The sequence below is a fragment of the Tauraco erythrolophus genome, chromosome 22 (genome assembly GCF_009769465.1).
Source record: "Tauraco erythrolophus isolate bTauEry1 chromosome 22, bTauEry1.pri, whole genome shotgun sequence".
Classification (NCBI taxonomy): Eukaryota; Metazoa; Chordata; class Aves; order Musophagiformes; family Musophagidae; genus Tauraco; species Tauraco erythrolophus.
The window spans coordinates 11,337,792-11,481,970 of record NC_141486.1 but is presented as its reverse complement, the minus strand read 5'-3'; the positions used below and the strand labels follow the sequence as shown (position 1 = coordinate 11,481,970).

Sequence of the window (144,179 nt, the reverse complement as noted above, 5' to 3'; positions counted from 1 at the left end):
TGAGGAGTGGAGACAGAACCCAGATGTCTCTCACATGCAGAAGCTAAAACTCCAGGCTGCTTCTACAGGGCCAAAACACTTCTCCTTTCCAGTTGCACCCACAAAGCCTTCCAGCGAATGCCCCCACCCCTGCGTAAGGGCATTGCAAATGGGCAGTTGGTAACTTCCACAAATAAAATCCACGGCAGACTTAAGGCTGAGAATGGACAGTTTAGCACTGAAACAGGAACAGGAGTAGGGGATTTCTGAGTGTGTTCTCAGCCTGTCTATTTAACACATCTCTGGAATAGACACTTCTGTGCTAAGGCTCCTCTCCTTTTCCTTCCCCCACCCCTGAGATTCCCATGTGTGACGAGAAGCAGGAGCTTGCTGTGTCATGAACCCCAGCTGGCTGAAAGGCTGGTGGCTTCTGCTCCTGCAGGACCCGCAGGACAGCTCTCCCAAAAGAAGATTCATCAGTACTCAGGAAGCAATTAACACTGCATTGCGGGGATCCGGTCACGGCACAACTTCCCGCTGTTCCAGCTGACAGGGAGACATCAGTCCAGGACATCCCATGTCTGTCACTCCAAGCAAGCACATTGTCACTCTCACGTGGGTCACGCTATCAGAAGCAGCAGTGCCTGGAAAAATCTAGACAACTCTTCCACACCCTCTGGACAAAGTCACAGCCTCGCCACCGAGCCCTCGTGCACTCACTACCCGAATTCTGGTCTGTAGCTACGCAGCAACCGCTGAGCAGCAGTCATCAGGTGCACGATTTGCCCTTTGGATCGTGGATGCAGTTTTACATTCACACTCTGCAGGGGATGGCCACAGAGGACACACGTTCAAGCTAATTCTTCAGGTTTCCACACAAGCATCCTTGCTCGGCACATGAAGGTCTGCGCTGATCGGCTTTCATGGCCAGACACCTGCACGTGTGGCAATGCCATTAGTTGGCTGGTTCTCTCAATTTCCTCTCCCCCTCGTTTTTCAAGTCTGCGGCATCAGGGTTGACCAAACTTCCTGATGCTACAGGCTTCACATCAAGAGTCTGGTATGTCAGGGATATGTCCCCCAGGAGGTGGAGGGGACAGGGCACGAGTTCACCAGCAGGAAGAGCAATACCTCCCCATGGGGACAGAGCTGCCCAAGCACCTGGGTCTCAGGAGCATGCCTGTACTGGCTCACCTCCCTGCACAGCAAACGTGCAGCTCACCCTGCGCTCTTTACCCCACCGTGCCCCGCCAGCAGCAGCGTGGCCCGTCTGCAGCACACGATCACATCTCCACTGCTTGCAAATAGGAAGCCGTGCAAGAGCTCCGCAGCGTGTCCAGGTCTGCTCTCCCTGTTTTGCACACTGCTGAACTACAGCGTGGGATCGATCACTGCAGACCCACAGCAGACACTACTTCGTGGCATATGGCAGTTTTAAGTTATATGCCTGGGGAGATGGAATTGATAACAAGGAAAATATTTTCCTAATTTACCTCTGTGGCTTTCCTGATGCCTGCATGTTGGAAGAGCTCCTGTACCAGCAGAAAAAAAGTTTGAGACTCACTGATCAAATCAGTTTATTCTAACAGCTCTCTACAGCGGCCGAGGTGGTCACCTGCTTCCCCCCCGGCACGGGTCCCAGGGAATGGCCAAGACTACTTGTGTTGCTGCATTGCTTTCAGGGTTAGTAACTTGGGTGACTTTTAAACATTCAGAGTGCCAAGTATGGAGTACTGCCCAGGGCTTAGAACGTGCATTAGTTGGGTAAAAATCTATTCCACAGGTGATGGTGTTCAGCCCTAGTCCTGGCTAAGCCAGGCACCACTCCCGCTGCAGCTCCAGCACCCAGGACCCTGCTTGGTGTTTCCCTCCAATGATACAGCGCTGACAACTACAAGACGTCTCAGCTGAGAAGAAAGTCTTTCCTCCACAACCACAGGCTGATATTTCTAAGGCAAATGATCCTCTTCCAGTGCTGTTTTGCTTTCTAGACTTGTTTGTAGAGTTAGATTTAACCAGGGTTTTATTTTGTTGTTTTTGTTTCTTAAATGCCCCCGAGTCTCAGTGAGGTTTGTTTCAGCAATCTCTTGCGGACATGCCAGCCTTAATCTCACTCTTCCAGGCCCTTCTTATTGTCTGGGATGAAAGCACAACACAGAGCCTGCCCTGCTAATTGCCAGCTTTGTGTTTGCCAATGACAGGTGTATTGTCTGGAGGAACAGACCCAATTGTGTCCCTGCCGCAGTGGGGCATCAGCTCCTGATATAAGAGAGGCTTTCAGGGGGGCTTGGGCATGGCTGGTTATTTAGTGCCATCGTTTGTAACAAATCTGTGTAGCCTAGAAACTTTTAATGGAAAAAATAAGACCTGTCTTTATTATTCATCTATCTTTTTTTTCCCAAGCTACTAACTACTCCTAAATCTCCCATCCTCCTCACAGCAACACAAGGCACTTGGTTCTGATCCTCTCTGAAACACTAAATCTCTCTGATACCCTTTTTCCATAGTTTTCTAATAAAGGAGGTTTGCTGGTTTAACCAGACGCCCACTGTGCATCTACTTTAACCTGTAATCACAGCTAGAAAAAGGTTTGCAAACTGTTACTCCTGTGCGGCGCATTCTGAGGCAATGGGGCGAGTCGATATGCACGGGCTCAGATTCACACACGCGATGGTGAGATGGTGTGTGTCCGCTGGAGATCCCGAGGAACACCCCCGAGGCAGGGAGCTCGCTCCGGGGACAGCGACTCTGCTAAGGCAGGTAAAAACAGGGGCTGTGGTGCTCAGATGGAGTGAGGAAAGGCAGCAGCAAGAGAGCTCCTGAGAGATGAGAGAAGTACAAGAACAAGATTAGACCCAGATTGCATCTGTCTTTCCCATTTTTCACATTAAAGGGTAAAGCTTTCCATACGCGACTGTTGCGCAACACCAGAGCTCCAGCCAGCGCCGCGGCACCACGACCAGAAACGCAACAGACCGTTAAGCAGATGGCCCAAGTTCTCGCTGCAGGAACCTGGCAATAGAGAAACCATCTCTTTGCTGGATTTAATCACGTCGGTCACAAGACAGGAGGGAGGGTCTACAAGCAACCGGCACAAGCGGTTCCACATCGACTTACAGGAATACAGATGCTGAGAAAGAGGAAGCGTGTTGTGTCTGGCTGAGCCCCGGGTGCGGCCGCAGTTTCGGAGCAGTGTTTTGGTCAGACTAGTGCATCCATCTGCAAGGAGGTTTCCCCTTACTCCTGCTCTCTGCCACACTGCTCAACACCAATACAGGCGTCCAGCAACCAGTGCTGGGAGACCCTTGCCGACACACAAGTATCACACCAAGGAGCGTGGGCAGCCCTGAGGGACACGGTGGTCCCCCGAGGCATTGGTGCCTCCCTGGGGACCATCCCCGGGGACCCTCCCTGGGCTGGCCATGGAGTCACAGCACCTCCCCGCAGTACGCGCGCTCTTGCCCAGCAAAGTGGAGCTACTCCACGTAAAAACCTCTTTAAAATACCTTATGGCTATTTATACAACGCAACAGTGAGCGGTAAGAAAAGTAATTATGGCTTTTATGGCTTAAAAAGGATATGAAGCTTTTCTTCTACCAGGTAAAGAGTGAGGCTTTTCCCCAAGGCCACATAATTAGCCCTGGGAGGCAGGAATGAGCAGTTGAGCAGTAGATCAGCTGCCATCAGTATCTGAGCTACTCTCTCTCAGTTTTTCCCCCAGGATGTTTGGTGGTTCCTGTTGTGATCCCAGGAAGACAAACACATTTTGGGTCTCATGGGATGAAATACAGACTCAGCTCCAAAGCACTACTGTGGGTTTATTATCACTTGTCTGTTTGACCGAGATAATCAGACACTTCCCTACTCATCAGCTTTTCCCATCTTTGTCAGAATGAGGACATCAAGCCAGATTCCCATCACAGGAATACTGGTAATAAAGGTTAAATGTGGACATGTGAGGCTATAAGTGACAGCCCACAGAACTGTAAGATATGCTCAGGTGTTACAACAGAAGCTCCACATGTTGTTTTGAAGCCCACCGCAGCAGGTTGTTTTTCAAGAGCCAAGCACTGCCCCCTACTTCCAGGTAGTATTCTCCGTGCTGGATTGCAGTACTCTGGCTGCCCAGCTCCCCATCAGCCCAGTTTAAGATGGGGTTCCCTCTGCTCAGTATTCCCACTGTAGTTTTCTTCCCACTTCGCTCACATTTAGCAGTATTTCTCAGTGCAAACGGGAGATGCTGCCCCCGCAGCACGGCAGGTTACAGCCATAATGGATACACAACGCCTACCTGCTGCTCCAAACGTGGTCTGCAAACGTGAACACTTACAGGTTGCCAACACCTATTTTTGGAAGCTTGGCCTGCCTTAATAACGGCTGTACCTCTGCAGTCACGCTCGTATTCACAGTCCAGATGGAGACTCCCCACTTCGCGTCCCTTCTGATGACACGCAGCAGCATCGCAGAGAGCGGCAGGGACCTCTCCGTACCTGAAACTCTCTTCCTCCTCTTCCAACTCGTGTAGTTTTGCCAGCTTGTTTTGCCAGAACCTAAATAAAGCTGAAAACTTACTCCAACACTACTAACAGAAGGACTTTTGCAATTGTCAACAGAACACCAGAAATTCAGGCGCTTCTCCGAAACAGTATTGACAAGTGATAGACAGTAGCACATCGATTTGAGTAGCATCACGCTAGAAAATAGCGTAAGACCAGCACTGGACTCCTGAGCTTCCTACAGGATTTAGCTGAAAGCACACAAAGGGCTCCCCGTGTACTTCATTTCTCCCTCCTGCTCCTTTGGAGGCAGACAGTCTATTTCTTAACGTCTACACCTCTGCCAGCTCCTTTTCCCCTTTCAGAAAATGCTTCCTCCAGAAACTCTTGGGAATTTGCTTCACATGTCAGTGCATCACCCCCTCGACTGCACCACTTGTCTGCTCCCAGCTTCAGCCTCTTCTTTCAGTTTTCAGAGTAATGAAGAGACCCTCTTGGACTCGGGTCAACTCTCTATTTCCTGTAATGAGCTTAAACCCCTTGAATAAATCTCCTGCTTTGGAAGCTACAGCTGCACAACACGAGATCCCTGAGAGATCCCCTTCTGTCCTGACCCAGGCAAGCACTTACTTGATTAGCTTTGTTTTAGCCACAGGTTGTTAAAGTTTTAGTCTATCTAGTTCTGATCTTGTCAGAATTGTATTTAAATTCTTCTGACAGATTCTTGGCCTGCAGTTTGTTAACAGATCGTTGTCGAGGCAAGATGTTTGAAATTAGAGTGGTTTTGAACAGGAGAGACACATGGTGCATTTATTCTCCAGTTCAGTGATTATCTCTCTGCCTGGCTCCACTCCTAACCCAAGTTCACCTTGGGACATTACCGGAGTTGCTGGCCAGTTTGGGAACCAGTGAGTCAGTTTGCTGGAACACACACAAGGCACAGCCACGACCAGGGTTCCGGCACCTCTGCAATCCGTGCTTTCAGCTGCTGGACAATTCGCGTTGCCTCCCGTCGGCTCTAACGAAAACCAGTCCCACAGAGGGCTGGATGGTGCAGGGCCCCGGCACGTTCTCCCACGAGTTCTGCAGACCATAAGGGCACTCAGCCATTCAGTTATCCGGACTTCACACAGCAGAGAGACAAGTGTGGCTACTCGCAGCACAAGAAAGCATTTCTTGGGTTTCTCTAATTGACTGTCATTTGCCAGGGGTGATTTGTCACCTCTCGTTTCGAACGGTTGTAGGCACCAGTCCCATAGCCACAAGCTACTGGGCACCACGCTCCCCCCAGTGCTGTGCTGGGATCCTTGCTGACTTTCCCTAACAGAGCTGCAGGCTTCGCTGCCGTGCTGCAGAGCGCTCGGGATGGCCTCGGCGTGTGCAGCTGTTGGGCCGACTGTGGCTATCGGGTTGTCTGGCTGTCCTTTGAAAGCCTTCAACAAACAGGTTTAGGTGCCAAGTTATTCCATTAGAGACTGCTGGAACAAAGGAAACTCTCTGCCCACCGCCCCATCCCGTTGCATAAAACCACTCCTGTCTCTGCAGGGTCGAAAGCCTCATCTGCCAAGACTTTACTTTTTGCAACTCCCTTATTCTAAAAAGCAAAAAACTGACTGATGATTTACACTTGCTACTGTGAAGAAACAGCGTGTCTGTCTTTCATACTGCAAAAGCAGGTGCCAGCCTTGCACAGTAAAATTGTACTGAAGATTTTGTTAAACATTCCAAGTTACCCAATGGCTCTTTAAATAAGGTCCAAGAATTCAAGATGTCATTTGGCACTGACGCACAAAGCAGGCACTGAATGCTAAACTGGGGAACCAGGCAGGGTATAAATGCAGACACCAAAATACCTGGGAGTTTATATACACACACGTACTGTAAAGACATAGGCCTCAGCTTGAATGCCCACCTGTTGAGAAAAACACTAACATTCCTTGTATCCCAAAAAAGTTTTCAAAAATGTATCTGGAGTGCTATTTAACTTCCCTGTCAGATGTCTTGTAGGATGATAAACCTGGATTGCAGCTTTGTTAAGGCTAGAGACAGACTTCAGGACGGCTTAAAAAAAACATAAAAATTTGCATTCTTCAGGCTTCAGCACAGTTCATCACACCAGGTTAAGGTAAGCTCTGAAAGTACGTAGCCCTAGATTTTCCAAGAGGATATTTCAGACAGTGCAAAGATGACCTCCCCCATGCTAAAGAGAAACTGCTGAACAGACCATTTGCTGTCTGTCAGGAGGCCGTGCAAGCACTCCTCTACGTATTAGCCCAAAACCTTAAAAATTCATTTAACTCGACACTCTTTTCCCCAGTCTTCTTTCTTCTAAATACTTTTAGACTTATAAAGCTCTTCAGAACAGGACCATCACATTATGTCTCTTCCAAGCCAATACAGTGGGTACCCCATGGCAATGGTTATGCCCAGTGATGCCACCCATTACCCATCATCAGCTCAGAGGAACATGGGGCAGTGGTCAGGGTTAGTGGTCCCAGTAACATCTGCACTGGAGGACTCTGAAGGGCTGTAGAAAACAGGAACAAGACATCTGTGTGTACAGCGGAGGGCATCAACCCAGAAGCAAAGTTTGCAATACAACAGGTGTGAAAAAGCCCATGTAAGATGTTCAGAAAAGATCTTATTCTTAAGACCATCAGTTGCATATAGATAAATGGGACTGGAAATAGGTATCCTATAAAGTTGAGAGGGAGAAACAAGCATTTGTCCGAGTCTCAGCCAGCCACTAACTGGCAATAGATGGAGCTAGTGGTGCACCAAGACGGCTTTGAACTAGGGAAGGGATGTACCTGCACATCTGCAGAAGAGCCAGTCGCGTACCTGGGAGGATAGGAAAAGACACTATATTTCTAGAAGGTAAAACAATAATTGTAGGACATCTGCTTAGTTGTCAAGGACCAAGAGGGAAATAAAGCTGTTGTCCCCTCTAGCTAAAACCTGCTGTTTCTTTTTCCCCAGACTCCCAACCACCAACTGCTCTATGGTTTGTATGCCAATCCAATTTTGATGCCTGTAATTCACCCCAGAGACTGTTTATTTTAACTTTATCAAGTGAAGAGAAAAACAACTGTGTTAGAATAAAAAAAGAGCATCTGGCAGCAGGATGTTCTCTATCTCAGACAGCTTCCCAGCCTAACTGGTGTACAAGAAAATGGAATTTTAGTTACCCAAGGGTTGAAGGAAGGGGGAGAAGCGGGTGCAGGGTGCAGGTTCTCTGTGTGCTTATCGTAAAGATGGTCTTTCGTGGTCTGTTGGAACAAATGTTCTCAGTGTATCGCGCTCCGCCTCAAAAGAGGCAGCCAAGCCTCAGCAGACACGGCAGCAGTGAATCCACACACGAGACACTGTCTGATGCCACCTGGGCCAAAAAACTGACCTCTGGAAATCCACCAACCTAGTAATGCATCCCCGGGAGCCCCCGGCCTGTGTGGGACAGAGCAACATGGCTTTCTGGCAGTCGACAGAAACCAGAGGGTGCTGAGGGACACAGACACGTCCGCTCCTTTTTCCAGATTTCGACCATCAGGTGCCTTTCCCCCTCCTGCGCGGCACAGCGACTTTGAGCACTGTCAGCACATCTCACGGTTTGCCAGCTGCAGACGTTGGCAGCGAGAGCCTGTAAATCACAGGATCTACCGTTTCCCGATCCCTACCATGAACTGACTCCTCCGTGTTTCAGGACAGGACTTTCCCACGCGCTGGCGGGGGCCCGTCCACGCTTGGCTCTGCGGCTCCTCCAGCCTGAGCACGGCCGGTGGTTTTTCCTGCAAGACTGGCACAGCCGAGAAAGAGGCTGGGGTTTGGTTTTCTTTCCCGTGGCTGTTTCCGTTCCCTCCCATGGCCAATGCCATTAGTTGCCCATTGGCAAGTAATTTTGAACATCATCGGAAAAAGCAGCCATTGCGCAATAGCGTTGGCCGCCCACCCCGTGTTTGTGTGCATACTTTCATCTGAACAACACGGTGATGGAGAACGTGGGTTTTTAAATAGTTAGGAGGGACGCTGCAGACTTGTAAATTTGGCCTGGACACATGGGACACCAGTTTCATTTTTAGGCCATGTGCTAACTGTTCAGAGGGAGTCTGCAAGATGTCTGACTCGCTTCCGACGTAAGAGCCATCGTTCCTCTTGGAATAAGCCGCAGGCTGGCTCCTCTCAGCAACGCTGACTCTAACGACGTCGTGTTCTGAGCATTAAGTACCTCAAGAAGGAAGACACTTAACTCAGTAAAATACTTGGAGAAAGATTCCTTTAGGCAAGAAGCCAATGCACTACTTACGTTCTTGTGTTGTTCTAGAACAGAGAGGGTCTCATGTAATTAACATTTATTGTTTGGAACAAATAACATGCTTTTTTTTTTTTTTAATCATCAAGATTTTTAATTTCAGGCACTTACACAACTAGAAAGCAAATTAGGTATGTGGTAGACTTTGGAAAAAATCTCACTACATGTAATGGCTTTCTTTAAAACGCATCTTTTCTGAAGATGTTGCCACAAGTTCTGTTCTCTATAGATATGCTGAGGCGTTCCTTTTAACAGGTCAGTAAACTGGAGGAAAAGTTAAAATGGAGATCAGATGTAGTTTACCCAGAAAACACTAGATTAATTTTACTGATCTCCTTGACAAACCGCAGGACTTGCTAATTTTAAAAAGGGGCATTTATCTTTTTTCTTTCACCATACAACCATTATGTTAACAGCACAGCAATTTTAGGTAGGTTTCCATTTATTCATACAATTCTAGGTTCTTTCTAAGTCCTAAACATGAAAGTTGGGGAATTTTTTTCCCCTTCTTGTCCTTCACCATTTTTTAATTTTCTTTGAAAGTCTCACAAAACCCATTAGCCAACTCCTATAACCCGGTAAACACGGCATTACCACCCCTCTAAACACGGGAAAACAAAGACAAAGGAAGGATCCGCGAGCAGCCCGGGCTCGCACACGAACGCGCAGTCGGAGCCTGGACGAGCACCTTGTCCGTTCCCGTCCTTCCGTGCTGACCAGTCTGTCCTGCCCCCTCGGACCAGTCCTGCTCCCTCGGACCAGTCCAGTCCCTTTGAACCAGTCCTGTCCCCTCTGACCAGTCCAGTCCCTTTGAACCAGTCCTGTCCCCTCTGACCAGTCCGTCCTGTCCCCTCGGACCAGTCCTGCCCCTTCGAACCAGTCCTGTCCCCTCGGACCAGTCCTGTGCCTTCGAACCAGTCCTGTCCCTTCGAACCAGTCCTGTCTTCTCTGACCAGTCCGTCCTGTCCCCTCGGACCAGTCGCGTCCCCTCGGACCGGCGGCACCTTCTCAGCGCGCGACTACCGGCGCACGTCGGGGCGGGTGCTGAGCAGCCGGACACCGGGTCCGGCAGCTCCGTCGGCGGTACCGGACAGACCGGCCGTAACTGCTCGGTGTCAATGACACAGGGAGGTCTGTCTGCGGGGCTGCGCCGCTGCTCGTTCGGGCCCGGCGCGGCCCCGGCCGCTCCCCGGGGCTCAGCCCCCCCACCGGAACGAACCGTCTCCGTCCCCGTCCCTCTGCAGCAGCGAAGGCGCCGCCACCCGCATCTGTGCCAACCGGCAGCCCCACGCGTGTGGCGGCCCCACCTCCCCTCAGACCGGACGGTTCTGTCTAAAGCCGCCCGTTACCGGAACGTTACCGGAACGCCGCCGGGCCCCGCAGGGACCCCGAGCCCCCCGCGCCGGGAGCCCCGGGGAGCCCCTCCCACGCGAAGAAGCCCCCCGAGCGCAGCCCCTAGCCCGCCGCCGCCGCCATTACGCGCGCGCGCAGAGGCGGGACCGCCCCCGCCACAGGCCCCGCCCCCCGGTGCGCGCGCCGGCGGCCGCCCCGGAAGCACTCGTCCGCCGTCGCCCGTCTCTGCCGTCGTGACAAGATGGCGGCGGTCTCCGTGCTGCAGGCGCCGAGCGGCGGCTTCAGCTTCGACAACTGCGCTCGGTGAGGCGCGGCGCGGGGCGGGCGGGGCGCTGGGGCCGGCCCGGGGCGGCGTGGGGCCGTGAGCGGGGCGCGGCGGGGGCCGTGAGCGGGGCCGGCCGCCGGCCGCCGCCCGGGCCCACCTCTCGCCGTGTGTTGCAGGAACTCCGTCCTGGAGGCCGAGCTCGCCGGGCAGGGGCCGCGGCTGCGGCTGCCCGCCGCCCGCAAGACCGGCACCACCATCGCCGGCGTCGTCTTCAAGGTGAGGCGGGCCTTCGCGCCGGGCGGGGGGCCGGGGCGGCCCGCGGGCCGCTCCGCTGGTTCATGGCGGCGCCGGGGCCGCCCCCCGCTCCGGGGCCGGGGCTGCGGAAGGGCCGCCCGCCCCCCGGGGCGGCCCGGCGGGAAGCGCAGTCCCGGCGCGGCCGGCGGCGGAGGCTCCGCGCTGCTGAGTCACGGCCCGCTGTGCGGAGCCGCTCCCCGGCCCCGCTCCCCCGGCCCCGCTCTGGGATAATCCTGTCTTCCTTCAGGATGGTATTGTCCTCGGAGCAGACACGAGAGCGACTGAAGGAATGGTCGTTGCTGACAAGAACTGTTCGAAAATACACTTCATTTCCCCTAATATCTAGTAAGTTTTAACATTGTTTGTTGGGTGAGGGGATTGGAAATGGCATTGGGATTGGAAATGGCATTGGGATTGGAAATGGCATTGGGATTGGAAATGGCATTGGGATTGGAAATGGCATTGGGATTTTTAGCCGTCGTCTTTGCTAACAGCAAATGTTAAGGTGTGCTTTAAAATGATGACTTAATTTCTTAGCAAGGCTTGGGGATTTTTGGTGTTTCGTATCTAATTAAACAGACTATCTTGTTTCATGCTCTGGAAATACTGATGGTGTGAGAACTTACTTTCCTCAGTTTCACGATGAGAAAATTTCTACTTGTTGGATAAAGCTGAGAGTTATTTGTCTCCTCTGCCCTCCCCGCCTTTTCCTAAGTGGCTCGTAATGTTTTTCAGTTGTTGCGGTGCAGGAACTGCTGCAGATACTGATATGACAACTCAACTGATTTCTTCCAATCTGGAACTCCACTCGCTCTCTACTGGACGACTTCCAAGAGTTGTCACAGCTAATCGGATGCTAAAGCAAATGCTTTTCAGGTAACCAAAGGAATTTCTTATTTATTAACAATGCTGTTAAAAGACCTAGCTGAGTCTTATATACCTAAATGTACCTAAATATACCATGAATATATATATTATGTACCTAATATACCTAATATATATTATATACCTAAATATACCATGTTTTATTCTTAATTTAAACTATTGCTCACAGGTAGTAAAATCAGTCTTTCTGTTACAGAGATGTACCTGGTGTAACCATGGCAAAAATCTCAAATGCATACACTGTGTTAAAAAGAATCACAGTTTTATTGTGGACTTTGAGTCACATGCAAACATTGTTCCTAGGTATCAAGGCTACATTGGTGCTGCCCTGGTTTTGGGGGGAGTAGATGTCACAGGACCTCACCTCTACAGCATATATCCCCACGGATCAACTGACAAACTGCCTTACGTTACCATGGGTAAGTGATACTCCCTCAGTATTGTAACACTGCTAAAAAGGGTGAACGTTTCAAATTATTATTTAAAGTGGCTTTACTTAAATTCCATTGTTTGCTGGGAGCTGTACAGACCTCAGACTTCAAAGATAAAGTTGTACCCATATTTATAAGGCAGATGCACTGTTCTGTTTTTCTTCTACTACTTCAAAACCATGGGCTTTTGTAGTATTTAAATCTAAGCTGGCAAAAAAAGGGTATTAGAAAAGTTGTTGTGTGCATTTTCCAGCATACCTTAAAGCCAGAGAATTGTGGGATTCCCAAAAACTTACTGTAGAAAGAAAAACAAAATCCTTAGAAACTAGGTTTGCAGACAGTCCTAACTCATGGTTCACATGAAGTCTCCCTTGGGGAATTACTTTCTGTCTGAAGTTTTTCTGTAGCTTCATTAGGAAAAACTGCACCTTGCTTCTCCTTTGGGACTGTTGCACTTCTGTATGTCTTGCCAGGTAACAGCTGTATTTTACTCAAGAAGGTGCTTCATTGTAGTGAAGCAACACCTGGTTTACTTGCTGCATGTAATATTTGGTCTTAACTACTGTGTGGAGCTTCTCAATAAAGAAGTTTAATTCTGTCTACTGCTGGGGTCAGCTTGACATTAGTAGCCCACCATCAGGTCATTAAGTGTTAGTGCCCCAACTCTTCTGTCTGTGTAACACTTTCTGTAGTGGCAGTAATCTGAGCTGTGGGTGCATGAAGTTCTGTATGTCTCGTTCAGTATCAAATTAGGGATTGTGATCATTTTGAAAGCTGAAACCGCAGAGTTTTTGCATGCTTTTTTGGCATTTAGGTACTACCCTGTCAAAACCGATTACAAAAGCATGTTCAGGATATTTTGTAGAACACAGTCTTGGTAAATATGTTATTTGCTGTTTTTTCAACTGTAAACAAGAGTATGGGATAACATGGAAATACGTACTGTGTCGTAGCAGAATGCAAATCATAGGTAGCTTTTCTGAAGCATCTTGTCTTTCTCACTTAAAAAGCAGAAACGTTGCGCCGTTACTTCCCAGTTATACAGAAGATGAAGAATATCTACAGGAGACAACTAAATTCCTGAACTCCTCAGTGCTGCTGGGAGCAGCAATAATTTCAAGTTGTGAAATGGCTCTTGAGTATATACCCTTGTTACCTGTGGTCTTGCTGAACAACCCAGAGGCCTCTTATGAGTGTGTTCAGGAAGACACTGTATTTGCAGAATACAGAGTCATCAGTCGTATTGAGTCTTGATTTATGAGTTTAACTTGTCGTTCCTCCTGTGTCTTCTAGCTGTTCTTTGTCCGTGTCCTCTAGATAAAATTGTTTCTTTAGGTGTCTTGTTCTGTTTTTTAATCATTAAGGGATGCTTGGAGAGGCTTTGTTGTAAGAATCCTGGAGTAAGAAGCTGTAATAAGCTTTGTGATGTGCAGGAGAGCTTTAGTGCTCACCGTCATCCTTGTGTGTTTCTGAGAAGGGAAATAACACATGCAGTGTTGAAAGGAAGGACACCCACATCTTGAAATATTATGGAACTTGCCTGACCTTTGGCAAAGGGAGTATTTTCAATAGTAGCGTCAGCTTGTTTGATTAGTTCTGAGTTCTTTTGTGATTTATAGGCAATAATCTGGGAGTGAAGGGTGAAAAATGGTAAGAGGTACCACTGAGACACTAGTAAGAGATGAAACTAGTGCCTTCTGAGCTAATAATATTCTTGTGCAGTTTCATCTGTGGCTTTTGAGGTTACTGCTCTGCTGAGAATATTGTATATCTGGAAAAAGTAAAATTCCAGACATAACTAGGGTGTGATTATTTTTGCTCTCTGCTCAAGAAGACACTGTATCATTTAGACTTGTTTTATTTTGAAGACGTGGATGATTTTAAGTTAAAGCTTGGTTTCAGTAGAGCTACGGAAGTGTAGTGTAGAGTCCAAATAAATATATCAGAAAAGGAAATTGTTCTGAAAATGAAGTGTGTCAGATTAGTAAATCAGATTCAGCCTATGCCTGATGCAGCTTTTATGCTGATTCTCTGGTGGGAAAACATAACTTTAATTTTAGTTAATCTTTTTCTGTTCATGGTCCAGATAAAACACCTACTTACTATATTCTTGGACATGTTAAAGGTTTTTCTTTTTCTTCTGGATCTTTGCCCTACTGAAACAGTGCAGCTGTTGAACTGAATGGTCTGATGAACTGTATGGCAGGAACCGTGGTTAACGCACAGAAATTCTGCAGAGGCGGTGCTGGACCTACAGATGGTGCCATTTCCTTTGGAACTGGCACACACCTCCCGGGCAAATGAAATCGTGTAACGGTCGTGTGATGTCATTGTTTAGCCTTTGAATCAAGAATCGGACACTTACTTTTTTTATATAATACTGTAGTAAACTGCAGAACTATAACTGACTGTCTGCTGATAGCTGCTGGTAGTTGGTTGCCTGAATAAAGTCACACAGTTTCCATTATGTACGTGGTTACTTTCCTGCCGGTGTTTTAAAAGCTTTAAAACAGTGGCATTTCTGAAAATCCTGGCCACTCCTCTTTTCCACAAAAATAACATAGTAGCAGAATGAGTTCAAACAAGTAGGAAGTAGAATATCAATGATTAAGTTCATTGTAGTTTAAACTTTGCTCTGCTGTCAGCTGTACCAGGTCTGTGTCTGGTCGTTCCGTGTTGCTCTTGGCCATGCAGTCAGACAAAGCCCTTCTCAGCAGAAATGTCCTTTACCTTTCTACACCAGGTACACTGATACTTTCTCCAGTGACTAGGATATATTTCAGTAAAATGATTAGCTTGTGCATATAAATGAAAGATAGAAGTGAGACAGCAGAAAAAGTATCAAAGGTCAAGTCAGAGATAGTGGTTAGAATTGTATTTCGATCTTATTTAGGCCAATCTATTAACTTTTCCCAATGTTCTAGGGGCAGTTTATTAAATCAGGGTAGGTATTGTGGGCCAGTTAATTTCTGGAAATTCATTATTAAATAGTATAAGTGGTTGAGGTGTTGGGTTTTTGTTTGTTTTAATGTGCTAGAATGTGGGGTTTTTTGTTTAGCTGGAGTGTGTTTGTGGACAGAAAGAGTGATGTCCTCCCTTGCAAGGGAGGCTTAGAAGATACTCAGTGCTTACTCAGTGGTGAAAACATCAGATTAAACTGTTTATGCTGACAAAGGACAAAGCCAGATTTCAGCAAACGATGCAGGATTGTCTGATTGCTTGGCTTGCCTAGGAAAGCTTCTGGCCAAGAATTATAATGAAATGCATGCATAAAATTAAAGCACTTGAAGTCTGTAGTTCAGCTTTTGGAAACAGTAAGTATGTTCCAGTAGTCTCTGGGGCTAAAGCTCGTCCCCTGGTACTGGTGTTGCTTCATATTCATAAATCAGCTCCTCATGTGTTGGCAGTGTCGTCCTGCAGAGCCAGCAGGACCACTGCTGGGACTCAGCCCCTCAGCCAGGAACTGGGGTGAAAAATTATCCCAGTCGATGGGGCTGTGGAGATCACTGAATTTTTACCTAGAATGAACAGCAAATTGAATAACAATGAGTGCATGTGAATAAATGCCCTGTCAGGGAGCCCTGACACTGATGGATTAGGAAGTGCTGAACGTTACTCTCCCAAGGCTCTGTAGATCCTCCAGTGTGACAGGCTGGGGTAGCAAACAGGTCCTTGGGTGATGGAAATGAACTGTGCTTAGCCATAAGAAGTTGTCTTTGGTGAATGTTCTGCTAAAAAGATCTGTTAATCTGTTTTAGAAAGCTACTGTAGTTGCAAAACACAGTGGAAATCAGTGTCAGCTGGATTTTTTTTTTGCTATGTGTCAATAATATTTCACTTTAGATCAATACTGAAGTGGTGCAACTGTTCAAGTAAAGACTGGATGAGATTTTTAAAGTGAGTGTATTACATTGGAGTCCAGAAAATTTTTAGTAACTTAGTTGTGGAAGCTCATGAAATGACTGATGTTTCTTAAAGAAGAAGAAGAAAAAAAAATCTCTTACAATCTCATAACTTCCCTGATTCATGCTAATTATCAGACTGAAAAGCATTTGCCTCAGAATAGAGCTTTGCATCTCAGTTTCTATAGTTTTTTATAATTTGTTTGGCAATCAGTATTTTCATATATTTAGATGCTAGTTTAATACTTCCTGGATATTGGTTTCTAAAGTGTAGCTTACTGAAAGCGTTTGCAGAATTTTTTGGCATTGATACGGCGTTTTTTTCTTGATGTTTGTTTCCAGGGTTGTTGAACCATTCGCAGCAGTTGGTGGTTTTTAAAAATCTGTCTGAAAGGTTTTTTTTTGTCCTGAATGTTATATAATACAAATACATGATGACTTTACCAATTATTCTTTAGCTATCCTTATTGCTCACACACAGAACAGTTGTAAACTTACAACTAAGAAAATTTCCTGTTTCTGCATGGTTGTGTGGTGTTAAGGTTTCCAACTGAAGTTCTCTATCTGGTGTAAATATCTGCTTTGTATTACCTTGAACCTGAGCTCAGGTAAGGACTATTTAATGACACGTTATCTCACAGCTTCCCTGCATGTTTTAATAGCTTCGAGGTTGAACTGCTGTATCTCAGCAATGTTGAATCCTAACCGGTAGTGACTTAAATCAGTTATTGTGTGTATGGGGTGGGAACATCTATCCCTAATTAATGGATGGTGTTTTGCAATGTCTGGATTTGATCTTCCTCCAGAACCTGTGTTTGGGACTTGTTAAGCTTGTTTCTACGTAAAATGAGTTATTGGTTGTTGAAAATGAGTTATTGGTGGGCGCTGAATACCTGGACGAGAGAACAGTTGTTTCCCACATACAAACAGGTTCTCCACAGACCCTCAGATCCAACTTTTCTGTGCCTTTACTGGTACTGCAGTAAGAAAACCACACTTCCAATGCTTACTTCAGTTCAGATTTTATTGCCAGCTCTCCTGTTACAATGCACAGCTTTCACAAGTCAGCTCAACTGCTTGGAACACTGTGAGGTTGCTTGGATCGTATGTGGAATTTGTCAAGTGGAGGGAAGTTGGTGTAATGGGATAGTGAAGTTCACAACTGCTCGTGAGAGACTGTCCGCTGCGGCGTGCCGGCGTTCCTGGACGGTCCCATGAGGGGGTTCCAGTCCCCCCGCAGCACAAATAGGGCTGCCAGGGGTTTTAGTTAATGTGCTCCAGGTGAACACATGCACATCATGAGTATTTTCAAACCAGTTCATAACGCTGTTGTCATACAGCAGGTTTTGTTTGGCTGGGCACGCTCGGAAGTATACATCTATTTGTGTTTCTAAAAACAAGGTGTTTACATCTGGTGCTGGTAAGAGTAAAGAATTTTCATTGTGCTGTTTATGACTACAGAGACGTGTTCTTTCAGAGGATGCTGAACTGTGCTGCGAGACTCTTGCTAAGGCACTCTTTTCAAATGTGGGGTTATAAAGCTTGGGGTTAGGATTTATAAGCAGTAGAGAAAAAAAACAGACGAGTTTATTCAGCTTGTCCAGCTTTACTTCCTGTTCTGTTAGAACCTCCTTGCCATCTTGGTTTTCAGATGTAAATGTCTACATGTAGATTTAATTCAATTTAGAGTTTCAGCAATTCTTTGAAAACTTACATTGTAGGACTGTCTGCATTTATTAATTTAAAGTTGGTATTAGATTTGACATTTATTTGCATCTTGGTAACATGGTGAAATAAATAAATAAAAGTATAATTCTTTATACATGTAATGTAACATAAGGTTCCCCACCTTCCCACCCTGCCTTTTTCCTTTTTCTTTATAAGTCTGCTGAGTTCTTGCCTATAGGTTCTTTTGGGAACTTCTTTTGAAAAGGAGCTGGAGAAATGAATCCAGTCTGAGCCATGTATGAGATTATTGCAATATTTGTGTTACTGATAGTTTTTATTGTTCAATAGAAGTTTTAAGAAATTAAGACCACTTTTTCTTAGCTCAATAGCTAATGTAGTAATTTCTGTCATATACTATCTTTTATACTTCTTGCACGTTTTGTTTGGTCTCTGTATTCTTAATTTTTTCAAAGAACCTTTATCCAAGTATTCCTAGTTTTGAGGCTTCTTGTTCTGCTTATGGTGGGCCTCCACTTGAGTGTAGTTAGAACGTGGTCTTAGTTTGACACCGTATCTCAGAGGTGCTTTTTTCCCCCCTCATTAGAAACGTTCCTATGTCGTTCCACAAGAAGAATTATTTTATGGTTCGAGTCCTGTATTTGTTTTCAAACACACCTTATTTTGACCTTGTTTGAAGGATCAGTAACATTAATTTTGCTTGTGATTTGTTCTGTGGTATCAGCTGTTTGTATCAGCAGTTCATTTCTGCTATTAGTTGCTTAAAAATCTTTATTCCCAGTTTCAGCATTTAAAAAATGGAGTCGTGTATTGCTCCAAGGTGTAAATGAATAGTCATTGCCTGTGATACAAGTACACACTTAGAGTGTCCTACTGCTTTTAGACGTGATGTATTTGGTACTGTAAAGGTAATGATCCTCAACCACAGCAATATTCTGTAACAGGAATATCTGTCATATTCATTGGGATTACCATGTTCATTGATTTGTGTCTGTAAATCTGCTGTTTCTACCCTTTAAATTTGATCTATAATTGGACCTCCTTAAATGGTTCGGGTAAGGTAGTCTGTATTTTCTCAACAGTGTCACTGTCAGCTTCTCCTTTTTCATTATACATTCAGCAGACTTGATAAAATCAGCAGGACACCTCATTTGAAACTGTTTAATCGCTGCCTTTTTCTTTCACTAAACCATTGAGGTGGTCAAGCGATATACACAAATCATTTTAAATAGAAAATATGGCTTTCTCTGTGACCCAGCTAAACAGATAGCAGTATGCAAAACAAGTTAAAAAGTAATAAATGCCAAAAAATCTTCTAATTGGAGTAAAAAATTGCAGGTAACTTTATTCACTCCCCAAAAGTAGTGCTCTCTGAAATATGATTAGGGCCACAGACAGAAAAGATATCTTCCCTCAGACTTGCTCTTTCTGAACAAAGCAAGTTTACAGTTTCAGATGGAATCAGACTGCTTTTTGTATTAATTTATGGCAAGCACCTTGGTAGCACCCGCAGTTACGGTGCGTTGGGTGGAGGTGGCTCTTGTTCCATTGCCACGCGTGCGCTGCATCCTTGCGGAGAAGGAATGTTAAGCTCGTGTTCTCATGTCTGTCATTGTGTCTGTTCAGTTACTGTGCAATGTAAAAATAATGGCACAAAGGAAATGCATAATAAACTGTTTAAAAGTGGAGGTGGGAAATCACCTGATGGCAGCAGCCAGCTGCCCTGTTACCTGTGCGAGTTTACTCATCCCCGAGCGCAAAGGTGGCTGTACCAGGGCAGCTTGTTAAAGCAATCTGTGCATTCTGTGCCGTGGTATGAAATGACATTCCCTCTAACGTGGGGCAGGAGAATCGGAGGAGTAGGGATTGCAAACTGTGGCATTGCAGTTCACTCTTTTTCTAACCTCATTTTCATATCTCAGTGTTCAAAATAGGAAAAGGAAAAAGGCTGTCAGAAGGGTGACCATGGCAAGTCTGTGCACTCTAGCTGTAAATTCAGGATTAAATTAGGTGGCAGACTTAGAGGGGTAGATTTAGAGTGTATAGTAAGCTAAGGTAGACTTCAGTCTGGTTTGTGCTGTTGGTGTTTGTTATCTTTTTTTAAAAAAAGTACTGTACCTAAATACACTGGCTAAACAAGTGTCCTGATTTCGTTACCATAGGTTCTGGATCATTAGCAGCTATGGCAGTATTCGAAGATAAATACAAACAGGACATGGAGGTAAGACTTTTTTTTAAAAAAACTCTGTTTCTTCCCTTAGTAAGAATTTAAGAGGTTTAAAGCTTTAAAAAAGTTAAATCTCTTCTAGTTTCCCTGCACTTAAAATGTACTAATATCAGCTCACTGCAAAGCTGTAAAAATTGATGGGTGAAATAAATTTAAAGAGATATAGTTCCTTGCAAATTTACATATGGAAAAACTTGTGTGATTTGAATGTAGGTGAAAGCTTTAAAAACATAACAACTTGCTGATTATAGTTAACTTCAGGAGTTTAACAGCCCTTGCACAGTCAGTAGTGCTGTTTTTCTGTCAGTAGTCATTCCTTCTCTCTCTCTTAATCTTGAACATTTTTTGTTGATTTTACAATCATGCATTGCCTTTTCAAGTAGTATATGAAACCAGTTAGATTTCTGGTTGATTAAGTATGTTCAGAACTAGTAACTGGACTTTTAATATCTACTTAAAAGCTGATTATCAGAAAACTTATGAGGTTGTAGGTTTGTGTTTTGCTGATCTTGATAAAAATGGAAAAATCTTTGGTTGCTGATTACAGAGAATCAGTCAGGAGAGCTACAAGCTGGAGTGTCATGGTTAAGATCAGAATAAGCTATTCAGTTACGAATGTACACAGTATGTTATTTTTGTTATCTATAATATTTCTGTTACACCATGTTCAGTGCCTGCAAAATGCAGCAGTGAAAAACGCGGTTATCTGCAGACAGACTATTGATGAAAGTAAACCCAAAACAATTAAAGGGCTTCCTGTAACTGTGTTTCGTAAACTGCCTCAGTGATGTCAAGCCCTCTTTTAAACCATGTTAATCTCTTCAGACTTCCTGTGAATGCTCCTTCTCATTCCAATTGATTAATAATTTCGCAGTAAAGAAAAAAATGAAGAATTGAACACAAAATTGAAAATTGAACCCCATTAAAAATGGGTTGTAACACTAACAGTTGCAATCACTTTAGTCTAATGCAGATATAACAAATCTTACAGCTATTCAGTATCACCGAGTAGTATGGAAAAGGAAAAAGTTGATTTACTTCAGAAAAGGTCTTTAGACCTCATCTTTAGTGCAGCTGCTGTGGGTCGTCCCCTCCCTTTCAAATGCACTATATTTTCAGGTGGTGGTCCCCTAAGTCCACTGAGTTCCTCTGTAAAGTCGATCAATTAAATTTAAAATTTGAAGTCGTACCTTGTTACATCTCCTGAAGAAATGTGATGTGTAATACCAGTTGCTTTAAAACAAACAAAGAAACAACCCAAATAAAAACAACAAAACGACTTGGTTTTGAGAAGTTTTCCATTAGTTAAACTGCTTAAGAGTTAGTAACAAGCAGTTTTCTGATTATTCCTGGAACTGACTCCTTTTCTGTCAGTATATGGGAAAGAGTTGTAGGTGTGCAAAATTACAAAACTGCAGTCAGGATTCCTGTGTTGCTGCGATGTTTTGGGCAGGATCTGAAGACACTGGACATCTAGTCCAGTAAATATACCTCTGGTGTAGTTAGAAATGCTATCAGAAATACTGGATATTTCTAACAGGCGCTCAAGTTTCTTCTAAGCAGCATTGCACTAGATAACTGATAGCAAGAACCACTAGGTAGAGGTAGAATCTCCACTATTTTTTCCTTTCTCCCCTTGTGCTGCTGCAAGAATGAGAGAATCTTTTTTTTCCAGCCTCTTGTGTGACTGTGCACTTGGCATGTGTGCTATTCATACTGAAAACAGGGACTACAAATCCTTGGAATCAACAGCTACAGCATAATAGTTCACTTTCAAAGATACAAATGTCAGAGCTGTGCTGTGAAACTAAAAATTTCATCTTATTCTAAGCCAGTTTTCAGGCTTGTTTTTTAAGTCATTCTTTGTATAAGAGCAACCAAAAAAGGCACTAAAAATTGGTAAATCTCCAACTTTTCCTGTTTAGAAAGGTCATCTTAATTAAATTGTCTTCATACACAACCATAAATGGCAGCAGATATTCACTGTTAAGCATGTAGAAATGCAGCCTACCAATTTGTTGAAATAGATATTTAGATCTTTGAGACTTGGCGTGCACCTTAACCCTTCCTTTGTTTTCACTAGATATTGTGTTATAACAATTTAGTAATTGTATTGACTAAACTAGCAAAGTTTCAGGTGATAAAGCTCAACACTTCTTCATATTCTGTTATGGCTGCCAGCTTAAAATATTTACCCTTAAAGTCACCTGTGGTTTGTTTTGTTTAGTTTTTTTTTTCCCAGTAAAGTAACAAAATAACAAATGATATCTCTACTGAAATTAAAACAAATTAAATCTGAAGTATACTATGTGTATTTTACATAAAACTTGCTATGAAATGGCATTGATGATAAACTTAAAATTCCTGGAAATTAATTTAATAAAATGGGTAGAGGCTTAATATTTTTCTGTCAAGATCAATGCTGCTTTCTTTGCACTAATTGTCAGAATATCTTGCTAGGGCTACTGGAGGGTAGTGGTGTGCTTCAAGACCATCACATCACAGAAAAATGATTCAAAGGCAAACTGTCCTGCACCCTCTGGTATCGACTTGCAAATTAGCATCTGGAATGTAATTAAACAAGCTTAATGAAAGTAGCAGCTGAATACTACTGGAAAAGACAATCAGCTCTTTTGCCTCTGATATATATTCTGTACCATTGAAGCTGATCACCAAACGCATCGTGTGAGCACAGTTAAAAAAATTAGCATTTATTTGAAGAATAGGAACTGTTTTTCATTCTGTTATGCTTTTGGCATGCACTGGTGTCCCATGAGAGCCATGCCACAGCAGATAGTGCACAATATTTATAAATCCATGACAGGCAATAATAGCAACTTGAAAAATTCTTTTGCTAGAATTTCAAGTTGAGAGCTGCCAAAAGCTGAGAGGATCAAATCTGCAGTGGCAGCTGCTGTGCCCTACAGTTAGAATCGTAGACTTTGAAGATGCTCAACTTTAAAAAATAAAAAAAAATAAATTAAAAAATAATATTAAAAAAAAAGTCTGCAGGCTTAGCCAATTTTTGCAGGTTTCTAGAGCCCTGGCTCTCTGCCTTTTGAAGATGAGTTGCTGAAGCTTCTACCACTGCCCGAGGCATACTAACACCAGCAGGATGTGTTTTTTTTCCATAGACTTAGTGTGTCTTCAGATTTAAGTAGCACATGCTTTATCAATGCCAACTGTGATGGTCCTTTCCCTGGTTGCAATGCCGGGAGATGATCTTTACCCAACATCCTTCAGAGAAACTGCTAAGATAGATGGTGACGCACACGAGTGCCACTTCTGCAGGCTGATTTATGGAGCCATGTTTCATTATGAAGCAAGTGCTGGCCTCTAGAGGAACCATTATAGATTGCTGAAGATGTGAACACTTTCAGCCCTGAAGGCCTGTAGATGCTTCAAAAATGTAATGCCAAGCACATAACTACTGTGGAACAATATTAATCTGTCATGTGGGCAGCTATAGATCTACTTTAAAAAACATAAGTGGAAGAACAGCACATCTAATAGAGTGTTTTGAGCGTAGATCTTTCATTGCAGCCAATTTTTCTTTCAATAGAATTTCAGTAGAGTAGCCACATGTTTTTTTTTTTTTTTTAAACCTTACAGTCAGATTTTGCAAATGTACTCCTGCCTTCTGGTGTTAAACAATGGTAAAGAAATACTGGGAGTCAGTGAATGTGGAAACCATCATGATCTGGAGAAAAAAGCCTGCAGTGTTAAACGTTGGAATTCTGCATTTGTCTGTACTGTGGTTGTTGAATTCCTAGGGAGATTAGGGGGTATTATATATTTTATATTTATATGTTTGACTTCGTGTTTGAAAAGTGGAAGCTTTTTGTCTGTAGAAGAATTACTTGATGTACAGCGAGGCTATGTCGTAGCGTTCTGTCAAAAGCTTAGTGTTTAAGTGAGGATCCAGGCTGCTGGTAACTTCATTTCTTTTCTGTGTTTCATCAAAACAGCTAGGTTTAGTAAAAAGAGGATCCAAAAGGAAGAGAAGCAGTAGAAGCCACAGAAAGCAGAACTATTGCAGGGAGAGGGAAGTAAATCTTTGTGTAATGAGTTTAGGGGCACGGAATAGGTGGAAAAAAATGGAAGCAGGTAGGCTGGCAGATATTTAAGAATTATTTCTAAAACAGATTACCCCAAAAATGTGCAATTATATTTACAGTCATTTACTATACCTTTTTTGAAGTGTGGCAGGAAATCAAGTGGTACTGAATGAAAACAAAAATACTCTGGAAGGGTAAGAACAGATTAAAAATAAGCGGGGGCCGTTGTGAATGTATTCCACTTGGAGCGTAGGCACTTCACCCTCTTGCAGCAGCTGTGCTGGCTGAAAACTGCATCTTGCCCTCCTGCCAGAGATTTGCACTCCTTCACCTGTCGGCCCAGTTTGCTTTTGTGATCGTTCTGCAGTGATTACTTTTGCTACAAACATGGATTAGGGAGCAATCTTATGAGCAATTCAGCTGGCAGATTTGGGTAATCCTCTCTAAAAGGAGAAATGTCGGGCAGACAGGAGGAGTAGGAGGTAGAAACCTTCTTCAGTAGTTGGAGCTGTCAGTAGGTGTGTTCACAGAGAAATTGTAGGAAGGAAAAGGGCTGGGAGTTGCCAAATGTGTAGACTCAGGCTCTTCTGGTCTGCTGTTTTGTTTCTGGCTTTGTGACTGATTTTTGAGGTACTCTTGAGCAGCCCCGTGTTCCCAGAGCGAAGAAGCTGCAGCAGGAAGAATTCCCTTCCTCTGGATGCTCGATGTGCACTGAAGGTCTTTGCTATATCAAAGTGGAAAGCAGTCTAAATTCAGCTTTCACTGTGTACCTCTTACTTTGTAAAAAATACATCAGGCATAGCACAAAATATTACAGAAATGTGATTTACTTCCATTTTTAAACAGCTGACATACAGATCATTCAGATGTTTCTGTGCTCATGTTTCCTACTGTCCCTCAATATGGTGGTATTATTTTTGTTTATTAACTACTGACAATAATACTGAGCTATTCTTGGAAACTGTCAAAACTCTGTAATCTTCAACAATAGTTGTCTCATCAGTCTCATTTAGCCTGCATCTGTGTGATTCCAGGCTCAGGGGCAGTGACAAGCTGCATATGAATTCCGTATTCATTAGTGGTGGTGATCAAAATGCTCGTGTCCCCGCCACGGGGCTCAGGTGTGGGAGTCTGCAGGCTAATCCTGCCAGCTGACATCCGGAGGTTTAATGACTCCATAGGAAGGTGACCACTTGCTGGGAGGTTTGTGGGCTGAGCTCAGGCAGCAGACAATAGAGATCAAGCCAGACTATGGGAGTTAAGCTGGAGAGCCTGCCTGAGATACTTGAACCCCCGTTGGTGTCAAACACAGAGATTAAGTAAATGGGGGGGGGGGGGGAAAATCTGATTCTGCAAACAAAAATAAGTACTTAGTATTTATGTGCTCTGTGTATCTGTTTCATTACCCGGTGACAGTCGCTGGGGTTGTTAGTGACACATCTGGGCTGCCTTTCTGCCAGCGCTGGTGGCGATACCGATTTCGTGCTTCGCTCACGTACCTGTGCTGCTGTCTCCTTCAGAGGCCTGAATTTCCACGGGTGACTATCTGCGGCAGTGCAGACAGCCAGCCAGAAAATAAAGGCTTATCACACTGTTTCTTATTTTTAGATTAGATTAAAATTATCCTGTGGCAACCTGCTTTCTGCTTGACACATCGGACAGTTAGTGCTGTTCTCCTCTTCCTCACAGAACCGTGCCTTGGATGGATTTTCTTTGTGGAACTAATGTTACACAGGAAACACGAGGCTGATGTAAAACGTGCTAGCGGGATGTGCTCTGGAGTGGCTGGGATTACTGGAGAAGTGCGTTGAGGTCTGCTTTCTGAACGTATCAAAGCACCATTCCTGTGCAGAAATCGGGTGGGGAAACTGCCAACAATGTCAGTCTGAGTTACCAGCGATACCCAGTAGCACCTTCTTCCAGTCTTCTGTTTACAGACTATGTCGAGGGAAATAAATTTTACCTTAGTTTAAATTGGGCCTTGCTGCATGACAAAGAGCAACAATTTCTTCACCTTTACGAAAGTAACACTTAAACTTTGTACGTAATAATGTGGACAAGCTAGTGGGAAGCAGGGCTCCATGTCAAGAGATCGTTTCCCCGCACAGGGTAGACGTAGGACAGGTAATTATTTTTGATGCATTTCTCAGGAGCAGGTGTTCCAGTTTAAATTGTTTCAGTTTGTATATCTCCTATAACTGCAGAACACAGGGAAAACATACTGGAAAATATTTCACGTGGCACGAAGCCCGAGTGCTGCTCCGGCAGCGGAGGCAGAGCACGATTTCTGCCTGAGCAGGGAAGAGGGAACGGGAAGGAGGCGGAGGGTGGGAGCCAGCCCGGGCTTCGGGGAGGCTCCTTCCCAGCCCATAGCCTTAATGGGGCATTCTGGTGTGTGAGGAGGGAAGAATTACCAGAGGGCCCAAGACTTCTTTTTCCAAATAAAAGTTGATCTTCATTCCCTTCCATCCTTTTTTCAGAGGTAAAGTCAGTCATACGAACAGAGATTTGCTTTATGTGAAGCCAGACATATTATTTCTAGGATAGTAATTTTCTGATATGCAATAATAATATATAGTAATTTTAATTGCCATCTTTTTGCATGGTTTACGTGCCTGGCTACTTTCTGGTGGCTGAGGTTCAGCGTGTTGCTGTACGGTAATGCAGCTGTACAGAAAATTGAGGGCATCGCACTGTCAGAGGAGAACTTGCAGCCTGGCAGAATTTACAGCTCTCTTACTGTTGAGCGAGTTCATTGATTTTGAGAATCACTTCCCTAAAAACCGTGAACTTCACAGACATAAGAAGTGATGGATTAAATGTATTTTCATGTCCATTCTTAGCTTGAAGTATGGAAATAGCATTAAAAGAAATCCCGTAGTTGTGAGAGGAGCCTGTAATTTAATTCTGTGCCATTGGAAATATGTATTGTGCTAATCTCCATGTAAGGAATGGCATAAGGAACTAATGTTATTGAATAGCAGTTCCGAAGCATGTAAGTTTCTTGCCTTGGCAGGTAATTTGGCATAAATTGTTAATGTAAATCCAGGTTAGTGGGGAAGACATTATTTTACTAAAAAAGATAAACTGCTGATTAATTCAGTATAGAACTCAATTACAAATTGAAAGTGTCTCTGCGGGACGCCAGTACCCTAAAGACAGCAGATGTTGAATTGATACTCCAGCATATTTCACACTGGTATGAAATATTAACGTGGTTTATTGTACTTGTGTGGGGTACGGTATCAGAAAGGGGGAGGTGGGGATGAGTCTGGGCTTGCAGGCGTCTGCGGCTGGAACACGGAAAAACTAATCACTGAGAACAACAGTCGGGGACTAAGGTGCATTTTAGTTGAAAAGTTCCTAGTAGAAAACAGTTAGAAAAATAGACATTTGCTCACAGGTTAGTCACAACCAAACTGACAGCAAATGCATTACAGAATTACCTGATCCGTGGTTCTGGGATCTATTACTGAAGGAATTCTGTTCATTTGTGTGAAAACCTGGATTGCTGCGCTCTGCCAGGGCTGCTAAGGCACTGCTGTGCTCCGATTGCTTTTTGCATAATTTCCTGCCCATGGCATGTCTGTGCTGAAGATTGCTGCTTCCTAAGAAAACTAATTTTTCTGTATTTCTTGCGTAACGCAGGCAGCACATTAACCCTGAAGTGTTCATAAAAGAAGAAAAAGATTTAAGTTGGCTTTTGCCTTCCAGTGTACTGCACTGGTGATGGGGGCCCAGGCAGGCGCTCAGACTTTGCGTTTGAGAACGTGCCAGGTGATGGACAGACGAGTAGTGCAGTGGCACAAGAAAATACAGGAGTGTATGTGACTGAAACTGGTCTGGGCTGCTTTTTTTTTTTGTCTTAAATAGAAGTCCAGCTTTGAAAGCTTCAGAGAAGTTAGAATTTAGGCAAATGTATTTAAAGTTACCATTCCAACCAGAAGGTGTGTTTCAGGGTGTTTGAACAGGATGTATTCTGGAGAGAAAATTCTAATCTTACTTAATAGTCTGTGAGTCCTTGACACTGTTTGTGCAAATACTGAGTCACTCACTTGCCTTCCTGCAAGTGAATGAGTGTGATGTTTCAGAATTTGGAGCGTTTCTGTTTGCTAAGTCAGGCTGTGGAAACAGAACTGGAAAATAACATGATACACCTTGATTCAAAATAAGGTAGCTGTTTAACACACAACGAAATAGAGCTGCTATTCCACTTTCTGCCCCTTCACTTTTGCTTTAGAAACTACTCAGTTTCTGTTTATCTTAGTCTTTAGCAGTTCAGAAACACTAAATAAACCTGTGCATATTTGAAGGCATGTTTTTCTATAGATTCAGGTTTTTCCTTTAGAGCATACCTGATTCCAAAATAGTCTGTGGTTGAAATTCAGCAGAATGGAGGTGATGCCACCCTGATACCTATTACAGGGCATAATTTTGGTCCTAGAGATCTTAATGTTTCCATAACACGCTGGGAATGTTTTGGGAATTTCTACCCATTCTTCTTTATGCACAAACTGGTGGTTGTTCCCAGGACCCATCTCTGTGTCTCCCAGGTGCTGCTGATCTTACAGATTCTGATTTTCATCATCCCTTTGCTTTTCCTGGGATCATTGCTTTCATTCTTTCTACTTGCAACTTCTGTCTTGCAACTGTTTCTTTGTGCTGTGGTCGTTTGACATGTCAGTTTAATCCTATTTTCTGTGATTTGGAATTCTGGTCCTACATATTGATAATATATATCTGGTTTAATAGTCTGGTTTGCATGGTTTGGACCGTTAGATCTCAGCATTCTGCTTCTAAACTTCTGTTGTGACTTGAGAGCACAAACAAAAGATGGTGGAGGAAGGAGGGCGAGGGGACAGCTGGAAAGACTGGCTGCTTTTAAATTTCATTCACCTGATCAAAGATGAAAGAAAAGCAAACTATTTTGATTGTAGCATAGGTCCATTTAAAAAAATAGCTATGAAGCAAGGTATGTCATTCATCTGCTTATGAGGTACTACTTGAAATGCATACTTCTTTTTTTGGTGGAGACTTGCTAAACCTGAGTGGTTTAGATTACATGTGCCAGCCCTTTTCCAGCTTCAAAAGGTCGCCAAAACAAATTCATTCTCACTAATGGAGTCTTTCAACCTCCCTTTACAAGAAAAACACAAAGTCCTTTGCTGCTCCGTTTTGTTCTCTCCTTGGACTTAGCCAGCAGATTTCAGCATTGCTTCCAGTTACGTATTGATCTCTACCACGACTTCTCCCAACAGGCAGACTTACACACCCTCTCACATGTTGTAGTCTGCTGATTACTCTTCCAAAGTCTAATTATGCTTCTGTAGGTGCTTATGTCCTTCAAGAGGTATCACTTTCCTAGCCCCAAATCCCCAACACTCCTTTATAGATTTATTTATTATCATTGTCCTTCCTGAAGCTTCTTTTTTTTTTTTTTCTCCTTCTCTTCCCATGTGAGTCTTGTGGATTCTCACTTTAAGTAGGATCGACTTTTTACATGATATAATTTGAAAAATTTCATTCTGTTGTAAAAGACAGTTATGATAAATATTTTTTTTATTTTTACAAAAATGTTTACACACTATCATACTCATCCTATACTAATATTCATTATGTACTATATTTCAAATCCTTGATAAGGCTCGTTGTGGTTGAGCTGCATTATGTATCATAGATGTAACAGGATGCCAGTGACCTGCAGAAGGTATTCATTTCACTTTGGTAAGAATACAAAAAAACCCCACAAAACAAACCAACAAAACCAAAACCAAAAGCCCACAAAAATAATCCTTTCTACAGTTTTTAAATCTGGAAACGACATCTCCTGTTTAACTTGCTTGTGAAGTTACAAAATGTTGAGGAAATAATAATCACAAAGCTGTTCAGCTGCTCCTTTTATTGCTGGAGACGTAACATAAACTTGCTTAAATGCTATTAGTGAAGATAGTATTAATATGATGTAAAAATATCCCCGTCTGCTGTAGGAAAATGTCTTTTTTCTTTCAGTAGCACTTGAAATCTGGAAATTACTTAAGTGAGAAGAGAAACTTGATTCAAGTCATATACAAGAATGATGTGTAAAAGTTCCTTATTGGTGCTGTTTGGGACTTGCAGCATAGCAGCTGTAGAGAGGTAATCTATCAGTTCCTGAGTGTCTACAAAATGCAACTCTCCAGATAACAGGTTTAAAGTAAAGATTTAATACAGTCTCTATCTACTATGATGTTGCAGTGACAGTTTAAAACTCATTCTCTAAATCTCAGCAGACTTTATAGCTAGCAGTGGGCCCATATAAAGCTTAATGGCATTACAACCCATAAATCATCTTTTAAAGATGCTACCAGTAGCGCCAATATTAAATGCAGACAATTGTCTGTGTTATAAATAATTTATCAAACACCATTTCAGATTAGCCTTCCATGCTGAGTTATTTATTTTAGCCTTTACTGTACTATTCCTGAGACGCGTTTTGAAAGATCCATTACTGGTCACTTTAATGAACTTGGGGTCTGGTTTTTCCCCCTCAAGCACGCTGGTGCATCTGTGGTGACCATTACAGGGCTGATGTGGACCTCTTTGTGCCTTTTACAAGCGCTGCCCATTTGTCATGCAGTGGTAAATGGAGTTGCACATTGGAGTCCTGGGACACATTGTGTGATGTGGTGATGGAGACAAACAGATAGCTCTATAAAGTGCTGCTTGTCACAACTGACTCGTCTTACAGTACATCACTCTCGCTGTAATCTCATTTAAGAAGCAGCGTGGACCCGAGAGAATGATATTCCCAGTTAGCTTGGTCTTTGCAACCATAAAGCAGGAAGTGCTCCTTTTATATACTCTGAACTTTTAGGGTTTTTTTTTAAGATTAATTATTACAGTGACTCATTCATGCCCCTGTACTTAAGCCTGTGTCAGCACTTTTCATGATAACCTCCTATTTCTGACTGTAAAATAGCAGTCCTTGCTAGAACTTCGTGTGCAGGATTTGTGTCAGGGAATGATGTGGGTTTTTTCCTTGTGGCTATTCTGGTCATCTTTCCAAATTATGAGAGGAGGAGGAGTAAATACATTGAAGCAGGTTGTCTAAAATTAAAATTATCCTGGGTTTATGAACCAGGCTGCACTGTAGCAGGCAAAAGAGCTGAGATGACATTTTGGACTTTGTCTGTAGTGGACGCCTCAGTGCAGCTACAGCTGAGCTCTCCTGACTGTACTGGATATTTTTAGAGCTATTTTGGTAACAGCAGGCTGATAGAGTCCATCTTAAAAAGTAAATAAAATTTAAATTAGTGAGAGGACTCTGAGATTTACCTTGTTGTCTAAAAAGGATTAAAAGTAAAAAGGGGAGTGGAACAAAACTCCCCCAATCTGCTTTAGTTTTCCGAAGCTGCGACGCTTTGCTTATGCTAGCGTTCATGTCATAGCTTGAAATTATTCTGGTTTTGCTACCACTTAATTTTGAAAACATATCTGCACAGACTTCTTTGGTTTAGTATATGTACTTTCACTGTAGCACTAAAATACGCTTAGCTTGCAACAAATGAGTGAAAGTGGGCTTCTGTCACTTGAATGACGTGGTACTTGCTTATCAGTGGTTTATTGCCAAAAACACTGAAGAAAGGTACAGGAATTATTTTTGCAGCACGGCTGTTGGTTCTACTCAGCTTAGTAGAAAATGTAATTCAGTTTGCTTTTAAAGAGTAGGACTAATAACTGGGAGTGAAAGAAGAAGTTATGCAATTTTCTATTTTACTGGAAAAAAAAAAGCCTCCCTCCTGGTCACTACCTTAATTAAGCTGTTCGAACAGGAGCACTGTTATTAACAAGTTCTCCACGGAGGCCACGGGAGAATGCAGAGCACGCACTGGGAGCAGACGTGGTTGTAGCTGAGCTAATTTTGGGCTCCTCTTCAGCTGCGTTTGCACACTGGGGCTGGTGCAGCTGCTGCTGCAGCCGGAGGGCCGCGGCGCTGTGATTCCCATGCCGCGGGCTACCGGCAGAGACACCGAGGCCGCCAGAATGAAGCCAGTTAGTTGTTTAAAAAGCTGCATTTATCAAAATCAGCATCGAATATTTGCTCTTGGTTCGTGATGTCCAGTGGCAGCAGCTTACTCAAAGGTGTGAAGCAGCAGCGACGCTGCGACGCGTGATGGCGGTGAACTGGGGCGGTCGGCGATGGTTGTGTTGGGCCGAGCAGCACCTGCCATAAACGACTTGAGGATAAAAGAGTCCGAGTTTTCTGTTCATGGATGTGTTTCAGTCCCGCTCTTTCTTTACTGAGACAGGCAAGCTCTAGTCAGACTTCTCAAGTAAGTTCCTTACACACCTTGGAGAAAAAACTGCGGGGTCTGACGTGCTCTGGAAGGTACTGGTGAGGCTGCTGAAAAGCTCAGGGTGTGATTGTTACGTGTGTTGTGTGTGTGCGTGTGCACACACGTGTATATGGACACGACCGCTTTTCCGTGCCGTCCGACACTTGTGCCAGACGACTGGAGCAGGAGCACTGCTCTCAGGGAGCAGGACGTGTTCTCCTGCCTTTGCTTCTCCTAGTAAGCACCACGGTGCCCTGGGAAGAGGTGCAGGACGGAGCCGTAGTCGCTCTTTTGTCCCAAGGACAGGCAGATGTCGGAACTGCCAACAGACCCTGTACCTGTTTCTTCCAGGATTGAAAATGATGCAGGAAAGCTGTTTGGCAACATTTCCTCCTGCTCAACGTCCTCCGTTACGGAGCAGAACTAAGGCGTTTCTGGCCCTGGCAGAATGTTTCTGCGAGCGCTGGGTCCGAGCTGTGATAAGGTGCCTCTGCAATGAGAAGGACCTTTTCTGGGAGCTGAGCAGCTCCAGGAACCACCCGGCCTCTCGCCAAGGCTATCGGGCACCTGCCCATCAATACCATTCGTGCATTTTACTGGGGAGGGTGTAATGAAGATGGTTACAGAGCTATTGTAAACATTTTAATGGACACCTGGATGAATTCAAAACGTTTCCTTGTAGAAGACACTGGTCTGCATGTTACTTGTGTGTTTGTGTGACCCAGGCACCTCGGCACTGCGTCAGGCTCCTCAGACAGCTGCTTTCTAGGGAGCACATTGCCCAGGGTGAGGTGCAGTGATGTCTCAGCAGCTGCACGTTTGCCCTTTAGGAGAAGAAGTAGATGTACAAAACCTGTAAGAAAGCAAACGTCAGAATTTCTGCAGCATTAGTGCGTGGTTTCAGAAGCAATGAAAATATTGAGCTTTATTTCCTGTTCTAGTTTTCTAGTCTAGTTTTGTTGCAAATATGATTCTAGTAGTTGTAGAAAGTACTTTGGAAATACACTTCTGAAATATATAAATACAGTATTCATTAAGTGAACTATATTAAAAACATGTTTTGCTTTAGTTACCTACAGAATTTCTGAAGTCTATAGCAGAAAATAAACTAGCAATTTTTCCTTTTTTTTTTTTTTTTTCTTTCCCCCACTTAAATCGTAAGAACTTAACTACACAGTGCAGTACTTTGACAGGTACCTAGTTTGACCAGTATTTTCAACAGGCTTCTTTAAATTCTCTGCACTTGTGTTCAGGACTGGAATTAATTACCAATATTAGCTGGCTGCAGTTCAGCGCAGAGCCTGGCTGGTTTGCAACATGGTTACTATTAACAGGAGCTGAATGAATTTTGCAAACCGAGGTATGTTACAAAATCACAGAAATACTGTTAGTGCTACAAAGGATGAATAAATAGTCCCTGCGAGGGAAGTCTTGTAACTAAACCAGTATGGAGCTTGAATTTGTATGCAGCTGTTACGCAGAGGGCATCATGGGAACTTGGGATGTACACAACACACAACAGCCCAGAAGATAAAAAATTGTAATTTTTTTGTTGTTCATTCAGACAGAGTGCCTCCTTGCCTGTCTGTACTCGGTCTGACCATCCTGCGGGGTGGTGGATCATGAACAGGTTGTCCCTGTGGTAGTCCCACCGCTCAGCACTGGTGTTCATGCCCTGCAGTACTGTGGTGATTAAGGCGGCGCTGGCATCTCCTGTGTCGTTCCGAGAGCTCCCAGCTTCCACCATCACATGGCCAAAGATTTCTGGGAAACGCCAACACTTGCGCAGTGACAGCTTTTCTAACTTTTCCAGGAAGAGGAAGCCAAACAGCTGGTGAGAGATGCCATTGCAGCCGGCATTTACAACGATCTGGGCTCCGGCAGCAACATCGATATCTGTGTTATAAGCAAGAATAAGCTGGATTTCCTCCGTCCGTACGATGTGGCCAACAAAAAGGGGGACAGGTGAGTGTTTCTGAGGCTGTGTGTTATCCGTGCCCTTCCCCACAATTCCTAGTTTCTGTAATACCAAATTTTGTCAGAGCCACTAAATATGAACCCACTGCAAGACAAAGCCAAAAGAAACTCCACAGCTCTGGCCTGTGACTACCAGGTTGCATTTTACTCTATTTCTAGGGGCCCCTTCTAGCCAGTGGCTGGAAAACAAGCCCTATGCAGGATTTTTAAGACAAAAGAGACATTGTTTTGATATTACAGTTTCCTCAAAATTGTCCAGAAATATACTGTGATGTGTTGAAAGGATAGTTTACAGTTAGTAACCAAATACAGTAGTAACAAGTGAGTTGGAATGAAGGTGAGTCCCAAATAAACTAAACAACGCTTGTAAGCAGTCACGCGTTCCTCATCAAACAGTCCTCTCACCCATTTCTACTATGTAGAAACTTGTGCTTTTTTTTTCCCCCAGCCCTTTTGTTTGGCAAACCACATCAAAAAGGCACGTTTCTGTCCAGCCCCCCCCCCTATTTTCCTCTTCTGAGTGTTTGTTCCCTTGAAGCATGTGGAGCTTGTTGTCACCTTTGTGAAGGATTTGCATTGCTCTGTCGTGTGTAATTCTCAATCTCTCACATTCACGTACGGAACGCTCTGGGAACAAGGCTGCATGTCAGTATGTGTTGTGGCTTTGCAATACTGATAGTGTTCAGGATACAGAGGTGCTGAAATTCCGAAACAAGCAAAGTTTGAGCGTTAGGGGAGCTGCAAACTTTAGTTCTCAGCACTCGGTAAGTCGCTCGGTGAACTACACACCTGATGGGTGAAATCGCAGCCCTCAAGGCAGCTACAGGACTCTGCAGTACGTACCTTTACGTTACATGTAGCAAGTTGTACAACTTTTCAATCCACTGCCAAAATAGTAGCATTTGAAGGAATTGCTTTTTTCCTTCTTTCTAAGGCAGATGCTGTGGCCAAGCCACACAGAATTGTGCTGCTCCAGTTGAAGGTCTTTAGATTTCATCGTGTACAACTCCATAAGCATGACATGTCATTCTGAGCAGAGCAGCTGCAGAGAGTTTTTATTACACATTTTAAATGAGATTTTGGATTCTACTGTGTAAATGGGTGCAAAGGGTGACAGCTCCTTTAGTCAGATGCAGTTAAGATTTCAGAAGCATGGCTTGATTACAGGCAGTCTTTGTGTTAAATGTTAGCTAACTTTAGTGCAGAAACCCAGCACTAACTGACCGGTAAGATTATTCTAGAGTTGCAAAAAATAAATTAATTTCTAGTTCTTTGAGGGTACACAGCAAGAATGTCCTTATGCTCTAATGAGATCCCACTTATTTCTATAAGGTAGCCTTTCCAGTTGCTTGGTAATTTTTATTTCTTTAAAGACTGTTTCCTAAAAATGCTAGTTTTCCTGAAACATTATCGGTTATTGCAATCAGTTTAGATTTTGCAGCAAGCAACATCTTGCTTCCACTTACTTTGGACTTTTATGGGAAACTTCCAGAGAAAGCTGATTAGTTCTAAAATTTTAAATGAGTTCTCCCATGTAGTACCATGTTCCAGCTTAATTTTCACCTGTTTCTTTAATAGGTATGGTAGATACAAGTGTGAAAAAGGAACTACTGCTGTTCTCACAGAAAATGTAGCACTCCTGGAAATTGAGGTGGTGGATGAAAGTGTACAAACCATGGACACTTCCTGAACCGTTCCGCGCAGCCCTTCTGTCCCCGGAGCCCAGCACTAGTGTTTAGAAGCCTTCCAGCATCGAGAGAAAGATGCACAATAAAGAGTGTTCTGGCTGCTCTCCTCATCGGTGTTTTTCTGTGGTGATTCCTTTGCTGCGGTTCCCTTCCGACACGGTTGGGAAGGTGGGGCTAACGCAGAGCAGAACTGCAGCATCTTCCTTGTCTTTTTATGTGGTGGGCTGTGGGAGGAGGTTGGCCCTTGCCCTGAAAGATCTGTGCTGTGATGTGAGAGCGCCAGGCCAAGCATGGCACTGCCACAGGGGGCAGAAACCCACCACGTACAACAGCTGCTTTGGTACTTCACTCTAGGAGCAACAGAGCAAGGGCAGAGCTATTCTCTGTAAGCCCAGTTTGACCAGTTTTACTTTATCCTCAGTTCTGTTCTTGATGGATAGATACCAGATCAAGAAAGGGTATGAAAATGGTGAGCACTGGTGAGCACCTACAGCAGGCTGCTTCTACTTATGTTACTCCAGGGAAATAATACTGTTATCATGACATGTTAGTATTTATTCTTCCCTATTTTTTGTAGCTAGAGACAGGATATGGAGTAGATCCAACTTCCACCCCAGTACACACATTTTCATTTCTTAATCACGACTGAAGACAGCATAATTAACAGTCTAATTGTCTTGTTACTTGCCTGAGTTTTTGTACAAGCTTCCACTTGGACCTTCTCCTAAAATCCTGAGCTTGTACTATTTGAGATAAACTGATTTCCAACTGTTTCATACAGCACCACATAATCCTTCTTTAAAAAAAGAAAAACTGAGAAAAGCCAGCTGAAAATCCACCTGCAGAATTACTTGTTCAGTCAAAAGGGAAGGTGTATTATCTACAGCCCGCTTCAAAAGGTTCACTGGTACCAGTCCCTCGGCTCAGCATCCTGCAACAAACATCTGCAAAAAAAACAGCTTTAGATGTCCACAGTGCAGAGGGTAAGGATGCTCAAGGACGCTCACGCGTAGTTTCTTGAGGCAGTTTATGTAGTCTGTCCATTTCTGATAGCTGCAAGGAACAGTTTCACACATATTTAGGCCTGTTTGCAGTAGAGTGTAGTGGGGTTTTTTTACTTTTTCCTTAACACTGGACTTTTTTTTTTTTAAACAAAGGTGTTTATTTTGTAAATATTTTTTTTATTTATCTAAAAATGCACAATTGCAAAAAATTACCTTTTGAAATACATTTACTTGTAAGCACTAATAAATTTTATGTAGCAAGAAAGTGACCAGACTTCTCCAGAGCTCAAGTTTAAGCCGAGCTTCCCTGGAAGCCCAAGATCCTTTTCTGTGTTACACCAAGAGAGGCGCAGCACAACCATCCCTCTGAACGTGTAGCTGCCACCACGGCTTAAAGGAAAGCTGCAGTGTAAAAGTGAGAGTCCTCAGTCTTAAATCTCAGCATTGCTAAAGAAGCTGGGTATACATTAAACAAGTTAGCATGGGAATGTTGGAAGCAATTTGGTGCCTCCACTACATTCTCATGCTGATTTGAATTTCCCAAATCTCTCTGGAGAGCAGAGGCTCAACTTTCTGCTGAGAAGACTCAATAAAACGGCACCTTGCATTAATGATACCAACATTAGTCACAGCAATTAATAGCTCTTCTTTGCTACCCTCTATAAATACTTTGAAATTTGATGGGCAGTAGTTGAAGATGGCACTGCAGTTTTCCTTTAAGTAGAGCAAATAAGATTAAAAAAAATCCACTAAAAGCATATATATGTAGGTAACCCTCTAACCCTAATCTTATTTCAAAAAAATTAAGAATCGTATGCTTTTCTTAAGAAAAAACAAAACAAAAACAGGCACAGGCTGCATTTGAACTGTCACACACAAATCTACGTTTGGCACGAGCCGCCGTCGCCCCCGGAAGCAGCACGGTGAGCGTTCCGTGCAGCCCTGCTCCTCGGGCAGGCAAATGAAATGGAAACACTTGAACGTGAATCCACGGTTGTTCCTAAAGCAGTGAATATTTTCCATCGACAGTAATGAAACAAATCATTGATTCAATGAATGAATTTAGTTGGCTGAAAATTTTCATGTAGTTAAAGAAGATGACTCCTTCAAATCAGGTTGAGATTTTATAAAAATTCACATTCTGGAAATGAGCTTTCACAGTAAATAGACGGGGGCTGATCCTTATGTAGAATTGGCTACACAAAGCGTTTTACTACTTTAAAAAAAAATGTCAAGTGTTTAAAACACTGCTTTGCTTAAGTTTTACGTGTAGTACCCAACGTACTACTGAACCTGTAAAGTATCTTCACCAAAATCGAGTTGTTGGCTTAGATAAACACTGGTTTTCAACAAGAACCTGTAGTCTAAAAAGAATCATGCCAAATGGGAAAGTACGTTTAAAGAGAAATTATCTGCAGAAGCAATGCTCGCTTTGGGCTCGCTGTGGCATGATTTTCTTCTTTTCTCCCCAGGTACACGCTGAACTCATCTCACTGGCTGTAGCCAAGTTAACAGATAAATGCATCAGCAAAATACTCACTCTAAATTTTCAATTAAAAAAAAAAAAAGAAATCTTGAAACAAATGTGTTTCCCACCCCCCGACCCTTCCCAGTTCCTAAGTCTGAAGAGGAGGGAATTAATAAAAACACATAAATGGCTGCTTTAAAATATACGAAGTAAAAACTGAATTTGCTATTAACCATTTGCAGAAGAGGCAAAGTAGCAGTTATACAAATTACACAAAATCTACTGCAATTCTTACATTAGTATAAAGTGATTTCACTGAAGGAATTACGTCAATATTTCACATTACAGTTACGATAGAAGGGGGGTGCCCAACGCTCTGACACCCTTGTTAATATCATCTACCCTAGATTACACACGACAGTTTTAAGAAAGGACCCTTAAATGATCTACATCTGTAACATGTTATTTGCCTTAAAAAAAAAAAAAAAAAAAATCACTTGCAATACCTCACAGAATCTTCACTTTAAAGCATGACCACCTTGTAAGAGTCCTTGTCAATAACCTGCAGAAATAATGGAGCATCCTGCCACGAGTGCTCAGCCCTCCGGCGGTGTGGCTGGGCACCGGGCGGTGCCATCCGAGAAAAAGAATTCAAGTAAGACTAAGCTGTGCTGCTGGGCGAGCGCGGCGGCCGGCTCATGTGCTGGAGGTCCACACGTGCATCTGCTTCGCTATCTGGTGCACGTAACCGACGTCGGGTCTCTGATCTGGGTCGGGGTATATGCACATGCTGACCAGCTCCCGCAGCTGGAAGACAGGGAGAGAGGTGTGGAAACGTGAGCGGAACGGCGGCTGGCTGACTGGGAAAGGCTGCGGGAACGTCTGCCCGACACAGGCACACCTCGTCCCTCGCCCTGTGCCCCCCACCCTACAAAAGGACCATGAAGAACCTTTTCCACAAAACCTTTGGTGTTGAAAACATCAATCTTCCACCCAACCCAGTGGGTTTTACATCACCGTTTGCCATGTGCCCGTGGCATACGCGTGCCGGGGGGCTCCGGGGGGCTCTGCAGAGCGCAACCACCACCCCTGACCTGTTACTCCTGACACGGGGAGTTTCAGGCAGGTGTTTTTTTCAAAATTAAATCTTTTTTCCTGGGAAATGTTTTATTCACTTCCGAGCACCAGAGCAGAGCTGACCAGCACCATCAGACGAGCAGCAGCTCGTGGTCAGCAGGAGCCCGAAGCACAAGACGAGGCAGTGGGTGGGGGGCACAGGAAGGGCACCCAGTGCAGCGGGACCCCACGACGTGCCCGACGGGCACAGCTGGGCAGCGGCGTGGGCAGAGGGAGGCACCAGTGGGATGGAGATGAAGGAAGGAAAAATGAAATCACTACCAGAAGTCTGATGGAGCTGACAGACAGGGATGGACTTTTTGGTAAAAATGGCCTCTGAGGAAAGGGGGAAGTGGAGGGGGGTTCAAAACCACGTCCTGAGCAGAGCTCTCCTGGACAACTGCGCTGCCCTTCCCACACCAGTCCCTGGTAACGAGCCAGGTCAGGGTTTTAATGTAAGAACAGCACTTGTGTATCTTCAGATACTGGAGCACAGCTGTCAAACACCAGTGTTTCCTAAAAACCTTCCTGAAGAGAGACTGGTCATTGATTATGTTGAATAAATAAAATGCAGAAGGGCTGAAGTCTCCCCCCCCTCCCAACCCTCTTTATTGTGCACATGAAAGATTGTAGCTTTTAATTATACAGACACTGAAAGCTGCTCGTACCCCCGAGGCACCAGGAGAAACAGCCTTGAGCCTCTGATCTTCTTACATCCTCCCAGTAGCCACCGTGCCAATTATTTTAATGGTAATTAAAAGCATGACCATACAGCTATCAGGCACAGGCTTCAGCTGCACGACTGGGTGCCCCCAGCGAGGTCTGCAGCTCCGGAAGGAGCAGGGCCCCGTGCTTCACCTGTCGCTGGGCCTGGGGCACGCTTCCGTGGGGATTCCGAGTGGGACGGAGGCCGAGGCACACTGGCAGCACGGCAGCCGGACACCCCGTCACCGCTGCCCACCTCACCCGTTGTTCCGTGCACACCCCCCCCCCCCCAGCCAGGCCATCTCCAGAGCAAACCGCCTCCGCCGCCCAGCCCCTCCTCTCCTAACTGCTACGGTGACTTTGTTTTTTAATTCATCCGAGAGCAGGGGGCTTCTGCCTCTAACTGCTGAGACCCCAGAAGCTTAACACGGACTTCAACTTCAACCATGATCAGACAGCCCACCACTGAACGCCCACAAACAAATTAAAATGCTTCTAAAGCTCTGACCAGAGCCTGTGCTCTCAGTACAATTTGTCCAACCAGTAGTAAACACAGCACTTAAAACACAGTCTGGGAAGTTCCATCCTTTAACGATGACCAAGACAGTGTGGGCACTTCACCATCATCTACAAGGAACTGGTGGACCAAGCCTTGAGAAGCACCACCAACCACTATCTCCAATTGCTAGCAAATTTGTTCCCGAGATGGAAAACTAATCCTGGCTGGAGTTCCAGCTCCTCCTCCTGCTACAAGCAGCACGCTGTTGGTCATGGGAGGGTTCAGACCAGTTAGCCACAAAAAGCTACAGAGAAGAGGAACATCAACAAAATTCCCTTTCCCACCATGAAAGCAGGCATTCTTCAATAAACGTTCTGCCTCGTTCCTCTAAAACAAGGCTGCAACTGAAATATTCATGTGGTCAGCAGTCAGCCTGCAGCTGAAGTTTTGCTTTGAGACCACATTACAGAGGTGAAGGAAAGACATGCCAATGGCTCTGGAGCATCTCTGAAAACTCTGGTAGCGTGGCACGGCCTAATCCTCACCCCTGCCCTCGGGTGGGAGGAGGTAAAGGCTTTACTGCTTTCCCACATCACTCACGAACCTGCGGCAGTGACAATGTTAAGTGGTCAGAAAGACTCTGCCCTTTCAAACTGAACCAGAGACGTTCACTCCAGAAGGAAAACGTGAGATAAGACTGAGATAACCACCCACCCGCCGGCCGCAGGAAGAACAAATTCTTTCTGGTGCAACTTGCTGCTGCCGGCAGCTGCCCCCACATGCCCCTGCTCTTCAGAAGAAACACTCCTGTCTGCACGGTTTATCCATCCTGCCTGCTGGGAGACACCAGCACACCTTCCCCTTTGGCTACCCGCTCCAAAAGCACCTGAAAACCCAACCTGTACAAGTTCGCACTGAACCGAGCGTTGCTCATGGGAGTCGTGTTCTAATGGTCGCAGAACTGAGGCTCGTCAGGGCTGCAGGCAGAAGCAGCAGCTGACGCAGCGCGATGAGCTCCAGCCCAAGGCACAGCCCTCCTCGGCCCGTCAGGCGCTCCGTGAGCGGTGTGCGAGCACCAGCTGGAGCCTGGTCCTCTGCGACCCGGCGCCTCGGAGCTTTCAACCATCCTTCTCACCCCGCACCGTATCGCCGCACTACACACACGCCTTAGCACTGCCAGAGGGAAGCAAACAGACAGTAATTGTAAAGACAGGAAACACATCTGTCAGCTTACACTAATTCCTGCTGCCAGCAGGCATATCCTGAGACACGTGCTCCAACAGCACGGCAAACGCCGACGTGCAGAGCCGGCGCTCGCCGCTACGGCAGCTTGGGCTGGGGTTGACATCTTTAAAATCCATTTTCCCACAACAGTTCTCAAACAATCTTTTTGCATGAGTTACTTAGCGAGCAAAAAACGAAGTAAAATGTAAAATGTGTGGTGCAGGGTCCCTCGCAGGGTAGAGATCAGGCCGTCTGCTGCCAGCCACGTACGGTACCTCCCCTGCATCCTGCCTCCTGCTCCTCAGAACTCTGAGGTCGAGTAAAACAAAAGAAAAGCCCCAAAGGATATGCTGAACATTTAAAATTACATTAGCCGTTTCCTTTCAAATAGAAGGCAACTGTAACTGAATGAGGAGGTAAGGAAAAGCAGCTGGTTTGTCTAGGTAAGGGAAAAAAAATAAAACCCAACCCTGCTCAAAAGGCACTGAGCAGAAACAACACATGTTTGCAGCTGAAATGAAACACCACCGAGCAAGCATACACAGTGACAAGTTTTTTTATAAGCTCCAGTTCAGCTACTGGTCTCCACCCCTTGCTTTCATATGCACAAAATCCAGACTTAAAAAAGCCCTTGTGCAGCTGCTGAATAGATGCTTATTGCATTAAACTAAGTAGCTTTCCTCCTGCCCCCCGTGTTTTTCTTAAAAATAAAAAAATCTTTCCCCCCTTGTTACATGCTGAACACTTCACAAACAAAAATTTAAGCACTGTTTTATGGTATGTTATTTTAAGGGAAAGGAAGCAAAGGAGAGGGCTTTCCCACGGTTCACTGTTGGTTTTTGTCAGCGTCACAGACTTCCAGTTTCAAAATATTCCCTACATGAAGGAATCTCCTTTTCTGCCTTAATTTAGCTTGTCCATACTCAGAATCACGAAAGTTTCCTTCACCAACCATCACACCCAGGGCACTCCGGCCATCCCCAGTTCTACCTGGAACATTGGGGCTTTCCCTCCCAGGTTCCCTCTCCTCTGTGGGGGCACAAACTTCCCTGCAGCCCCAGCACACTGCCCTGCAAAACCACTCCCAATTTACCTTTTCAGAATAATGTTCAGCTGGAAGAGGTGGGTAATCACATTGCTCTATTTTTTGGCAAAGAGAAAACAGGTTCATTTTATCTCCGTAGAAAGGACTCTGAAGAGCTGCCATCTGGAGAGGAAAAAAAACAGAAAACATTTCAGAAACACAAAGCATTTAATAGCCCTCAGTGCTGCTCATTTGCAAGAGCAAGTTTTGTTCTTCGACAGCGAGCAGGTGATGACGCTGCTCTCCGAGACCGTCCACAGCCACAGTTATTCCGGGATACGACAGTTTTGCAGTTTGCTGGTGCTTCCCAACACCTCCCTCCTGCCACGCAGCACCCTGCTCCCGTGTGCCAGTCGTGCCCCTGCTGGGGCACCGCGCCGCAGTGCATCCCCGCGGTGCCAGGCGCGTCCCTGCCTCCCGCCGGAGCCACCCGCGGCCCTGGCACACAGCCACCGGGCACCACCGAGCCTGGGAAAGTCTCGGCGTGTTCCTGTTGCTGAGATTCTTTCTGCCCACAACGTTCCAGGTGTGGGATGGTGGGTGTATATGGGGAAAAAAAGTACTTTAAAAAAAAAAAAAAAGTAAAAAAGCAGCAGGCTGCTCGGCCCATGGGGCAATCAGAAACCCACTGGCTCGAGGATGACCATGAAAACCTCTCAAACACAATCAGCTCTTCAAAAAGAAGAAGCCCTTCTGTCCTCAACGTGTCACGGTTTCAATCTTCTTTGGTTACAACCACATGCAGTTCATTTGCTCTCTGTGACTGGTACATTTTTAATAGTCTGCTACAAAGAATAAATGAATTATTTTTGGACATTTAGCTACCCAGAATATGAAGAATCTTATAAGCACGAGCAATGTACTTCAGCCTTTAAAAAACCCACCAAAATTACCTCAAAATAAACATCCCCTCCTGCCATACGTCTGCAATTTGGGCAAGAGTATCTCAGGCAGATTTAGGAACTAAACTACTGAAACTTTTCCTCATCTATCTGGACTTTTTCCTCTTTCAGCTCTGTTTTATGAATCCAGTATTTGCACCTCCAACACTATGACAGATGTCCCAGATAAACGGGCTGTTCGCACAGCACGGAGAGCTGTCGGAAGGCTCTGGGCAGGGAAGAATTCCTTCCAGGGCACACGGAGACTCCTTACAAGATATGTTTCTATGACACTTAAGTCTCAGGAAGGAAACGGCATCTCCGTGAGTGGAAAACCATTTACACTGCAAGGTCTCAACCAGGAGGTGGGAACCAACACCGACCCATGAGCCTCAGACAACAGCCATAGCGCCACCAGCACTTCTGAGCTTCACCAACGCGCCTACTGAGGATACCCACGGTGAGCTCAGCACCTTCCCTCTCGCCTCCCCCCGCCCAGGACCCAAACCCAGACCCTCCCGCAGCCCCCGGCCCCGCAGGGTCATCGTCACCAGCCCCGGCTGTCGCTCAGGTGCTGCTCGTTGCTCGCGCCCAAGGCAGCCCCGCAGAGCACCACCATACCACCTTCTCCCGAAGCACCACTGGAGAACTGTGGATGTTATCCACTCTGTTCAGATCTTTTTAAGCCACTTTGCTACAAGCTGCACCAAATGGGCCAGCTTTGCGCACTGAGGCCAGCTCAAGTTGATGCTTCTCACTACAGCTTTAAGAGGAAGTTACTTGATGATTATTAGTCTTCTGCTCATTACCATGCACGGTGAAAGCCATCTGAAGAACGCTGTCTTGTTGCTGGCACACACAGCAAGCTGCCAGCAGAACTAAAAAAGTCAATACTAGATGCTCCACTCTATTATCCTGCAGTTAGGAGTCCAGATCGATGGATTATTAGTGATTTGGTGACAGACAAGCAATTTTGATTAGGGCAGGGTTTGACACGCTGCGTTTGGGCTGGATTTACAGCAGAAGATCCAGTGCAGAGGTGTCCCCGAGCCACCCCCCCACCAGCATGGCCGGGCTGGGGTGCAGCCAGGGTCGTCTTACCAAAACCTCATCACCATTAACACACGTCCAAGTGTTAAGCAATGCAGGACTCGTCAAGATAAACTACCCTTGGTTTAAATCATAAATCTATCTTTTAAATAATTTAAAGTTGTTACGTTTCTTCCTTATTTGCAAGACACACTGGTTACTCTGTGAAATTAGTGCAAACATGTCTGAGCTGCAAGGGGCACCTTGCACCAGACAGTCACGCAGAGGTAGCAGACCCTCTGCAATGAGACCAAGTCATTACAAGGAGTAATAAAAGACATTTTGGACAAACCTCCAAGGTTATCTCCCCATGTACCACCAGACTAAAATAAGTTTCAGGAAGTTCTTCCAGAGGTATTTATCAGATATCTAGAGAGGTTTATAAATGGCCATACTGAATATACAAAGGTACCCAAATTACACTGAAGGACACCATGAACTGAGCACACAACTCCCAAAAACAGCTCAGAAAATTCCAAGCTTGTTCAGTTTTCGGTCTGTAATGCTTCATGTAACATAGCTCGAGACATTTGCTGTGCCAGTGACATCTACTGTGCTTTGCTGCAGGCTGTGTGAGAAGAGGAACTAGGCCTTTAACAGGGGCACAACCCAGCGCGTTGGGGAACAGGCACACTTTGACCGCTGTGGTTTCACCACTACTACCAGTAGTAGTGCTAAGCTACTCCTCACAGCCCTGCGGACCTGAGGTTGGAGAGTCACCAACAGGCTTGTGAGCGGCGAGAGCCCGGCCAGCCCCGCGCTCACGGCCTCGCCGACATTTCTGAAGGCAAAAGGTGAAGTTGTGTCACTGTCATAACAGTAACGGGCAAATCAGTAGGGAAAAAAATTACAGACTCCAATTAGAGATTGATAGCAACTGCCCAGCACACAAGATTGTTCCAAGAAAAATACTCATGGGCGCGTTGGGGAAGGCACCGAAGCAATCAAGGGTTAAACAAGGTCTCCGAGGTTTCAATCCAAACATCAATTTTGTCAGTAAGGTTGAACGGGATTTTTAAATTCCCATTAACTTTTTTTCCCAAGCCTAGTTAAGCGGTCATGTGCAAGAGAGGAGGAACGAAAAGGAAACACCGTGGGGTTTTGGGGTGGTAAACGCAGGGAATTAGAATGGAAAGAGACAGCAGCGGCGTTCCGACTAGAACAGTCGGGTCCGCGGGGGTCCTGGCCACGGGCGCTCCAGCATCTCCCTGACTACACTTTGTGATGCTCCATCGGGGTTTGCTCCTGACATTTGGATTAGAGCAATTAGGGCAGGACAGCCAGATCTCCATTTGAAATGACCACCAGGCAGCAGGACTGGTTAAAAAAGATACAGATACAGGAATCACTGTTAGTGTTTAAATTGACCGTCTCGCCGGGACTGCTGAAGTCATTGCTTGTAGCTATATTCTGGGAATTAGCAACTTATTTTTATCCCCTCCAAGTTATCTTGCTGACAGATATCCACGGGAAGTCAGGGATGAAGACAGTTACTACTATATTGATAAGATTTAATAAAATCACTGCATGATTATCAATGTCAAAGTTACGTGGTGCTATGTGGCATCACATCCCAAACCCCTCAATGTTCCCTAAGTGGATTCCAGTGGACACACAAAGCCTCTGAAGGCAATTTGTACCTTAAATCTCTGCAGCTTATCTACACAATCTATCTGGAGAAATATCAGAAGTGACTCATAACCAAACAAACAGCACGTCCTCACTTTCAAGCCAAATGGAAAAAGAGTCTTGTTACAAGAAATCAGTGAAGACAAAACACAGCTCCCTCAAAGACGTACAAATTTGATTTTTAATTTTCCAAATTCTAGAAAGTTAAGAAGCCAAGTTAGCTGTTTATCTGCTGAACACAAAATTGGTAAGTGTCCAGTCCTCCTCAGAATTTGCAAGATCTCACAGCTCCTGTTGATGAAGTTAAGGTTTACCTACGTAGGAAGTAAATTTAAAAACGCTTCACATGCCAAATCTTTCACGTTACTACAGTACTGCTACTCCTACCAGAGAATTATGTTTAGTGTGCAATTAAGTCAGCTTCTTGAAATACAAGGAGTACCAAGACTACTGTGCCATAAGGGGACCATATTGCCTGCAACAAAAACATATCTTAGCACAACGCTAAATATTTCTCTCTGCATAAATCTGGAATCCCATCTCCAGCAGAGCTCAGCCTCGGAAATGACTCAGAGCAGCCCGACGGAGAAGTCGGGCACCGCAGCAGCAAACGAGGAGCAGGGTCCAACCGGGGCGACTTTCACTGTTCCCCATAGACTTGGCAAGTCCAGCACACCGCGGCAGCGCCCGAGTCCTCGGCTCAGCAAGACCTTAAACTGAGAATTCCTCTCTAGGCCCAGTGAGTGAAGCCTACCTGGAATTGTTCAGCATAATGGATTCCTGGGAACTCAAGCTTCCTTCTCCCTGTTCCCACAGAAGAGTCTCCACATTCCTTTTCAAACGCCACCGGTAGACCCAGGTACATGCAGCTGTACTGTATCATTCCAGCTGTCAGTGTTGCATCGGAAGCATTACAAGCAAAACCTTCCTTTATAAAAAAATACAGCTTTTTGATGGTATGTTGCTGCTGCTGCTTCAGGAATTATTAAGTCTCTTTAATTCTTTTACTAGAGGTAATGAGAATTTGAGGATAAGGCACAAAGCCACTCAATTTAAGCTCACTATTTTCCAAATTTTTTTATCAAGTACTTAGTAGCATGTTTTATACCCTTTCTCTCCCTGCTATCCCATGGAATTTTAACACCACCACGGCGATACAGCCACTCCGGGCTCCAGCGTCTCCACCAGAGCGGACCCTCCCTTCAGCAGATCCCGTGGCTGGCTGCTCTGCCAGCAGCACGGCCAACGCTGGGACCCCACGCTGCGGTGGGGACTCACGGGGCATTGATGCCAGACCCCCACATCTTTTTTCCTTAACGAACCTCTGTGCCACGTCAGGCGTTCAGGACCGGCAGCGGCTCGAGCAGGCCTGCCTGCGGCACTGTGGAGATAGTCTTTGGATGGATGCTGGTTGGAGTATAAAAAGAATGGACAGTTGTGGCTTTTTTACCCTCCAAGAGCATTTTCTGGACCACGATCAAGTCCATAACCACACCTGGGCCAGCTGTGCTGCTGCCTTACATGCGAGAAGCAAAGGGCTGCTGGAACTGAGACTGCTTAACCCCTTCAGGCACATTCTATCGATTTATTTGGCGGAGTTCCAGTCTCTCTCGCTGAGGATGCACATCACATGGCACTTCCACACTCTGCCAACAGCTCAGCACCTCCCACACTGCACGACTCGGGTGGGTAACACACCGAGGACAGGGGGTCACCTCGCTGAACAAGCGTTCAGCTGCATCACGTGAGCGTTCTTCCCAGAAGTACCGCAGAGTGACAAGCTGGGAAGACCAACGTTATGGGAAAATTTACTTTTATACTATCTTGTCCTAAAAGGTTTGTTTAATCAACTGGCTGAAGTACATGCTTAGCTATAGTAGTTCCCACATCTGATGTGCTCACAAAATAAATTACATTTCTGTTTATTCTCAAATTCCATGTGGTTACAAGAAGTTGTAGTGAGAAGCAAAACGTCATCAGTTCACATAATTTACTACCCAAAGAGGATGTGAGCAATGTTCTTATTACTAAATATCCCAGGGATTTTTAATTCTCTGGGCTGGGATGAAAGCTTTCTCAATGTTGACATGCACTTCCACTTGAATTAAGATTAGATTACAAATGAGTACAAGACTGTTCAATACCCTTTTATCCCTGCTAAGAATGAAATCACAAAATTCAAGGTACTGTTCTAAAATCATAGCACTTATTTTCAAAATATACATAATAGCTTTTAAGAAAAAGTTGCACACTAAGTGTGTAGTTCACACAAAGACCGCCTGCTTTGTATCTGTGCATTTGGCTACAAGACAATATAAAATCAGAAAAGATGCAAACTATAGTCTAATAAAGTCAGAGAAACTGATTTTGTGTTACATAAAACCTCTATTTTTCTCTATTGAAAGCTCCCAAAATTAAAATATTCCAACCGGTCAGAATTCAATTTAACAAACCAGTAGCTCACACTCAAATGAATTTGCTATTTTTAAAGCAAACACAGTATTCAGGAGCGACCATGAATATGCTGCCCTTGGAACAGCTCTGCTCACAGCAGGAAGAAAGAACGCAGCAAGCTGCCTTGTTTATGATATCCTCAACATCTCCTGGGACCTCCTGAATGAAGGTTGTGCGAGTCCCGTGCTGTACAGCACAATCCCTTTGCTGTTCATGCTCAAAAAGCACATGATGAGCACAAAAAGAGTCAAAAGGTTTCCCAACAATTCAACTAAAGTAAGTCTGACCTACTCAACTCCTGTAACGTATCACATGGTTAAGACAAAGTCGGGGGGGAAAAAAAAAAAAAAAGAAGATACTTGCCTCATACAATAAACAGCCCAAAGACCAGATATCAGATTTAAAGTTATAGCCGTTTTCATGTATTCTTTCTGGGGACATATAGTATGGAGTTCCCACTGCAAAAAAACAAACAAACGAGGAGTTATTGTCTGGAAAAAGTGACTGTGCAACCTGTATTATACAGAAGTTTGATTTCATTAAAGGATTAGGCTTAGCACACATAGCTAATTAGAAGAGACTGGCACAAAAAATTGGAAACAAATCATGGTTTTGAAGGCGTAGAAGCAAATATACCATCACATATAGAGCTAGAGGGCTGGTGAACACTGCTGAAAATATGTTCTGTATTTTTGAAATTTGAGGAACATTTTCTTCCCCTTCCAGCCCTCCAAGTACCTTCAGAGTGTCTCAGAACCAGCCTCCCTTGGATCACTCAACAGTCAGATGTCACCCATGTGCTCTGCCGAAACGAGAGCCCCGTGACGGCACATCAGCTGAAGGTGCACCTGACACACGCGGCACGACGCGGCGGCTCCGGCTGCGACGGGGCACCCTCCCAAAGGGTGCAGGAGACCACCTACTGCAGCAGAGGAGTGGAAGGAACAAGCCCAGCACGAGACAGGCATTCAAAAACTTTCTCAAAGAACCAAGATAATCATTCCAAACTTTAAAACACCGCTCCAACTCGCAGTCATGTCAGAAGCTGTGGGATTTCTATGTACTTCCAGGAGCCTGTAGTTTATCAAAAGAAATTTACTCCAGCATTTTGGACAGAAGTTACAGGAAATTATTAATAAATTCTTTACCTCAAAAAGGTTCTTTTTTAAAACCCTAAATAAGTTTCAGTTGTGGTACTGAAAATACAAGACATCCTGGCAGTCTCAACTACATCAAATAATCCTCAGATACATCATTTATTAAAACATCCAAGGACTTTATATGCTCTCTTTTCTCCTGCTTCCCCATCCCCTGTCAATTTTTTTTTTTTTTTTTTTTTTTTTTGCTTTTGGCATTCCAGTGTATCCTTCCCCTAATTAAAGACCTTTCCTCACAAGATGGCAAATGTTTAATTTGCCTGTAACATTCAGTTTACAATTTCTCCATTTGAAATGCGGGCTGCAGGCAGCTGAAGACTAATAAGCAGACAAAAGATGGTGTTGGAGGTGGAAGGGGAAGAACAGCCACCACCTTTTCCGTGAGGTAAACTGGGATCACGTTGCACCAGCTACTCCAACTGAAATACTCAAGGCATTTTCCTTCTCCGGGGTGAAAACCAGGCAGCTTACCTCAACACAAACCCAACAAAACGCTGCCCCAGACCAACACCCTTCAACCTTTATTCCATGTTTTTGTCATGAGTCTGCACGCCCAAACCTGGAGTCTGCTGAACCTCAACGATTGTTACTCGGAGCTATTCTGAAGTGTAGCACATAGCGTGAGATTAATCCTACGGCATCGGTGTGAAACGTAAGGCACTACAGGAACACGTATGGAAAACTCCACTTACCAAAACAGAACAAGGAACCAAGAAAGGGGGCACTGCCCCGGCTGGCTCACTGGGGGCACTGCCCCGGCTGGCTCAACTGCCCCAGCGGGCTCACTGGGGGCACTGCCCCGGCGGGCGCACTGGGGGCACTGCCCCGGCGGGCGCACTGGGGGCACTGCCCCGGCGGGCGCACTGGGGGCACTGCCCCGGCGGGCGCACCTGGTTGGTCCCCCAAGATTTCAGCAATCGGCCGCCCTGTGCGATAAACTCAGCTCGCGCTTGCAGGTCATTCACATGAGAAATTACTCCACTTTCAACGTGAGGAGTACGCGAATGAGGAATTACATTTTTGCAAATTCTATACAAGCAACTCAGGAAAAATAACGCATGGAGATTATCACACTTCCATGCTCAGTAACAGCATATCCAGCCTAGGAGCACGCCAAAGTGACGCTGTCCCACGTCTGGCTGGTTTTAATTGCCAGTGAAAGGCCTCTATGTGTGGGTGAGATCAGAGTGCTGTTGATGGTTAATTATTTTTAACAGACTGCACAGAGTAACTTCACAGAACACCAGGAGCAGACGGGACTCACTCAAAGAACCCAACACGGCTTTCCATGAATCTCTCCCATGTGCACGCAAGATGCACACACGGACAGTGCAGCTCTCCAAGTAATTCCCACCCGTTTGCCAGATCTCTGTACAAGAACTGACTCGGTTGGAATAGCACTGACTCATTCCCCCGCTTAAAAACATGCAGCTACAGAAGAAGTGATGATTCATTATGGGAAGTTCTTGAAGACAGTTTCGGAAGTGCCCGCTGAGCACCAGTGTGTAAGACACTTCCCTACCTTCAACTTCTCAGTGCTGCTGCTGTTCTCCAACCTGCCAGGAGAGCAAACCGAGCAGCTGAAGCAGAACACGCCACCCCTTTGCCAACAGCGAGCACAGCAGCCGAACACAGGCGGCGAGTGGCACGCACCCGGCAGGAGGGAACACCACGACCGTTCCCACTCCTGCTCCCCGAAGTCTCCGTGCTTCAGAGTGCTGGTGCCAGGAGCGGCCTCCAGCCGTCGCTGTTCTTGCGATCGGTTATTCCGGGTCACTGCGTGCCAAGCTCCGAGCAAATAATAACGTGTGGGCTCTAAAGTTCTGGCCTCGCCTTCCACGTTAGCAGGGGTCTGCTTGGTAGGCCAAAATTGTCGTTTCAGATAACGCCTCAGAGTGACCCCCGACCAAAGCAGAACGACAGGGTGTGTAACACGGGTGAGCGCGTTCCAGTCCCTGTTTGATTTTCTGCGCATTAGTCTGTTCCGTCACATTCACAGGTCTGTGGAGCTGCCCACGCCCGAGCTGATTTTCCCAAGTCTACCTTGCACATTTACCTATCATCACTGTAGTGGTGTCAGCAAATGTACGAACAAGCAGGTCTCTGCATTTCAAAACTGATGCATTAATTTTTAAATAAGTGTCATGATAAAAGACTGACAAGCCCAATTCTCTTTACAGCCTATCCAACACTACATGGGAATCGCCTGTAACGAGCATCTCCTAGAAAACAGCACAAGGCTTCCTGTGCAATCAGTCAGGGCTCACCACTGCACTACATTAGTCAATTTGACAGGAACAGTCTAATTGGAGACTATTAATCAGAAACTTTCTTTGGTATTTGTCCTGCTGAAAACACAAAACATTGTTCAGATTCACTATTAATCACCAGCTGGTAGAGTAACGCCTTTAAAGTTATAAAGGCCGCAGAACGGCAGGGAGGATTATGACTAAGTTAAGCATCTTCCCGTTCTATTCCTGAAAGTCGAAACACTTCACTTGAATACCAGCATCCTTCAGCGACAGCAGAACGTTTCTTCCTGCTCTCCCCAGCACTGTCTGTGTGCACAGCCACAACACCCACACGGACCAGAACAACTCTGGGATATCTGCAACACCCCAGTTAGGGAAACGCTAATTATTCCAAGTTAGATTAAGGGTGGAGTCTCTTGTTGCACCAGGAACACACAGAGGCAAAGGCAGTATAGTTATTCCAGAAATAAAATTCAAACTCCTTTCCTCCCACGTACAGCCTGCATTAAAACCCCCCCGCACGTAACTACGGCAATCCTGTGCACGGGTACTCCGAGCTGAATTCCCACGTCTGCCACAGGAACGCCCCGGCGAAGAGCGACGTTCCTTCCGGACTCGGCAAGTCTTGCACTCCGCAGGGAAGATCATGCTCACCCGTTCTGAAAACATTTTTCAGCTTGAATCAGAGGAGTTCCGTCCTTGTGAGAGCGACAGTGCCGGGTTCTTCACGCAGTCACACGCAGCATCGTTGTCTCCGGCACACACAGTGCAGGGATCGATGCTTCCTGTGAAACTCATCCTCAGCTGCTCAGAGGCAGAAACAAGAGAACCTGATTCGTATTTTTAGGAGGTTCTATCAGCCTCTCTTGCAGCAGCGGTTCTGCACCTTTAGGCAGATTGTCATTAGAGCAAAATCAGCGCAGAATATTTCCAAATACCTCAACAGGCTCCGTATGTTGTGGTTTTTAAAATGCTATTACAAAAAAGCATCTCTTGAACAAATGAATCCAACTCCAGAGCCATGTCTGGCTGCAAAGTACAAGAACAAGTGATAAGGAAAGCTTTTACTGCTCCTTCTTCAGCAGCACCTTCTTCAGCAGCACCTTCCAGCTAATCTCTAATACTGAGCTGAACAGGGTTTCTGAATGAATCACTTTTCTTTCTCACAGCAGGGAACAGAGTTCTGAATATGAAAGAACCTAACAAATTCTGACCTTTATTCTATCTTTACAGAGTATTTCCCGTTTCAAACCAAGAGATACCAGAGCGCAACGCGGGCCTCAAAGGGGTAATGCTGATTAAAGCATTCCTTCCTTCTAGAGATGCTCCACTCCTGTCAAAACAAACTTTGCAATGTTTTGAAATACCTGTGATTTTTGAAACATGCTCATTACAAATGAAAAAGGCAAGGAGCCACACTCAAAAACCTGAGATGCTGTCCATGAATAACAAAAAAACACCCAGTTTTTAAAATAATTATTATTTCCAGAGCTATTAACTTACCTTCAACGTGTAAGACACATTATTACACATCCCATGAACACACACACAGTTAAGAAAAATATTTTAGTAATATAATAAAAAATAATAATATCTGGTGGTGCAAACACAGCAGGGAAGGAATTCTACCTGCAAATGGAAGTGCCCAACTCTCACCTGTCTCATCTCTCCAGACATGCTTGTAGGTTCCCAAGAAAAACTTACAACATGATTGAAAAGGAGTCGAGTTCACAAGTGTGTGTTTCCAAACGTTCGCGTTACTTGGGGTGTATTTCCAACAAGAAAGCTGAGGTCTTTTCCCAGAAGAAGAATTTGGGAATTCTCAAAAGCTCAACTTTTGGGAATTAGCAGCTGAAGCAAAACTGTGCTCAAAGGCACTAAAATATACTTTGAATTCCTTCAAATCTCAGTGTGAGGTACCCCCACTAATTGTTTCAAGGGGGTAAAATAAGAAAAAAGAATAAATCTGCTTATTCTTACAAAAGAGAATAAATATTTTGTGCATAATATTTAAAGACCTGTTGCTCTAAGCTCTCTATTTTTTTCTTATTAGTATTTAATTACATACACAATGCTACCAAAGTCCTTACAGTTTTTTGGTTTGTTTTTTTTTACAGGTAGGTAGTACAATATACCTGCAGTGATTCTGGAGCATTCATTTCTTCCACAAATACGACACTACAGGCACAGACTGAAACACCAAAATGTCTCAAAATGCACAGAATATTGGCTGTTGAATTTTTAAGTGGATTTCTTATGTCTATTTTTTTTTCCTAACAAGTACTGCTTACTAACCCATTGAAGGACTGTGATTTTGTTTCAGATGGCAAACAGGCTTGGCAAGTGAAAGAAAAAAGACACACAAAAAAGACAAAAAGTCCATTTATAAAAGAGCTCTTCTCATGACTGCAGTTACTCCCCGTTTGCCCTCGTGTCCAACAAGAAACCAGAAGGAACGTGTAACACCCCACGTACTCCAGTTCACGGCTAGTTGCATGTTCTAAACGGGGAAACTTTGACTTCTGTGCATCCCCCAACAGGAGTATCTGCTCCAAGTTTATTCTTATCCAAGAATAAATAATAAATCATCTGCTCCAAAACAAGACTACTCTGTGTAAAATTGGTTTTTTGTTTGTTTTTTCTTTTCTGTTTTTTCTTCAAAATATAAAGCCAATCAGAAGCTTTGGATAATGCCATGTTTATTTGGCTAAAAATGCGCATTACCCCAGTTCACAATAAAGTTATCCCTTTTAATATTAATGGAAATTCTCTATATTTATTACAGCTCTTAGAAAAAAAAAGTCTACCAGCTTTTTGTTAAGCTTTCCAAAGTCTATGCAGCTTCTATATATGCTCTGCTATTTATAACTTTTGTGTTGTAACTAATTAGGTTTTAAAGCAAAGTTAATGACTTAAACTTTCTAACAAGCATATTAGAATAGCCTTAACTGATAAGATATTTCTCTGGATGCCCACCTCAGAGATCAACAAAACAAATAATGGAAATAATCTATTAAAAATAGACAAAAATGTACTCCTAGCCCTGCCAAACCTGGAATGAAAGAGATGACACCAGAAAGCACATCCCACACCTGCACTATAAAACCAACCCAAACTGCATGGTGTCACACCCCCAAACTCCAGCGTCCCGACGCCAGTTCATCATCACAGGTGCGAAGCTCTGGGTCAAGTCAGCCATGTTCTGCAGTGACATAGCCCGTCACACGGGCATCACCTGGCTCCTGCGGCCAAAAACCACCGTATGAACAAAAGCAAGGGGGCAGGAAGACTATGAATGTAGGAATTTGCTCGCATTACAAACTGCAAAAGAACAGGCTGCAATAGTTTTTCAAGCAAATAGTAAGCAATATTGAAAATAAAATTAAAAAAAAAAAGAAAAAAGCAAAAAGCCCTCACTTCATGCTGAACTGTCCCCTTGCTCCCTCCAACGCCCCCCAATAAAATGAAGTTTTGGTGATCCATAGTCCAGCTCCATTAAACTAAACTGTGGAGCTTCTGCTCCAGATGAGCTTAAATTAGGGAAGGAAGGACAGAAAGCGACCCTGTTGTAACAAGTAGTAGTAAAAACCACCCTAGCTATACTCATTGCCTTTAAAACATGGGAGTTTTCTGGCAAAGCTCGTGCATGAAGAGCTCTCCCCTATGGAAAAGTATCTCCTGTCTTCTCTTCCAAGTCATACAGGGAAAGGGAAAGCAGCAGAGGAGGTGCCACATGGGGAATTCACCCGCACCCTCCGGCGCCCAGCCGGCCCCTGGTATTTATCACCCTTCTCACAATGCTGCCACCCTTCCCAACGTGGTTTTGTTATGCAGTGAGACAGGAGGTGTCCGAGCCTGCCCTCCCGCAGGTCTGCCCGGGGCCGGGGCTTTCCCTGCCCGGGCGATGCTCCCGCCCGGCCGTGCCGCCGGTCAGGCATCCCGCCGCCGCTCCGCGCCAGGCGCTCCCTGCATCTTGCGAGCTGTGTACGGGCAAATCTTTCATTTTTCTTTCATTATCCCGGCATGTACTGTCACTTAATTTTTATGTATGCAATCCTTCCTGACAAATATGATCTGCTGCCTGGTAATTCGTCTGACGTTCATTCTGTTCCTTGCTCTAATTACGGCTCCCATTCCTGACACGGCGGCGGCCGCGCTGCCGCAGCCCGGTGGTACACCTGTCAGACGGGTCGTGGTACTGCCTAATGCCCTTTTATGCCAGTCTGATGCTAGCAAATACAACGAAAGAAAAAAAAATAGATGAATATATTTGCATAAGCCGTGCGTTCAATTCATGGGTCAGCAGCCAGAGAAATGATGGTTCAGGGCGGTTGCCAGGGCAACGCGGCGACGGGAATCGCCCGGCATCGCAGCCTGGGTCCACACGGGTACCACACTCTGGCTTGCAAGGGTGTACATCGCTCACAGCTACTTAAACAAATGTCTTAATTAAACCAAAACCAAGATCAGTACATTTCCTGCTGCTACAAAACCTATACATCTGGCAAATTGCAAAAAAAAAAAAAAAAACCCAACAAAAAGCGCTTCAAGTCTGTGTATTTTTTGACTGTTAACATGTTCTTTTTACTTGCATACAAGAACCACTGGAAACAGTGGTGCGTCCATCCCTCCCACAACACAACACACTGTCTCCAGTAGCACCCGCTGCTCCTCCCTTCGCGTTTTGCACCTTATTCACCTGTTTCCAGGATGCTGCTGATTTGAGGAAGGGCAAGGTTCGTGCAGAAGAGGCTTAACTCTTCCTACACGAGCTTTCTCAATTAGGAGAGAGCAACCCTGGTAAAGGTCACAAGCCTGGCTTACATGTGCAGCCAGTTCCCAAGCCCCAATTTATTCTTATTAATATAATAAGTGCAGCAGTCAAACCAGATAAGATCATATAATGAGACACGATCACATTTTCGCCTGTTCAGATGATGTGATTCTAACTTTCTGTGAAGAGGATTTACTTCAATCTATTAAGTATAACGCGTATATATCCTAGGATAGCTTTTGATGCAAAGGGAAATCTAATATTTTATGAAAGTAAACTGTAGAAATGCCTCTTTTTTTTTTCCAGCACACACAAAATAAGGCATGTATCTTCCTTTCTTGTGAAACCTCAGTGTTGTTGGCGAGTATTATCAGCTAAGTTTGTATGCATATAAGAAATAATTGAGCAAGACTCACGGTGGTGGAATTGCACAAAGACAAATACTGGAACAAACACGTTGTGTTCCAAAAATCAACGGAGAGCACTAAATGTGAGAGTTTACATACTGCATTAGAAGCCCAAGTTCCTTCACTGCTGTAACACAGAACCACCTCTGTGACTCAAAAAACTGAGAGCTATTAATTCAAATGGAAAATCAGCCACCTCTCAAGAGGTTTCATACACAATTATGAAATACTTTACAATGTAAGACTTAAAGAATGGACTGTATTACCATATACTTTTCTACAGTGTTGTAATTAATGCTAACAGTAAAAACAAGGGAGAGAGGAACTCAAGATGCTCTAAGCCAGTCAGCTTAATTTCAATTCCCAGAAAAACACTGGAGATAATCATGCTAACTTGTACAACACAGAAAAAAGAACAAGAAATGAATCATCATCATTATGACTGGTCCACAAAACATCATGACAAATGATAAAGTTTTTTTTGCATAGTAACGTAAGAGGCTTCAGAGGGAGGAAAGCAGAAACAACAGATGTATTACAACTTTAATGCTTTTAGCAAAGGCTTATACAACTCACAAGCAAACTGTTAAATCTGTCTAAATCAAACTACTTAATGGATGCGAAACTGGTCGGAAAAGCAGTTCCCTGTCAAAGCAGAAGACTACTTCAGGTGAAGTCCTGCAAGGCACCAGTAGCTCTAGTTCTGTTCAACACGTGTGCTAACATGGAGCACTGTGGCGATGCTATTGCCTTCGTGGACAACAAGAAGCTGCGATGAACCGAAACACAGCAGAGCACAGAGTAAAAATTCAGAGCGATCCCAAGCAGAAGAGTCTGGAAATGGGGTACAATTCAGTAAGAACAAAAGCAAGGCACTACGCTCTCGCCAGAACAATTAGCTGCACCAACAGAAGAGCAGGAAAACAACCTTGAGATATGTGGAAGGCATTAAGAGAATCCAGATCTTTAAAGCCTCAGCCGAGTTTCAGCTGAAGTCCCTTTTTGGAACAGAGGAGCCACGAGGGCTTTGAACACGTCCCACACCTCGGACGCAGTCACAGCCCCGTTCAGGGCAGAGCTGGCTGAGCAGCGTCTGCTAAAAATGGTGCTGGAGTAACATTTAATTCCAATAACCAGAGGGCAGGCAGGCACGTTGTTCAGGGTGAAAAAGCTGCATTTGTTACATCTGCTACAAATCACACACTTACCAGGCCAGACCTTCCAGAAAAAAGTATCAAGAGGAGTTTTAAAACAAAAAATACCTGTTATATGAAGAGTAATTAAAACACATATCACAGAAAATGTAGTAGGTATCCACTGAATCAAGCTTCTGCCATAGTACGAGGATGGACACGACTTCTGAACACACAGCTGACAAGTGCAGACGTTGGGCAGCGCTGCCGCGCAAGCACCATCTTACCTAAGGAATGTGCTGCAGTGGTTTTAGAACTAAAAAACCGGCCTAATCCGAGATCTCCCAGCTTCACCACCCCTGTGGCTGTTATAAACACGTTGGCTGGTTTTATGTCTGCAAGAAGAAAAAGGTAAAAGGTCAAAGCCACAAAAGGTTATATGGTTCTAATACTGCAACAGAAACATCGCCCCGAGCGCTCTCTGCACAAAAGAGGCTTGAGCAGAACCGTGTTTCTTTATAGCTTTGATAGGCTCAATCTTCCAAGACTTCAAGCTCTGCACATGCACAAAAAATCAGAGTATACTTCCCAGCACACAAGAAATACCAATGAGGGAAAATGTAGGAAACGGCACAACAGAACAGAGGCGACCTCTAACTGACAGAAATCACAGAAATAAGTCTACTTCTCTCTGCAAATGATTGTTTTCTACAGGAAACTGTACTGCCCACCTTCATCCCCACACACTAATTATTGTCCCACATAGACCGAAATTCTGGGCTCTATACAGCCCAGTTTGTTCATGGAGTGTAACAATTCCTAGAACCCCAGTTTCCCAAGCAGTCATGTCAGGACTTTTTCCTCACTAAACGTGCGAGACTCCAGATTTCAGCCACCAATTTCAGACCCAATTCAGGTACAACTGACAAATTGCATCAGGGGATGTATAAAGGAGCAGAAATGATATAACATTGCTGAAAAAAATATAGTGAAGAATTCATTACTTCAAAGGAGAAAGGAAATAACAAGCAGCAGAGACTTGGTATCGGTGCCTTTTGGGATATTTGCATTTCCTGGGTCAAGTCCTTCACAAAGCATTTCATTTACACTGAAAGAAGCAATGTAATTTCTGGATAGAGCTCAAAGATACAAAAAGTTCTAAGACAAGAGATTCAAAGATAATTAACGAAAATAGAGAACAGGTAATGAAAGTGTGGGACATATTTGTATTAATATTCCAGAAAAACTTGCAAGACAGAAAAACTCTTCTAAACTCTCTAAGGTCACAGCTAATATAATGAAGAGTATTTCTTAGAGCTCACTGTATCCAGTAGTCTCAGCATTTTACTTCTGACACTTTTCTAATGGCAAGTTTGACACTTCTACTTAATATCAGTGTCTGGAATACAAAGCAGCTCATCTTCCTAATACCACACTCACTCCGGACTGAATCCTTTAACAAAGAGGCAGAGAGACAGACGGAGAAATCCATCTTGCAAGCTCCAGCCTCTCTAAACACGCATTGGCTGAACATCAGCATAATTGTTTTTGAATGTAGGCGCTTACTAATTGGAACATTATATTATTATTCAGTGAAAAGAGACTGAATTAATGTTACCTCTGTGCATCACCCTGCGGGAGTGCATGTGTTCGACTGCACTGCATAACTGCACAAAATATTTCCACACCGTCCTTTCCGGGATTAACCGTTTCTGCTTTTTAAAATACTGTGGGAGGAAATAAATAAAAGATCAGTGAAAAAGCAACATATTTGACTCGTTCCTGGACTCGTGTTAGTCAGCTGCAGGTTGCTCAGGTCTTCCAGATCTGCAGCAGAATGACTTTTCTTCTGATTAGCTTTTAACTCCTCCTCTCTGTATGTAAACTTCAATGCAGTTCACTAATTAACAACTATTATGAAAAATACGCTTAAATAGGTTTGACATTTTTGAATGGACACCAATTATAATTAGGATTAATCTCCTTAATTACCTTGCAAAACATATTTGATGCCTCAAAACAACAAATGTCTCCAGTATTTTGCCTGAAGTAACAAAAGATCATTAAAAAAAAAAATCTTGTAAACATTCATTATTGTACAGTCTACTAACAACAACCAGGTAATCTGTTCCCCCTTTTTAAAGGTGGCCAGAGCATCAGTAAAGGACCCGTGTTTCTTCTGTGATCAAGTCGAATAATATATTCTATTTCCTGCATAATAGGAATAGTAAATTAACTGAACTACCTCTAGTGAGACAGAAAGACGCTGCGATCAAGGGACACACGGATCTGGAAAAAGGCCGTTTTGTGCATTTATGCAGCACCAGGCACAGCCCAGTCTGCGTCCAGCGGACCTCGGGGCGCTAATGGCTCTCCGATAGGATAATTGTGAGCATAATGCACACAATATCAAGGAGTGCAGTATAGTGACGGTTCTCTGCAATACCCAAGTCTTCCCGAGCAACTTATTAGAGGAATAAACAACCAGCTGCACACTTGGGTGCAGGCTAAACATCATGTATCTTCAACTGCTCTTTGTCCCTTTCGGAAATGCCCAAGTGCTGCACCTCGCACACAACGTGCCCGCCTCCCGCGAGGCATTCCAGAGCCGCGCTACTTCCGACTGCGGGTCCCTGACTTCACACTGCTTCTTCCTGGGCGAGATACTCAGCTGGTTCTTCGTCCAGAGCACTAACAAAATACACTCCCAGTGCAATTCCAGAGGTTTCAGATTTATCCCTCATCCTTTGATGCACAAGGTGTCACTGGATAACGACTATTTCTGGAACGCTGCACACCCTTCTAGCACGTTACAACTGCATTTCTTTTGCATTGTACCCGTGAGAATTTCCATCAGCAGCGTGCAAGAGCAAGAATAAAGGAAGGGAATTGGTTGTTGCCCCTTTCTGCATCTTGTGCTTTTTCCTCTCAGTACAGACATCGGATGTCCGTTGTCACATTTTATGTTTTATGTGAAATGCTGTTACTGGTTCATGTTTGACTCAAGTAATGGCAAATTTTCTTTCGCATATCAGCTGCGAAGGGGCACGACTGTGCAATTCCCCAGGCAGCAAATCTGACAGATTGCAACAGTTTCAACCCAAAACTTGATAGAGAGCACAGCGGAATTACAGAGGGTGAGGGATAAAGTGTGATATACACAATAAAATTATTTAATTCTCATTGAAGTATTTAAGAGTGGATGTGCAAGACCACAAGTGATAATTTTCTAAATGTCATGTCCAACAATATTCACTTGACATTTACAAGAAAGTCCCAACTCTCTGGCGGGTTATCCTGCAGCACTCTCACACCAGCTTTACAATACCTTGTAAACAATGCAGGCACCAGAGGTGTGACAAAGACAGCCCCTGTTTTTATCACTCTCGCCCCTTCAGAGTGTTGTTACTGCTGTTCCTCCCGCCTCACCAAACTGAAAATCCTCACATAAGCCTAAATTCCCACGGGATGGATGGGGTGTGACACAGAGGGGCAAATGCCACTTCTACAGTTAAAGCTATAGTTCGGAGGAGATGTTTGCTCCCCCTTGGTTTTAGTTTTGTTTTTTCTATTAAAAAAGTAGAATTCCAAGATTTGCACCAATTGAAAAACATCATTTCTTTGACCCTGAAAAAAAATCTAGGGCGTCTTCTTCATGTCTGCGACAAACACGTGGGAAAACAGACCAGACTGGGGAGCGCTGGCAGAGGAACGCAAGCGACAGCGCTGTGCAAGTTATCTATCAGGCTAAGAATCCACAAATTATGCTTTGGAAAATGTAACTCCTATTTATAAAGACATAAAAAGTAATTAAAAACAATTAAATAATCAACCCTGATAGCTAAATGAACATATTTATCAGTCGGGAATGTTTCAAAGTAGAAACTGTAAATGACAAAAAAAAGGTGAGTATTTTATATGACAATATTTCACAATGATGTGGATAAAACTTTTTACAAGCTAAGATTTAACAATCAAGCAAAACCCTTGCGGTGCCCCAGGACGATCACAGCCCTAACTCCTGCTCTCACAACCCTCGCTTTTTTTCCATCTTTAACTGCAACTACCAAAAGCCTGAGATAAACTGCAAGTTTCCCAGGACCTGCTGGGAAAAGGGTAAAACATACGAGATGCTACACGAAAACGGAGAAAGAAAAAAATGCCCACGAGCCCTCCCCAGGCTGAGGACAAGCTCTGTCTCCACAACCCTGGTGAGCACAACCAAGACCCCGAACCGTGGCTGCCGGAGGTGGCTGCCGTCGGAGCGGGTCACCCACCCACATGCGTGGCTTCCGTCACCGCCAGCTCGTCCCGCGGGATCGGGGCTGACCCCACCACTGCTCCTGCTATTGAGGGGCTGTGGGGTGAGGCTGTATCTGGAATTTTGGGGCTGTCCCCAGGAAGGGCTCTGCCAACCGCCAGTCCCCAGTCGCTCGCCCAGGGGGACTCTCCTGTGAGATGGAGCAGATTTTCATGGATACTGTAAATTTAGCCGCTGACTATGGACTAAACGGATAACTTGTTTGACAGCCTTTGGCCTAGTGCCTCATAGCTCTGCTGGCAAAGAAAACAAATCTGTTAATAAGATATTTTAACTGTGACAACAAGGAGGAGGAGAACTTTCCAAACATTCATTTATGATAATTACAGAATAATGATGGCAAAAAAAAACAGGTAAAACATGGAGAGAAGGTTGAGAGTGCTAACAAACATGATATAACACATCTGTTCTCACAAGGGATGTATGTCTAAAGATTAACATGTCAAAGAAAATATAAAAGCAGGTGGTAACAGCTTAACTAAAGCTGGTTTGTAGCAATACAAGTATTCCTAAGAGCAACATAAGAGAAGAACAAGTACTTGAAACATTTTCTCAAAACCAAATCCCCATTGCAAAGGAAGTCAATACGCTTCCTTGAACGTCTTCGGAGTGGCAGACAGGCTGCGTGAACAGTGAATCTAACAACAATTACAGGTCCCCATCAATCACAGCCTGGATAAATCGACCTTCCAAATAACACACGTGTCCCACCAAGCCACAGAGGTTTGCTCCCTTCCAACGCAGCGACCAGAAACACGCGGCACGGTCTGACGTATTTCAAACGCCCCCGGACACTCGCTTTTCCAACGGACACGTCCTTACCTTAATCATCTGAGAGAGATCACCAGCGTCAGCCAGTTCCAGGACAATGTTAAGTTCATTGTCTTCAATAAAAGAATCCAAATACTTAATTATATTGGGGTGGTTCAGTTGCTGCAATAGAGGGAACGCAAGAAGGAAATTTGTAACGCTGTAGTAACGATAACTCCAGGATACAACACCTGTACCCCCTTTGTAACCATTACACAAAACGGGTCATAAGAGGGGCAACTACAAACTGTGCTCTGGGTTATCACAGACAGAAATCCTGCAAGAAAAGTCATTTATCGCAAGCGCAGCATAATAGAATTGTCTTGAGTAAAGACTGCCCAAAACAGGGTGAAACTGCTTTTAAACTTTTCGTGAGTTTACAACAGGAAAGGCTATGTCCCAAAAGAAACTTTGTTAAGAAATAACTGATTTTTTTCCCCTCCATTAAATACAAACAAAGCCCCCAACCACTGATTACAGTACTCCCCGACGTCTCTTTGCCCCTTAAAATAAAAACAAAATTAAATTAAAATTTTGATGGAGCAAAGTAACACACAAATTGCATACAGCAGTATTGTTCTGATTATTTATGCTTGCATCTTCACCAATTACTTTTTTCATTTCAGTATAGCTTTTTCTTACATTCACAACTGGTATTTTAGGTGTTTGGGTTTTTTTCTTAAGAATTTGCATCTCCTCAGATTGCTACGCTTTACTCACAGGACTAAATTAAGAAACAGGCTCGACAAATTAAAATTTCTGTTTTAATATTTTATGTCTGAATTTCTTAAAGTGGAAAACTGTAATTGCTTAGAAGATAATGCAGTACCTCAGTCTCTCTATTCACTCTGTTTTCCTCATTTCGCATTAGATTATCTTTCTCTCGTGTTCTTAGAAAGGCTGTAAATTCGGCAACTACCGAAGTGAGCATTTCATCTAGCACACAGCTGTGACTCAACCTGTCTATTCCAGGGGTTACAAAGCCAAAAGAAACACTGTTATGATCCATCATGCTAATCACTCCTCTCTGCATGCACATTAGGGGATAGATTCTCCTCCGCGATGCCTCGACACTAGCGCGCATTAGCGCTAATGGGATCCATGTGCAGGCATCAGGAGAAGAACATTCCCACAAGACGAAGCCTTAAGTAAATAAATTTAATAGGCCACCATTTCTGTTGAAATTTCTTTTAAATGTCTGCTCTCAGGTACATCAATCAAAGACCAACTTCCAGCCAAGAAAGCACCAAAACCACGAGCAGAACAGCCACTGACACCTAATGCATCAGGGCCAACCCCCACGAGCGCCGGCTGTCCAAACAAACTTCTGCTAAGCCTTGGCACCACGTGCCAATAAAACACAACATCAAACTGTGACGACTGTGACAAGGAACGAAGCCTGCACACCTCTGGAGAGGCGTAACAAACCCCAACTCTCAGACCCAAGCACTACTTAACTGATACAAAGATTTAAAATATCTTTTTTGTGACAGAGTGGGTACATACTTTCTACTGATGGTTTGTATTGATTTGAAGAAACTCAAAGAGGGACGTTTCTTCCGTACGATGAAGATGCACAAAATTAGAAGCAAACGAGTGAAGCACTCCTGCCACCATGCTGACCTCTGGGATGGCTCTGCTGATGAGCAGATCTCCGAGGATGCCCATTTCAGCAGCAGGAGCTGCCACCACCGCTGAGCAGAGGGACGAGCGCTCCAGGAGGAGCTCACGAGACTTCTCTGCTGGCAAGCACAGCAGACTGCCCGCGACCCGGTGGGAATGCAGATGTGTGTGGTTTTCCTACCATTCATTCCACTGACCTTCCAACTTGCTGTTTTCCCTGAACAGCCAGGTAGACCGCTCTGGATAAGCCAAACTTCCATTCTCCACTCTCCCTTTTGTTAATCTGATTTTAAACAAATATATTGACTCTGCAGTTATTTTTATAATTACCGTATTTGTCTGCGGCATGGAAAAGACTATCTGAAATTTCTTTCATCAGAAGGAAAGTATATTCACAAATCCTTAAATGCACAAAAGATTGCAAACACTTTATCCTGGGTTGATGACATTTCCTATTTCTCTAAGGCACCCTGGATCCGACGGCAGTTAATGGCTCATGTGGATGCGCAGGGCGCCGCCGGCAGAGGCAGGAGGGGAAAGCCACCGCCGCGCCAGCGAGCGTGGGCACCGGCAGCCCAGCGCTGATTACGGCTGCGTTACTGAGCTTCTTCACCCAAACCTGTTAGCCAGGGTTACACAGAAAGTAACCTGCAGTTTGTTACATTTTGAACAGTTATAATTCATGTAGAAACTGAAAAAAAACCCCTTTGTTCCCATGGTCACATAGAAGTCTGATTTAAAAAGACCAAGTATTATTTTGACAGGAATGGACCACACTAAGTCTGTGTAATTCCTGCACAAATTCCTCAATGGTCCGCATCAAAAATAAAAACAACAAAGCAAGAAAAGCTCTTCGAGCAAGTTGTTTTACTAATAGTCTGTAAACACTTCACACTAGACACCAGTTTACAATTAGCAAGAAAGTTTTAAAAAGATGAATATCCCGTATTACACGGCAGACACCAGAGAGAATTGAAGGCAGATGTGTACTTCCCATCAACGGAGACAAAAAAAGTTAAACTGAGCAAGATCTGAACAGGCTCTGAAATAGTGTGCTGAACCGGGTCCCTACACACTTTACCCCGCCTAGACACAAGAGCAATTATCTTAATTGATAAATTTAGGAAGTGAAAGATATTTTATCTTTTAATATAATGACACTAAACCCGTGGAAATTAAAATTATTGAGAATAAGTCATTCATTTGAGAAAAATACACCTGTCCTACTTTCCTGAAGCTGTGCACACGCTATTATAAAGGAAACCAAAATGTGAAAAGCTCACAACAGAACAAGAAACCCCACGAAATTTCGTAAAAAGCCAGGCCAGAGACCACGCGTACCCCGCAGCAAGAGCTCAAGTCTCACTTTTAAAACTTTTTCCTACTTCCAAGCATGGACTACTCTTCCCCGCGCGGCATAAACGTAACATCTCCCGCCCAGCCCCCAGAAGGGACCCGTACCCTGCTCCGAGGCAGCAGCCCCAAAGTTTGGAAATACGACTTTTCACGACCGTCCCAGCACAGACCTGCGGTTACTTCTGCGAAGCTGTGAGAAGAGGCAGCACGGGAGTGACTGATTGGCAAAAGATGAGTTCCAAATACACTGATTTGACAAATGATCCCTCTTAGGGCACGGAGTGACGCGCACTCCGCTGCCGACGCCGACACGCCAGCCCGCCCCTGCCTGCAGACAAACCTTGGGTGACTCTGCCCAGCTGCCACCAGCAGCGGGTGAGCAAAGACACCGACCAGAATAGCACGGTCAGCCCGAAGTTGGCCATCTCAACTTTGATGGCTTCCTACTTCTTATCTGCTGCTCTTCTCAGAAGCTGAGCTACACACGCCTTGGATAAAACTGAACGGATTTTGTTGGCTCTGACTTAAAACTAGCAGTCGTTTGACGGGAGTGAACTGTAGGCAAGATTAAGAAATACATCCCCCTTGCTTCTGTACTACAGAGGGATTCATCAAACTGACTTTTTACTATACTCAGACTTCAGATTCCTCGATGGCACTATGCAACTGTCCTATGAAGTTCAACAATAAATAATAATTAAACTACCAGCACAATAATGTTTTGCATCATAAAGAGCGTATTAGTATGTTTCTGCAGAAACATTCAGCAACTTCTTCTACTCCTCCCTTCAGCCCTAACTAAATGAATTCACTGGAATGTTCCCTAGTCTTCTATGAAATACTGTGCAAAGCAATCCAGTTTAGCAGCCCTGGTTAGTTCAAGGTGGTGTATTCTCTTTCACAGCTCTGCCACTACGGTAACCCCATTTGGGATCTGCTTTTTGGTGAGTTTTCTGCAAGAAGGTAAGTTGCCTCCGGTGATCCCACACAGGCGATGGGAGCTGACCTTCCAGAGTCTCCTGTCACTGTGGGCATTTTATTTTCATTTTCCTCTGACTCTAAGAAATTTGCTTTGAATAAGTCCTGTGCAAGGTTATGACATCTTCTATAACCAGAGTTCAAGACAAAAATGCTTAGATGACCTAGAACCCAAAAACATCATAAATTCTCTTTTTGAATGTTAATGTTGGCATCATTTTTCTCCATGACTTGAGCAACTGGCTCATATTCACGAACCGCTACCTTCCCATTTATCCTGTATGCCATCGCTACAGTCTAGCAAACTCCAGCTTTGTCTACAACTGCATGAGTATAAATCAAAAATTTAAATAGAAATACTGAAAATCACATTTGCAAAATGAATTTTTAATACTTAAAAAAATTAAATTTGACTAGCTAAACTACAGTCTGCTGCATTTACTTATAATAGATTTTAAAGTGCAATACATACATATTTTCTACCAGCAGTTTGAAATACATTACTGAGATGGAAAAAAATCACTAGTTGGTTTAATCATTTAGAAAACACTCTCTGGTTTCAGAGTCTTTTTTTAAACCACAATTTTTCATGCGTGTTATGTATACATATACATACATGAAATGCGCACACAAACCTTTTTTCCCATTTGCTAGTTCATTAATTAGGGTTTTTTTTTAAGTGACAAACAAATCAAAACAGAGGGCAGAATTTATGTGTCTCTCTGAAAGAGGAGTACTTGTGGTTTTTCTAATGACAGAAAGATTTTTAATAGACTTCTTAGACGACAGGCAGAAAACTCAATAAAACTAAGCTTTAAGACAAAACTCTTGCACCATGTAGGCATTCTAGCTCGTAAAAGAAACCACCGTCTATGAAGACCATTGCCAGAAAAGGCAAATGACTGTTGCCAATCTGAAAACAATTTTTTTCTCAAAACAAAAAACCTAAAAAGTTTCTTACCTTCAAGAGGTCAATTTCTTTAATGCAATCTTGCCTAGCCTTGGCATCCATCATTTCAAAAATCTTCAGAGACAAAAACATAGATGATGAAAATGAAACAACGACAAAAAAGAACTTGATATTTTAACAAGAAATTGGTCTTTCCTCCCCCAGCTGTATGTCCATCTGAATATCCTCCACCATCGTAAGTATACATAAGATCCTCAGATGAAAGAAAGATCAATATTTTCTTTATTTTGAAACCACTAAAGGGCTAGCAATAGGGTTAAATTAATTTTAGAACCCGTAGGCAATATTCTAAACAGCATGAGAAATAAAGATACTTGTTTGTGAACTTGCTGTTGTGTTTTCAAAACATAGTTTTAGTTACTATTAATTTCACAAGGTAAATAAAAGATAAAATGTTTGTTTTTTTCTTTTAAACAGAGAGATAGCTTCCACCGATTTCTCTGTAATAATTAATAATAATATTGAGTGTTAATATTCATTCTGCAATAATCGTAGTTAAGTCAACAGAAACGAGAGATTAAAGGATCTGTTGAAGGATTAAAGTCAATTTTTTTCGACCAAAACACTGTTCTGAAGACTGCACAATACTTTAAGCCAATTTACAAGTCTATACTGCTTGCATGAAAGTTTTTCAGAAACTCTTCCCAAACTCCGCCAGGAAGGGCCGGCATTTTCCCTTTCATGCTCTTGTGTTCTCATGACTCATCTGTGTCGAGGCGGCAGCGTCCCAGCTGTATGACTATGGCCATGAGGGCCTTGCTCTTCCACATGCATTTAACAGTAATTTAGTGGACCCTTACTATAAAGTAAAGTGTTAAATTAACAATAAATATGAAATTGCACTGCTGCTACATAATTCTGATTTCAAAACATAAATCCACTCCAAGATCACGATGGATGAAGACCATGTGCTGCAAACAGACTGCACGAAATGGAAATAGGGTCCCATATAGAACACACAGGCTGTATGGACAAGCCAGCCAGAGGACACGACGGAGGGGCCGGCAGGAGCACAGTGGGGCCACTTGGCCTCTTATATCCACGTGTTAACTGAGCACCGTGAAACTAACCTGCCTCACTCAGTATTTGTAACGTTGCTTTGAGACCTTCAGAAACATTTTCCTTTACTCCTTACCTTGAAATAATAAAGTAAGAATAAAACACCTCTAAAACCCGACTGAATAAAATAAGAAAGCAGAGTGTTGGGTTTTTTCAATGTCAAAATATCCAACTAGATCATCCAGTGGTCTCAAACCTTGAACTCTCAATTTACAAACCATTTTATTGCATTATTATTGCTGACAAAAGAACACTGAAAGAGCTATCAGACTCAACATAATCTGTATAAACACTTAAAACATTCCCGTTCTACTTACTAAATAAAAGACTTTGAACTTAAATGCTCACCTGAACTTTCTTTAATGCCACAGGTTTTCTGTCCAGGAGACAAGTTGCTTTGTACACTTCGCTGAACTGCCCTCGCCCGATCTTTTTCTCGATCTGAAAATCTGCCAACGTGCAGCGATACGGGTACGACGTTAAATGCCTCTGTTCAAGTCAAAAGAAATTAAATCGATGAACAAGAAAAAACAATGCAAAAATATGAACTTGCATTCCAAATCTGTCTTCTTTATGACTGCAAATTATCAGTTTCTATAAGGAATCATATTATGAGGATAAATAAGGACAAGTAAGGACTGCCCAGCAAGGAAAACAAAGGAATTTGGTGTTGATTTGGTGCACAATGGACAACAGAGTGCTGTGGCTTTCCTTTTCCCAGCTTCCATTTCCTTTGTCCTCTTCAGGCAGTACTGCAGCAGATGGGAAACATCACCCAAACCAGAGCATGAAACTAGTAACAGCTACCAAAACTGTCCAGAACAGAGGTAAGATTGCCAAACGTGCACATACTCCTGCTCTCATTTCTGATGGTGAAGCATTTAGTCCAGGCTGATCAGTCTATAGATAATTCTGACCATAATTACATTCATTCCTAGGAACTGTATTAGTAACACAGGCTGGATTAAGTTAAATGACTTTTTTGAAAAGGAAATAAAGTCTTGCCTTCTGTGTAAGTAACTAATTAGTCCCACACTACTGTCTCCCTAGTTACACACCCTCTCATCACCTCTGCCTGCCCGTGTCACTGGGGAGATGCTGCTGCCTACACTGCTGTGCCATCCCAGGCAAACGCCCAGCCAGGCAGGCACGGCCCAACAGGACCACGTGCTCCATGGACTGGGAACTGCTCCCTAGAGCTGTTTTGGTCTCTTCCGTAATTAACACGACTGCTAACCAGTGTTTAAAAAAGAAATTATGAAAATCAATTACTTAAAGTTGCCATATATAGCCAAGAAGAATAAAACTTCAATGTCCTGAGCCATTTCAGAGTTCCCACTGAAAACCACCAAAAAGCAATCAGACGAGTACACAACCAGCACCGGGGGAAAAGGGCTCCGCAGGGACGCAGCCGTCATTTCCACCTGAATCTTTAGCAGACAACCCCAGGACAAGTGTCCAGAGAGGGCAGGCCAGGAGGGCTGGATGCTGTAAGGAGATGGCTGTTGCTCCCACTGTCATTCCCTCATCCAGAGGGGTGGGCTGGAAGTAAGATTTAAAAGGTAGGTAAAGCTTTCAGTGCAGCATCTTTTGCCAGCACTGCATACAAGACAGTGTGAGGAACTCTTACAGTGTGTATTTATTTTGATGAGTAAGTTTGGGCATTTCTTTGCAACAGAAATAACAACAACTACTATTCAACAAACAATAAAAAGTATCACTCAGACATTTGAAAAAGCTTCCAGATTTCAAGGTGTTTGTGCAACTCTGAACTACAACCACAGTTATTCGGCAGAGGTTTTGTGAGCAAAGTTGTAAAATTCAATGTTTTTAAGAAAACTCACCAATAAAGTCACCTAAATAGCAATTTCTGACCCACAAACTGCATCAGTCAACCAAGAGAAGCTATTTTGAAAGCTGCCACCTTTACAGCATCCGTATCCCAGCAAACACGGGAGAAATCCCCACAACAAAAGCTATCCTGCTGCAGGCAGTCTCAAGAAAACTCATTATGCTTTATAAATGCTGATGATACAGAGATGCAGCTGTGAATCACAAACCAGACAGTGAAAAGACTATCACGTTTTTTTTGCTGTCATCCTGCCCCTCATCCCTGTGGCAGCGAAAGGCTGTTTGCTGCTGGAGCACTTCCACACCGCTGCCCCGCGTCAGCCGCGGAGAACGTAGGGAGCGCAGAGCTCGGCAGCTACGGAAAGAGGGGACTGTGCTGAACTGAACAGCTCAGACTGTTACGAGCTCCAGAGAAGCCAGAAATGCAATGCCATAACGTCCATCCGGTGCCTGCTAATTCAAGTAGGCACATAACTGGAAATTTAACTCCAGGCCATCATGATCATCAGCTTTCTCAGTTCAAGTTCCCTAAAAGAGCAAATCCACTTGTTTTCAGATGAAATGACACTTTGAGTAATTATTTTTGAAATGCCAAGGCCACAGGTAAATTTTTCCTTCTATCACCATGAGCATTTACATATTCTCATACTATGAGAAACTGTTTTCATTCCTCTAGGCTGAAGAGGACACAATAAAAACTTGTAATTCATGAACAATAACCTACACAAACAAGAAGGCTGCATCAGAGTCTGCAGTTACTTATGAAGGCAAGTCACATAGAAGTAGGAAGTTGATTTCATCAAATATTTCCTTTAAACAATTTGGGGAGTGTTCCCCTTTTAAGACCACTTTAGTGTCCCCCATAATCAAGCGGAGCCCCGTTACCACCTTATCGCACCGCCGCCGCCGGCTGCCTGTGCTACAAGAGTCTCAGGACTTGTGCTGTGCTTGATGTCACACAGCATTTACAAGCTACAACACAGCAAAATAAAAGCTAAAATGAAGATTCAGGATTTGTTTCTCTAAGTTTACAGTGTATACTGTACAATAAAATGAGAGCATTGTTTCACTGATGAGGAACAAGTAGCCTATGGGTCATCAGATAAAGAGCAGAATATTAAGATAGCACTGCTTTATTATTTACATACATTTCCCTTTAAGTTACTAAATTATCAGTAAGGTAATGGAACATGGGATGAAACGAGGCAAGCAAATATTCAAAGTAATCAGCCCCTGCAGCTTTCTGGTTTTGCAGGGATTTGATAAACAGTAACACAAGAACACTCCTTTCAGAGAGCGCTAACAAAACATTAGTTTATGTGCATTTTGTGTGTGATGAAACCCCCAGAAAAATGCCTCAACACAAGAACTTGTTCAACTTGACTGAGAACTAACCAGGAACGTCTCCAGCTCCTGATTTTTTTTTTATATATGAGCTTCTAAGCAAATTAATTGAGCTGTCCAGTCAAATTGCTTTACCCAGTGAAAGCAAAGGTGTCAGTATATAAAAATACAAACCATTTTGTCCTAATTAAAAACCAGAAAGGAATCGAAGCATTTCCTTAACTGTGAACATGTGCCTCTCGAGCCACACTCTTCTTGAGTATTAAGAAAGTTTGAGCAAAAGCTTTCCTAACTTGAGAGTTAACATTCACAACAGCAGCAGCTTGAATTAGATTTTACGAAGCAGCTACCGCAAAAGTTTCTTTTTAAGGACGAATTCCATGCTGGATGGTATCCATTTGCCCTCATAAATCATTAAACTGTGTGTTTAAGCCAAGAGTGTTTAAGTGTAAATTAATATTTTAAGCTTGTGCCAAGAAACATCTAGCAACTTCTTAACTTGAAAACATAAACAAACGTGGGGCGAGTGACAGGGTGTGAGCGTGTCGGAACCACTTTCGCACGGGTAGCACACGAGGTCTGCCTGCCACGCTGGAGTTAATGCTGGCTGATGACTGGACACCTTAGCTGATATGTTCTGGCATCCTCCAGGACTACAGCTGCACATTTACATATGCAATGACCTAGATTTGCATTTGCTATCACAACCTATCAGACCTAATTAAAGTAATGGAGCTTTCATACAGGCTAGAAGATGTTTGATTACGGTACACACCGGGGAGCACGCTCAGGTTAGACCAAACCGTACCAGAAAGCTCCCTACTGATTGTGGCAGCCCATTTTCCCATACATCTACTGAAAATTAACCTTCTCTTACGCTTTGCTGTACGTAAACGTGAGCAGGTGACTCTTCTAAACACGGTTACAAGGACACGTTTACAATACCGAAGGAATATCCACCTCCTCAGGATGTAGTCTGGCCTTACATACATGTCACGACTTTCGACAAGTGGAACTCCATTTGTTTTCCAGTCCTTCCACATTTAACCACTACAATTTTTCACGAAGCTGTCAAAAAACTACTATCTATTCATTCAAATAAGCCATGATCTTTATTTCTGCAAATCGTAGACTTTTCATATTTGAGTCATGTGTAAAACTAGATACTAGCATCATCTTCAAACCTGTTCACCAAAAATAGATTTTTCTCATTTTCAGGACAGATTTTGCTCAGTGAAGGGTTCAGGTCTGCATGACTACAGGAAAACCAAGCCACTGCCTCTGCAGAACAGGTTTCAAGGTCAATGATGGAGTTTAAATTAAAAAAAAAGAAGAAAAAGAAAAAAGGGAGGGAAAAAAAAGAAAAACAACGTCTCCAACCACTGGTCCTCCAAAGACACCATGAAAATGGGGCTGTTTGCACACTCCTGTTCCCAGGGCAGCTGTAGGAAGAAGGAGACACTCTAGGAAGAACTAGTTTTGAAACAAAGGCTGTTCTCTTCATCCACACAAGGAAGTCTCATTCTTCTACTGCTCCATTAAAAAAAAAAAAAAGCCAAAGATTGAAGTCAATTACTTCCACATTCAAATAAAGAGGCCATTCATTTTTAAGAAGAAATACAGAGATTATGCCAAGAACGAACTATTCTGGACAACATCTCTGGCATGCATGTTGTTTTTTAGATGTAATCACTGATGTGAGAGCAACAATTTCAAAAGCTGGCAGAAGTACGCGACGACGGCCCTCGTCACAATACTTAATGGAGAAGTTTGCCAGAACTTTCAGTCTCAAATTTTGAAGTGGTATGAGATTTTCAGCAAAACTAAAAAATTAGTAAGGTTTTAATATTAAAAAAATCCAATTAAATAGAAACTTCAGCTATATTATCCTGCATGCACCTTAACAGATATGCTGCAAGGGTAAGAAACTTAAAGATTCAGATATGAGATTATAAAGCAACGCAGGCAAACACGGATGATGACAGCATTAGACAATTTCCTTGCTCTACACGTGCTCCTGGTGATGGGATGTTGTTTCTCCTCACGCTTCCAGAGATGCCTGTTACAGGGCTACCAGGGGTGCCTGACCAGGGGCCATTCTCTGAGCACACAAGATTACAAACGTGCCAAAATTTACAGCTGGAAATTTGATACTGTGTCCTCCGAATCCTTCATACACTGCTACAACCACATGCAGGTAGGACAGCTACCTAACCTGAACATATTTTTTATATTATTTTTAATAATGAGTAGTTCTACAGCTCAGAATTTGTATTTTGGGATAAGGAAGAATAAGAAAATAACCAAGTGTTCTGCAGAAAGACTTTCAATCTCCAGAACAATTAATGTCTGGCCAGTAAACATACCTCTTTTTAATTATTTAAGAGCTGGGGAAAACCTGAATAGTCCTGAGAAAACTGTCCCAGCAGCCTTTCCTGCAGCCTCTAACCTGACGTTTCAGGCAAAGGAGAGTACTGGGAGTCTGCAGACAAAATATCTGTAAAATACTGACGTGGTGAAGAGCAATGCCTGTATGACTGCTTCTCCCAGAGGCACAGAGAAAAATAAGCCTGAAAGAGCTGAAAAAAGTAAGTGTTAACTGCTAATTGCACAATATATAAACCCGGAGTGCTGATGTTAATTACTAATAAAGTCAGTTGTTTTACTGCTGTCTGATTGGCATGTGGAAAACCAACACTTATCATTCTGCACAGATGGCTACAAGGTCACGAGACATTTAGATTATTTGTAATCAACCTAAAAATTGTTAAAGACTGGTTAACCAACAGTTAAAAAGTCAGACACTGTATACAATCTTTAGATGCCAATACAAGCATCTTTCCTGTAGAGCCATGAAGTGAAATATTCTTTAGAAGAGTAAAAACATACTCGCCCAATTAATTTTCTGAAATCTCATTAAAAAATTTAGCCTGACTAAGTCATACACTTCTGACCTGAATTTTAATTATCTTTACCCTGGATGTAAGGGTTTTTTTTCTGATATTTGCAATGCATCATTAATTTTAAAGCAATGGTTTCCTTGCTTCTAAAGTGCATACTTCATCTGACTGACATTTACCATAAACTAATTTCACCTTTAAAAGACATCTGCAGGCGTCGATGGAGAGGCTTCAGCCCTCCAGCCGAACACGTACACATTATAAGCAGTGATTTACTATCAACATCCCTGTTTCAAACCTCTTTATAATGTCCCAAATTATACACTCATCTCCATTCAATAATGCCTACCAGAAAAAAATTTTGCATGCTTTGAGGTTGAAATTCCAGTGTGAATTTATGAGAACACATTAGAACAGACTGATTAAAAAAAGAACTTCTAAGCTCACAAGAGATGAGGAAACTTTTAAAATATGGATTATCCTTCAAACAGGTAGTCAAGTAATTATTGAAAGATACATCAGGTTTTTCAATTTGCGGCTTCAGAACTAGACTACCCAGTCATCATAAAATATCCTTAAATTCTGGGTAACAGGTCAGGTTCAAGTTTGCTGAAGAACTTGGCTTGAATTTCAAAGTTTTAACATCCCTATCAGCAGATATTTGTACTGGTTTATGACAAGGGAAGAGAAATACAAGCTTGAAAATAGCAGACAAAGGTGATATTGACAAAGCAATTAACGGAAATAAGCGAAGCATTTTGGAAAACAATAAATTGAAGTCTTTGCTGCCAGATGACCAGTTCCAACCTAACTTCAACACACAGACCAAAGTGAAGCCACCACGAGCAGCTCTGCTGCTAACCTGTGTGAGTATATAAAAGGGTTGTTTAAAAGTGAGTTATTATGTTTCTATAGTACAAAAACTAGGTCAAAAATTATAGCTCTGTATTTTTATATCACTGATTTACTCCTAAATAACTTCTACTGCTTATTACTATAAACACCAAATAATCCGGAGACTTAAATAATTGACACTTTCACTCTGGAACATTACTAGGAAATGTTCTGTCTCTTGCTGATGAACTTCAGCTGGGTAACGCTGGGCAGGTAAGGGAGCCAGCAGCTAAACTCTAATTTTATTGGGCTTTTTTAATATTTATATATTCACTTACTCTAATTAGAATACTTCTAAATACGAAGCATTGCTCAAAAGTGTCACCTTACTAAACCATAGTAGGTAAAGACAGACAGAAGGGCTCGATACGCTGACTCTAGCTCTGCACTAACTCGTATGAAACAGAAATAACACTCTGTCAGAAAAAAAACCCCAAAACAACAACCTTTAGGAAGCAGCATAATTACAGGAGAAGTTTCTGCTGGAGGAGCACACTGCTGCTCTGGTCTTTTGGGGGGTGACCCAGTAGTTTTGAACGAAAGGGCTGGAAGGAAGGGGAGGCCATTCCATACGGAAAACCCTCCTCATTTGAAACACTAGAAGCTCAAGTTCTGCCTTTTCTGCTTAAGCTTTTATCTTTGCTATGCATTACTTTTCTTGTAAGACAAGTTTGGTCCATTTTTCTTTCCCAAACCTCTCTCTTCCACAAGCTATTATATAGCTTATCTGCATTACTTATATCTTCAGAAGAAAGAAATGATGTAATTTTGGATTCTTCAGGTAATAGGCACCAGAAAACTGAAAATGATATATAATTATATTCCTGCAAAATGGAAAATCAGAAATATGTAATAAGCTATCATATCGTGCCACCAATGTAAGGCGGCCTGCCCTCTAAATGGTACAATTTTTGTTAATTTCTAAACTGATTTTGCTAGGGAGAGGCATTTTTTTTTTTTTTCTATTCGCTGGTAGACTGTATACTTTTGTTATTCAGCTTTTTTTTTTAAATATTATTTTTACAGTAAAAACAAAAGAAAGTCTTTCTGCAATCCTCATTCCAAACGAGGTCATTCTCAGAACAGTTAATATACTCAGACCTCCATTAACTCAACTCAGATATTAACAGAGTTGAGGGGAGGTTCCACTGAACAATGACCATACAGCAAAATGAGCCCACTCAGCATCAGCATAACAGCAGAACATAGATTATTAGCTACTAATTACACTTAACTATGTCATTACAAATTCTAACATGTGCTCCAAGATGCCATGAATGTATCTGCTGCACAGGAACACTTCCTAATCTTGTTCATGAAATAATTACAGGGGCTCTATCCTGCCAAATGAGGCAGTAATTAACCCTAATTGCTCAAAATGCAACTGGCTAATTCTAGGAGATTAATCAAGGGGATTCAATTATTATTAAATGACTTAATATGACAAATTGCCACATTAGGAGAGGGGGGGGCTTTGCTCCATACGATGTTACTTTCCCAGCAGCGCTGCGTAAGATATGGTCACTGTTGTATTTTATGTGTAGGGAACCCTGGGTTTTTGCAAATCCCATACTGTGTTTTCCTACAGCTTTCCTAACGGCCACTTCTCGTTCAAGGAACCCTGGTCCCCACCGGACCGCACCTCTGGAATGACAAATGAACACACACAGCCCCCTCCCCAAGGTACTGCGGTACCACAGTTGCAAGAGTTGTCTTTCTGACAGTTTTTCCACGGTGCTTTGTTCACTCCTCACAATATGTGTAGGTAAAACTTCATCACTGATAAACAAACAGCGTGAAAAGGCGAACAGCCAGAATTCCCAAAACACAAGTATTCGGATTACCGTATCGGCACTGCTTTGAACACAGGACTAACCCTTGTTTTAGCCCAATGCTGCAGGAAGGCAGAGAAGAGAGATATGAGCCACTGTAGTGAAACTTGATCATAGCAGAAACAAAATACTTTTACGAGAGAGATTCCAGAGACCCACAGGAAACGAAGTCAGAGTCTACAGTTTCATGTAGAATTAACTTTTTCTTGTATTTGGTAATTATCTCTTCAGTATTTATTATTAAACTATAAAAGGATACATTTATTCACTTACATCATCAACTGCTTTTCTTTGGCCTTTTCTTCAAGGAATCAAAGAGAAGAGAAAGCCAACACAATACATGTTTTTATAGGATGATTTAAAAATCCTTGCTTTAAGCAAAATTCAAAGTATTTCCTTTTTCTCTTATTATCATCAAAAAACTAGATTCAGGAAACTGGCTGGCAGAATCCCAAACTGGATATACCCTAAAACTGCTATAACAGCACTATAAACAAGAGAAGGGAAAAAAAGAAAAGGCTAAATGCCAAGAAACCTATAGACCTTTACGAACGGACAGGAAGCAAACAGAGAAGGCGAAAGGCTGACGAGCTCCGCGCGCTCACCTGAGGATCGTGCTGATATTCCTGCCCCGGCAGCTTGCAGAGAGGGTTGTTCTGGTCCCCGAGGTGATGCGGATGGTTATGCTGCCCTTCCATGGTGTCATACCAAACTCTGTCTCACAGTTCTGCTGCAGATAAAAGAAAAGGGAGAGAGAAGTCTCATCGCTGTCCATCCAGCGCTGAAAGCAAGAAACTCTTTTTGGGGGTGTGCCTACACGAGGTTGTACATCAGGACCGAATCCTCCCCCTTCTCCCTCGGATTGACTCCTGCACACAATTCTCAAGAGAAAGAAAAGCCTCATCTACCACCAGCCCCAGAGGAGCTCAGCTCAGCAGTGACAGACCAGAACGCACCCGCTGCCACCTGCGAGCTGAAAGGACACAGCAACAGTTCAAACACACCCACGCGCTCCTGAGATTACGAAACAAAAATGCCAGTGCCACAAATATTACTGATATCATTTCAGAATAAGCAAAATTGCAGAAGAGGGCTTTATTTGGTCAGTGGCACGTTATCCACAAAAGGCACTGCTTTTAGCAACCGCAAGAGCGGCGTTACTTCCCCTACAACTCCTGAACCCAGACAATCACCAACGGTACCCAGTGGACAATTCCAGAAAGGCTAGCATGTTTCCATCTGTAAAACAGAAATGACAAAGAGTCCAACCAGACAGCTGTAAGCCTTCTTTGGCCAGGGACAAGCTAGAAGTGTAGCTTTACCATCACCTTCTTCCTCATCCCGAATTTAAAAGTTTTCTAATATAGAAATCATATTAGAGTCAACGAGATCAAAGTGTTCTTCTAGGAACAAACAAACAAGGGAAAATTCCATGAATGAATTTGCTCCAGTTCTACCTCCAGCAATTACTAAGCAGAGTTGTCCAGCAGAATTTCCTACAAATTACAGAAATTAAAAGCATGCAGTGTTGGATAAGAGAATCTATCAAAAGTTACTGGATACAGAGTTTACTGTAAGGAGGCAAAAATAAATTCACTATCACTGTTTCCAATGATCCTTCACTTTCATTTTAAAATTACCCTTCACCCTATAGAGACGAATTTAGTCTCCCCTCCCTTTAAGTGCAAAGATCTTGTTTGTGAAGTTTTGAGTCACAACACAAAACAAAACTTAACCTTCAGATATGCTGGTAGCACAGCTGGTGAAGAGCTGCGAAATCCAGCACACGTAACATAAAACCTCTACACACCACATCTTGGGTCTGCCTTGAATCAAATAATCTCACAGCATGACAAGACGAGCCTTATTTTGAGCAATATTATAAAACCAAGCAAAAGCTTGTGGGTAACAAGAAGGATGAAGAGATACAAGTACTTGGGTGAGAGGGCTCAAAAAAAGAGGTTATAACCAACCATAACACAAATCAATTAGAAGCACTTGGACACATGGTAGTCGGGTTTCATTTTTCAGAATTTAAAAAAAAAAGATAACAGAAAGAGAAAAAAAAAAATCAAAAAGTAAAACTCCTACGATTGTTGAATGAGGCACAGGAACTTATTTCCCCAACTGGATGTACCAGACTTACTACGTAAATAGGATGCTGGTCGTTTGGAAACACTGCCCGTGTCCAACGCACAGCAGCGTGGGTACGACTGCGCGTGCCCGCTGCGCAGGAATACCGCCGTCCTCCGCCCGTGTGGGTACCACTGCGCTGCCCCAGCGCCAGGATGTGCCACTCCTGCCCAAGAGCCCAGCCCTGATGCCGACACCACTCTAAGTGGTTTCCACTCTCTCCTCTCTCCGACGCTGCGGATTCCAGGCCAGCACAATGCAGTAATCCGAAGTGATAGTCTGCTCACCTTCAAAAACCGTCCCGTAAAGTTGTGAAGAGCTGCCCGTCAGGCAGCTGAGACATTCCTGGTGCTGGAACAACAATGTGATCCCAGATCAACCAACCCTCCTCTGGCAAAGCTCTGCACGGCTTTCGGGAACGCTGTAGTAAACAGTACCGGGGCAGCTACGGGCTTCTGGCCGAACGCCTGCCAGACACATCTGCTCTTTGCAGCAGTACAAGGCACTGGGCATATCCATATTTTCTAGCCCTTCTAGGAAACAAAACCCATACTTGAACTGTTGGCATCGCCGTGTCTGAGCCTGACTCGGGGACAAATCCTGGTGATTGTATCAGCTATTCAGGGCACACTCGGAGCGGATCGCAGTGCCTCGTGCTCCATGCCAGTTCTGGGGTCAGAAAGAACTGACCCCAGTTCTTGCTCCATGCCAGTTCTCTGGCCCTGAGAGCAACGCCAGCCCTCAAAATAAATTCACAGCATATACAGAACAGGCACAATAAATACGTCCTTTCCCCACGACGGACTGTATGCAGGTTTTTTGGGCTTATTTAATAAAGTTATTCATAGCTACTTATTCGTTATCCACACACACTCCAGGTAACATGGCATTGAGAGTTGTATTTTCGCTGTCTTTAGCCACGACGGAAGTGTAACGGTGACAAGGGGAGATTCGGTGGCCAACATAAGCATTTTCAGAAACTTGTTTCAAGAGTTTTGGCAAGTATTCACTCACTGAAAGAGCTGAGCCCGACCTCATTAGTGTATTAATAGTGCACGCCTGGCACTCGGGCAATGACTAACTCTTCATTTAAAATACAACGGTATTTTAAATATTTGGGGGAGTGGGGGAGAAAATATGATGCATAAGAATTTCTGTAGCAAGTTGTGCTTGGTTCTTTCAACAGTTGCCAGTGAAACAAGCCTTTAGCTCCGGCAGACCTTTCCCAACACCAGCTATCCTAGCACGTGCACGCGCAGTAGCGGGGAGAAAGCAGAGAAAAGGCTCTGAAGCAAATGAACTTTCCTCTAACAAATACTCACTGGAAAGGAGTTGTGAGAGCTGGAGTACCTGCTGCATATAAACAGGCTAATGCACGAGTTGCTCTCAATAAAAAGTTTTTCAAAGTTGGTGCTATGAAATTCCAGTGGGAGAAGGATATCACTATTAGCACGAAGAAGTTTGATTTTAAAGATTCTTTCAGTATTGCACATCTGTAGGTTTATTAGTAACCAGGTGAATAGTTAAAAAAATAAAAATACGTCTCTTAATATCAACATTAAACTGTCCTATGAAATTTCTACCTTACATTACATTGCCAGAACTATCTTAATTATTTTATTATTCATGATTTGAACCAAGACTGTTTACTAGAAGCCAGAACATAACACACATTCTTTCTCTCCTAAGTTCACAAGCACGGAGAAAACACCGCTAACTGCTCGGGACCGCGGGCTATCGACAGCCTCTCTGCTCACCACTTATCTCCAAAGGAATTCAGAAATTTCACATTTACAGCCTCGAGATAAAAGGCACGTCCAGGAAGTGTCATGTGAAATATCTGTAGCCTAACACTGATCAAACATCACATCTACTGCATCCTGCCTTCGGAAAGGACTGAAGCCCAGAAAGAGAAAAGGGAGTTCTTTGTGACGACAAGAACCCGAGCCACCTGACATACACAGATCTGGGACATTCCTAAGAGAACCGTAACTTCCCAGCTGCCACAAGGAAACTCAAGGTGCCAGCACTCACCCTGAGGGATTAGACAATGGGAAGACAATTAACAGCGCAGCATGTAGGGGATGTACCAGGCCGAGTATTCGGGTTTGGTCGCTGTTTGTTTAAGCCACTACAGCTGGAAGCAAAGGAGGAGTAAGAACAAAATATCAGCTTTGAAAAGAGATACGGCACAGCTCACATGACACCAGCTCTGAGCCCGCTGACACCTACGGGACAGCGTGTCCCGCTCCAAGCTGTCAGCTCGGCTATTCTTGGGCTTCGGGCGAGCACATGTCAGAGGTAGACTGGAAGGGGGATCCCCAGGAAGGGGCTTCATGGAGGGTCTTCAAATAGCAGCCAACAACACGAAGGCACTTCATTATGTCAAAAAAAGGTACACCAATTGCACGGAGTCGTAAGTCTACAAAATTCTACGAGATTTTAGACTTTTCTAGAAAGAAAATCTCAAACTGCAAAACAAATATTGCAATTACACTTTTAAACACGAAAACACTAAGCCAAGACCATGACAGTGTCCGATACAACCACCTAAAACCAGGGACTTGCACCCCGATTCCAGATACTCGCGCTCTCCCGAGGAAGTGACCAGCTTTGAGCTACAGTTTACTAACCCCGAAGTGAGTTTGGACATCAGCTGCAACACGTTACACAGGAGTCATTCCAGACTACTGAAGAAAACCGTAAGAGATAAGAAATGTTCAAATTTGTTTAGCCACCGCCTACTCCATCCCTCCATTCAGGCTAAATAATCTGTGTGATAAGTAAGTTATCTCAAGGAATCCAAAAATTACCATGAAACTCTCACTTGTAATTAACACAAGCGTTTTAATGAGATACAGCATGCCAAAAGCCACATCCTTCATTCCTTTGAAAAAGGAACAATCTTTTCCAAGTTACTCGAATGAGCTCCCAGCTGCCCCCTCGCTCCAGCTACAGGAGCGCGGACGGAAGCGCCTCATGCCAAGAGGAGCTGTTTCTGCACACGCATCTCCTGCACGTTGACACCACCGCAGTAAAAAGACTGAACTATGGAACATTTCAGCTTAGTTAAAGCATGTGATGCCTCGTTAGCTGATGGTGATATTAATAGGGAATGAATTTCCCTTTAATCATTTTTTTAAGTAGTCATCTAAAATGCAACACTTAATTCACCAACATCTAGAATGTCTAAACCAAAGTTCTGTCTCCCCACCGAGTTCAGTCTCTGACCTGCATGAGAAGTGGGAAAAAAATAAATCTCCTATCCTGGTGTATTTCAGGATGTAACTTTACTAACAACTGGACCAAGATCAACAAATTTACTTTTCATGTCACTTCCCAGCAACAGCGTCATTGCCGCAGTATAGCATCAAAGAAATCAAACAGGGAAGAAAAAAAATAAATGTAAACACAAAACCAAGCAGTGCCGACAGCGCTCCACATTCGCTCCCATTTCCTTATTATCAAATGGGGGAGGGCTGAGGGAGGAGCAGCTGCAGACAAATAATTGAAGATTTTTTAATCTGTTTAAACAGTCAAAGACAATAGTAGGAAATAAGTCCAGAGGTCTTGGAATTAGCACTCCCAACACTGGCATGTTTTTACTTCACATTGTTCTAGCTCTGCGCTTTTACTTCACTCAAGTGACAGGCTTTTTATTACCACTTCCAAGTTTCCTACAAAGCTTCGCAGTGTCAAACAGTTTCAGTCTGGGTCTTGCCCATGACAGTAAATTAAAACATTTTTAAGTTGCATGAAGCATCACGTATCTTTCCAGAAAGTCAACAAAAGAACAGGATCATCATTTGTGAAAGGCTTTACAGGAACAACCTACCAGCTTTCCAGAATCCTATGAATACTCAAACATCTCCCCCACACAAGTTCCCAATAACACATATGCCTCAAAAATTGACATGCACAAAAGCAAGGACTGCATAGCATACCATTCATAAAGTCTCTTGCAGTATTTTCCAGCTTTTGAAAACAGATTTCTACCCTATTTTTATCAAAACTGGACCATTTACCTCTATCTCCAGAAAAGAAAAGCAACTACCTGCTTTGGGAAACATACACTAAAAAAGAAAACAAGTGATAGCAATTGGGTTCCAGCCCTGGAGAGAGGATCAGGTAAGCGGAGCCGGTACCGTGTTTGTGCCAACTGGCAAACGAAGCGCAGGGAGGAAGAATTCGCCAAAGCACTGTTGGTGCAGCATTACTTCCAGGATGTTCCAACCAAGTCGCGTTGAGGATGTATCACAATTATTTTACTATTCACAGTCAATTTCAATCAGCCAGACAAATTCCAAATTACCTGGCCTGGCTGCCAGCCCATGAATAAAGCAGCTCAGGTTACTTTCCAGTACTGGAGTTTACGACCATTCAACGTTAACAAAAAGCAATGACCCCACAGATGTGTGATCTGTTTTACAACAACAGACACGGGCTCGCTTCCCTCCGCACCAACCACAGAAGTACATTTATTGTAGCAAAACCAGAGGGAACCCTGACGAATACACAATCCACTGCTATTTCCAATTATTATCAAAACGCTGGTACTTAGCTGCGAGACACATGTTGTCTTGGTAAAGCTTTTAACTTTCTAATCCTGTCTAATAAAGACATCACGACAGCAGTGAGCCGCACACAGAAACTGGCAGCTTTTTACAACTGACTGGTGTGGGATTGTTTGCCTGTGTATGATCCACTGGGAGAAAGAGTTTCTGAAAACAATGGAAGGAAGTGAAAGATTTCCAATTAAACCAGAGGCCAACTCAAAATAAATAAATATTTGAGAAGATATAACTGAACTCATCATAGAGTACATCACTTCTCCCAACAGATCTTAAGGTTTAAACGGAGAAAATTTGAAAACAATGCAGTGAAAATACTCAAGGTACCAAAACCTTCTAATATTTCCTCAGGTTCTCTCAATAGTTTTGCAGGCAATTCAGTTACTCTTTAAGAATTCAGATTAAATTTAACAACATAGTGAAGAACATGACCAAAGCTCACGTGTGATGAGCAGCTTATTCTCTCAAACTACAACTTGATGTAGGTTTGTCTGTCACCATGGGGAATAATGTGAAATGGAGAAACACAAAACATATGTCCAACTCTGCCAAAACACCTGGAAAAGACAAGACTCCATCCGTGCAGTAACGTGAGTGACTGGTGGCATAACCTTTAAGCATCCTGACACTTACTGTCCCCCTTCCGCAGTACAGCTATTACTGCGACAGCGCCTACAGTGGCAGCGCCCACAGGGAGCCTGGAGTTTCCACAAAGGAAGGGAAAACAAAAACCCTCTCGCCAGCAGTCAGCTCCTCTAACACGTCCCAAGCTGCAATTCGTCTTTGGGTACCTGTCCTCACGCCCATCCCATCCCTCTGACGCCCAAACCTGTAGAAAGCAAACCAGAACACAAACTGCCATCGGACTCCGTGGTGCCCTGCAGGTACCTGACAGGTGGGATTCTCAGAGCAGAACAGCCCAGGGCACTCGGAAGCAAAGGCCAAGTTCATTAGCTAGAAGACTCATTAAGGAGCAGAACCTCACCAGCATCTTGGCATTCAGTCTCACCCTCCTGCCCCGGGTACAGCTCCTCTCTAAACCAGCTCGGGGAAACAGCTGTGACTGGTCTAACCAGGCATCACCAGGTGTCTCTAGATGCCTCAAACCCAACCATAGGCCAAATTATTTGCTCCCAGATGCACAATCAACGTGATAGGACCGTGCAGCTCAAAGGCAGGCAGCAAAGCAGCAGTGTGAGCACTCGGTGCTACAACCATTTTCTGTACCAACACTTCTCACCTTCCTGCCAGACACACCAGCTGCTGCCCCGTGCCCAGCGCTCAGCTCTGCTGCTGCCCGCAGTGCCACACAGCCCTGCAAACCCAACACTCCAGCCACCGCCAAACCCGCCCTCAGCAGTCGGGGACACAGCACAGGGTGGCACCGCGGAGCAGCTTTCCGTAACACACGCTGGAGACTTCACGGTGAACAACTCTAAATGCAGAATGAGCCACGGCAACTTCAGCTTTTCCCAGTACTGCCCCGAAAGGCATTCTGCAGAACAAACTATGAGGTTTTCCACCTTTGCACCACTTCCTGCTGTCAAAGCAACGTGCACATCAACCAGGCTGCCGGGTCCGCTGCCGGTACCCGCGGCTCCCCCGCCTCCCCGGAGCCACCCGCCCGCTGTTCGGCACAGGCTCCCCAACGACTGGAGCAACGCAAACTATTTCACAAAATAAACACAACCACATCAGTAACACTTTCTTCCTCTCTACTGCCCAATAATATTCTTCCTCTTGCTTGCTCATAAAATAAATCTGTCAGGATACTATATGGGATTACCTATATATTTAAATGATGGTCTTGGCTTATGATTACATTACCGCTGTGGCTCAGGGTACGTGCTGTGGGGAAGACAGTCCAATCCTAGGAGAGTATTATTTTCGAGTGACTTTTATTGTCCATTATCTTACACCATTTCTGTCACAGCTATGATGTCTGGTAGGAATAGTTCACAACAGAAATATCTTTGTCGTTAGTATTCTCATTGCAATTTAGTCAGATCAACCTTTAAATCTCATCCATCATACTGAAGAGCTTTGGCAAAGCAGGCACAGTAATATACGCTTCCATGCAAAACCTAATTACGGGCTAGGTTAAAAAGCCTACCCCGTTCCTTCTGCAGCGCAAGGTGACAGGAAATCCTGAGCATCCCTTGGTTTCTCACTCTCCCTTTTTGCTGGTGAAGTGCGTAACCCGTTCCTTACAGCAGACTGATTCTGTCTGGCACATGACAAACTTACTTGAACTTAACAATTAAACTTCTGACACCGTTTTCAAAAGCAGAGAGTATTTACTGTAAGTGCTTGACAATTTTTTCCCTCTCTGTTCATCTCCCTCAACAGTCACCTTATGATGACTGGAAATTACCATAAGCAAATAGCAGCCTAACCTCCAAAAAACTCCTCATTTTAATGTGAAATACACAGCTGCCAACACTGAAAAAAATATGAATATGAATGTTAAAGGAAACAACACGAGGAATGCCACTGAACTGCATGAGACAGGAGAGAATGCTGCAAGAGCAGAGTTAAATCATACAGTTTGGTAAAAAACGGTTCAGAAAGAGGTGCCTACGCTACGCGCAGCTGGCCGGAGCGCGGCGGTGGCGAGGCTGTCTCCAGCCACCACCAGCCCCACCGAGGAAGGGCTGTACAGATTGACTGTCTTACCAACAGCTCCAGGCTGCAATGAGGCAATTCCAGTACCAATAGAGGGCAGGCGTATCAGCAGTAAATAGTTCCAAAATTCTAGGCTTCACATGAAGAAAAAACTAATCTATAGATATACACACGCAAATGTAACCCAGCATAAGCTGTGTACACCTGCAAAGCCCAAGAAAGCATAAAATATATGGAGGCATGAACAGACTCTTAAAAACAACGTATTAGGGTTGCTCAGGTACATAACTTGTTAAATTCAGTAAAGTCATCCATGACCAAAGTGTTAATATATTATCTAAAATAACTTCACTCATCCCCATGGACATTAGCTCTGAAGGACAAGGGAAAACTGGCAGAAATCGACTTTCCCAGCCTTCAGTATCCGGGAAGCTTTAAAGGGCAGGCCCTGGATCTAGTACTAAAAGTAATAAAAGCATCAGCCACCAAACAGAGTTAAAGATAATAGTTGTGTTTCAAAGTAAAATTTTCTGTATCAGTATTTTTAGGTACGAAGGACCCTCCCAGCTGTTTTTGAATTTCATTGAATGGATGGTTATGTTTGAGAACTTTGAGATGTATATCCTCGTCCAACTTTAAATAACTCACATGAACAGAAGTTAAAAACATTCAAACTATGGAATTCATCTCACGATAAGAAAACAGAAAAATAAATTTATGTATTCATATATCCAAAATTTTACAAGTAGCTGCTGCCCAATCAAATGCAGAAACCAAGTCACAGCCCTCAGTGAAAATTGCACCTGCATTTTATGAACCCCTAAAAAGGATGAGGATGTTTGTAACAAATTGACCACCGAGTAGAACGGTGGTTCAATCACACCTTCCATTTGACCAGCACTGGAACTACCCTGAAAGCAGGTGCAGACGGGCTTGTGCTAAGACTTTGTGCAAACTAGATTTTCAACAGCCAGTGACAGAGTGCTGGACTCCCAAAGACCCAAAATCTACTAACTGAGAATGTTTTGGTAAAATGGCTGAAAAGCCCTAGAGCTTTTTCATACTATGTCAACAACTGATATTCATTAAACAAATGCTGTGACAGACACTGTAATTCACTGTTCCATACCTAGAAGCAAAATGACATTAAGTCAACTATTTAAAGCTAGTCGGAGCCATCTCACTGTAGATGTCAATAAAACAAATGCTTCCTGCCAATAATTAAGTATCTGTGTCAAACTTCCCACTGTCTTTCAAATCACTCTCTACATTCAGCTCAGGTCCATATTCCCATTTTAAGCAAGCAAGATTAGCATTTCAAATACCCTGCATTCTAGTTTGGGGACAGATCTAGTAAAATTACTTGAAAATAGCAAGGTCTGACACAGTATTCTCCCCTCCCCAACCGTATCACTGTGCCTGAAGACGCCGCTTGAGTTTACACCATACTTTTGATAGAACGTTTTGTACGCCCATCAGTTCTCACCACCGACCAGGAAGGTAGCTTACTTCTAATTTTGGTTTAAAAAGGTTTAAGTTAAGGGTTGGGTTGTTTGGTTGTTTTTTTTTTTTCCTGTATTGTAATATCAGCTCCCTACAACTTGGTCCCAAATCAAAAGACATGATTGTTTGTAAGAGCCTTCTGAAAACGCTTCAGATCCTACGTAGCTCAATCCAGCCATTACAAGGGATGGTTTCACACGGCTGCTATCAGAGAGTCCTAGTGCCAGGAGTACGTGGTGATTTAGAGTTTTGACTAAGTAATCAATGTAATAAGGTGAATGATACTTTTCACCAGCCTATCTGGACTATTCCTACCTCTTATTTCACTGCATGGAATTTCCTAGTGCAATGCCACGTGTAAATATTTATCTACAGTGTTTAAGACGCAGATAAATATCAAATACATACCCACATCCAAAATCGAGGATGGATAGCAGTCGGCATCATTTGACGTGACAACAGTTCCTCTGAAGAGAGATAATACTGCAAATGCAGTACAGCAACAGCAGGTTGCATTTTTTCCCCAACTAGTTTTCACCTACGTATGTTTCAGATACCTTAATTTATATTCTTCTAGTTGCAATTTTGAGCCTTCCAAAAGTATTCACTATATTCATTTTTACAACCTTTGAAACATTCGAGATAGATCTCTCAGGCCACTACTGGTGCTAATGAAACACATGTTAAAAATAAACACATACTAAATCTACCTGGAATTTTACTGTATTGCTTACTAAGCGTGCAACAACATGCTCACCTTTTGATTTATAATGCAATAAAGCTTTCAAGCCTGAAGCCAAATTATTTAAGAACATTTCTGTTATCCTTCTCAGAATTCATTCATTTCTGATGAAGGAAAGATTAAATATAGGCTGGAAATATATTCCTAACGTATATGTTCATAGAAACTGCCAGACATTTCCACATCATTAAATCATAACCGAAATAAGTAACATCACATTCAGCTGTGAAACACGCACTGTCTGCACCAGGAACGTCAACTTCATTATCGCGTCGGCTGTACGGCCGTCCCTTCCGCGCCGAGGGAACAATCAGCTATTTGCACTGAAGTAAGTAAACTTACTGTACGAGCAGCGAGCTGACAATCTACATGGGAAACACAAACAGTTTCCACTCTCCATCAACATCTGAAGAGCCTTTCTATGAAAGAAAAACCAAAAATCAAGTAGTAGGGAAGACTGACTGTTCCCAACCTATGGCAAAAGCACCCAATTTAAGCCAATCCCTAAAATAAGTTTCTACCACACACAAGTAAGAATCCAAACTACTTCCATGGCTTGTTCCTATCAAGACACCCTTAGAACTGGTCACCTCAAACAAGAGCACTGGCAAACCGACCAGCTTAAACCTGTAAGACAAAACCAGAAATAACACTCAAAGTACAAAAAATATTTTAAATAAGCCCTGCTGCTACAGTCCCCAAACCCGAATGTAGGAACTTGTTCAGCCTGGTCTGTTCTCAGAAAGCTTAACAAATGCACAGCCTTCAACCCTAATAAAGTTTTCTACGAATACAGATGTATGTATGTGACTAGAAACACCACCACTTCGCATTGATAAATACCTTTAATTAACACATTTCCAAACCCTTAACAAATACCTTTAATTAACACATTTCCAAGCCCTTGACAAACATTGAGCAAACCTCACAAAGATACTTCTGAAACATTGCTCTAATTTCTCGAATGTTTCAGGAAAGCTTAGGCAGACCAAAGTAAAAGAACAAGCCCATGTCAGATGGGCTCAAAATCCATGGAATCTGCTGCAATCACTCTGTTTGTGCAGTTTCTTTCCAGAGGAATTAATTTGAGTCTCTAACAGCCAAAATATCTGTCCCAAATACAGGGAAAAGGAACAGAGGAAGATAGAGATATATAATTTGTTCACCCAACTTCAAAACATCAGAACAACAGCTTGAAGTATCTACATTTCTCATAATGAGAAGTAAGAGGAAACGAGGCCGAGAATTATGCAGTCCAGCCGACCTAAAGATTCGTATGATTCAAATCCAAAGGCAACTTCAAAGCCACCTCGTAAACCCCCGTGCAGAACTTCCAAGCAGCCAGATGCTGGCACTGCAGGAAGAGCCTTCGCAGCATCCGGATCTTGCAAGTAACAGCCAAAAGGAAGCAGAAACTCTCCTCCATGTAAAAAGATTTACTATTTTTCTTCTTACAAAACCAGCTGTGTTAGCAACATGTTGGTATTTTTTCCACCTCAAAATACGCTAAATAAGAGTGTACTATCAATATTGCTATAAGGTGTCTTATCTATACTAAACAAAACAGCCAGCTTCCCTGCACGCTCCTGAGTAACTGGAACTAATGGCACCAGTTTTCCAAAAATTAATGCAACTCTGTAGTTGATATCCACACTTGTGTATCACTGTACATAACACATCTCCATCTCCTTTCCCACGTGGGCACAGTTTTCCTTAAAGATCAAGATTCATTCGCCAGTGCCTTGCAGATCATGGCTACGGGGTAAAACAAAAAAAGATCTGTTCTTTATAAAGTCTGCACAGCTACTTTTATTAGTTATTTTGATGACAGACAGGGTTAATGAAGTTATTGCAGAGAACTCTCCCTTTCCTGGGCTAAATGCCCAAATTCTTTCAGGATTCACAAGACTTGTCTATTTAAATTGGGTCCAATTTTTTTTTTTTCTCCCCCTGCAGAAAGGCCTGCACAGAATGTTCTGAAGAAAAGCTGGGAATTAACCTTTAAAGAAAATCCTAACTAAATGTGCTAGTGCTGTGCAAGAGACAAATCACATTTCACACCATATTCTGCCCTCTATGTAACAATCTTCTAATAAGTTTCAGTGTTGAAGAATAAACTCAGTAGTATCAGATTTTTAAAAACCAAAAGCTTACTAAGGCAAACAAAGATCTTCCATCCTGCCCACCCCGCATTTCTTTCTCATGTCCCCTGACTGCCAAGACACTGCATGGATCTCAGATTAACACTACGCTGTCAGAACAGAAATTCACCTATTTGAGGGAGCTAGAAAAATTACGTTTTACTTACCAAGACAACAGCTCCGCAGTTTCACTTCCAGTTTCTTGTCTGAAAAATCTCTGCTATATACCACCAGTGCCTTTCTGACATTCCCAGCTCTGCAGCAACACACTGAGCAGAGCCTGAGCAGCTTCTCACCATGCAGGTACCAGAAATGGGCAGACCTGCCCTGCTCTTTCTTTCCCCCTAAAATTGAGGTCCATGTCACAGTTGTTTTGCAGATACTACCCAATCCTTCAGATAATTAAAAAAGCACTTCTGCTGGAGAGCATGAAATCAGAGAATTTTCAGACCTTTGCAAAGGCAAACATTACGTTTTCAAAATGCAGCATCTGTTCTATCACCAGATACCCACCTACCAGCCACAGCTGCGATGAGAAGTACTTAAGGCTAAAGTGCTAATGCAATTAAAAGAAAGAAACAAAAAAGTCCAGCTGAGGCACAGAACACGACCCATAAACTAAGTGAAATGTAATTTTCCAACCACCTCAAATCACCATTTTTTAAGAGTAATTACACAAACCACAGCTGAAGATATCTACCACGGACCCGTTCATCAGCACTCGAAGACAACTGTTTACCATCAGACACTTGCACAAACACACAGGTTTGTTTCAGAAAAGAAACACAAATAGCTGCAACACGATTTAGTAATATCAATGCAAATTATGTTGACACTTTACTAATACCTGTGAATAACACACTCCTACTCATCAATACAAATAATACGTCAAGTCCAGCAAAATCCACACCCAGCTGTCCCCCACCAGCGAAGCAGCAACACGGCACAGCAAATGCAAAAGCAGAAAAATAAAAATTAAAGAGCAGTGACAGCAAAGGATCAAATTGACCTAGTGTAAAACAAACCAGCTTAAAGAGCTACCAGAAAAAAAACATAAATTAATAGTGATGTAGCAATTTATTTGGAAATGACATGAATTGCTGTACTAAGTGTCCAGACTTGACTGGAGTCAAAGCTGAGGACAGCACACGCCTGTCCTGACTCCGTCCTCTGCTCTGCTCCAACCCATGGACAGCATCACGAAATAAACGTGGATCCTCACGGTGATGCCAGCAGGATCCTGCAGGGATTTACAGAGATTTGGAAAGCAAAAGGAGCGTGCGGGCAAGGTTTCTATAAAAACAACGAAGCCGTTTCAGCAGCACACATTCCTGTGAGCGGACAGAGCTCCCACGCTGCAACCGGGCGCTGCGTAACAACGTGTTTTAAAAGAATAAATGTGTGGAAAAGGGGAATGTGTAGAAGAATAATGAGGTACTTCAATAAATAGAAAATATTTATTAATGAATTTGTAACATCTACCAGTTGGTTGACAGAGGTGGACTACTTCAGATCAAACCAAGGCAAGAGAGAGGTGAACACGAAGCCCCAGAAACACGAACCCTCGGCGCAGGGAGGCAGACAGGGCTACATCCAGTTTTAAAGGTCAAACCCAACCTTTAAAACATGGGAGGTGGCAAGGAGAGTTGCTTTGTCACAGCACAGTGCCCCCAGCTCCATGCATGATGATTCACTCTCTGAAGAGCTTACGGTGTAAACCAAGCCGACAGCCTACGAGTGAAACGACAGTCTGCGGAAGCAGGTAACTGCCACACGCTCTCAGCAACACGGACAGCCGCGCGCTTGCCAGCACCCGTGTTCCACGCCACAGTAACAGCGCGAAGCAAACACTATGGACCACAGCAACTGAGTCCAGAGGGGAGTTAATGCCACGTATCGGCTGCGTGAACAAGAGCTACCCTGGTTATCACCGTGGCCCGATGACTTAAGAGTAGATATAAATTTAAATATGGTCCTCGATAACGAATCGGAGACAGTCTCCAACAGGAAACTACATTCTCCACATCATCTAGCTGCCTTTATCAAACTCACTAGTGCTGTCTATGTCACCAAAAACCAAGCGAGCTGGCACTCAGCTGGCCCCAATTTCAGGTGAACAATAGGAAAGACACCATGCGACTTCAGCCGAGTCTGGTAAGGCTCATGATGAGCGATTCATTTCAAACTTTACTTCCTTTGGAGCACCACAGGCAAACAGGTCACTTGGAAACCACACACACAGCACCTCCTGCCAACCCAGGCTTCGCTTTCCCTCCAGGTTTTATAGCTGACCAACTTCTCACACACCAGCCAGAGGAAAGACACCACCAGCTTCCCCTGCCAGTCCCACCAACTCCAAAATAAGGCTGACACAAGGCAGGAGGGCACCTCAGAGACTCGTGTCACGGCTGCACTGTGCAGGGGAGATGACAGCAGCACAAAGCTCTCCCACACAGTTGCCTTTGGGAAAACGTAAACCCAAATACTCCAAAAGGCGTGCCCAGATGTGGATAAGGTGACTGGGAGAGGAGTCTGAGCAGTGCCCGGTGTTTTTCATTGCCTTGTTATTGACAGAACGAACGATGCTGAGGCAGTAAACATTTGACCTTCCTATTCTGAAAATAAAGTTCTGTTTCCTCCTTTACCCCTTTGACATTTTTCTAATGCATAAGTAAACAGAATATTGAGGGGTTTTATGGGAAAAAAAAAAACACAAACAGGAACATCATAGTGTCATGTGCTTACAAAACAACCAACTCCCCAAAAAAACTTGCTGAATCTTTGAAAACAACATGCACTTCATTGAGAACAACAATCTACAGTACATTATACCAAAAAGTGCTACAAGGTCTGTTTGTCCATGAGAACGAACCATGGCTTACCCCTGGGAAGAAAGGGAAGTGCAACTAAAACACAGGCTCCTTTGAAGACTTACTAGAGCCTCAAAAAGCCATCATAGATGCTGAAACCTGCTTTTGCAGCAGAAGCTTCATCTTGAAAACATACAACAGCAAAGAAGAAAAGCTGGTAGATTACACTACAGCATTCACAGGTAACAAAAGGAAGAGACTTCAGCACTAGACTATGTAGCATCTCTAGCCTCATCCACCTTGGGCCTTCCAGAAAATTTCCTACCATTCTACTGTTTCCAAGAGCTAGCAGCTGCATGAGTAATGATGGGTGCTCCCCAAGCCCAGAGTTTCCAAGTCACCAGCAATTTTCTTGACTCCACATACTTCTCTCCCACCCTACAGCTCCAAACTTATTCTCAATAGGTAAAATGCTACGGAAAGAAGGCATGCGCTCCTTTGCTACACGAGGATCACATCACCAGGTCACACTGCTGCTGATAGTAGCAAAAAGAGTGAGGGAAAGGCAATTTCAAGAAGAAAAACTCCAATGCCACGAGATTACTTTATTCTCTTTCCACAGGCCAACTGAAAACCCGCAGAGTCGGAGCGGATTTTAACTTTAACATGGACAACGACAGCGAGAACATAGAATCGAGTCAGCCTCCCTCCCTACTGCAGAGCCCAACCCTCCCCTGGAGAGCTGTGTGCTCACAACACACCAATGTTTGGCTTGCAGTAATCAATTTCATCAACAGACAATCAAAAATATTTAAACACTATTTGCAGCAATTTTGACTTAAGTAGCTGCAACTTGATTAACAGCCTTTCATCAGACAGAAGTGCTGCAAGTGTTCCCTCTCCCTGCATCAGTGATGAAGCACAAAAGCTAAAATAAGTCATCGCAGTCACTGTGAAGTACAAACCAAGGAGACTAAAAGAAACCCCAATAAATAAGTCACAGAGTAAGTTATTGCACACCTTAATATACAAAGAACTAAGAGCAAACACAGGTAAAGAACCGTACCCAACTCTGTTTACTCTTGGACGGTAAAGTTCTTACAACTGACAAAATGTTATAAATTGAGTAATTGACCCACAAGGAAGTAAGGAGCTCAAGAGAGTTAAAAATTACCCTATAAATACCGTAAGATTAACAGATTTGTAATACCCACCCAAGAAGCACTTACTCTAAGTAGAATGATTATGAAAACACAGCAAGAATATTTACTACATAGCACTGAGTTAAGTATATACAGACTGCCACAAAAGGCAAGCCCTGGTTCTTAATATAGTGACAGCTGAAAGTCACCACTTAGATTTCCCAGCTGATTAAAGGGTAGCATGCAGACACACGCAGTTGGGACTTACTTGCTCCTTTGGAATACATCTCTATATTTTTAAAAACCTTTTCAAGGTTGTTTAGGGGTTTTTTGTTCCAGTTTAACATTTTTGAGACTTACGTTTTGCACAACTCTGACAGGAGAGCTAATGAAATACTGACAGTATGAAAGAATGAAAGGAATGAAAGCAGAACTTCCATGAATAAGAGAGGAGGGAATTTTTGTGTCCGTGTTTGTTGGTATCTAGCCTACCCTGAGACCTTGCTCTTGGAGGAAAGGAACCTTAAAACATCTACAGCTTTTCTCCCCATCTCCTCACTGTACTGACATACGTACGCCCCAAGACACTGAACCCACCCCAAACCCTCAAAGACAGGCCTGACATTCAGTGTCCTTATGCAAGAAACAAAACATTCCAACTAGGAGAAAATCCACTCCCTTCCAGGACAGCAGAGACAAGTGTCCACAAGGTTAGGAACAGGACAGAGACTTGAAGTGAAACTCCTGAAAGGAATCGTACTGAATGCACTGTGAAGCTGCAGTCCATCCCGCAGGTCAGCATTCCCCAATCATTGCACCATCTGCAGCGATTCTCATCTCCAACTCCGCAGTTCAAAAATCCCTAGGTTAAGAAAAAAGTTACTCTCCCAAGTGAAAGAGGGCAGTTGGCTCCCAAGGAAAGAGGAAAAAAATGGACCTCCTGTTATCCTGCACCCCTTGAGCCAGGAGCCAGCGCTGACTCGGAAGCAAGTACCACGGAGCGGCCAGCACGGACAGGACAGCTCGGGCTGTGCTACCTCCCGGCACACCGGCGCTCAGACGGAGCAATCCCAACTATCCAGCACACGGTTTCCTGTCAGCATGGACTTAAAGCTCCGCTTCGTGCACTCCATGAGTTTTCAACAGGCTGGTGGGTATTTCCCAACTCCGTAGCAAGTGGGCTTCTCAAAGCCCCAACGACAAAAGTAACTGGAGAGCAGTATCTGTCACCGAGCCCTGCAAAACGAAAGGCTTGAAATCCTGCCCAGGGTGTGGAGCAACACCTGCTCCGTCAGCAGGCTGGGCTGGGTGCAGGGTCACAGCCCTTATCGCTTCGGTTTTTGACCCCTGAAATACCAGTGCACCAGTTGAGGTGACTGATTCACTTGGATACGGCGCGTGGAGGAGCGGGATGGCGAAAGCATCCCCCAAACAGACAGTACAACCCGTTCTGGGGAATCCCACCCAGATCAAATACCAAAGGATGTTTTGGGCCTGAAAGGTGGGATGCTGTGTTGAAACGAGACACTGAGACCTCCTGAGGAAGGTCCCTCAGCTGTCTCCTGGCAATGCTGAAATGTCTATCCGGGGCGCACCAGCCAGGCTGTTGACAGCCATTCATTTTGCAAATAGCTGTGGCAGCGCAAGACATTATCACCCCCCTCCTCAGAGGGGAATCTCTGCCCCTTTCTCCAGCGTTGCCACACTCGGGCTCACTGCCCTCGATTCCTCAGCTAGGTTGGAGTGTAAGATGTCTGAGCTTGCCGAGCGAGCGTTGTGTGAAACGTGCCAGGGAGCACTCCCACACGTCGTTCTGCCACCGGCAACACCGGATCAGGAGTCACCTCTTCCCCCAACCAAAGGCTTGTTTCCAGAAGGGGTTTCTGGAACAGCCTCGGCAGCATCTCCATGCTTGGAAAAACAACACTTTGACACAGTTTCCAAATGATGTGAAACAAACAATTCATCCACTGACTTACAAAAAAGAAAAAAAAAAAGAAAAAAGGGTATTACACATCATATTGAGATACATCAGTCCAGAGGCACAGCCACATCTTAAAGACATGGTGAACTGAAACGTGCACGGCCCACCGCACCTGCCGGCTCCTGACAGAGAAATCAGAACAGCTTCAGAACGAGAACTGCTTGAAATTACAACCAAAACCAATCAATACCTTCATAAAACGACAAAATAAACTGCCTTCCTAAACAGCAAACGCCTTGATCCACCAGGGCTGGCGCCCGAGGTGTGCCCAAAGGCACCTGCTGTGACTGACCATGTGAAGCACATACAGGGGTTGGAGTCTAGAACTGGAGACCCAAGTTACTCAAAACAAACACACACAAAACTTTAGGAAATGCCATGGGATTGTAATACAGCTGCTAATAGTCCGGGGGGGGTGGGGGGTGGCGATAATTAGCGAGGAAACAACCATAAGGTAAAAAGCTTTATGCCAGCAACAGAAATTTTTTTAATTTAAAAAGAATAATCTTAGCATCTTCTGCACTTTATCTGCCATATCATAACTATTTTAGTAAGTTTCATAATTCCTGTGGTGCACTGGTTCACAGCACAGCAAGCCAGCATACCCAATTTACAACCTAAAACTGCATTCATGTAGTTCTGTGCACAAAGCCCATGCCTGCCATCTCGAGATCTTACCAAAAAGCACTCAACTCTAACAAAATCATTCCACCTTCACACTTGCTTTTTTTTCAGACTTACTGCACTTGGACTCTGCTGAAAACATGGATTTGCTACATGCTTCCTTGACAGTTTCTAATCTCGCTGATTTTGTGGGGTAAAACCCGGTACAAGAACGGGACAGACAAGACCACCGTGTCTTACTGAAACACAGCAGACTAAAGTAGTAATTCATAAACTACCTGCAAGTCTATTTTTTTTTGAGATGTAATAATAACGCATTCTGACTGCTAAACAAGCATTCGTGAGGTTTCAAGAACGCTTTGGAGTATGAAATTCCTAGAGTCTCTTCACTCACACCATCTGGTTTCAAATGGATAGAGTCTGCTGTCAGTTCACTTAAACCGGTAACAGGAAACTCGAATTTGCCTAAAAGGTTGCATTACATTACTACTGGTTTTATAAAGAAACCTTCTTAGAAGTAAGAAGCTAAGGGGAAGTTTTTTTTCCTCTCCCATCTGTGACAGACAGCTGTTCACTGCCCGGAATCTATGATAGCAGACACTTAAAGTAGCACCAAGCTGAAGTAAACACTTCAGAAACTTAATTTATTTAATTGTACTGACACCATAAAATTATTTGCAATTTACTGCATCATGCCATGTGATAAGCCGAACCATACGGCTAAACATTGGAAGCTAAATATACTGGTTTAATTTAATAAAAAAAAAAAAAAACAACCACATTTTTTTTCTGAATTATTTTAAAATGTTAAAAAACAATCCTGGAGACTTCTCACACACATACAGCACTTACAGCAAGTCCAGCTGTTTAAGTACTTAGCACAGGTTAGAACTTGAAGCAATCTTGATCCAATCCCCATATGCATAGAAAAAATAAGCCAAGATAGAAAAATACCTATCTACTCGTAAAGAGACCTGACAGCTTTACAGACTGCTGCATTTGAACCACTATTAAAACCAACTCCCTGCGGTTTTTCTGGTTTTAAACAAAACTCAGCTTCGAAGCTCTAGAACTGCCCCCTTTGTCACACACTTGCACAGAACCTCAGTTCTCCCTGTCCTACATTTCAGCAGCTTCCAATCTGGCTTTGGAAACAAACGCACACGCCTCCGCACACACACACCCAAACCTGTAAGGAATTTTTAAATAGATATTTTACATAGTTTTATTTTCTACGTAATTTAGACATATTGAAGCAATTTCAACCTGCTAGAAAAAACCACTATGGTTTTGAAGTCAATTTTTAAATCTAAATTTTGCATGCAAATTTTCTGGCTTCTGTTCTTTTTCTTCAGAAAGAAAAATATTGTCTGGGCCAACATATCTCCCATGTTCGAACACATTCTTCTTCTATCTCCTAGATACTATCTTTTTTTTCCTCCTTTTAACTTTGGAGACACAGCTCTGTAATGAAACACGGAATTCAGAAGCGGAAGAAACCTGTTAGATCTCTCACATCCAACTGCTCCGCAGCCTCAGAAGCACCAGAGCAGAAGGCCCAGGCTGCTCTGCCCTCCCCGGGGCACGTCCCAGCCCCACGGCCGCAGCAGGCCTTCCGTCCCCCTGTGGGTCAGCTCCCCGGCCGGGAACGGGCAAGGACATAGCTAAGGAAAATACAAACTGCCCTTTCAGCAGCCACAAAGAGTAAAGTGGTTCAGCTCTCTTATTTAATCCAACTTGGGTTTTTTCCCTCCTCCTTTTTCGTTTCCTTAGTTTTACAGCAGTTACTCAGCTGAGCCAAGGCGCCAATATTCAGATGCCCCCCCAGAGAACACAAGGAAACCACCCAGTTTGGTGGCACTGAGCTGTTGATGTGAGCGCAGCCAGGCTTTGTGATGGTTATCCTCAGCCTTCGGATAGATGTACTCATCTCCAGGGCACTTGGACATCTACTGATGAAGAGCACAAGGAACTTGCTGAGTACTTGCACGTGCTTGTGCACAAGCTTTGAACAGGGAAGGGTGAGTGCAAACAGAGTTAACAGGAGCTCAGTAACAGAAGAAACTCTTTTCAAGGCCTCTGCCTTCAACAGGACAAAGCGTTAATTCTGTCCATTTCAGGCAACCTTTGACTTCCAGACCATTTCACAACCGGGAACGGCCATTCTGTCTGGTCCACAGCGTGTGGCACAGACACACTGGAGCCCCCCGCTGCCCTGCCTGTGCTGAAGCCAGAAGCAGAGCAGGTCACCCTCTCTGCCAAAAGCCACGTTCTCAGGGTCTTCAGTGGCGAGTGCTATGAAGGCAATGGTGAACTGTATTCCAACTGCACCAGTATTTAGTGGTCACTTTCAATAATGTGACAATGTTTAGTGGTCACTTTCAATACTGTGACAATGTTTTTCTTGCATGTTGCATTTGTAACCGGATACAAAGACATACACCACAATTTCATACAAGCACCCGGACAGATGCACAGTGACCCAGTCAACCCTTGCTCCCCCCAAAAGCTAAAACAGACTGGTTAAGTGAGTTCACAAGACAAATGCAGGAGTGTCTCTCACGGGCAGAATGGCTATTCCTGACTTCCTTAATACAACTCTGTGCTCAAACCCCACACAGCATCACGGCCACTGTCCGTCTAGATGAGCGTTGAATGTAGCAACACTGAGGAAGTTGCAATTAAAAACACCTTCACTCTATGGTAAAGATGAGCCCAACTTCTAAAGTGAGGTTCCATATATTTATTTTTCTCATTTGCTGGAGGTCACTGTGAATAACTCTTCTATAAACAAGACCATCTAAGAAAAGCAAATCAGAACGACAAAAGCTAAAACACAAGCTGGGCTATTAACTCATTTTCGGTAAGGACTGTATCCCAACCAGGCTTTTATTCAGAACAGAGCAAAAGTTAAGCCCCAGAGGTCATATTGATGACCACTTTCACCATTTCATTTCTGAAATCTTCCTCTAGCACTTCCTCTAGCACTTCCTCTGCTCCTCCAGCAACAGACGGTCAATTTCTTGCTTTAAATTTGGGATAAATACTTTTGATTTCTACCGCCTGCCCCACTTCTTGGCTGCTCCAGTTCACATGGTCTAGTCCGTACTGCCATGTTTGTTGTGTATACATTTTCCATAGCCTTGAGGTTAAAATACTTTGGCACCACATAAAGTAGGAAAAGATGTTAAAGTACATCCACTAATTCATCTTCTACACATCTAGAAAGCATGTTCTGAAGGTGCACAGCAGGTGGACTTGTTGGTAACTACCCTCATTTCACAGCTAGAAAGCAGAGCAGAGCAGGAGAAAACCCACAGAGGTATTTCTGGCTCCTATCCTCATACGAAAAAAAAAAAAAAATACTCATTGTACTCTGAGTAAACGACCATTCAGTATGCCAAAAAACTCTTGAAAGCCATTGGAGAGGCCTTCAGACCAACAGGTAGGTCTGAATAAAGCCAAAAGCATGCTGCAGATAAGTCTCAGAATCTCCCACTATTTTCTCCATTCAGCACTTGATTATTAAGAGGAAGAGAAAAGCCAGTGTAGGCCTGAACATTTTCATGTACATTTACGTGTCACATATTGACATAAAACTCGTTGAGTAGGATGAGTAGGATCACAGAGAGCAACACTACAAAAAAAAAGTTTCCCAGTGTGGGCTTGGAGTTCAAGTTATAACCTTCACCTGCTTTTCTCTCAACAAAATGAATACTGAATAATTTGAAAAGTTATATTAAAACTCTTATTCAAATTATCTGTCTGTTCTCTCTCACAAAACACATATTTGTCAAGAACCAGAATTCCAGAGGAAGGGGGGAAAACAAAACAAGCAGAAGTATTTTATGCATCGCAGGTGTTAAGGAACCAAGAGGTTGATTCTGTTCTGACAAGTTCCTTCGGGTGACAGCAGTCACTCACACGCCATCTAGAAATATCACTTCTCACAGAAGATGCTCTTTTTCCACCATCATAAAAGTTCCTCCCAGCCCCCATTTTTTTTAGGTCTCTAAGGCACTGAGCCATAGGAAACAGGGGCAGCGACACTCTTATCAAGAAGTTCCTTTTTTTTTTTTTCTGTTGTCACTTAAAAGAATATGACTGCCACAAAGAATGTCGACAGAAAAAAAAAAAAAAAAAAAAAGTGGAAAGGGCTTGACTCAATGTCAAGAGATGTCTCAAAATGTAAAAATGCTGCAGAAGTTCAACAGTTGCTTATAATGATTCACAAAAATGAACTTTCAAAGGAGTCACAGAAATGACAGCAAGACAGTCACAACGTGTCAGGAACTTGCATCACCGGACTTGTAATTGCTACAATATTTCTTATCAAACTACTTATCCTGCAATAATGCCACAGGCAACCACCATTGGCAGAAATACTCCGTGTGTGCGAACAGACAGACAAACAGATGGAGCTCAGAAACCCACCGTTATTCTGAACAAGCATAAATCACACTTTGGAGGGAAGAACATGTTGGAGGAAAAAAAAAAAAAGGTATTTCATAGTTCAGCTCTAACACGTGCTCTCCCAAAAGCAATGCGGTACTCCCTAAAGCACTGGCTTTATCTGTGCTCCCGTCTTTGAGGTACGACAAGAGAGCGCCCCGGGAACAGGCACGCTCCTCTCCCGGAGGGGACGAGGGCACCCCCCGTACGGGAGAAGCCGCTGCGGAGGGGCTCCCGGGCACCGCGGGGCTCCCCCCGCCAGCCCCGGAGCCCCCCGAGTCTCACGGGGGGACAGACGAGCGTCCCGGGCTCTCGGGGGGGCAGCGGCGCTCGGAGGGGACCGCTCCTCGGGGGCACATGTGCGGGGCAGCACCAGAGTTAAAAAACCCCAAAAGCCTCCAAAAAACCCTGTAGCGACACCAAACCAGAAAAATACTTGCGCTTTTCTAATAGTTTTAACTTTGCTCAAATCTTAACGCTGCCAGACGACACCTCCCCAGGACGCGAAGAGGCCCCGCCGGCCCCCCCCGGTTCTGGTGACATTCCCGTTCGCTTCCCACCCCTGCCCGGGCACGTAGTCGGCCCCGGGGCCGCTCCGGCCGGACGGAAGGCCACGAGGCGCCGCGGCCCGGACCCCGCGCCGGGACCGCTGCCCGCTCGCCCTCGGCGGCCCCGGCATCGCAGCCGCACGCCCCCGCGCCCCTGCGCTCGCCCCGCGGCCGGGGCTGCCCGGGAGGCGGCGGCGGAAGCGCGGCGGGCACCGCCGGAGGGGCCGCGCGGCGCAGGGGCCCGCGGCGGCACACCCCCGGCGCGGAACGGCACGGCACGGCACAGCGCGGGCCCCGGCGGCGGCGGGACCCGGTCGCACTCACCTGCGGCCGGCGAAGCGGCGGAGAAGCGCCGGTGCCCCGTGGCGGAGGAGGCGCGGCGGGAGGCGGCGGCCCCGCAGCGAGCGAGCGGCGCCGCGTCCCGCAGGCAACTTCGCCGCGCGCGCTCGCCGCCCGCGCACCGCGCTGCCCGCCGCCGCTCGGGCGCAGCGCCCCGCCGGCTGCCACGCAGGCCGAGCGCGCCGGGAGCGCGCGGCGGGCGGGCGGGCGGGAGGGAGGGAGGCGGCGCCGTGCGGCGCTCTGCCCACCTGCCGCACCGGGGCCGGTCCCGCGTCCCGGGTCCCGCGTCCCGCGGCGGGGGTTCGTACCGCGTCCCGCCGTGCGGCCGCGCCGAAGCCCGGCGGCTCCGTGGAACCTGCGCGAGCGGAGCCCTCCCGCCCGCCGCCGGGGCCTTTCCGGCCCCCCCCGGAAAACGACGGTTTCCCCGGGCGTCGGGAGAGAAATGCCCGCGGCTTCCCCCGCCCCGGCGCCTGCTCGCGGCGTTTCCCGGTTTTCGCTGCGCACGTCGCGATCGCGGCGGTGGCTCCTTCCGCCGGCGCTCGCGCGAGCCGCGGGGCGGCGGCCGAGGCGGAGCCGCCGCCGGTTCCTTGCTTTTCCTCCATCGGTGCTTCGGCAGAGGGTGATCGGGGGGACGCACGGGCCCGAGCGCGGGCCCGTTCCCGCTCCGCCGGTGGGTCCGGTGCATTGCACCGCCGTGGCCGCGTGCCGGGCGAGGGTTTTGCAGGAACGGGTCTCCGAACGGGTCCAGCTCTAAAACACGTGGAACGTTTCCCGTGGAAAAGCCCTTCGTGAGGAATTGCTGTGTTTTGCAGATGAAGATTGGTGTTGGTGTATTTGATGGAATTTAAACTTGAAATTCCAACAGGGATTCTCCACAAGCAAACAAAAACCTGAAGGTGAACTTAACAATCAATAAAAACGAAACTAGCGAGTCTCATTAAATTGTCTAAACTGGGCAAAAGGTGCAGGGTAGCAGCATGGCTGGTGAGAAACAGTGACTGCCCGTGGTTTGCAGAGTTCCGCAGCCCAAGGCCCAGCTCCACCAGAAGGTGTTTGCTGGTACAACTGGGAAACTCCCAGTGCTGTCAGAGCAGAACGCGCTGACACCGGCATGGCCTGGAGCAGTTCAGCAAACGAAACACGCTATGCCAGCAAAAGCACCTTTTGCCAGTATAGCTTCGTTTCTACTCAGCCCTTTTCCAGTTAAAATGATACAGGTTGGGTTCTTTTGAATCGATCCTCTAAGCAAGACTGGTCATGATGCTGTAAGCTGGTCGTGTGGGGCTGATTCCAGCTGCCAGCTCAGCTGGGGTGGCACAGGCAGGTGAGGGAGGGGGTTCCATCAGCCCAGTCCAGTAACTGGCACCTGGTAGTACCCTCTGCCCTGTCCTGTGGCTTGGCCTCTACATGTTTCCAAATTCCTTCAGGTGCCCTGGTGCCGTACTTAGCCGTCTAGAGAAGACGTCACACCATGACGCCCTGCCCACCAGCACCGGGTGTTTGTTATTTACGGTCCCTGGGAGCGGCGGGGAAAGGCCCCGTTCCGTGGTTTGCGCCTTCCGCTCAGGAACACACCACTTCCAGGGAAACGCTTGCAGCCCTCGTGGAGCGGAACGCTCGGCTGCTGCGTCTCCTCTCTCTCGACTGACTGCACCCCCTACACCCACACCAGCGCTGCGGGGAACCTGCTACCAGAGAGATTTTGGTTCAGATAAGTCACTTTTTCCAGCAGACTCACCTCACATAGTTTAAGCTCCAAAGTAAGTCTCTGTTTTGCAGAACCTGAAAAATCACGGCGGGTCTTTGCTCAAATGGTGGTGCTTATCCATCGACACTCCTACTTTTAGGAAAACACTCTTGCTAAAGCGGTGCCGCCTCTGGCATCCAGCGAGACAAGAAACTGCAGCAAACGTTTGTGGAATATTCAGGTGGTTTTGTAAGATTTGAACTGTTTCTTCTGGAAACATCACTGGGTTTTGTTTTTGTTGTAAAGTTGTTTACACAAAGCTAATATAAATTCAGTGCATTCAGTTTGGGTGGACGTAAACATGAAGCTTCCAGGGGCTCAAGTTTCTGATACATCTCACATTTAAGGTACTGTAAAACTAGATTCTCTCTCCCTGAGCATTTCTGATAGCGTAAAGAATTTTCTCTCAGGGTACAGATGCCTGCACAGCTATGCAACGCTTCTCACCAGAGACAGAGCAATAGACACAACAGATGGAAACTAAGAGGCCACCTGGTTTTAAAGCAAATCATATCATCAATCTATCAGTACAAAATCTGAAACATGGGAAAGTGCTTAGAGAAACAAAATGAATTCAATTTTTTTCTCCAAACTCAATTTTCCCAATGTCTGTTGAGGTACCATTGGCAAAAATGCATTTCTTTCTCTTAAGAAGAGAGTGTCAGTGGATTGAGGTATAGGAACTTACGTGTTTCACACCAAAACAATGACACAAAAAAAAGATCTTTTGTTACTCTGCCATAAGTTACCGTCTCTCTATTCCGAAAAGCTGTTTTTAAAAATCTGCTACATTCTTGTGCACAGCTTCAAGATCCAGGTTTTCATTGCTAAATTAGACAGACCAGACAGAATTACTTTAGATTATCAACAGCAATTCAGTTAGGAAAGAAAATTAAATTTCCTCAATTAAGTCTTGACAGAAATAGAACTGTCTTTCCTTGTCTATGCTATGGTTCTTAAACAACCCCCAAAGTGAGAACTTTCAGAAGGTGTTTACTTCACTTCTTTGTTGGGATACTGTAAGAACAGCCAGGGATCGATCCTGCAGCCTGGCTCGCCCGGGCATGTTCCGGGCACTGATCCAATCCCCGGCCCTGCGACCACCTCCCTTTGAACACAAGCGCTCCGTGCCCAAGGGCGGCAAGATTGGGCTTCGTGTCACCAGATCAAGTCTCCCAAAGTGAGAGTGTATTTTATACACATCCATCTAAATGGAGGCTGCACCCTTCGCAGATCTCAGCTAACCGTTTTCATTTCATCGGTTTCATTATTTTATACAGGTCAAAGACGGGCCGATGGACATTTTAATCTACAATATTTAAAAATCCCTTTGGCACAACTGTCAAAAGGAACAATTAGTAGCTGGTGCAAGCCTGAAGATCAGCCTGTCAGGAATGGAGAACTACATAATAAAAGTAATTTTTAACCTAAAATATGAGGAAATAGTCTTTTATGTCGTTAAAGCTTTTCCGGCTCATACTCACATGGTCGCAGAGCAACCACCACCTCCTCATTATTTACAGCCCAAATGTTTTAGTACTGACCCATGGCTTGTGAGGCCAGTTCATTTTAATCGTTCAAACTGAACCAAGCACAGCAAGTAAGCACATAATATCAGTGGAGGCTGAGAAAATTAGACAGGAAAATTTGTCTTACTTGTGGGTATGGAGATTCCCGGTAACAAGTCTGTTTCAGGAAAAGTAGAATGATCTTAACCCAAATCTTCAAGGATTTTAAATCAACATACAGTCAATTTGATTGATTTACGTTATTCTGAGTGCTAAATGCAACTGTCACTGTGTCCTTCATCCTCAGTGCATTATTGATAAAATCCTGGCCTTACTGACTTAATATCCTATTGACTGGTTTGTTATTTTCCATTCTTAATAACATACACTGAGGAGACTCTGCTAAAAGTTATTTTCAGAAAAAAAAACAACCCAACAAAACCCAACCTTCTTCCTCAAATGAAAATTACAGAGTTTAAAGAGAGTCAACTTTCCAGCAGGAGCCAGAGGGGACAGGCTCTGAATTTCTCTTTCCACAGACGTAGCTGCAGCATGTCTTCTCCACATGCACACTGCATGCAGGCTGATTTCCATCGTGTGTCTGCAGCCTGCATGCTTGGTTCTCATATTTCTGTAAGGTTCGGGTCCCAGAGGAAGCATTAATGCTAAAGGAATGCATACCAGTGTGGAACTAGTCTAAAAGTCAGTACAAAATCTCTCCAACAGATTGCTCGAGAAACGCCTCTTTTTTTACCATATTTAAGATCTGTAGATTGATCTCATGAGCATTTGTGCAGCAGTTTAGTTTCAAACTGGTAAGAGTGCTGCGAAAAGGGAGACGTAGAACCAAAGGAGATGAAAAAGTGCTGGTCTTCAGGAAGATAAGGCGACCTAGAGCTGCCACGTGACCCAGCGAGCACGCCAGCTGAGCCGCCTGCGGATCTCATCAGGGAACCAGATGTGACCAGTGGCAGAATATCCTTCGCAGCGTGAGATCTGGAGTATGTGGTTGCCATCCAGGAAAGGGGAGATGGGAAAGTATGATGGAGAAAATGTCCTTTTTTTATAGAGTTTAATTGCTTAGAAGAAAGACACATTTTCCTTTAAAGAAAAAGGGATGGTAGAAAGCAGGCTCAGGAAGGTGTCTGGAAGAAGGAGCAGAAGGATTTTTCACATGGACAGAAAATCTAACATCGCTTCCTCTTTTCTGGTGATTGTGTATTTGAAATGATTAAGTGGCAGCGGCCAGTTCTCATTCATTTCTTTGGCCAGTTGCAAACAGGGCGGGTCGTTACAGAAAAAATAGAAGAGGCCTCTTGTCCCCTGTTAGCAGGGCAGGAAATTGTGAGTTTTCATTCATGAATTTGCTCGTTCTCCTGAGCGGAGAGGACAGCTGGGGAGAGGTGCTGCACCCCGGCAGAGCAGGGCAGAGGGAATGCCTCGCTGCTGGCCGTAGCGCACCTTCCTCGTTACATCCGGGCTGGCTGTAGGGCCGTCCCTGTCCAACTGTCGGGGTGCCACCTACCAGCACACTGACTGCAAAGGGAGCTCATGGCACGAGCTCCGCGTTGCCTAGCCGGGGCTGCGGGATGGCTGTTTCTGTTGTCTTTGTGGAAGGGCAGTGGAGATGGATTTTTTTCAGGCACACGGGCTTGTGGTTGCTGCTTATTTCGGGAGAGTAGGGAGGAGGAGGAAGTTTGCTGTATAGAGCTGGAGCTGGGGCACAGAGAAAGCCTGTGTCCCCTGCACACACAGATTTCACTCATGTGCTCTCGAGATAAAAAGAGTTGTGGATGCGTTGTCTCAGCCCCTAGCAAAAAATTTTTGGAGATGAAGCCTGTGTCCTTGAATTTGTATTCAACACAAGAACATGAGAAGTAGTGCAGGAGCAAGGCTGGGGTGAGGCCCCCAGCAGCCTGTGTTGCCAAGCAGATGGGCTGCCGTGTTTCTCAATCAACTGCAGTTTTTAAGGGCATGCCTAGATAATGAGCATCACAGCACTCAAGCCTACAGATCATGAATATATGGATGAATATTGACTCATGCACTTCTTTCCTCCGCAGCTCTGTCCATGTAACTTCCCCTCTGCTCCAAAGCTGGCACATCCTCCCTTTCGGTGTCTCCGCAGATCCTGCACCACCCTCTGCCTGCTCACAACTCCCCAGCTTTTCGGCCAACTCGCTCTTGGCAGCATGTGGTCACTGTCATCTCCTCTGCATCCACATTTCCCGGGGTCCTCTTTGGGGAACTTCATATACAGAAGGAGAACACAGATAGGACAAATAATGCAAGCAGTAAAAGGTTCCTTGAGTTAAATTTCAAAGAGAAAGTCACACAAAAAGGTAATCCCCAGCTGCAGCACCTGCTCCTTAGAAGTCCTTCACCACCACTAGAAGGTTGTAGGGTCTGAATGTGGCTCACTGGGCTGGAGCCACAGAGCACGCTGACACACGGCAGTGGGGGTAACTGGAGAGCTTGGGCTCAGTGGGAACTCAAGCCATATGTTAAGGTGAGAGTAAAGATACACCATTCTAACTGCTTCATTACTGCGTTAGCAAAGGCACAAGCTTTGCTGCTTCGTCTCCCCAGTTTTTCTAAGGAACTGTCTTCAGTTGGCTCCTGGTTGTACGGTGTCTGGTCATTAGTGAGACTCAGATGCCTTCTCTTACTCAGCATGCTGGAGTACTCGCTTTCTTTTTGCACAGATTTGCTTTCTTACAGTTCCATGAGTGAATTTCCCAAAAAAGAAAGGGAAAAAGGAAGAAAAGAAAGGGAAAAGGGAAAGGGAAAAGGGAAAAGGGAAAGGGAAAAGGGAAACGGAAAAGGGAAGGGAAAGGGAAAGGGAAAGGAAAGGGAAAGGGAAAGGGAAAGGGAAAGGGAAAATAAAGGAAAGGGAAAGGGAAAGGGAAAGGGAAAGGGAAAGGGAAAGGGAAAGGGAAAGGGAAAGGGAAAGGGAAAGGGAAAGGGAAAGGGAAAGGAAAGGGAAGAGGAAAGGGAAGAGGAAAGAGGGAAAGGGAAGAGGGAAAGGGAAGAAGGAAAGGGAAAGGGAAAGGGAAGGGAAAGAAGAGGGAAGAGAAGAGGGAAAGGAAAGCAAGCAAGGGAAAGGAAAAGAGGGAAAAGAGAAGAGGGGAGGAGAAAAGCAATTGAAGCCAGATTGAGCCGCTCTGGCTTTAACCGTCTAGGCCCTTCCCCTGTTTTCCCTGACATTCCTCCTCGTGAACCCCTTCCAAGGTGTTCTGGGCGAGTTTCGGCAGGAATGCACGGTTACGCTCAGTCCTCCGTGAGCACGGCCTGTTACTCGGAGGGGCTGGCAGAGCTTTCCAGCTTTCACAGCCAGATGGTTACAAGTGTGACCCTGTCAGACGCTGCGTACATGCACCTTCCCATTCTCAGCCCCTTTCACGGGGGATAGTTTTCTGAAGAATCTGTTCTGGGTAATACTGTTCTGTCGTATTTGTTCTCTTCTTCACTTGTAAGATCTGTTCATAACACCAATGCTATATAATGCTAGAGAAAGTGGGATGAATTTTTCCATAAACTTCAATGTGAGCAGGAGAGATGAGTAACACCGTAGGATTTTGGGGTCCTACTCATGAGTCAGGACCCAAACTGTGCTTGATGTTGTGCAAAAAAGAGGGACAAAAAGAAGACTCCTGCCCAGAACAAGCTGGCAGGTAAGTTTTACATTTCAGACTAAAATACGGATAGACAGGGACAAAAGAATGCAAATGAAGAATGAGGCAATATTGGTTAGCATAACACACAGGGAATCGTACAGTCATCAACAGCTCTTCTCTGTCTTTTCTTCACTTTTCCATAAATTCCTCTAGCTTATTAACAGTTATGGCCATACACAAACCGAGATGCGCAGGCCAGGATCCAATTCTTTACAAGTGCAGCAATGTATCACTGCACACTGAATGACAGCACTATGGCTTTGTAACTTCATGTCCCACGGGATGTACACGTACAGGAAATCTAAATAGCCACGACTGGTCGTATCCAACCTCCTCCTGTCTCTTCTTGCTGCTTTGCTTAGTTCTGAACTAAACTAGCAATTCTGTGGGGACAAATCTTCGTCCTTGTAGCAGCACGTGGGATTCCTGACCACTGTTACACTCTCTAAGAGCTCCTGCACTGCAAACACTTAACATAACGTCTCAGAACTAACGACTTGCCCGCGTTCACTTAATTTATGAAGATGTAAAATGGAGATCATACCTTACCTCCAATGAGCAGAGGTGGAAATAATGATGTTTAAATTTAATACCATTTTATGATCCCAGGAAACAAAGGACAAATTTGACCTTAACATACTATTTTGAAAGAAGTTAAGATAATTGGCATAGCGTAGTTTGTAATGTTAAAGTGCCTTCTGTCCCTCCAGTGAAAGGTGCTGCAGAAATGCAGAGCATTATGTTTATTTATTAATAATCCTGCAAAGGAAATTTCATGATCGCCACTGGGGACTGTCCGTACAGGTGACACAGGCGACCTCCTGCCAGGAGTGACATCTCTCCCCCTACAATTACATTCTCTAAACGATTTGTGATCAAATTACTTACAGCACAGATTAGCTTCTCCCCCTGCTAGTCACTCTCACGGCACCATATTCAACTGTTTGTTCCATAGGGCCATAACAATAATAATATGGAAAGTCAGTGCCTCTGCTTCCAGGGTATTCCAACATGAAACAGCACATTGGCCAGGAGATCGATTCCTGCACTCATTTTCTCAGGCACTGGGATTTGCATCTGGGGGAGATGCGGTCATGGTTTGAAAAGAGCATTCTGAGCTCCCGTTTTGATTGCACAACCAGATAAACAAACAAGTGTCCCAATTAGAGGGAAGAAAATATCAGCCTGCAGTTTGGTGGTACAGGAACCGAGTGGGCTAAGGAACAAACAGATCCGGAACAGTCAAAGGACAAATCCCAGACATTTATTGGATGTTAGGGAGACTGTAACCATCAGCGGCAGGGAAATGGTTAAGAGAATATATTAAAGGTGCAAAGGGTCTGCCGACCTCTGCCACTGTCAGTTCTGTCAATGGGCCCTACAGAAGCCGGTGGAATAATTATGGCCTATATTTAGATTATGGATGCATCGGGCAGGGTGAAGGTTGAACATGGGGAACATGGTTGTTTGCAGTTCATTAGCGACAGGAGCAGCCCAGGGTGGGAGGAGGGCACCGAACTGGATTCATCCCACCTGGAGTGCTTGTGCTGAGCTGCATCATGTCAGGGAAAGAGATCTGATTATATGTGGAAACCAAAGCCATAAACAACTACGTTCGGACTGTCACACCCATAGAACCGAAGAAAGGAAGGAAGGAAAGAGGAGAAAGCAGCCCAGGCTCTGGCACCCAGCCACACGCGTGTGCCTCCTGCACAAAGGAGTGCAGCAGTGCTGAGAAGCCGGCTGGGTGGACAACGCAGAAGGGTGGAAATGAGAGCTCTGCGGCCCACGACTTCTGCTGCGGTGTCCTGCACGGCCCATGTGTACGATGGAAGAGTCGTGCGGTGCAGAAAACGTTGTCTCTGGCTGTATCCCGTGCTTCAGGGTACAAACCGGTGTGTCCTGGGAGCGCTGGGCAGCCGCGGGGAGGGTGCCCGCGGGTGGGCCGCCCCCTCCTACGCTGGGCTGGGCAGCGTGTGCACAGCAGTAAGACAAAGGAGGGCTGCATAAGCAGGAGTGGGAGTTCAGGGAAGAGCATGACTAGTGAGCTCGAAAATGTGTGCTGTGCAGTGCCTGGACAGGAAAACATCGAGGCTATCACTAAAGAAATAGTCTCAGGTGCCACTTGTGCGAAGGCCTGTAGTACAGAAATCAGTGACACAAAGTAAAGGATGCAGAAACCAAAGTGACAGTGCAAAAAGGATGGTCACAACTCATCGCAGCGTGATGGAGTCCTTCTCCACAGCCTCTATCGAGCTGGTCAACGATTATGCAAAGCTAGGGGAGCTAATATCACAAACAGATAGAAGATCAAACGGCTGGAAGATCATGAATTCCTCCTTTCACTAACTACTGGGCCTCAAAAACCAGAAGGAAGCTGAGCCCCAAATGAATTAAAGCCCAGAGCACTCACTGCTGAGCCCACTGTTGCTTATTTAGGGAAGAGAAACCTGCGTGCCTTGTGTTCTGCATTTCCCTCGCCGTTCTTGCACTTCCTATTTGATTTGGAAGGCAATCCTGAAAACCTTGTGCTGAAACTTTCACCAAGTTTAAACTCACTCCTATTATTCCAGGCCACGGCATCACGGTCTGTTGTGAAACACAGGGTTTTATTGTTCTAGTCCTTTTTTTACATCACCGTGTTGTTTGTGTCAAGGTCATTCTAGAAGAGCCGGCAAAAAGACCAAGGAATGCTATGTTGCAAAGTGAAAAATTCCAGCTCAAAAAATAAGCATGTTCTCTTTAGGGGAAGAGAGGAGAGAAGGAATGAGATCGAAATGGTTTTGTGGCACATACACCACTGCAAACACTGGAAGTCCTTGGGGTGCTGCTACGCAGATCTTCAGCTACTGGTCTGTTGACACAGCTATTAGTAAACAGCAAGTCAGGTAAAGAAGAGGTTGCACAGAGTCTAAAATGGAAACCAGCTGCCACAGCATCATGTTATTTCTTCAATGCAGACCAATAATGACTGACAGTTTCCCACCATACTGACTACACAGGCCCCAATCAAATGGCTGCCAAAGTTTCTTTACTCCAAGACACTGGGGATAATGAATTCAGAAGTTTCTGAACAGCTGCTTTTCATGGATCATTTAGAATTTGTGATGCAAATATGAAAATCCATGTTAAATTTCCTCAACTAATTGAGTTGGAGTATAGTGAATACAAAAGAATAGATCGCTGACCTTGGTAAAACAGCACAAACGCTTAATCTGCCCGGAGAGACCCGGAGGGTACCGAGGAGTAGAAGAGGAGCAGAAGCCTGTGTACTCTTCGCTCAGGTTCCTAATTCTGTTTGCCAAGAGATAAATACAAGACTTTCCTTTTGGGAATATGCAACAGCCCCTACCTCCCTTCCTTACAAACTGCAGCAATGGGGAAAGAGGTGGGTGGGAACTGGATTCTGCCAAATTGCCAGTGTCAAACTTGACAATTCCAGGTAGAATTTGACACTGGGGAGAAGAGAGAACAGTTAAGGCTATCTTTTAGGAAAGGTTGGGGATATGTTTTTTAGTAGCTTAGAAGGCACAAGATGAAAGGAGAAGAACAGCAGGGACAGGTGGGAGTGGGGCAGGTGGAAGGCAGGCCTGCTTGGACCACTGGGGGTTGCAAACACTGATGCTCACATGCAATTGAAAGATGGAAGATGCAAAACTGGCGAAATTGAAAACCGTGCTCTCCAGGCTGACGTGGCAGAGCTGTTCACCTTGGAAAAACACAGAGTTCGTGTTGCCTGGCTGTATATTGCAACTCTCTGACATTTTTCCTTAGCTAGGTGCCTGCTCCAAAGGTATAGTTGTTAACCATCAGCTGCCTGGATGAGGGGCTGTTATTGCTGAGTAGACTGGACAGATAAGATACTGCTCTCCCAAGGCCCCTGTATGGAAACAGCAGCAAGGTCCAGCAAGCGAGCAGTCTCCCCAGTTGTAGTTTTCTAAAATTGGAACGTCACGTCTGCTGGGCTGACATACCAGCTCTGGTCCTGTCAGCTGTTCCTCACTTTATCATCATGTTCCTTCGAGGCAGACCAGATAACTGCTCTCTTGTTGCTACAGGCACCGCCACACCTTTCCCAGGTTGGGCTGTGAGGAGCAGCAAGACAGAAACACTGGGAACAGTAAAGGCCAATCTATTATTTATACTCAGCTACTCCCTTTGGGCCTGAACAAGCAAAAAGCTCTCTTTAAAGGCTTATAATTCTTGATCAGGTTCCAAGAGAGACAAAGGGATGTTGTAAAAAGAGTTTCATATGAGCTTGGTAAAATACTCTCCTAGGGCAGAGGCAGCAGGTTTCCTTTGCGTGGGAAGGCAGGGGGCAGACGATTTTGTTTAAATTTACATTCACAATGAAGGATTTTCCTATATGTATTTCAATAGCACTCATTCAAATTTACATTTCTTTGAGGAGTTTTCTGCATTTGTAGGATTTTGGTACCATTTCTAAAGCAGCAGCCCTGTTTCATGCCCTCTTGAGTCTGTATCACTCAGGAAGCTGAAAGTGCTGACTCAGCTCTCTGGAGAGCCCGTGAAGCATCTCTGCCCTCACTGTTTGCAGTTCTCGGTTGTGAATAACCACAGAACAGAATGCTTTGGTGCCCGTGGTTCAAACGTTGGGCAGATATGGGGCTTTCTTTTCAAGAGGACGGAAACAGGGAGGCCCCACAGCGGTGCCGTTGCTGTCAGAAATAAGAGCAAAGAGAACCGAAGCGACCGCGTGTCGGGAGGAACGCGGGGTCGCAGGCTGGTGCTGTGCCAGAGGCCTGGGGAAACACTTGAACGAGCATTTGCTCCACTAGCTTCGACCGAGCTTTAAATGCCCAGGAAGGTTCTGGAAGGTTGCCAAGACAAGACCGTTTTGAAAACCGCGATGTTCAGGTTTGGGTGGGGACGAGGAACGTGTTCAAGTTACTGGGCAGCATCTGGAGTCACAAGGCAGCGGGAGAGCGCACTGGTCGGTAATGCCCAGCAGGAACTGACACAGCCGTCACAAAGTTCTATTATTCCTTTGGCTCAGCACAAACCACATGTTTTCATTAGGTCCAAATTGTAAAAGAAAATATATACACATTAAACAAAATACCAGAGTTCTGTGAACGTGTGTTTGGCAGTTTTGCATTCAGGTTACAAATACCTCACACTGTGCGTTTCAGAAAAAGCTGTTTACAAGGTTGTGATCTGCAGTCAAATACCGCGAGACACGCCAGATTCTCAGACACGATTTCGGCCACACGTCCTCAGAAAGCAAATAAACAAACCCAGTAAGCTAACTCATCCCGCGCATCAGCAGCTTGGCTGGTTTGGGTGGATCAGTGGCCTCGGAACGAAGGGGTTTATGGCTCACAGACCTCTTCAGCTTCCCGAATGTTTTAAGCCTGGTTTCCGAAGGACGCGAGACTTCTGCATTCACACTGCCCATCTGTCCTCTCCCCCACCTCCTCCACCCCGTCTTTTTAACTCACTGGTTGATTTTAAATAATTTTATGTAATTTGGCAGGCAGTTGAAGGAGGCTCCACACAGATTTCAGTTTGACAAAGTTTGTGAAAAATCAGTGGACTAGAAAGTGGTCAAATGAGCAGCCGACAGCCACCCCTGCCTGTGCTGCTGCCCGGCGCGCGCACGGCCGGTGCCACGGGCCCGTGTGCCCCAGCCAGGGAACAAGGGGGGGCCTTGGTGCCCTGGCAGGGGCTGTGTCGCACGCACACGTCAGTGCACTTGTCACCGTAACTGCGGCTCACGCCACCAGGGTCTGGATGTAAAATTCCGCCGCCCCTGTCTGCAAGCGCGTTGTTCGCCGGCATTGTGCTCGGCCCCGGCGTTCGATCTCCAGAAATGCGCCAGAACAAGCAGTAACTGTGCAGCAGCAATGTAAGTTAAGGCAGTGTTTACGCCATAAAAGTCTGCTGTGCTGGTGGAACATGTATAGAAGGAAGCAGCATCTGAGAAGGGATTGTTTTATGAGGGCGGACTTTAAAATGACTCATTTAGCACAGAGCAGCAATTGTGACTTTATTAAAAATCACCATGGTTCTGGAGTGAACTCCTTGGCTCGGCTACATGTCCTGCCAACTTCGACTTTGTCAGAAAATAGGTCTTGCTGAATTCCCATGGAAAAAGTTCTGGAGTGGGTCCCAGCTCTGTCTCCCTCCCTGGGGACAATGCTGGCACCCGTCTGCGGCGCGTTTCCTGCGTGCGCGGCGGGGCCGGAGCCCGGTCCCGCGTGGCGCAGACCACATCTTCTGCTGCGTTTGTACCACTTCCTGTTGTTATTTTTTGTTCCTCCACATTCATTAGATACATTTTGTGCAGTGCTCAGACATTGCAAAGTGCTGGTATTTACGCAAAAATGCTCACTTAAGATAAAAATCAGACTTTTCACAAAAGATATGCCAACTGCAGCCCCTTACCAGCCTCTGCCAGCGGAGCTGGTACCAACTGCTGTGCTCTCGGCAGGCAGGATGTTTGGTAGAAAGAGCACATAACCCAGGAACAGCAAGTGTGGGAAAACCAGGGCTTCTTGTATTTAATTTTCCATAGACTTTAAGAGGATCCAACAAATTCAGATATAAACCAGATTGCTTCATATTTTAAGTGTGCGGACTTTACAACGGCCAATTTAAACTGCATCAAACTGCTTTCTTCTCTCCCTTCCCCTGAAAACAGGTTTGGGGATGGAAATACTGATCTAAACTAAATCCCAGGAGCCTGACAATCCTTCTGCAGAACTTCCCTGAGATCCTGGGACATTGCCAGCTTTAAGCGATGGAAAGGAAGACTGCCAGGTCACAGGGCATGCCACAGATGGGATTCGACTTCTAAGCAGTCATTTAATTTAGGCCTGGAACAAGATTTATGGGAGTCTATCTGAAATCACAGAGAAAGAAAAGATACAGGACTAGGGGGAGAGTCAGGTAGATGTGAACTCAGATGAGACAAACTCCATCTGAGGTGTAGAATATTCCTGTGAGGCTCCTGGTTTCCATCTCTGTTTTACCGATGGGAAACTAATGCCTCAAGTAAAATCCCTGCTCTCAGAGTGAATAATAGCAGAGGGAGGAACAAGGATGTACAAGTCCTGCTGTCCAACTTTACGGTCTAACCCTCCTCCTTCTCCACACGCTCTCTCTGCAGTGAGGATGGGGTAAAAAGGCAGAAATTTTGTGCTATTTTCTGCCTGTACCGAACAAGGTGCCTCCACAACTGGAGATTTAAAACGGGTTGATCTTGCGGACACACTAGGCAGGAGATGCCCAGTTGGCAGCAACAGAGAAGCTCCCCCAGCACACTCCTTTCTTGCGGGTGGTCCTGAGGCAAAGGAGGCCTCAGCACGGCGAGCGGCACAGGTACAGTCACGTTCCCTGGAACAGTCTCACCAGCTACCTCTAAGGCATTTTTTGTTGCTCCTACTGTGCAGCACCTGGCCCAGAACCAAGCTGGTCCTCCTGAGTGCTTGTCATGTTCTCTGTTCCCTCTCCCCCCTCTCAAACAAAACCAAAACAAAGCAAAACAACAAAAAAAGGAAAATAACAAACCAAAACTGTTTCCCCACAGGCTGCAGCCATAAGTGAGATGCAGGTGCAGGCGCACAAAGCTAATGAGTCCAAATCCCAGCTCCCCGCACCCCCCCCAAGAGCTGCCCAGCCCTTTGAGGAGAGAAAATGAAAAGAGAAGAAGCACAAGTGGGTGCACCTGTAGGAGCCGGCGGCTGCTCCCTCCTCCGGTCAGCGGTGCAGGGGACAGGACCCCGCTCCAGGATGCCGTGCTCACTTCACAGTAACTCCTTTTCCTGAGCTTAAAAGCACGACTGCAACATCAGCCTCTGTAGCACCGCAGTGAAGCTGGTCGTTATTATCCCCATTTTATAAATGTAGGAACCGAGGTGCTGGGCAGAGCAGGGAACTCGTTTGTCCAGATCGTGCGGTTCGTCAGGGCAGGGGCAGAGGGTGGCTGTGCCGCCCTGGGGTGCCAGCCCCTTCCCCACCAGCTGTGGTCCTCCAGGTTTCAAAGCTCAGCCAAGAAAACTCAGTTCCTCCTTCAGTTTGTGGCAGTGACTGGCCACCGTGGCAAATTTAACATAGAGAGAGGAAACGAAAACTGCTCCTTTCCATTTTGGAACAGCAGGAGCCAGGTGAGACTGCGGGTGAGGCTGGGGGACCAACGTGCCACTGCCTGTCCTGCGTACCACACAGCACACCAGTGCTTCCCAAACTGGCACCCACAACCTGCCTGCAAGAGAGAAGCCCAGTGAGGACCAGCTGTGGATAGAGACAGGAACCAACACCTCCCCTGCTATCGCGCTTCAAATCACCGTGAAGTCCCGTACCTCACCCTGTCCCACAGGGAAACCACCTCATACAGCTTTGCTGAGGAGTCCTGGCAGTGATGTGTGTCTTAATCACCGCAACGCTTTGAGAGCCAGTGGGAGGAGAAACGTGTTCCTACAGCTTTAGCCGGCGCTTTCCAGAATAGTCTCTTGCTTTTCTGCTGGCAGCTTAGGCTCCTGCTGTTATTTTGCCTCTTTGCTACGTATGGAGAGAAAGGGAAGCTGCCTCCTTCCCCTGCCCTCGACCAGCCAGGCTGCTGCCAAGCCCTTGCTGCAGAGCAAGCTCCCTCCGGGCCCGCAGCATTCCACTGCTGGCACTGCCCTGCACATCGCTGCACTAACCAGAAAATCTAGAGAGGCTTCAGCCCTGCCCTTGCAGAGACCAGCTCCATGTCCGTGGTGTTCAGCCATCCTCCTGCCCTCCCAAGGGTCCACCTTTCCTGCTGCCTCTGCCCAGCATCACCGCTGCTCCTCTGGGCAGTGCTGGGCAGTCGGCCCTTCCCTGCGCTGCATTCCAGGCTGGGCCCCGTGGCAGACCCTGACTCGGTACCCGCTTTGACAAGCCTCATCTCACCCTCCTCCCCACTCTCCAGCCACCAGCCCTACACATGTCATATTGCAACTCCTTAATCCTGGACCAGCCCTCCTGTACCCCAGGCTCGCGGGCACGCAGCCTTTTGCCACGTGATGTTTGCGGTCACGTCCCTGCCCCCTCGCCGCAGCCCACCGAGCCATGCCACTCCAACGCTTCATATCCAGAGACTGTAAATGTGCAAACCCCCGGAACAAGGATGCAATGCCCACACCCACATACCAGTGCCTGGATTAAGACGGAAGCCATTAGACCCTGCAGTGAAGAGCGCGGACAGGCGCTGAGATTCCCTGGAGCCCAGCACACGCCTCCTGGCAGGGAAAGAGCAGCCCCAGCGCCCATGCTCGCCCTGACGCGCGGCCCCGCGCAGCCACGTCGGCACGCTTTGCTCTGCAGAGCCAGGGCCGGTGGGAAGCCTCCCTGCCTGGCTGGATCTGGGCTGCTCTGCAGTCCATCAGGGTAACACCTGGCTTTGCAGGTCACTTGTGGCAGCTCCCGCGGGCACATGGAGCTCCAGTACATGGGGCAGGGCAGGGCAGGGCTGCCAGGCCACTGGAGAAGCCCAGAATCCCTGGGCAGATGGCAGCACCCAACCCGGGAGTGCTGGGGGAGACACTCAGACACTCCTCACCGCCCACAAACCCCTCTCCTGCCTCCTCGCATGCTGTAGTAGCTGGTGGAAACTTTTCTTTCTCCGTGGTGGGGTTTATTTTGCAAAGCCCTGGTTTATTTAAATCACACGGTCCCACAGCAGGCTGCATGGAGGGAGCAGAGGGAAACGTGCTGGAAGCGGGGAGTGGGCTCTGCTGTGGCAGGTGACTGCGGGATGAGGTGGCAGCATGAGGACGAATCCTGTCCAGTTCCCCAGAAACCCACTTTAACAGCCCTGGGGGTCTGGAGATCCAGTTACCCACTGGACAAATTCCACTTGCCTGGTCTGCCCAGAGGTCAGGACACTGCTCCTTGCTTTGAGCAGCTGGCACCGGTGGAAGTTAACCCTTTCACCTGCATCACGTTTCGTGTGGCGCGCTGCAGCTGTCGGGGCAGGTGGCATGCCGCGGGCAGGGCTCTCGGTGTGCCCGGCGCTGGGGAAGCCCCTGCGGTGCGTCAGCCACGCAGCGCTTCTCCTCGGCGTTCCTGCCTGAGCAGCTTTCCCCACGTTTGCTGCTTCGCCACCTACTCACCAGGAAATGTTTCAGCTTCGCAGGGAGTCGCAAAGCACTTTCTGCCTCTGGTCATTAACCTGCACGCAGGGCTGCAAGGGCTGGCAGAAAACAGAACAGGATGCCAGGGGTGTGCTGAGCCCCCGTTCCGGCAGTCCTGTGCACATCCAGCCACAGCGTCACAGCTGGTGACAAGGGGCTAAATCCATTCTTGGTGCAAACAAGTGTGACTCGCAGTCCAACCCCAAAAGCCAGCATAAACCCGCGCCTGAGCCAGACCCCGTGGGGTGGCAGCGCACGGAGCTCTGAGCTGAGACCAGCTGCCTGTTTCCTCGGGGAGCTGAGCCGGAGCTCTGGCCGATGTGCCTGATTTCCCTCTAATTTATTTTAGACTTTCAGCAAGACATCTCCACAGCTACTCCCGATTTACACCAGTGGGAATAAGAGATGGTCCAGGCCCCTCCTCTCAGAAGCCTGGCTGTGGTTCCTCAGATTTCTTCCTCGCAGAAAGCATGGAGAGTCCATTTTTTCCCTATTAAATCATCTGATTTTTTGGGCTCTCCTTTCGATAGGAATTCTTGCTTTCTTTCTTTTGCATTAATTTTGCCCAGTTCCAGCACTGACCCATGTTTATGAAAGGGGCTTATGAGCTGTAATGTTAACTAGCCTCAGTTTGCTGATTCAGCACCAGAATAAATAGGTAATTACACTCTGCCATATGTGTCTCTAATTCCAAATAGATGGTGTCCAAAAGGCGCTGTGCATTACCAGCGGATGACTGGAGTTGGGACTGTAAAAATGAGTAAATTGGTCCCCAAGGCCAGAAAAAGCTCTGTCAAATCCCACTGTTTATATCATACTGAGTGGCTGACTTGTGGTTATTTTGTAATTTAATACTGCTAAATGTCAACGGGAAATCCTTTCAACTACAGTTTGATACCTAGTGACAGAAAATCATTCAGGACTTAGACAAAGCAGCTAGCTCAGAGGTGTGCATTTTTTGCTTTTAATCTTTGCATAAAGAGTGATCTTGCAGCAGCTGCCCTGCCCTGGAGGGGAGAGGGCAAACACTCTCCTTGGGTCTTCTTCCCCCAAAGATGCACCCTCCCTGTGCCATGCTGGGCAGTGACTGCCAGGGCTTGGGCAGGGCTGCCTGTACCTCTTTCCCAGAGCAGGAGTCACTGGGCTCAGCATTCCTCGTGCCTCCCCAGTCAAGCCCAGCTGGGCACGTTTCTTTACTCCTTGTCCTGCACAGCCCAGTGTATGAGACCACCTCTTTTGCCTGCACGTTTGTTTATAAGAAAACAGAAAACCCAGAACTGCCACATTCTCCAAATGCTTCCTGTAAACAAATCCAAATACTCATGCACACGCAAAGGCTGCTGGAGCTACGCTGAGAGCGAGCTGCAGAGACTGCAAGCGACTCGCGACGTGTCTCTTTCAAATGCTCAACTGAATCTCGTACGCTGTGTTAGATAAATACGCCTAAACTCGCCCAGCGCAGCCTCCTGCACTGCACTCAAGGTGCTGCCCTGCCCACCCAAAGAGCTCCCTGAAGGACTGCTGCTGGGGAGCCACCGCGATGGCAAACAGGAGTCCTGGTGTTTCTAGCTGCTGCTCACCTCCTCAGGCAGGGACAGGCACCCCCTTTTCCCTGGGGTCAGAGCATGGCAGTGGTGTGCGTGGCGAGGAGGAATGGACTCGGCTCAGAGCCAGCTGTGTGCAGCCCAGGGGGAGCTGCCATGAGCTCTGCACTTGGCAGGAAATTGTGCCTGGCGCTTGACGTGGGAGGGCACCAGCCTGTGGCACACATGGCGAGGGGGACGCTGACTGCTGTCCAGCCCGGACACACAAGCAGGGAAGAGTTTTTTCTTTGTGTGCAAACACAGAGCTCTGGTACAGGTTCCGGCTGTATTTCAACAGCCCTTCCTTTGTGCTGGGCAGCAGCAGCCGCGTCTTCCAGGGCCGTTGTCCAAGCAGGGTCCCTCACACCTGATAGTCTTTGCTCAGTCTGTCTCCAGCAGATCCCTCATCTCTAGGGGCTGAACAGAATAATTAGAGGCCTGAGAGCTGGACAAAACCAGTCTGGTGGATGGGGTAATTTACAAATGCTCAGACTGTCCACACTCCTAAGCCAAAGGGGAAACTTAATTACAGGCACAGGAGAAATTCATCTGGGAGAAAATCAGGGCACAGAGAAGCCCCACCCCACCAGAGGCAGAAGGACATCCTCCGACCAGCCTTCAGCAAATCCTCCCTCTGGCATGGGCCAGGGAGCAGGGCTTTACTGGGAAGCAATGGGCAAATGGTGGCCCTGTGCCTAAGAGCAAAATAAGTACAGTAGTGTGCCCATTGACTCTCCAGTCCCTCCTGCGTTGGGAAGCTCTGACAAGATGCACCAAACTGGCTTGAGCATCTCTCCAGGGCTGCGCGGCCTGGCCTTATGTTGGCGATTGCCAGCTTGGGCTAATGGGGTCTGTGGGGAAGCTGTTTCACACTCGGTTCTTCTGTTACACACTACAGCTGCAAAGCAGGGGGAGCTGCACAAGCTGCTCAGGCAGTATGTCTGCACAGATCCCACAGGATCCTGCCTACTGCTCTTCAGTGATCCCTTAGGATCCCGTCTGCTTCCGCAGGTTTAGGCCACTGGCTTCCAGAAAACGATGACTAAACAGCTCAAACCTTTCTCTGCGAGGCTGGGGGAAGAGCAGGAGCTGCCTGGCCCCGCGTAGCATCAAGGCAACGGGCACTGATGTAAGTTCAGAGGAGGCTGGAGACTGTCGCAGTACCGGGAGTGTGAGCGACTGGTGTCACAGCTCCTGGGGCTGTGCCAGGACTTACAGGAAAGTACTTCAAAAGTTTGTTCCTTACAGACTCCCCAAAAATCTGGAGAAGCTCTGTGATTCAGGAGACAATATTCTTCTCCCAGTGTCTTCTCTCCCAGTCTGGGAGATGGAGCTATTTCGTGGCTAAGGCAGCCAAAGGCTGGGGTGCAGAGTCTTAGCTCTGCTCCAGCAATTTGCTCTGGGGCTTTAGGCAAATCCTTTTTGGCCCAGCTTCTTGTAGGCACCTGATGGAGACAGGAGCCAGTGTCCAAATGCATTCCTTCTCTCAGAGTCTTACTTCCCCCATTTGTAAGCTTGGTTAATACTATCTCCCCCCTTCCCGCGATGGTGTTAGTCTTCATTAGTGCATTTGAAGCATGCCGGGATCTGCAGATGAAAGAAATACGATAATGCAATGATACCGCGTGATTATCTGTTGGACTCGGAGACTCAGCCCTCATCCCGTATCCAGACTTGGCAGCTTCTGGTATCCAGACTTGGCAGCTCCTGGTATCCCCAGAAACACCAGTTAAACAGCTGGAACACCGAGAGGAAAGCCAGCAACATCCGTATCATTGCTGTGGAGAGGTGAGCAGCTGCCATCCTCGACAACCTCAGTACAACTAAATATTTCTGTTTCTTCAGGACTGTCAAATCCTGATTCCTACTACGTGGGGCAAAGGCACCTGAATTCACTCTGATTCTGCAGCACAGTTTGAGGAGAGGAAAACGCCCGTGACACAGTAACCACGGCCACCCCTGGAGCCCCAGAGGAGTTCCCCTCCCACCTACAGCGTTCCTACAGCCATACCCCGGAGAGATGGGGAGTTTGTTTCCTTCTGGAGCCTAGTCTGGCCCCTGAGCTCTTCTGATAAACTGAGACAGGACATGCAGGGGGATCTCCTGGTGCTCCCAAAGCCAAGTGAACTCCCGAATCGCTTACCTCTAATGCTCCCTACAGCGAGATCCAGCCCCCTGGGTGCAGAGGGCACCCACAAGACAGGGGTGTGTGGCTCCCTGTGTTCTGAGAAATAGAAGCTAAAGACACCCAGTCCTGGGTTGTCTGATGAGGTGTCTGGGCCGGCCGTACCTCCTGACAGGAGATTCATTATCCCTTGCATCCCTGGGCCTGCCGTAAGGGACTGCTGACTCGTGCGTTTGGAGACCAAGTGCCACACAGAGGGTGCTGGGGCACATGCGGTGGCACTGAGTCCTTCGCACTGAGCATGGCTGGAAAAGGGGGCTCTGGTGGGCAGGTGCAGAACAGCTTTGACAGAGGGTGACTGGCCACGATGGCCATTTGGGGAACACTGCCCTGGCCGGGCAGGTGGCATGTCCTGGCTCCAGCCCAGCAGAGGCAGGGACGGGGAGAGATGAACTCCTCAGACCTGCAGGGATGAACAACAGGAACAGGCTGCATGTGCTGTTTGCCCTGGAGCAAACCGTGTTCCCGGGGGAGGAGGGCTCCGTGAGGGGTGTCGGGCACGCGGCTGTGCGTTGGCAGGCCGGACCTGCCCCGTCACCCCAGCCCAAGGTGACACCTGCCAAGCCCTTCCGCTCCAGCTGGGAGAGATTAAAGGATGGAGTGGCTGGTGGTAAAGGCTGAGTTCATTAGAAAGAGTCCTGTTAATTGGGTATTAACCGGCCTCTGCTGGGGATCGGGGACACATGGGCTGGGAATACAGGAGCTGCGGTGTGATGCTTGTCAGACGTTTGAACTCTGGCAGGCGGGTGTAGCTGGCATGGGGAGGGCAGCCCAGCCCTCAGCTGGCATGTCAGGCCGTGCCCCTTGGAGATTCACGGCTGCTATTGTCTTGGCCAGACTAATCCCTTGTACTGGGATGCTGGTCTGGTTTTTCCTCCCCATCCCAGATTGTGTATCACACCTCTTGGGCTTTGCTCAGTTTAAAAATACATGTTTAGGGCTTAATCTGTGCAGCTCTAGGGCACAAAGACCAGGCTGGCCCTGAGATCACCTGACATGGAGTCCTGAAACAAAGCCCTTAGGGCAGAGTCCTCATACTCTGGCACTAAAGTCTCAATTCCTGTCGCCTGGAAACATAACAGGATTGTCTCCGTTTAGTGGGATTATGTCTGAAAAAGCCTTTTGTTACTGCCACTCTCTGCTCCAGGGTTGACAGCTGAATCAAACCAGATGGGAGTCCCACGGTCAGAGCGAGGAAATGGCAGAGGGCTCCCGGCTCCAACATGGGTTGACCTTGGACTAGTCACTCCATTGCCCTACACTTGGCCTCTCCTCCCTGGGGCAGAGGCGAGGAAGAGGCCTTCAGAGATCGGGTGCCTTTTGCCCCAGACATGCCAGGAGGCGGTGTGCAGCTGGAGCAGGGGCAGGGGTTATTGTCACTCGTGTCCCTCTTGGACCTGTGGAGCAAGTCTCGTGCGTGTCAGACGCAGCATCCCGCAGCGGGTGCTGCTGAGGGACCAGCGTGTGACTTCTGGTGGTACGGCAGGTCACGTTCACAGGGGCTCAGGAAACAGGGAGCACAGAGATGGAATGGGAAACATGAGGCTTGCCGTCAGTCACTCCTGCCTCCCCGTTACGACAAACCACGGCAGCGTCCCCTCGCAATAGCACCCTGTGCTATAGGCCAGGCCTCAGCTTTCTCGGGGCTGGTGGCATGAAGCCGGTGGCATGAAGCTGGTGGCATGAAGCTGCCCAGCCAGAGCTCCCCAGCTCTGCTCTCAGCAATGGCCCGGGGAGGACGCTGCTGTCGGTGCCTTTCGGCGCAGTCGCAGCCAGCCAGCTCCCCCTGACACCTGCAAAGCCGCAGTAATGACGGAAGCCTCTCTACCTTGAAGGCATGAGGGATGCTATACACAGCAAGAAGGTCTGCCTAATTAACTCCGATTGTATATGACATTGTCATGTTGATTTACTAAATATACGTGGGAAATCTCTTTATTTCACCAGTTGATTGGTGACATAATCTGGGTCTGTAAGGAGCAGCCTTGACACCATTCCCTCTGGTTATGTTACCTGTCTTTTCCACCTGCAATCGCATCAATGAAGCCCACAAGGAACTTCAATAACTAATTTATTCATTTTGCTTCTGATTTATAGTAAAAAGGAAAGGATGTCAGGATACACTTGTCTAGAATGACAATCAAGCCCAGAACCCTTCCAAGCTCGCGCCTTCTCAAGAAGTAGAAGGCTTCACCTTAGCAGCATGTGCATCGTGCAGATCGCAATTACCAACCACTTTTTTGTTACTGTAGACTCACACCAGCTGGGAGAAAGTTTCCAGATAATACATGCCTGAAAAAGTCAATTACTTTGCTTCCTTATCTGCTAGAGATATGGGCATCCCTGACTGACACATGGCATGTTCAATCATGCTTCTCATGTCCCCACTTGCCCCAGAATAATTACTCCATGTTTACCAGGCTGTGCAGAGGTCTTGCTTTTTGTACTGCACTGTGGTGGAAAGGGCACCACAGACCCCTGGGATCACTTGTATGAGCAGCAGACACATGATGAAGACTCCAGTTGATGCAAATGAATCCACAACTGTCTGTGGATGAGTCCCAGACAAGGAAGCTCTGCAGTAAGGCTCAAGGAGCTTCCATGTTATTCAACCTTACTTAGGATGAAGTACAGATTTTCAAATCTGCGTTTGCTATCTAAAGAAAACGGACTCTGAGACAGCTCTGAAAATCTCGTGCTAAAACTTCTCCCCTTTGTGCAGTATGGGAAATGTTCAGAAGTTTGTTTTGGCAGCAAACTGTCTTCAGTATCTAACCATGTGCCAGAAGGTCAAAGCTTTCCTCTGCAGATAGAGAGCAAAGAATTACTGATCTCCTCTTTAGAGGCCACAATGAAATCTCTTTCCGAAAGAGAATACAGTCCTACGTGAATCGTTGAAAAGCAGCTGTTAGTTAGTGGTGCCTCCAGAACGCTGCTGCAGGCTTCCACTTGCACAGGTTTGCAGCAACTGGGCTGCTCTGTGGCGTGCGCAGCTCCTGCAGAACCTGACATGCATTTTTCAGGGCTGGGAGAGATCGGGAGCCACATTCCCTGCTCTCAGCACAGAGGTGGAAGGAGCGTTGCTCTGCACGGTTCATCCTGCCCCAGATCAACACATCACCATCCAGGCCACCACAATGGCACTTCCCATTGACCCCAACTCTGGTTAACATTGTTTCCTAAACATGAAGCTTTTTTTGAGGCCCAGCCCATCACCGAAGCGGTTGTTCTCAGGGGCCAGCAGTGTAGGTGGCCCTACACTGGCTGGGGTGCCCTGGGAGACTAAGAATGTCTCCTTCAGCAGTTCTCTGAGCTGCTCCAATTTCTGCCTGGAACAACTAAAGTCACAGACCAAAACCACTTCCTCCTGCACACAGACTGTCCTCATCAGTGCAGCACTCCTCATCGCAGTGAAACGAGAGCCTCATTTGGCACAGCAATCAGGGGAGCAGGGTTAGCTACTCAAAGGGATGTGCAGATACCCTGTGTCAGGCGTGGAGCCCAGCTCAGCAGCAGGGAGAGCAGGGGACAGGGGAACATGCAACTCCATTGGACGAGAGCCTAGTTAAGATCAGTCTGTGTCAGCCCCAAGCTTAATCTGGATTGATGCAAACTGCAGAAAGTATCATTAGAGACTGTCTGGGGAAGTTACAGAGCTTCCCGGCTCCCTTCTTGTCTTCCCCAATAATAGAGATATTTCTGTTTACAAAGGTGGACTTGATCCTCAGAATTTCCTCTGTAGATCTCTAGTATTTGCATGTGTCACCCTGTTTTCCCTGGCTCATTAATCACTCACTGTGCTTGTCAAATTGGAGCAGCGCCTGCTGTGCTCCTGCAACCTGCTGTAGGGCCCCGGGCGGACTGCTGCTGCTGCTGCTGCTGCTGCTGCTGCTGCGTCGCTGCTTTATGGCACCCCAGAACACAGCCCCCGCGGGGTGCCCAACGCACACCTTTGCAGCACACCCCACAGCCCCCACATCAGCACAGGAGCAGTGCCCTGGCAGGCCGCGTGGCACATGGCTGGCTTATTTTCTAGGGAATAAAAAGCTTTCCTTAAATTCCAAATAAAACATCTTTCATCATCCCTGGCACCAGTCTGGTGTCTCCCATACTCTGACACACGTACACACACTTGGCCTTTCCCGTGCCTCCAACCCAGCACCCGCTGAGCCGAGGTGCCCATGCCCAGGGCAGCAGAGCCTCTGGCTGTGTCCTGTTCACACGATAAAAGTGCTCTTCTGCTCTAGATTTCAAATCTCTCTCTCTTCCATTACATTCTCACTCTTTGGTTCATTTTCTTCCCCTTCAGCAAACAAGAAGTAAAAGAGGAAAAAAAAGAGGAAAAATATGTCTGTACACGGCCTCACGTCCGCTGGCTCTAAGGGCTGTCAGGTTCAGGCCAGGGCTGAGATCTGCTTCCCAGGTGATAGCCTGTGTTCTCCCTGCGCATCTCACCCGTAACACGACGCCAGCCCTTTTCTTCTCCTCACCAGTAGCAGTGGCTTTTTACAGCACAGGCCCTGTCTTTGATATGAGATGAAAGCATATCTTGCCCAGCCACCCCGGGGATTGGGAGAACTGTGGGGAGAGAAGGAGAATATGTCAGCAATATGTCAGGAGAGCTCCTGACCAAAGACCTGTTTACCGCAGAGACAGCCTGGACCGGTGAGACAGGTCCAGGTATAGTTTAAACAAGGTCACTGGGAGCCGGGCTGCGGGTCAGGCCTGTCTCAGGCAGAGTGGGGTTTGTCTCTGCAGTGTGCAATGTCTCTGGCTGATTAGGAGCAAAGCCCATCTCCTTCTTCCTGCCTTCCCTGTCAGCTGGAGCACACGGCTTACAGGAACAGCTCCCTTTTCTCCTTCTCTCCCATTTTTAATGACCAGTCTCTGTGATTGGCATGAGGAGCTGAGTCCTGGTAGGGCTGGGGAAATTCAATATTGCTAAGACCAGGACAGGAAACAGCAATGTGTTCCTGCAGTCACAACTCCACATTAAGTAATTTGTGTATTACACTGAAGATGGCACAATGAAATGCTGAAACTATCTTGGTCTGTCCCAGCTTACAGAGCAAAATGAACTCAAAAGGGTTCCCTTTGGTATTTCTAAGACACCTATCACCTTGTTATCAAGCTCTGAAACACCTATTGAGGCACTTTCCAAAGCTGATCTGTTAGGGTGGGAGCAGGACCAAGGGAGGCTCAGTCACGGAGCCTTGTCCCGAGCGAGGCACATGCCGGAGAGCCCCGAGGCGGTGGGACAGTGGGATGCCTCGGCCAACACTGTTCTGCTACGCTCAGTGTTAACAAGTTAAGCTGCAAGGAATGCCACGTGGCCTCAGACAAGGAAGCTCTGTAAGATCCCCATCCAACCGAGAAAGCCAGGGATGACAGGGGACAGATGTTTCCCTGGGAACTGAAGGGGAAAATCCCACAGGTTCAAGGTAGTTCTTTCCATGTGAAGATTTTTAACAAATACGTCCCTGAGCTTCCTGGTCTGTGGAGCTGGATGAGAGACTTCAGGAAAGCCAGGTCTCTCAGGAGATTACCAAGACTGCTTATTTTTGTCAAGTCAGAGGTACCCCAGAGGTAGTGCCAGTCACGGCTGACTGACATCCGCGTTAACCAGAGGGCAGATGGGCTCCCACTGAAGAGTGGAAAAAGTTAAATCTGCCTCATCTCCGATCGCAGAGATATGGAGCTGGGAGCTCCACAAGCCAGGACAGACACATGGCTGCCTTCCTGCACAAGCAGTTTACTTTGCTTTGTACCAAAGTATCAAAGACTGGAAAGCCAGGATGAAACCTGGATTCTTGCTCTTCAGTATGTCTGTGTCCTTGCAGGGCTGTGAGACCAGCTGAGCCTCCTGTTTTACCTCCCTGTTTCAACTTTTCACCAGTGAAAATCAAAGTTTGAAGGACAGTCTGAAATTGAAGCTTAATGTAAAGTTACTTTTGAAGTCTTATTTGAATGTTAAAATGAAACTGTGTAAACCTCTAGTTGAATCCCATTAATAGCTATTAAATTTCCCAAAGGAGTTAGTAACAAGCTATTGATTTGTATGCTCAGCAGTTGAGTAATAAAAAGGAAAAACCAAGACCACAGAAAGCTGGGAGAGTAATGCCAGAATCACGCTTTGACACAAACAATCACTGAAAAATATTTTACTTAAGGTTTTCCATATGACAAGTCAAAAGAGGGAATACAAAAATCTGTTGTCTCTAAATGTGAAGCTGGAACTTCTGGAATCCTATGGATTGTTTCAGGTAGAATATATGCCATTTCCACAATGCTGTGATAATTTATTTCCTACTGTTCATTAGGAAATTACAGCAAGAGTGTCAAAAAGACATCCTCATACATACCTGTGAAAGTGAAGAGTAGGCCAGCTGAGCAACACTCCCCTCCTCACTAACTCACTTAACGATGTGCTTAATATAATCTACTGCTTAGTCCCTTACTCACAGATACACACACATTTCCATTCATATTTCTTTCATCTCAAACTAAGCATTTCCATTAAAAAGCTCTACAAACGCAGCAAGGCAAGACGTACCCCCAGTATTGAATGGCAATTAAGCAATTCACTTGCCTCTAAAACTCGTCTACTGTAATCTTCATCAAGAAAATCAAGCCAACCCAAAGCAAATTAATATAGATATGCCTGCTCAAAGCAAATAATTGTTAGAGCAGTCTCTCTACTGAGGAGGGTTTAATTCTCCTCTTTTCTTACTGTTTACAGAGTCACTGGCAAAGAAAGGACATGTTTCATTTTCTCCACTTCAGTGGGGTGATCGAATGGACTAGAGTGGACTTGCTAGAGCTCAGGAGCATGGTATAAATGGGCAGCAGCCATTAGACAATGCAGGAACAAGACAAATCAGCCCTTTTTAGCTTCAGGTCCTCTCCATAGCCCATGGGATTGAGCAAATGCAAGAATTAGCCAAATACAAAACCAAACATTCAGTCCCTTAATGACAGGAGCTGCCTTCCCTCGGGGACAGAATGCTTCCCTGCAAGCAAGACAGAGGGACACTGGGAGGAGACATGGTGGCAGAGAGCCACTGTCAGGGGCGCTTTGTGGGGAAGGCAGGAGGGGAAGGGGATTTTCCACATTGCGGAAGGATGTGGAGGAGCCTGCAATACCGATTCCCTGGCCCAGGTGCTGGGAATGGACAGGGCTGCATTTTCAGCTGCGACTGTAGGGGCACAGGCTGCTTGCCAGAAGACACCTGGGTTGAGAGACAGCCCCCATCGCCCAGCCCCAGGTTGGTCTGTGCTGTCCTCCACAATGCATTCACCAGTTGGAGCAATCCAAATTCCCTTTGACTCCTCCCTGCGGGGCAGTGGTGCACTTTGTTGACTGATTCTGGGAGCATTCCCTGGCATAAGCGATCAGGAAAAAAGATTTTCAAAGTCACCTGAGTCAGCATCGTTCACAAGCCTGACTTGTACTTCACCCATGCAGGCTCTGAGACCAGGACTGCCAACGGGCTCTTCCAGTCGGGGCACCAGGAACAAGTCTGTGTCTGATCTCACCACTCACCCCAAAAGAGCAGAGTTGCTGTCTGGAATATCTGTGATCAGGATACAGAATCACAGAGTCTGAAATAGTTATTGTAGAACAGAAGTGAAAGTCGTGCTTCGACACACTGCCTTGTTCCTGGAACAGGCACAGAAGCTAAATGAGCTGTAGAGATTAGTCACTGCTCTGACCTTGTGCTTTGGCCAGCGTGGAGTCACAGGGCTGAAACAATGCCATTTCCCTTGAAAAATGAGTCAGAAGTCTAATGCACACCCTGGTTCCCAGCCCAATTTGGTCTCTCCTAATTCCCCTCTATTTCTACCACTCTTCAAACACTACGTCCCTTTGAAATGCCTGCAAAGACACCTGTCCTGCCTCGCCAGAGGGTTCTGCTCATGCTTTTCTCCCACGTCTCTTTCTAACCTTGCTTGGTTTCTCTGCCCCTGCTGTGAAAATGACCGCGCTGGCCTTGCTGCAACGTGAAGGAAGAGGAGTCACTTCACTAAGTGAGAAAAAATATTATCAGATGAAGATCCCAGGAGAAGGTGGGCCAGCACACCCAGCATTCCCAGGGTGTCTTGGAAGATGACTACGAAGGCCTGCAATGCATTTGCTGCTATTGTACGTGTGTCTGCGCCTGCGTGTGTGCTGACATTCAGACACAACAAGAGAGATTTCCGTTTCCCACTGTTGGCTCCATTTTGGCTCAGCACCGCGAGTGGACTCAGGCAGATCCATCCTGAGTGCACGTCTCCTGCCTTCCTCTCTGCAGACAGGTGTCCTGACGCAGCACCGTGAACGGCTTTATAAAGACAAGGGCACCTTGGAGTGCGACTCTCTGAAAGGCATTTACAGCTAATGGGGGAAGGCAGAGAGAGAATAAACATGCATTTTTCAAAAGCCAGTGTGAAAATGGTGTAGAATTAAGCTAGCAGAACAGAAATTACAGCTGGAGCCCATGATCCAGGCTGAATAACTGAACAGCTGGAAGCCTTGTCCTTGAGGTGCCGGGGGGTAGCTTGTTCTTCAAGTAGCTATTTACCACTAGCACTTTTCCAGATCTATTGGAAAGTCTTGTTACACTTTCAAAACAACGGTCCCCTCTCCTTACACCAAAATTAAAAAAAAAGGCTGATAAAATAGAGAGTAGCCTCACAGGCAGTTGGAGGTATGGCAGCTCCTACCCACTGGGGATAATTTTTAACCACCCAAACCAGCTCCAGAATAAAGCACAGAAAATGTCAGCCCTTTGTATGAAAGGGCTTTTGAAAAAGCCAAGCTGATTCCAATTTGCCGGAAGCACTAAGACAGCATATGTCACAGTGCCTGGGAACTGAGAGGCTAAGAGTTGGCTCCAGTGTGCCGGATAATGGAGCTGCTACTACCAGTCCAGTGAGCTTCGGCTGCCACCCTGCTCCTGGTAGCAGTTTCCAGCATGCTGGCACTCGGTGCAGGCCACCTGCAAGCCAGATCTGGTCTGTCGGAGGAAACTGGGACCTATTTTAGTAGCCCAGCTGCAGCTCAGCTCATTTGCAAGAGGCAGCCTGCCACATCAGAACTCCTTTAGGAAGCACCAGGAGGCAAACCAATCTGCTGCCTCCCAGAACAAGACAAGTAGGAGGGTGCATCTCTGCCCCAGCTTAGATGGGGAGCAGAGGGGATTGCTGCGGGAGGCAGAAGAACACAAGGACTGTCTCCTCACCCAACACCCTCTGCTTTGCTTCAGGGAAGAGCTCTGACATCCCCAGGGTTAGATACAAAACTCCAGGGCAACTGAAGTTTGTGCCAACGTGTCTTGGAGACTGTTAGGACCTGGCACACCAAATGCTGGTAGAAGCCTTGCAGGGCAGGGGGATCCTCCCAGCAATTGCCTCTCCAACTCTGCTTTCCACTGGCTGTCCCCCTTCCCAGGCAGGGGCCACCCCTCACTGACTGCCATTGTGAGCAGCCCCCCCAGCTCCTCTGGCCAGGGAGGGTCTGTTGAAGAGGCCAGGCAGGTAACGCAGTTCCTTTTGGGGCAGCCATGGACGTAGTTCACCCCATGGCATTGACAAGGGATGTCAGTGTCCTCAAGAGCCAGCGACCAGCTGTGCAAAGAGGGAAGACAGTCAGGATGGGTCTCTGCAGACCTAGAGAAACAGGGGAGTTGAAGAGTTTGCCTGGCTCTTAGCCTTGGGTCTGGTGTGCGGCGGAGCCGGACGACGGGGTTGCAGCAGGCCTCTGTGCTGCTGCTCCAGACAAGCCTGCAGAGCCCGGGGGGCACTTCTCTGCCTCTTCTCGCTGCCAGGAGGGACTGCCACCGCCCTGTTCCCTGCCACGCTCAGCCTGGCCACGCAGCTGCCCTCGCAGACTGCACCATCCGATCAGCTGCGGCGCAGCGCGGGGTCTGGGTCTGCCTCTGTTCCCTGCAGCAGCTTCCGAAGCAGATCGAAGCAAGCACACGGCACACCGGAGAAGCTGCTAAGCTACGACAGCAGTGCTGGAAGCCGTGTCATGGCACTGGTAGGTGATATGTACCCAGGGAGCATGCAAAGAGCTAAGCCAGAGCAGAATAATGAAATATTGCCATCTTTTCCCAGGCCTGGCCTTTTATCAGATACAACTTCCTTCTCTGTAGTCATACATTCCTGTTCTCCTGCCAGAACACAATCTCAGACCTCACAGCAGAGATGACTGAAATGCCCGTGCTCACACACACCCCTGTATCCTCTTTCTTGCTCCAGCTGGAAGGTATCTGCTCAACTACCTGAGGAAAAACAATAAAACTGCCCCTCCACTGTCAACTGTCAGCCTCCAGGGGAGCAGTTCTGTTCCTGGCTATTTATGTGTCAATAAAAAGCAGTGCAAATATAGCCACAGAAAAGAGCAAGAGACCCATGTCCTCTTGAGAAAATATCAGTCACTCCCACATCTATCGGCCTCTTTTCTTACCAGAAACGAGTGGCCAGGTGGTACGGGTGGGAATGAATCAGACATAAGACCGTTCATGAAGTGAGCAGGAAATGAGAAGTATTGTCCGTGCAAAATGTGCTTATCAGAGGGCTGGAATGAAAACACTCATTTTCTTAGGGAATGTTTTTAGTGGAAATGTTCCTAGTATTTTTTTTGAGAAAAGGCCTGATGCCTCAAATTTTTCACTTTTATTTTTCATTGTAGAGAAAGGTTTCCAAACCATGCAGAGGCTGTTATTTGTGGCATAAAATGTTCCTCTGGCATTGGCCTGCAGTGAACAACCCAGGAATGCCAGTTTACTGGTAGGAATGATCACAAACCAGCAAAATCTAAACCACCCTGAAAGAATATTCCATACAGGGAATTACGAGCTCATAAACCAGCTTTTGCACCTGATGCCATGGGTTACACGTGCTCGGTTTGGGAAGTGAAATGCTATCCCGTGCACCGCATGCCAAACCAGAGCAACGCAAACTTCAGCGGTGCATGCTGGCAGCTCCCTGTCACAAACAAACAGCAGACCAAGAGCTCCTCATTACTACCTCAGTCATTTCAAAGCGTAAATGTAATTATCATGATCTGATCAGGGACAGCAGAGAAAGAGGCATAATTCGCTGACAACAGTATTTGCAATAATTAATCTCCCAGATCTTGCCTCACAGGGTCACGGACGTCTCGAAATGGGAAATGGGATGTTTAAATCATTTGTGTCCCTTTAATCATCTGCACCAGTCGGGGTGACTCAGGGCCTCCTGCGCAGACTGGCAGGTCCGGCCAGGACAGGCAGGCTTGGGCACTCCCACCCGGGGTCTGGCAGGCTACTGTAGTCCCCTTCCCTTCCAGGGACCAGGACTCAGGAAATCAGGAGGAAAAACTTGTCTTTCAGTTAATGGAAGGAGCTGTAGAGCCTTTACAGACAGCAGTTCAAACAGCATTTGTCAACACTGGAGTAGTTCAGCATGTAGGTTGTAGCCCTAAACCAAAATTCCATCAAACTGTGCCCGCGGGCTCTGGGGCTTACCACAGGGTGAGCGTGGGGAAGTTCCAGCTGTACTGATCAGAACGACGACGCTCAGATAAGACGGGTGTAAAATCAGTAACCAGACCGCGTGTCTCAGGCAGGCTCGCAGCCTAGCAGGGCGGGGGGGAGTCAGGCAGAGCAGACAGGGCACCGGGAGGGTTTAGAGAAGCCAAGTCAGGCATTAACCCTGCCCTGCAAGGTGCCAGGAGAGCCAGAGGAGCTCAGCATCTAAAGCCTCGCTGACACCACCCCCAACAAAGCAGCCACTGTCAGTGGGAATAGCCGGATGCTGTGCTGAGGACACCTCCGCTCCCTCACAAAAACCAGGACGATGTGCCCTACGTGGTCCCTGTGCTCTGCCTGACCACAAAGGGCTTCGTTTCAGCCACCCAACTCGCCTCAGGAGGGGAAGGATGACATGAGCAGGGGCGTGCGTGTCTCCAGGTCTGCCCACGTGCCGCTCGTCCTGGCAGCAGCCTGGCAGGTGGGTGGTGCGGCGCGAGACAGGGATCGGCTGATGCTGCTGCAGCAGCCGTATGCTGTAAAAATGAGCCTGAGAGAGTAATGTTTCTTTCATGGGGGAAAAGAATCCTGCTCACTTGAAAGGCAGCTGAAGCAGAGATTAAAAAGGGTAAAAAGAGCCAGGACACAAGCTGCCTTTGGAGTCGCCATTTCCAGTGTTGAGCTCCGGCCCCTGAGCTGAGATTGTCTCACTCTGCTCCCTGGAATGAGGCCTGTCAAAACTCTCCTACCTTTGATCACTTTTTGCAGGAAAATGATGTACACATTAGATGCTCATTAACATTTATGTAAGCAAGTCATCTGCTGCAGTAGCAGCTTACCTTGTCTGCTATTTGCCTGTGGGAAAAAAGAAAACTCACAAAAGGCCGGCAGGGAAAAGCCCCAGGACCACGGCACTGGAAAGATGTTGCTGAAAAGTCCATCGGATCCCTCAGCACCAGTCTCACTTCTTGCTCCCACAGTATTCCCAGAGAGGCAGAAGCAGCTCGGAGGGGAGCTTCGCAGCTAAACTCTTACCGTTGCTATACCAGGTTAAGTGGTTAACTGGGTGCGCTCTGCTTTTAGAAAATGGTTCACTGAGCACAGCTGTCACCAAACAACAGTGTGGCAGAGACTGAACAAATGCATTCAGGGGAAATCAGATAATAGAGGTGGAAAGTGTCCTGTGATCCATTTAACTGTATCTGCTCCCATGAGAACACCACAGAGACCGCTGGATTTCGCAAACCAGCACGACCGTGCGCACGCGTGGTGGCACACACTCATGCCCAGCAGCCCTCGGGCAGGGCAGAGTGTGTGACCCTGCCACGGGCTGCTGGGACCAGCATGGACATCATTGACTGTCTCTGGGAGCAGGTCTGGAGGGAGGGATGGGCACTGTACTCTGGCCGGGACTAATCTGCGTGAGCTTGTTGCTTCACAGAGCCTGTTCCGCAGATGAGATCTCACCAAAGCACCGTGTGGCATTTACACTGAGCCAGGTGAGTCTTGCAGGTTCTCCGGCTCACCTGGCTCAGACAGACTCAGACCACTCTCCCCACTGTTGGCTTAATAATTAAGAAGTTGTTCTTGCCAGGTTAAGGACACATCTTTCTGTACAGAGCAGCTGGCTCTGTTTAGCCCTAATTGCACTCTAGGTAAGAGGTTAAGAGGAGAAAGGATCTTATTATCTGGGTAAGCTGAGAAAAAGATCCCCAACCAGGAGCCAGCGCATCTGTTCCTGCTTCTCCAGGGCAGAACTTTGCCTCTGGAACCTCCCCTGAGCCTCATCCCTACCCTGGAGAATTAATTATCTGCTCCTTGTGCCTGGGCAGAGAGTGGAGAGAGATGATTCCTGTGTGTTATGGGAGGAATTGTGAGACAGGCGAATTAGGTCTCGCTCAGTGCCCAAAGTCAATTACAGCCCAGTCTGGAACAGCTCAGGTCAGCACAACACACCGTACCTGGCATACGGAGTCCTGCGTATGTCCGCTACACGGAGCTGTGCTGAAGCGAGGAAGGATTTCTCCTGCAAGGGCCTGAGACTACTCAGACAAATCCTATCGATCAGCTACGGTCTACAGAATACAACCCTCCTGACAGTGGCCGTGCTCTGCAGTCCAGGGAACGGGCAACGTTATCACGAACGCCTGAGGTGCCAGGTGCCGTGAGCCCCGCGGGGACCGCGCTGGTTCCACAACACCCAGCAGGGACAGACCCTGCAGAGCAGGTGGCAGTGGCTTAGCTCTCCGTAGCTTCTCCTAACTGAAAAGGAGCAAAAAGGCCAGCATGCAAGAAACAAACCCTGCAGCCCAGCGACCAGCACGAGGTGCCGTGAGTGCACAGCACAAGGATTAAGCGGGGTGGCTGCCAGGGCACCCAGCTGGGATTCGAGGAGGGCATGAAGTCAAAATTGAATGAAAGATGCACAGAAGACTTCATCCAAACCATCAGGACAATTCACCCACCTGGCAGTAAGAGATTTTAAGCACAGAGTGTCAGAAAAAGCAGGTTCAAGAACACTGAATTTCTCCAATTGTATTTAATCTGAAATGGGCAGCACAAGACACCCGTCTCTCGATAGCAATTTCTGTCAAAGGAATGTGGAGCCCTTTTGGGAAGGCAGGTTTTCTGGGTTCATTTCCATGCAGATGTACTCGCATTTTCCCTTTTCCCATGCGACCTGGAAAACATGCTTTTCTTTTCCAGGCAGGGATGCTTCCTGACATAGCTAAGAGATGCTGGAATACACTCTCTGTGTGAAGCACAGAGAATTCACGGCAGGAATTGCTTTTTCCCATCTCCTGAACACACCAGTCGGTTCTGAAGCAATTTCTCCTTCTCTGTTAACAATGTAAAGCTTTGGCAGATTACCCAACTTAAAAAATAATTTAAACTGCACTTATAAAATATTTCATGAAACATTTCTAAAAACATTGCCACTTTCACTCCCTAGCCATGACAGTAGCAGTTGAAAGAAGGATAGTGCAGTGAAACCTTTCTCTTAAATTCAGATCTCTTGAAATGTCTGTTGCTTCAAGCTGCTATTTCTATTCTGTATTCACCTAAAAGGTGTGGAAAATAGGCATATTCGATATCAGATTTTGTTGTTTTAAAACTCGTGGAAGTAAATACTTTGATCTAATCACATGTAAATTATGTGTCACTGTTAAAATATGGGACTGCATATAAATCTCAGATACAAAAGAAGTCATCACCGTCTCCGTGTAGAATGAAAAGAAATGTAGAATATTGAAATCAGGAGGTTCAACTTTATTAGCATAACAGCTTCGGTTTATATTCATGTGCACCAAAAATGCATTCACAGCAAAATAACTCAGAAAGAAGAAAAGTCCTGATTCAGCACAGTAATTTAACTCATATTTAGCTTTGAGCATGTGCTTAAGTCCAGCTGGGCTTAAGTCCAGATGAAGAAAAGTCCTCTGATAGTCAAGACAAAGCCAATAAAAGCCGAACAAATGATTGCAGGCTGACCAAAAAATCCATAATAGTTTTTATCTGAGTTCAGTCTTTGTTTCAATTCGAATGTGTTCTGTTGTTACAAATCTCTTTGTCCGGGCCGAAACCAAGTCCTCTGAGGCCAATAAATTTATAATAAATGCTGTCCTCGAAGGATGGAGGACAAAAGCTCTCAGACTGCATCAATCTTCCATTGACAGCAAAAGAGATAGATGGAGCAGCTACAGGTAACACTGGCAGAAGCCAAGTGGAGCATACTGGTGTATGCAGAGAGCTGAACAGGACACTCTTCCTCCTCCGTTTTATATGAAAAAATGTGAGAGGCCATGAGTTCCCTCCTGCACCCTTCTCCCTCCTGATCTGGGCGGCAGTCCAGAGCTTCATGGTATCAGATTCCCTCCCCATCCTCCTGGCTGGGGGTACGCTGTCAGTGCTGGGCGATGTGGAGGAAGGTCTCCAGCTCTGCCGTGCAAAGGCAGGCCTGGTGTCAGGGCTCCGGGAGCTGTTTTCCTCCCCTGCCTGCTCTAGGGAAAGCACTCACTTGGCAGGAGGCGATTTTCAGTGACAGACGCTGATGCAAAGGTGGTCGTGGCCACTGCGTACCGAGATCCCTGACCTGGCAGGCTGTTGTGACTCCCTCTGCGAATCCGCAGTGCCTTGTCAGACTGCTTTCAGATTTCCCAGCTCACTGATCAGTGACAGCGCTCTTACAGCCCATCACGGCGATGAAGCCGCGGCTTGAGTGCGTACGGGGGGAGAGGAGAGAGAGGGCTCCTCTCCCTGCCCGTGCATCAGCACTTGTGCGAGTGTCTGCGTCCGCATCCCGCTCAGGCCTCAGCCCAGGAAAACTCAGAAGGGATTTGTGACTCTTCGTGGTGAAAGCACCACCCATTAGCCACAGCAAAGAATACAAAGCAGTACTGCCAGGCTTGGGGAAGACATGAGTATGTTAAAAGCAGAATAAGATGAAAAATAATAGAGAATGGTTTTCAACTGCTGTCAAGTGGAGGAAATCCATGTTACCCTTCAAATAACAGCACCTGGCACCCAAACAGAAAAGAAAGGAGTCTCAGCTCACACACATGCAACAAGCTAACTGATGCTAACAGACTCTCAAACTCCCTCGAGAGGGTGTGCTGGGGCTGCTGGGCTGCAGTGGGCAATAATGGGAGAGGAGAGAGGAACCCTGCAGTACCACCACTCAGACTGACCCTCTGCTGATCATGAGCAGAACTGCTCATTAAGACCGTGAGCTTTTCAGGGCAACAGCAAATTCTTACTCAATATGTATGTAAGACCTAGAGAAGGAAAAGTGCATTGTCAGTGAAGCCAAACATGTTGGCATAAAAATTGCAATGGAAAAGGATTATTCTCAAAATGAGGAAGAAACACACCTGGATAATATGGAAAATGGGCTGTGCCTCCTGTGAGTACAGGCATCAGCAGCAGGCTAAAACATTTTGTCATATTCCAAAAGGCTTGATGCGCTAAAAGCTCTAACCCTCCCAATAACTCTTTGGTGACATGAATTCAACCATTTCCCAACCATCCTCTCCCTTTCCAGAGCAAGAGCGAGACACCCTCTTTCAAGGCGACGCGAAGCGTCCCTGGCCCCACGCACGCAGGAGGAGATCACTGCTTCTCTCTCCGCACATTAGGTGACTTCACTCTGTTTGCTGTGAGCTTTTGCAAAAGGTTCCTTTCATCAGCTGCCTTTGAGGTTCTTTGAAAAATGGAAATAATTAGGCACGTGTATTTTCATTGGCACAGAGAGACTGAAGCCTGATCTGAAAGGCTTTGCCTTTGCAAGAAAATAATAGGTCCAATTAAATGTACTTTATTCTCTGAAGTTCAAACGCCATAGCTTTGGGGGCAAGAATTACGTGCAGAACAGGGATATAGGTACATATAGGACTGGGGTTAAAGATAATTTGCTTGGGTTTACAAAACGACAATGCTGCTGATTAATAGCAAAGCAAAGGGTGAAAGTGTGGCACTCCTGTCCAGAGGGACAACGAAAAAGCCGTGTGTCCACTGGCACTTAGTCCACTGAGAACCCAGTGGCTCCATTTGCATGTGTAACCACACGCCAGCCTGCTGAAATGATGGATGTAGCTGTGATAAAAACACACTGGCCCTGAAGGGAGCTGGATCAGACCCCTAATTATCACTCATGATTCCTTGTTCAGTTAATACTTGCAAGAAGTTTCTGAAGTTTCAAAGGAATATAAATCTTATCAAAGTATTTCTAATTGCACGTAAATGACAGGTACAGCGTCATTTAGCTTGGGCTGCAGGGAAGGGGCAGCAGAGTTCTCCGGAACCAGTGCAAAGGTCTAACACTGCATTCAAAACTCACAGAGAAATCAAACCCTCATAGAAATGTTAACTGAAAGCAAAATTGCAGTTAAAAACCAGAGAGGATGCTCTAAAAATAATTAAAATCATGTGAGACAAATCAACATGCTCCTCTGCTTATGGGTCTTGGCTCTCTGGGGGCTAACGCCTGTCTTTGCTGCCTGCAATGGCTTTCTTTCTGTGTGCTTGGACAAAAGACACTTTATTACAGTAATTTATCACCCCATAAAAGTGGCTTTCTTGTATTGCTGAATAATTTTGAAAGAAATATGTTTTAAAAATTAAAAATGCAGTCGGTGTATGCACACTCAGGTCTGCTGGGAGACATTTCTGCAACTACTGTAACTGCCTGGGTAGTTTTAATACCTCTACCTTCTATTATTTAAAGTATGATGATATTTTTTCCTTCTCTGAGCTTTGTCAGCTATAAATAAAAGATAAGGGTTGAATTGTACAGGGTATCTGTAAGCACTTCCATTATTGATACTTAATGTTACTTGGAGGGGGTGGTGAGACCATGGTGCTTCTCATTTGCACCTAAACCCTGAGGCCCAACTGGGAAAGGCAGAAGGTGCAGGTTTGAGAGGTCATTTTCTCTGCACATACTTCCATTTTTTGTCCTCCATGTGGCACCTTTCAGTATGAAAACGAGACCTATCCACAGATGTTTAATGAAACACTAAACAAAGATGTTTGGAGGAACTGTGAAAACTGCTCGGTGGGACCCAGGACTAACAGGAAAGACTTCCTAGGACAATCTCAGGACTCAGAAGATGCTCAGACAAGGTCTAGAACTGGATCCATGATCCTGAAGCAACAAAAACTTGTTTTGCACTTTATTCTCCTAGTCCCAGAAGGTCCTTTGTCTGCTGAACTGGAGATGCTTTCTTCCCAGCTCTGCAACAAATGTAGATCCTTTTCTTGGCACTCTTGCCATTTCAGGCGTTGCCCTGGTTTTTTAGCACCACATCAGTCAGTGAATCCTCAAAAGCAGTAAATTGCAGAATGACATACGGAAAAAAAAATAACCACAAGCTAAAACGGGATTAGTAACAAAGACACTCATCAGACTGGTCCAGAAACAGCAGAGTTGTTTGACCTGAGATGAGTGTGAAGGAAAAGGAATGTGTTAGAAAGGCTACTCTTAAGGCAGACCTGTAATTTGGTTTTACAGGTTCCAGTGTCCTTGTTCCTCACTCTGCTGTCTCCACCTGTCCCAGCTCAGCATCCTTAGGCACCGAACTGAAGGCAGGACATTTGCCCCAGAGTGAGTGTCCCTACAAATCTTTTATTTAGAGCTGACTTATGTCATTGTCTCTCAGAAAAGTGGCACCAAAGCAAACCTCTTGTATCTATTTTTTTGTCTACTGCTGTAGCTAAATCAAGAAAATTTTTGCTGTTAAAACAGACAGGCTCTTCAACAGGGCGAGGACTACCCACTCCATAGGAATCCTCCTATCCACAACCCCCTGGATTTGCAAAGCAGCAGGAACTGGGCTTGGACCAAACACATGAACGTACTCCTAAGGGATAAACTGCCACGAATCCTGCCCTGTGTCATTTCTTCCATGCTTTTAAAGATCACGTGGCAAATTCCAGCCCATGCAGCCAGGTGCAAGGCCAAAGGTGGAGAGTATCTGGGTAAGCAGAGTCACTGTCAGACTCAGCTGTCCCTGTGTCCACATGCTCATACAGGGAAAAGAACCACTCAGAGCAACGCTTCACTGGGAGTCTT

General features: G+C 45.6%; 2 protein-coding genes across 2 annotated transcripts; one reads left to right on the top strand and one right to left on the bottom strand.

Annotated features, from left to right (window-relative positions):
- The first annotated feature begins 10,375 nt into the window (after positions 1-10,375).
- Positions 10,376-35,972, top strand: PSMB7 (proteasome 20S subunit beta 7). Its single transcript, XM_086625158.1, has 8 exons — positions 10,376-10,437; positions 10,576-10,675; positions 10,941-11,038; positions 11,429-11,569; positions 11,882-11,997; positions 19,760-19,818; positions 34,011-34,162; positions 35,753-35,972. Exons 1-8 carry the CDS (start codon positions 10,376-10,378, stop codon positions 35,862-35,864), a joined length of 840 nt encoding a protein of 279 aa, XP_086481284.1. The 3' UTR covers positions 35,865-35,972.
- Positions 35,973-37,179: 1,207 nt separating this feature from the next.
- On the bottom strand, positions 37,180-79,387 carry NEK6 (NIMA related kinase 6). Its single transcript, XM_009984528.2, has 9 exons — positions 79,282-79,387; positions 70,204-70,344; positions 68,788-68,850; positions 63,882-63,992; positions 60,357-60,465; positions 59,026-59,133; positions 49,379-49,473; positions 42,972-43,085; positions 37,180-39,141 (listed from the first exon to the last, which is right to left on the bottom strand). The coding sequence occupies exons 1-9, from the start codon at positions 79,372-79,374 to the stop codon at positions 39,031-39,033; spliced, it is 945 nt and encodes a 314-aa protein (XP_009982830.1). The 5' UTR covers positions 79,375-79,387; the 3' UTR covers positions 37,180-39,030.
- Positions 79,388-144,179: the final 64,792 nt, after the last annotated feature.

Bases quoted from the DNA above. Each gene is read 5' to 3' on its own strand.
- PSMB7 (XM_086625158.1), top strand. From the start codon at position 10,376: ATGGCGGCGGTCTCCGTGCTGCAGGCGCCGAGCGGCGGCTTCAGCTTC. The intron at 10,676-10,940 runs GTGAGGCGGGCC...GTCTTCCTTCAG, and splicing joins TCGCCGGCGTCGTCTTCAAG to GATGGTATTGTCCTCGGAGC. The intron at 19,819-34,010 runs GTAAGACTTTTT...TAACTTTTCCAG, and splicing joins AATACAAACAGGACATGGAG to GAAGAGGAAGCCAAACAGCT.
- NEK6 (XM_009984528.2), bottom strand. From the start codon at position 79,374: ATGGAAGGGCAGCATAACCATCCGCATCACCTCGGGGACCAGAACAAC. The intron at 68,851-70,203 runs GTGAGCATTTAA...TTGTCTCTGAAG, and splicing joins TGGCATTAAAGAAAGTTCAG to ATTTTTGAAATGATGGATGC. The intron at 49,474-59,025 runs GTAAGATGGTGC...GTTTTTTTGCAG, and splicing joins CACTGCAGCACATTCCTTAG to TGGGAACTCCATACTATATG.